The sequence below is a fragment of the Thalassophryne amazonica genome, chromosome 16, assembly GCF_902500255.1.
Source record: "Thalassophryne amazonica chromosome 16, fThaAma1.1, whole genome shotgun sequence".
NCBI lineage: Eukaryota > Metazoa > Chordata > Actinopteri > Batrachoidiformes > Batrachoididae > Thalassophryne > Thalassophryne amazonica.
In genome coordinates, this window is record NC_047118.1 from 65,797,354 (window position 1) to 65,935,962 (window position 138,609).

The window sequence follows — 138,609 nt, forward strand, 5'->3', positions numbered from 1 at the left end:
ACCACTGTTTTGAGAGACGGCGCGTCAACGGTCAGGACACTTGGACATTGAAGGTACCATCACATCCATCCATCCATCCATCCATTTTTTTCTGAGAGTTAACTCTAACACGGTCTCTTTGCAGACTCCTGCACTGATTAAGATGGAGACGGGTCACAAATTCTCCGACACCAGACAGGTTGTGTTGACCTGTCTGGAGGACATCATGGAGGTAGGTGCTCACTAGTGGCCTCTCAATCTTTCCTTCAACCACCTTCAACAAATGTATGCCTCCAATGTCTAATTCACTGTGTGACCACCAAGCCCCAAACTCTGGTCCTGTTGTGAAGCAAAATAAAAAATACTAAATCATGCAATTCCTTTGCTCCTATAGTGAGTCACTGTCCATAGAGCTGCATGTTTAAATGTCAAAGGAAGTGGCTACAGCCACAGTACTGTGTCAATAAGTAGCACGTGCCACAGTATGTCAAATCCGAAAATGGATTTATGAATGAATGTTAAAAAATGGAACGTGTTCTAACATTCTCAACCTATTCTCAAACTTTACATGGGTAAGAACTCAATAACAGACAGAACGGGCAGAATGATTCAGAGTCACTCACTGGAACAGAAGAAATGGCTGCATCTGATTGGTGCTGTGTCAACAGACAAAAGGTTCCGTTCGTGACGAAGTACTGTGGCAGTAGCAAATGTTTACCGCCTGGTTAAAAAAAAACAGCTTGTTCCCGCTTCATTAATTTATGAATAATTAGCAGAGTGGTCACTTTGACTGACAGCTGTGTCCAGAGCATTTTATTCCAAATATCTGAGATAATGTGGATCGTTCTGCTGTTAATGGCACTAAAAGACCATATAGGATGTATGTGTCAGCTTTTCTGTCCAGTGTTTCTTGTTAATTCATTTGTATATTAGCGCCATGAGCAGGTGTGGGTGAGGCTAGTGCCACGGATATTCCAGGTTACTGAGGCAATAAGCTTGTCATAAATTTTAATATCAGCTCCAAAGCCACCCATCATGAAACCCACCACCCAGTCTGTAAAAATATGCATTTATAAAAAAAAAGACCCAAACCAAGGTTAGCCCGTTAGCTTTGGCTTGTTCGATAACTCGAAGATGCAAGTGTTCAGGCTTTATTCATCCCAGCCTGGTACTGCAGCGTCTCGCTTGGCTCCATTTCAGGGGCCGATACGGGGTTGGGGGTGTGCACTCCCTACAGCCCCCCTTATCATGGACCAAGAAACCTTCTGAATGTTGTTTCTGAATGCTGTATTTAGCAACAAGTGAAGATAAATTTGTTCCAGACCATGATTCAGTGAGGTGGCTCACCTTTTTAGCCAAAGACAGTTGTGTTTTCTGTTACTTATCATAACATCACATTCAAGATTGTACATCACAAGTTCATAAATTAATAAAAAACAGAGCAAGACCCTTTCACAAATCCACCCCCCCCCCCCCCCCCCCCCACACACACACACACACACGCACACACACCTTTATGAGATCCTGAATCTGCCCCTGCACCTCTTCATCCATTCATGGTCTTAGGTTCAGTAAGAACTACTAAAATGGAAACATCAAAAGCCGGATGATTTGATCTTCAGAACCCCTTTAAAGAAAGCCTGTTGGTGATGTCACAGAGGGTTTGTCCAGGATCTATTGTTGGGAAAGTGTAGTGACACGGACCCACAACAGGGGGCGCAAATGAACGGTCAATAGATGAGCCAAAATATAACAATTTAATGTTGTGAATGTGCACAACATCACAACAGTCAATACACAAAGGTGACGTGTGGGCAGGCTCGAGGATAGAAGACGTCTGTCCTGAGGAGAGCCGGAACCACACGATTTCCGCCGCCCCAGAACCTGGTGAATACTGGAGTCGCCAAGTCCCGAATTCCCAGGTGATCACCGTCCCCGACTGTCGGATCTGGTACTGCTGGCGAAGAACAAAGACAGTCAAGTGTGGGTGTGTGTACACCCAGTAACAATAACGGTGGGAATGCCACCTCCACCTCACACTCAGCGCGTTGCAGCGGTCTCAGCTGAAAAGGAGCGCCGTCTTGCACAGCCTCCTCAAAAACGACCGGTTCTCCTGCAAACACTCACAATAAACAGATTTACAAAAGGCTCAGGATATTACCTCCAATGAAATATGATATCTCTGCAACAAGGTGGAGATGACGTCTGGTCTTTATGGAGTGAGATGATGTTGAGTAGATGGGTGACAGACAGCTGGAGGTAATGAGCGACAGCTGTCACCCCCGGCTGTGTCCATGGCGGCAGCGCCCTCTCGTGCCTGAAGCCCGCACTTCAGGCAGAGCGCCCACTGGTGGTGGGCCAGCAGTACCTCCTCTTCTGGCGGCCCACACACAACATCTATAGGGTTTATGATGACCAACAGCCATTTGGCTCATGTGACATGTCTTTCTGACTTCTTGCTTCACCAGCTGATGGACACAAACACTACAGAGGAGGAGGGGCGTGAGTTTGTGGACCTTCTAAAACACATGATGTGCCTCAATAACGAACAGCGGATCAGACCTGCTGATGTTCTCAAACATCCCTTCCTGGAAGAGGACCATCATGAGACGGATGTGGCAGATGAACCTGCTGTCTGGGCCGAGGAAACCCTGGACCAGACTGAGGACCTCACCCCCATCATACAGGAAGAAGTAGAACCAGCAGCCATCCAGCCTGGTGAGTCAGATGTTCCACAGTTCCCACAGTGTTCGTATCTTTATTGCTTTATTCAATCTAACAAATATTTCTGTGTGATTTTTAGAGGTGCAAGCAGAGACCAGGACCATCTGGAGGAGACGCCTGACTCGGGCCTTCAGGAGGATGTTTTGCCTCTCCTGACACCAGTGTCTGTGTGCCCCGTATGAGTGTGTGTTTGTATGTGTGTGTATATATATAAATAAATATGTACTGTACATTGTATTATGATGTTATATTTATAAGTAAAGACTTTAAAATTCGAAAGCTTTGATGTGTGAAGATTTTTTTCATATTTCCCACGGTGTCGTGTGGACTCTTAAAACTGAGACAATCCAGTAATTAACAGAATCTACATCAAAATTTTATCCTCAGTGACTTTATGTTGTCTACAATCATTTATGCATCTTCTCTATTATAACATGTTTGAACATCAGCAGAAATCCATCCATCCATCCATTTTCTATACCCGCGTACTCCCACTGATTCTGAAAAAAATCCATGGAAAAAAAAAGGCATCACTTTGACGTGCAAACTGTCAAACATGGCCAAAAATACTGATGGATACCTTTCAGATTGGGTCAACAGTGTCAGGTCTAAGGGGGAGTCCAAAGGTATGACGAAAAATGGGGCAGGTCTTGCATCAACAAAGGCTGAGAGACACGTGCCGTGGGCCCTTCTGTAAATAAGCTGCATCCACCACACTACGGAACCATATTCCTGGATGGCAACCACCCAGGCAGACAACCGGTCCATCTCTATCTCTGAAGAGTAACTATCACAGCCTGGTGAGACATGGTCATACCATGGGGCTTTTCAAACCTGCATTTTAACAAGGTATATGTAATTACCAAATACAGTCACCGTTTTTTTTTTTTTTCTGTCCTGTGCATATGAGAGTTTACATAGGCCCCTTTGGTCAGTTTCTCTCTAGATCATTCGGTAGAATGTAGACTACAAAGAACTTAACAGAAATAGTTCTACTGACAATGTTACCCAGAAGGGCTTAAGAATTATTACATGAATTGTCCTGCAGAGTTTAGGCCTGCATAACATCTGTCAGGGTGTCATTGAAGACCACAATGGAACATCTACACAAAAGGCGTTATGCATGTGAATACATCGGAAATTATTCTTTCAGTCTGGACCAAGATCACAGAGTCCATTCAGCATTAACAGATCAGAAGTCTCAGTATGTTCAGTCAGTCAGTCTTTATGTTGCACCCCCACTGAGAGGGGTTTACATCCCAAGCAGTGGTGGCGGTGGAGGGTTTCCAAAGGAAAAAAGGTTGGGAACCACCGATCCAAATGGTTCAAACTTGGGCACAGTTGGGTGTTCCAACAGGAAAATTGCTGAAAATATCTGGACTGTTTGAGTTTGTGCTAAGAAACATACACATTTAACTGAACTAAAGATTGATTAATTAATTATGTTTGTGGACAGCCATGATGCTGACCACTAACATACCGTCATGGACTGAACCATGTCAAATGGCGTATGGCCATCCTCCAGGTTACGCTGCAAAGCAGTTGTTTTTATTTTTCCTTTCTGCTCACGACACCCTTCCCATGCTCACCATAATCAAGAAAAGTCTAGAGATTTGCAACCTTACAGATCATGCAGTTGGTTTTAATGGCAGTGACCAGTTTATGGCACAGCCAGCTGAGGAAGTGCTGCTTCTTCAGCCGGCTGTGCACGTTATAGAAAGTGGGTCAGCCTGCCATCTCACCTCATTCCATGCCACTAAGGCAGTCAAACATCTTGGTCAGTCTCACCCGAAAGTCCTTTATACTTTTGGTGGGATCTTGGAGCAGTGAAGAAATATTAGATAGGTCACGTTTCTGCGGGAAGACTGTTTTGTTTTTGATTAGATCAGTAAGACACTGTTTGGAATTTGGACTGCAGAGTGTAAGATAAAGACAACTCTGCAAAACTGAAATCTTAAAGAGGTAACTTTTTGACGGTTTTGCAAAGAGACAGTGTATTTCGTGCACAGTAGGACGGTATTCATGACAAAATCTCTGTAAGTCATCTTTGAATTTCATGAACTTGACAATGGATGATCTGATGTAAGTTATAGCTTCTGCCATATTTCTCTCTGACCATGATCTCAAGACCAAAATTGGTCCACTTGGACCAGTGACTTCAACAACTGAAAAACTGCCTGCACTGTGTTTATCATTAGAATTATTTTCATTTTTATTTTATATAGTAAGAAATTCACTGTCTCATTGTCATCTTTGAATTTAGCTTTAGTTCGTGTTTGAACACCAGGTTGTCCAGTTTTTAATTTGTTCAGTTTTAACAGCTAGTTCATCACTAGAGATGGAAGGATCAAGTCTAACGGATGCAACGGTCCAGGTCGTGGTTCAGTTTGAAGAAGTTGGACTGGCTGAGGAGGTTGGAGCCGCCTCAGGAGGAAGAGATGAATCAGGAACACAAAGGTAGTGGATGTAAGTCCAGGTCTGGAGCCCAGCTGACCTTCTTGTGTTGTCTCCTGGATAAACAGGGATACAGAATGTCAGACTGTTGGTTTGTTTTATGTTGTATTGACTGATCATGTGATGTTTGTTTTTTAAGCTGTGGGTTGTTCACCTCTTCTCTCCACATACTGTAAACCTTCCATTCTGCTTTTAAAAGGCACGTCCTTCTTTTGTTTCTGAAACAGCCTGGTGTGTCTGTTTGTCCTTAGTTTCCAAACATGTGTATTATTGGTTAAATTGCCCCAAACTAAAACTCAAATTGGTCCACTCTGTAAATAGCGAGCAATTTTTAGGATCTTGGTTGATCACAATTTTGAAAATAGGTGGAAAATGGCACTGAACCCTCACCCTTCCTGTTGACAAACGTGTGATAATTTAATATTGATGCTTCTTGGTTGTAATAGTTTGTGCTTATATTATATTTCACACATTTTGTGAGATTTCCATATGTTTTACCCATCTGCGAGTCCTCTTACAATGATGCTTAGTCACCGTAAATTGTAAATTATAATTAAATTTAGTTAGAGTTTACCTTCAGCTGGTGGGATCAGAGTGCTGTCAGGTCTCTAACAATGATGTGAACATATAGTTGAATTGATTTTCAGATGCATCGGTCTCATTGCACAGAACACTGCACATGCAAACTGCTCAGTATAAGAATCTCACAAAGCTCCAACATATTGTTTTAGAAGCATCTTCCAGGTGTGATATGATTGTCTTGTCATGCAAACAAGGGCGCAATTTAGAACTAGAAATTGGGGGGGGGGGATAAAGTGCGAGTCCCACAGGACCGAAGCCCATCGGCCGGGGGCCGCTTTAGGCCCCCAAAAGCCAATGGTTTCTAGATAAGCTCAGATGCATTCTGAGCATCCAGAACAGTAATTTTAATGTTTTGAGAAGACCATAAAGTGGACACCATTTGACTTATACAATTTGATACTGTGGATATAAGTACTTTATTCTGAGAATAGCCAGCACTGATTTTATTAACATCCTGGTGTAAATAAGGTATCACCACATGTGTAGAACTCACTAATGACAACACTCATACTGAACATAATTTTGCTTGCATAGACTGATTTTGGAGATCAAGCAATAATTGCAGATGGGCTGTCTGAGGTCCCAGATAGCTTTTCTGATTTTCTTTTCTAACTTTCAGAATTTAGTAAATTAGCATATGATCCATTGATACTTATTAGACACTCGTCCCTAGAGACAACTATTTTTGGTTTCAAATCTGGGCAAATGCAGTCCCAGAAAATTCCGAATGTGACAAACAAGAAACAGCTGTTGTAAACAAGTCAGTGCTGCTAAAAATACAAACTTGCAGAAACAAAGATACTATTCTGACATGGTTTGCACATAAGACTGCCATAGCATGTTTCAAGTACACACATATATGTTGTATGGCTGGGGGGGCCTGGCTGCCTTTTTGTTTCTGTCTTTTGTCCTGTCTTTTGTTTTTCCTTCCAGGTGGCTTGCATTTGGGACTGAGTGGCTGTGTAGCTGAGTTTATCAGGACCTCACCCTGATCACCTGAGGCTGATCACCTGCGGCTCGTCAGGACTCACAGCTGTGGTGCATCTACATGGATTGGAACATGGTGGCATTTAAGACTGGAGTACACAGTGTGTATTTGCCAGAGACTCGACCTTGTGACCAGACGGGTGAGATCATCGTCTCGGGAGCCATCTCATCATCAGTGGATGCAGAGAACGTCCAGGTTTGATGCATGGTCTGTGAAAGAGGAGGGGGTGAGGTCTCACGCTCGTCAGCACACTTCCTGAGGTACGTTAGATTTTGTGACTAACATTTATACAGTCAGTAAATGTGGTGTCCCTCACACCTTATTATATTGAGCTGTATGTTGGTCGTGTAATCAGCTTCCACTGCAGTGGAGTTTTGTGAACTGGGTGTTCCATGCCTGCAGGGTGGGAAGCTGATTAGTAATTAAGCCAGGAAGTGTTTGCTGTTTGTGCACCTTTGAGCATTCTCTCTGTGTGTTGAGTGTGGACTCACATAATGATTCCTTCTTTCACAGACTCGGTTTGTCGCGGCCACCTGGGGGGTGTCGGCGGGGTCCTTGGGTCCGAATTGGTTCTGGCTCCGGACCGTTGGCGCTGCTGGGAGCGCACCGCAAAACCACCACGCCAGACCGCGCACTTTTATATTTTTTCACAGCACTGTTATGTTCATTAAACTCTGTTATCCTTTGTACCGTGCTCTGCTTATTTTATACTGGGTCCTTCAAACGCTGGTCGGTTCTCCGGGCTGCGTCCGACACATAACAATATATGTCAGAAGGTGGGGGAGACATACCATATTCTGTCCCCCTGGTTGAAAAGGTGGGGGGGGACATGTCCCCCTATCCCCCACCAAATTGTGCCCATGCATGCAAAAACAATGTGGTTTCTGGCAAAGTCTAAGAGAAAGATATATGTGTAAATTACAGTTACATTTATCCACGCAATTCATTTTCAACTCATGAGAGCAAAACAAACTATATATATTTTGTTGATGAGTAGAAATAACAGCATTGGGCAAAGCAACATTGACACAGTTGGGTTCATTTATTCATTACTACTTATCCAGGTCCGGGCTGCGGTGGTACCAGACCAAGCAGCTCAACCCACACTTTCCTTTCCTCGGCCAAATCCTGTAACTCTTCCCGGGGGGATCACGAGGTGTTCCCAAGCCTGCTGGAAAATATAATGACTCCAGCGTGCCCAGAACCGACTTCCAGTTGGCCTTCCCTTTAAGACGTCCCTACATAGACAACAAGGGGGCATCCTCACCCAGACCACTTCCTTTCGATGTGAAAAAGCGATGGATCTTCTCTGACTTGGGTTGTTTTCTTTATATTGAACTCATGCCACACTTTACATAAATGATAAATGCATTCGTCTATGCCCATCAAATGTCGGTTGACTTTTCTATTAGACCTGTAATGTTTCTTTCCATTAGACTGAGGACATACGCTCATATCTAGTACAAGAACAATTAACTTAGCTTTGCAGTAAGTCCCACTGAAACATCACCCAAATTAAACTCAAGCTCTGTCTGTCTTTCATATCACATTAATACTGGTTCAGCACGGCGCAACGATGGCATAACTGCTGATTAGAACACTGCCTTTCTACATGAGAACGACAGGAAGCACACGCTCGCAGTTTTCTCATCGCTTTGTGCGCTGCTGCGTGGGATTACGATGATGAACTATTTTCTCGGGATGAAAATTGAGTTAAATCAATTTCCCATGTTCTTTTAGGATTTCACTTCCATCTGGTGTCAAGCTAATGAGAGCACGAGCCACTGGGACAGGAGTCATTCATCAAAGACATTTAATAGCAAACGTGGAAGTGGCCCTCACTCCGCTTATTAGTTCAAACAAAATTAGTCACTTGCCCATTTCCGGATCACTGCTGTCGTTTTTGCGCCGTCGTTTCTCGTAATCAGCATGAATAAGCTAATACTTGGTACCAATGGAAAGATTGATGTTTTGTCTACAAACGACCACAAGCTCAACCGGATCCAGCCGTCCTTGTGATCAGCAGAGGAATCAAAACATCCCGGTGTCTGCGGTGTGCGCGCTTTTTCTCACTCACTCATTCCTGCAAGTTTGAAAGTAACGATCTCTAAGACATAGCAAAGGTGAGTTAGCCATTCGGTGTTTTTGGTTCTAGAGTGGGAAAATACTTACTTACTTGGGTAGAAAATGTCAGTGTGTTATTGCTGTTTAATTGCTGCGCGCATTTATCTCCGATGCGAAAATTTGCCACTTGTGGATCACTGAAGCAGCAGCCTCGTGTCTGTAGTTGTGAGCCATGTGGACTTTGGGGGTCATCTCAACATCACGAATGGGCATGAATGTGAGGGCTTTTACTTTTTAATTTGGGTGAAATCTCACCTCCACACTTCATTTTTTTTGCTCGTAAAAATGTATAACGGCACCTTTCGAAACTAAGTAAATTCTCATTTAATAAGTATAATTTATATCATTTTGTGTTCAAAACACATTCTCGGGCACAGTGTGTATCATTCTGCATTAGAAGGGCTCCAGCCAGATGCCAGGAATGCCCCCAAAGTGATGCAGAGTGTCGTGATCCAGAACCGGCAAAAGTGATCCATTTCCGGCAAATATCTGCACCATACATAATGTGGCTTCACACTTTAAGTAGTAGCACTACTCCACCCAGACTTTTTCAGCTAGATAACATCCAAATACCCAATACAACAATACCCAGTAAAGGATATTCAGTCGCATTAGGGCTCGTTCTTACTCAGACCCACTCTCAGACATCTGCTGGTACACCCTTAGGCTAAAATTCCTTGCCAGGAAATTTTAGGCTTTGAGATGCTTCATGCATACAGGCCCTGAAATTCAGGAATGTACAGTGGTATGTAAAAGTTTGGGCACCCATGATGATTTCCATGAGTTTCCTTTATAAATCATTGGTTGTTTGGATCAGCAATTTCAGCTAAATATATCATATAGCAGACAAACACACTGATATTTGAGAAGTGAAATGAAGTTTCTAGTATTTACAGAAAGTGTGCAATAATTATTTAAACAAAATTAGGCAGGTGCATAAATTTGGGCACCCCAGCAGAAAAAATACCTCAATATTTTGTAGATTCTCCTTTTGCAGAAATAACAGCCTCTAAACACTTCACATAGCTTCCAATGAGAGTCTGGATTCTGGCTGAAAGTATTTTGGACCATTCTTCTTTACAAAACATCTCCAGTTCAGTCAGGTTTGTTGGTTTCCGAACATGGACAGCCCGCTTAAAATCACACCACAGATTTTCAATAATATTCAGGTCTGGGGACTAAGATGGCCATTCCAGAACGCTGCACTTGTTCCATGAATGCCTTAGTAGATTTTGAGCAGTGTTTAGGGTCGTTGTCTTGTTGAAAGCTCCAGCCCTGGCGCAACTTCAACTTTGTCACTGATTCATGAACATTCTTCTCAAGAATCTGCTGATATTGACTGGAATCCATGTGACCCTCAACTTTAACAAGATTCTCAGTACCTGCACTGGCCACACAGGCCCACAACATGATGGAACCACCTCCAAATTTTACTGTTGGTAGCAGGTGTTTTTCTTGGAATGCTGTGTTCTTTTTCCACCATGCATACCACCCCTTGTTATGTCCAAATAACTCAATTTTAGTTTCATCAGTCCACAGCACCTTATTCCAAAATGAAGCTGGCTTGTCCAAATGTGCTTTAGCATACCTCAAGCGACTGTTTGTGGCGTGTACAAGGAAAAGGCTTCCTCTGCATTACAGCATCTCTTTGTGCAAAGTGCGCTGTATAGTTGAACGATGCACAGTCTTTGGAGCAGGTCTGTGGGTTGACTATGACTGTTCTCACCATCATTCACTTCAGCTTATCTGAGACTTTTCTTGGCCTGCCACTTCGGGCCTTAACTAGTACTGTGCCTGTGGTCTTCCATTTCCTCACTATGTTCCTCACTATGGAAACTGACAGCAGAAATCTCTGAGGTAGCTTTTTGTATCCTTCCCCTAAACCATGATGTTGAAAAATCTTTGTTTTCAGGTCATTTGAGATTTGTTTAGAGGCTCCCATGTTGCCACTCATTCGAAGTGATGCAAAGAGGAGAAACATTTGCAAATGGCCACCTTCAATACCCTTTCTCATGATTGGATTCACCTGTGTAAGGAGGTCAAGGGTCAAGGAGCTTACCAAACCAATTTTGTGTTCCAATAATTAGTGCTAAATGTATTCAGATCAATAAAATGACAAGGGTGCCCAAATTTATGCACCTGCCTAATTTTGTTTAAATAATTATTGCGCACTTTCTGTAAATACTAGAAACTTCATTTCACTTCTCATATATCAGTATGTTTGTCTGCTATATGATATATGGAACTGAAATTTCTGATCCAGACAACCAATGATTTATAAAGGAAAATCATGGAAATCACCAGGGGTGCCCAAACTTTCACATACCACTGCATATACATATATTAACCAATTAAGATGATGACACATAGCCTAACATGAAATATCTTGGGTTCATACTGTCTGCAATGAAACAGAAGACAAAGTACATCTGAAAAGTCACTGTTCTTTATTTAGTTTTCTACACCGTGCCAAATTGTTCAGATTTGGGGTTGTAGTTAAAGTTTCTTTAGCTGCTCCCTTGTTTTGTGTGTGTGTGTGTGTGTGTGTGTGTGTGTGTGTGTTTGTTTGTTTTTTTGCATGGGGGGGCATTCGGGGTCACCATAGCAAATCCGTGGTGGATCTGCATGTTGCTTTGGCACAGGTTTTACACTGGATGCCCTTCCTAATGCAACTCCACGTTACATGGAGAAACGTGGCGGGGGGGAGGGGGGGGTTGAACCAGGAACCTTCTGCCCTGAAACCAAGTGCACTAACCACTTGTCCACCACCCCTGCCTTGGGATTGTAGATAATAAGCAAGAAAATGTGATAGTAATTATTTTTTTTTAATGAAGTTTGGCATTAAGTGTCTGGTTCAAAGACACCTAAGAGCTCTTACACAGAACTGAGTTTCTTGCTTCAGGTAGTTTTCCCCAAAGCAGTTCTCGTCTCTTTGCACATTCTGTCCTAACTCTTTATCTGTAATTGGTTTTTTTTCAGACTTTTATATAACTGGGTTTTGCAAGAACAAGTCACAGTAGCATCAAACAGTACAAAAATATATTCAGTTCCTCATCAAAAAACACACAAAAAAGATTAGACTGCTAAATACCAATGAAGCAGAACAAGACCCCTGAAGGTGAAGAAAAAACAATACTTGTACAAAAATATAAAAAATATTAACTGAATACCTTACAAAAGGAAAAAACAGAAAGTGTCAGTGACAAACAGTACAGTTTCAGACGTCACACAAAACAGAGTCCATCCTCCACTGAACAATAAGAGTGATATCAGTCAAGCATACATGTGAAATCCATTTGAAGAAAAGGACTCTGTTTTCAAGAATCTATCCCAGGACGCACCCAGAGAATATCTAAATGTCCCCAATTTAAAAAAGCGGATGATATCTCTAACTCAGTGTGTGAAGGAGATGATGTAGATTTCCAGTGCATCACTGTCAGTCTTCTTGCCAACAGGGTAACAAATAAAAGTTAAGCATCATTTTTTGAACAAGGGGAGGGAAAGCAAAAGGGAATGGCCACAAACAGAGTACTAAGGGCATCCGCCTGTATGTCTCCCCCAATTATATCTGATAAAATGCTAAAAATGTCTATCCAGAAATTACATTGGGAAGGACAACACCAACACCTTCAATTCAATTCAATTTATTTTAATTTATATAGCGCCAAATCACAATAGAGTTGCCTCAAGGCGCTTCACACAAGTAAGGTCTAACCTTACTAACCCCCAGAGCAGCAGTGGTAAGGAAAAACTCTTTCTGAGTAAGAAACCTTAAGCAGACCAGACTCAAAGGGGTGACCCTCTGCTTGGGTCATGCCACAGACATAAATTACAGAACAATTCGCAAAACGAATATACAGGAATTGCTGTTGGTGCACAGGACAGGAGGGTCTCCAGCACAAATACCACACCCACCTCTGAATGGAGCTGCACCTTAAACATTGAGAAAAAACAGAATCAGGCATCAGAAAGACAAAAAATACTGTATAATTTGCCAGCATTAAACAAGAAAAACAGAGAAATACTAAGGTGATCGCCAGCCACTTGTTGGGAAGGTGTCGTAGCACGGACCCACAACAGGGGGCGCAAATGAACGGACAATGAATAAGCCAAAAAGGTAACAATGTAATGTTGCGATAATACACAACGAAACGTACTGTAATCTGCACAGTCAATTTAACACCAGGTGACGTGTGGGCAGGCTCGAAGATAGAAGACCCCCGACGAGAGAGAAGCTGCGTCTCACATGGCTTCCACCACCAACGGTCTGAAGAACACCGGAGCCGCCAAGTCCCGAGTCCCCAGGTGGCCTCTGTCTTCGGCTGTCGACCCTGGTACTGCTGGCAGAAAGCAGAAATATGATGAGTGAGTGTGAGTCCGCACACTCAGTAAATCCACAGTTAACGAGGGAGGAAGCGCCTCCACCTCCAAGCACACACTCGTGCAGCTCCTGTTTGAGCACTTATCTGGGTGGGAGGTGTTGCGAAGCCGTCGCTGAACACCTCAAACGCCACCTCCACAGACGAGTCTCACCAACAGGAAAACGGCTGCAAAGAAGAGTTTAGACAGATATACAGTCTTAAGTTCACAGAGAAATTACCTTGGTAATGGTAGTCGATTTCTCGGCGGGGAGGTGGAGTTGCAGTCCGGCTTTTATGGTGGTGATGATGAACGAGTGACAGCTGGTGCAGAGGATGAGTGACAGCTGTCACTTCTTCTGGGTCTGGCGCCCTCTCGTGCTTGGAGCCCGCACTCCAAACAGGGCGCCCTCTGGTGGTGGTGGGCCAGCAGTACCTCCTCTTCAGCGGCCCACACAACAGGACCCCCCCCCTCAACGGGCGCCTCCTGGCGTCCGACCAGGCTTGTCCGGATGTCTTGCGTAGAACTCGGCCAGGAGGGCCAGGTCCAGGATGAAGCTCCTCTTCACCCAGGAGCGTTCTTCAGGTCCATACCCCTCCCAGTCCACCAGATATTGGAAACCCTGGCCCTTACGACGGACGTCCACGAGCCTGCGGACTGTCCAGGCAGGCTCCCCGTCAATGAGCCGGGCAGGAGGCGGCGTAGGTCCCGGAGTACAGAGGTGCGAGGTGCGGTGTGGTTTGAGACGGGAAACATGAAAGACAGGGTGAATCCGCAGTGAAGCCGGGAGTTGAAGCTTCACTGCGGCCGGGTTGATGATCTTGAGGATCTTAAAGGGTCCAATGAATCTGTCTTTCAACTTTGGGGAGTCGACACACAAAGGGATGTCCTTGGTCGAGAGCCACACCTCCTGCCCGGGCTGGTATGTGGGGGCCGGGGAACGCCAGCGGTCCGCATGGGCCTTGGCCCTCGTCCGGGCCTTTAACAGGGCAGAGCGGGCGGCCCGCCACACCCGGCGGCACCTCCTGAGGTGGGCCTGGACCGAGGGCACACCGACCTCTCCCTCCACCAGCGGGAACAATGGGGGCTGGTACCCCAAACATGCCTCAAAAGGGGAGAGGCCGGTAGCAGACGAAACTTGGCTGTTGTGGGCATACTCGATCCAGGCCAGATGGTGACTCCAGGCCGCCGGATGCGCGGAGGTGACACACCGAAGGGCCTGCTCCAACTCCTGGTTGGCCCGCTCTGCCTGGCCGTTGGTCTGGGGGTGGTACCCGGACGAGAGACTCACGGTGGCCCCCAGCTCCTTGCAGAAACTCTTCCACACCTGTGAAGAGAACTGGGGACCACGATCTGATACAACGTCCGATGGTATCCCATGCAGCCGCATGACGTGGTGGACCAGGAGGTCTGCCGTCTCCTGGGCCGTCGGGAGCTTCGGGAGGGCCATGAAGTGGGCCGCCTTGGAGAACCGGTCCACTATCGTGAGAATCACGGTGTTGCCCTGGGACGGCGGGAGGCCCGTGATGAAATCCAGGCCGATGTGAGACCAGGGGCGATGAGGCACTGGCAGGGGTTGGAGGAGGCCCGTCGTCCTCCGATGGTCTGCCTTGCCCCTGGCGCAGATGGTACAGGCCTGGACGTAGTCCCGGACGTCGGTTTCCAGGGACGCCCACCAGAAGCGCTGCTGGACTACTGCCACGGTCCTACGCACTCCGGGATGACAGGACAGCTTGGACCCGTGACAGAAGTCCAATACGGCAGCTCTTGCCTCTGGTGGGACGTACAGTCGGTTCTTGGGGCCAGTCCCCGGGTCCGGGCTCCTTGTCAGGGCCTCCCGGACGGTCTTCTCCACGTCCCAGGTGAGGGTGGCCACGACAGTGGACTCGGGGATGATGGTCTCGGTGGGGTTCGACAGCCCCGCTTTGGCTTCTTCTTCGTGCACCCGGGACAATGCATCTGGTTTTTGGTTCTTGGTCCCGGGGCGATACGTGATCTGGAAGTCAAAGCGCCCGAAGAACAGAGACCAGCGGGCTTGCCTGGGGTTCATCTGCTTGGCGGTCCGGATGCACTCCAGGTTCCGATGGTCCGTGAAAACCGTGAAGGGCAACGATGCCCCCTCCAGCAGGTGTCTCCACTCTTCAAGAGCCTCCTTCACCGCAAGAAGTTCCCGATTGCCGACGTCATAGTTCCGTTCAGCGGGGGTCAACCTCCGGGAATAAAAGGCACAAGGATGGAGAACCTTATCAGCCTCCACGCTCTGGGACAGCACGGCTCCTATCCCTGAGTCAGAGGCGTCCACTTCTACTATGTACTGGCGATCAGGATCAGGCTGCACCAGAACTGGTGCAGTCGAGAACCGGCGTTTCAACTCCTGGAACGCGGCTTCGCACCGATCCGACCAGGCGAAGGGGACCTTGGTGGAGGTCAGGGCAGTCAGGGGGCTAACTACCTGACTGTAACCTTTAATGAACCTCCTGTAGAAATTTGCAAAGCCTAGGAACTGCTGTAGTTTCCTGCGGCTTGTTGGTTGGGGCCAATCTCTCACCGCCGCAACCTTAGCCGGATCAGGGGCGACGGAGTTGGAGGAGATGATGAACCCCAGGAAGGACAAAGACGTGCGGTGGAACTCGCAGTTCTCGCCCTTCACAAACAGCCGGTTCTCCAACAACCACTGTAGGACCTGACGTACATGCTGGACATGGGTCTCAGGGTCCGGGGAAAAGATGAGTATATCGTCCAGATATACGAAGACGAACCGATGCAGGAAGTCCCGCAAGACGTCATTTACCAAAGCTTGGAACATCGCGGGGGCGTTAGTGAGGCCGAACGGCATGACCAGGTACTCAAAATGACCTAACGGGGTGTTGAATGCCGTCTTCCATTCGTCTCCCTTCCGGATCCGAACCAGGTGGTACGCGTTTCTAAGATCCAATTTAGTGAAAATTTGGGCTCCATGCAGGGGCGTGAACACTGAATCCAACAGAGGTAACGGGTATCGGTTGCGAACTGTGATCTCGTTCAGCCCTCTGTAATCAATGCATGGACGGAGTCCGCCGTCTTTTTTACCCACAAAAAAGAAACCAGCACCCATCGGGGAGGTGGAGTTCCGGATCAGCCCGGCAGCTAAGGAGTCCCGGATGTAGGTCTCCATTGATTCGCGTTCCGGACGTGAGAGGTTGTACAACCTACTGGACGGGTACTCAGCGCCCGGGACCAAATCGATGGCACAATCATACGGTCGGTGCGGGGGAAGAGTGAGCGCCAGATCTTTGCTGAAAACGTCAGCAAGATCATGGCACTCCTTTGGCACCGCCGATAGATTGGGGGGGACTTTGACCTCCTCATTAGCCGTAGTGCCGGGAGGGACAGAGGATCCTAAACACTCCCGGTGGCAGGTTTCGCTCCACTGCGTGACTACCCCGGACGGCCAATCTATCCGGGGATTGTGCTTCACCATCCATGGAAAGCCCAAAATCACTCGGGAGGTAGAAGGTGTTACATGGAACACTATCTCCTCCCTGTGATTCCCAGACACAACCAAAGTCACTGGTTGTGTCTGATGTGTGATTAATGGAAGCAGGGTGCCATCTAGTGCTCGCACCCGCAATGGTGTCGGCAGAGCCACCAGAGGGAGCCCTACTTCCTTTACCCATCTGCTGTCCAGCAGATTCCCTTCAGACCCCGTGTCTACCAGTGCTGGGGCGTGAAGGGTTAATCCCCACAAAGGATTGTTAGTGGGATTCGTGCAGATTTGCGGGGTTTTCCCGCGTGCGTGTTATGGCCCACCCTTAGCCCAGTTTCTAAGGACGGGCGTTGTAGTTTGACCGTTTGGGGGCAGTCCCTCTGCATGTGCTCGCAAGAGCCGCAGACAAAACACTCCCCGCGGGCCAGCCTCCTTTGTCTGACATTTGTTTTCACTTTGGCCCTGCTCCTGTCCCTAGCCTCCTCAGCAGGGGGAGCTGTAGCCACACGGAGCTCTCTGGCAGTGAAGCGTGGGGACGACGTCACCTTGTCGGAACCGGAAGGGGGAGGGACGGCTCGTGCCCGGTCACGCCCCCCGGCCTGCTCCCAACGATGCTCGTTTAAACGGTTGTCTAAGCGTATAACTAAATCGACAAGCCCGTCAAAATCCCGCGGTTCCTCCTTAGCCAGTAGGTGCTCCTTAAGGACCGGGGACAGTCCATTTACAAAGGCGGCGCGGAGCGCAACGTTATTCCAGCCGGACCTCGCCGCCGCGATGCGGAATTCGACTGCATACTTGGCTGCGCTACGGCGCCCCTGTCTCATCGACAGCAGCACGTTCGAAGCGGTCTCGCCTCTGTTGGGATGATCAAACACTTGTTTGAACTCCCATACAAACCCAGTATAAGACGTTAGGAGCCGTGAATCCTGCTCCCAAAGCGCCGTAGCCCATGCGCGTGCCTCTCCTCGAAGCAAATTAACAACATAAGCCACCCGGCTAGCATCTGATGCGTACATGACAGGGCGCTGTGAAAAGACGAGCGAACACTGCATGAGGAAGTCCGCGCACGTCTCGACACAGCCCCCGTACGGTTCCGGAGGGCTTATGTATGCTTCAGGGGAGGGTGGGGGGGTTCGTTGAACGACCAGTGGAACGTCTGATACAGGCCCAGGACCAGCCAGAGGAGTGGCTGCAGCAGCGCCCTGATCGCGCGCTTCCACCCTGGCGGTGAGAGCCTCCACCCTCCGATTAAGGAGGACACTCTGCTCGGTCACTAAATCTAACCGAGCCGTGAAGGCGGTTAAGATATGCTGCAGCTCACTCAACACGCCTCCCGCTGACGCCTGCGCTCCTGGCTCTTCCATTGGCCGTTCAAGCTCGGGTTGACGCCCCTCAGAATCCATGACGATGGCCGAGAAATCCTGTTGGGAAGGTGTCGTAGCACGGACCCACAACAGGGGGCGCAAATGAACGGACAATGAATAAGCCAAAAAGGTAACAATTTAATGTTGCGATAATACACAACGAAACGTACTGTAATCTGCACAGTCAATTTAACACCAGGTGACGTGTGGGCAGGCTCGAAGATAGAAGACCCCCGACGAGAGAGAAGCTGCGTCTCACACGGCTTCCACCACCAACGGTCTGAAGAACACCGGAGCCGCCAAGTCCCGAGTCCCCAGGTGGCCTCTGTCTTCGGCTGTCGACCCTGGTACTGCTAGCAGAAAGCAGAAATATGATGAGTGAGTGTGAGTCCGCACACTCAGTAAATCCACAGTTAACGAGGGAGGAAGCGCCTCCACCTCCAAGCACACACTCGTGCAGCTCCTGTTTGAGCACTTATCTGGGTGGGAGGTGTTGCAAAGCCGTCGCTGAACACCTCAAACGCCACCTCCACAGACGAGTCTCACCGACAGGAAAACGGCTGCAAAGAAGAGTTTAGACAGATATACAGTCTTAAGTTCACAGAGAAATTACCTTGGTAATGGTAGTCGATTTCTCGGCGGGGAGGTGGAGTTGCAGTCCGGCTTTTATGGTGGTGATGATGAACGAGTGACAGCTGGTGCAGAGGATGAGTGACAGCTGTCACTTCTTCTGGGTCTGGCGCCCTCTCGTGCTTGGAGCCCGCACTCCAAGCAGGGCGCCCTCTGGTGGTGGTGGGCCAGCAGTACCTCCTCTTCAGCGGCCCACACAACACCACTAGCCCTAAGCTTCACTTAAAAGACTCAGAATTTAGGTAAAGTTGAGGCAGCGGCACGCTTCGTTTTACTAATAAAATGAATTAAAAGAGTTAAAAAGTGTAGACTATGCTACACTTGACTATGCCAGTATGCTAGCCATATGAAAGGGAAAATAAGTGCGTCTTAAGTCTGGACTTGAAAGTCTCCACAGAATTTGACTGTTTTATTGGCACAGGGAGATCATTCCACAGAACAGGGGCATGATAAGATAAAGCTCTGTGACCCGCAGACTTCTTATTCACCCTTGGGACACAAAGTAGTCCTGCACCCTGAGAACACAAAGCCCGGGCCGGTACATAAGGGTTAATTAGGTCAGCTAGGTAGGGAGGTGCCAGTCCGTGAACAATTTTATTAACTAGTAGCAGAACCTTAAAATCTGATCTCACTGAGAAAGGAAGCCAGTGAAGAGATGCCAAAATGGGTGTAATGAGGTCGAACTTTCTGCTTCGTGACAAAAGTCTGGCTGCAGCATTTTGAACCAATTTGAGAGCCCTAATGCTGGACTGCGGTAAACCAGAAAATAAAACACATGCAGTAGTCAATTCTAGAAGAGATAAACGCATGGACCAGGGTCTCAGCATCAGCCATAGACAGGATGGGACGAATCTTCGCTATACGAGGTCTATTAGAAAAGTATCCGACCTTATTATTTTTTCAAAAACCATATGGATTTGAATCACGTGTGATTACATCAGACATGCTTGAACCCTCGTGGGCATGCGAGAGTTTTTTCACGCCTGTCGGTTACGTCATTCGCCTGTGGGCAGTCTTTGAGTGAGGAGTCGTCCACCCGCTCGTCGATTTTTTTCATTGTTTAGGAATGGCTCAGAGACTGTTGCTTTGTTTGATAAAAATTTTTTCAAAACTGTAAGGCACAACTGAGTGGACACCATTCAATAAATTCAGCTGGTTTTCGGTAAAAATTTTAACGGCTGATGAGAGATTTTGGTCTGGTAGTGTCGCTTTAAGGACGGTCCACGGCGCCTGACGGCGATCTGCGCTTCGAGGCGGCAGCGTCTCGCCGTTTCAAGTTGAAAACTTCCACATTTCAGGCTCTGTTGACGCAGTAAGTCATCAGAGAACAGAGAACTTTCAGAAGAAGTCGGCATGAGGAGTTTATTCAGACATTCCATTGTTAACGGTCATTTTGTAATGAAAGAACGTGCGGGCAGAGTCGCATGTCGGGCTGGACCCGACCGCGGGGGGTCACGACAGGAAAAACACCTCCGTTGGAAATCTTAACGGGCAAGTTGGAACATGCCCAAGCTGTTAAACAATTTCTCAGTTACTCACTTGTTGAAAGCCATTAAAAGCCGCCTGAATTCTACAAATGGTTTTCAACACGGAGGTGTTTTTCTTGTCGCGGCGCACACAGATTTGCCGAGTCGTCACGGAAACGACTTGGCGAATTTGCGCGTACGTCTTTCATTAAAAAAATGTCCTTAAACAGTGGAATGTCCGCATAAATTCCTCATGCCGGCCTCTTCTGAATCTTCTCTGTTCTCTCACGATGTCCTGGGTGAATTAAGCCTTAAATTAGGATGTTTTAAGCTCGAAACAGGTCGACGACAGCGCCTGGAAGCGCTGCAGGACGTCCCGCTCCGTGGGAAGTCCTTACACCGACAGAAACACCCCATAATCTCTCATCAGCCATTAAACTTTTCACAGAAAACCAGCTTAATTTCTCGAATAGTGTCCACTCCGATATTCCTCACAGGTCCAGAAAAAATTTTGATAAAGCAACGCGCGCCGTCTCGAGCAGCGTGTGAAACAAAGGAATTCAGCCCAGAGGGCGGGACCACATCTCACTCAAGGCCTGCCCACAGGGAAATGATGTCACCGACACGCGTGAAAAAACTCACGCATGCGCACGAGGGTTCAAGCATGATTGGTGTAATCGCATGTCATTCAAATCCATATAGTTAAAAAAAAAATAAAAGGGTCGGTTTATTATCTAAGAGACCTCGTATTTCGCAGGTGGAAGAAAGCGGTCCTCGTAATATCTCTAATGTGGAGGTCAAAAGACAATGTAGGATCAAAAATTACCCCAAGGTTCCTCACTTTGTCAGTGTGATGTATGACACATGAGCCTAAGCTAAGCGTTAACTGGTCAAATTGATGCCGATGTCTCACTGGACCAAGAACCATCATTTCAGTCTTATCAGAGTTTAAAAGTAGGAAGTTTCTAGACATCCAACTTCTCACTGATGCAAGGCAATCTTCTAAGAATTTTATGTGGATGAGATTACCAGCAGTTATCGACATGTATAACAGTATCATCAGCATAGCAGTGAAAGGTAATTCCAAAGCGCCGCAATATGTGCCCAAGGGGTGCTATATACAGTGGCTTGCAAAAGTATTCAGCCCCTTGGTATTTCATGCATTTTAATGTGTTTATGGCATTTCAGATACAAAAAGTAAATCAGGCTTCTCAATATAAAAAATTCAAAAATTATCTTCCCTAGACTCTAACTGAAAGTAAATCTCTGCAAGTTGATATAAATTAAGTAATAATATAAAAGCCAAGATGATGGGTTGCATAAGTAATCAGCCCCTTTGGTATAATACCTGTAAATAACCAGTTTAATTGCCAGTTTTCTTCAGACAAGTCAGGGGATGGATACATGAACATTTCTAAGTCACTGCATATGTCTTGAACTTTATTTACATCCGTTATGAATAAATACAAACACTATGGCAAGCCACCAAGCTATGAGGAAAGCCACCAAGACATCCAGACAACCCAGAAGGAATTGAGAATGTCAAAGTTGCTGAAATGACAGCCTGGTCTCAAGTTTTTGTTTTTCGTCCTCTCATCACGAAATGATTCAAATTTTCGTGACAGGGTTTTTTTTTTTAACTCATTATCACTAACCCTACTCCTACCTCCAACCCTAACTCTAACCTTAATCATAACCTAACCCTACTCATTCCCCTAACCCTAACCATAACTACCCCGCTAATTCATTCCGTGGAGCCATCACAGAAAGAATTAGAATAAATTTGTGCTTCCATCAAGAACATTTTGCACTTTTCGTGACAATATGACGAACCAATAGATTAATTTGTGCTACTGAATCATGACATGCTGTGAGACTGTGTTAGAAATGAAGCAAAACCACTGTCAATATACAAGTCTTTAAAAGTACTGACACCAAAAATGTGACCACCTTGAAAAAACACTGTCAATAGGAAGGAGGAAAAACGTGATTAGCAGCCAATAGTACATGAACGCACACTGACTGTAGACCAAAACAGCATTTAAACTGAATCCACATTCAAAGAGAGGCATAAACAATTTCATTCTTGGTCAGCATGGTGGTTTAGTGGTTAGCACTGTTGCCTCAATGTAAGAAGGTTGTGGAATTTTAACCCTTTAACGCCCAAATTTATATAGCTGTATATAAAAAAATGTTTTCTGTGTGTTTTTGCCTTTAAGTAGATGGTAAATAATGTTGAGATTATTAATTTCACTTTTGCACAAAAACTAGATAGTAATATTGGGTATTCTGGTAATGACTTTATATTATAATGTTATAATAATAATGATGGTATGTTGCAAATTTGCGACAACGGGCATACAGGTCAATTTGGTAAGTTGCATATTTGAGTCAGAGATTGTAGCATATATGCGACGATGGGCGTTAAGGGGTTAAATTGGCAGTAAGTGAGCGTGTGAATGCATCCAGGGGCAGGGTGTACCCTACCTCTCACCTTATAACTGCTGGGATAGGCTCCAACCCCCCCACGACACTTGCCTGGAGTAAGTGGGTTTAGAATAAAATAAAAATTAATGAATTGTTGTTGCAAGGAGAGGTGGAAGAGCAAACTGGTGAGTACCGAGCATCCGGAAAGTATTCACAGCACTTCACTTTTTCCACATTTTATGTTACAGCCTTATTCCAAAATGGATGAAATAAGTTTTTTCCTCAAACTTCTCCACACAATACCCCATAATGACAATGTGAGTCTTCAGTGATACAGGGGTTTGCTGGAGTTTGCCCCTAGAGTGAGCCATATTGGGGGTGGATCAAACCCCTTCATAGTGAAGCCAGAGTTTCAAAATCTTAATGTTCGTAGCCTAGTGATAAAATCCAAATTTTGGTAAAAAACACTTCTCAAAACAGCCTAGGCCTTGCACAACCAAGAGTTGTTTTTTCCAGATAAAATCAGAGATCAAACAAACCACTTTACAAATATCTCTGCACAATACTTTCCATCCTCAGTGTAATACGAGGACTACAAGTTGTGTTGAACCAGGGAGTCCAGCAGAGTTCCCAAATATTTTCAACATGTTCAAAACCACACGGGTTTAACTGATCTTGCCAATCTCCCCAAGGAGCCATGCTGAGGTTCTGCTTGGGAGAAATTCTGTGCCAAACTCAGCCAAGTATTAAAACTGCTTTAGAGAGGACTAGAGAGTAGGTGGAGATTGATATCAAAACCCTTTAATATCAGTATCAGAACTGAACACAGGTTGTTCGTCACCTATGCAGAAGAACCTTGCACTAAAAGAAAGAAGAAAAAGTCAGTCTGAATATTTATGAACCAAACTATCTTATAGTAATGCTATGTTCATGCTGACAATAAAGGCCAGACAGAAAACCGGATGCCGACGCCCTGTGTGCTTCCCTTGGGTTTGGGGCGGCTCCCTGTGACCCCATGGGGGGGAGGGTGTTGTCGGGGGTGCATTCCGGCGCCGTCGGGCTGCTCCCCTGTCGGTTTGCTGTGCTTCCCGGTGGCTACAGGGGCTGCCTTTCCTGGCCCCATGCCCTTCCGCTCCCCTTTTCTCCTGGTTCCCCCGGGGCCCTGCGTCCTGGACCCACTTCCGTCACCGCTCGCGGCCGGCCGCATGGCTTCTGACGTGCTGGAGTGGTCCATGTCATTTGGTAAGGTTCTGTACTCTTGTCTTGGCCCAACACACCAGCCACAGTAGTGATTGGATATTTAGCTGTGATCTGGGTCTCTGTGTGTGGATGGTCGCGTGTTTGTGGCTGTCACCACAATTCGGTTTTTGGGTGTTCTTAAGAGGCTTAACACTATGGTGTTCTGGATTAGGGTATGGATGCTCACTAATTAGACAACAGACTGTTGCTGTCACTGTTTGTTCATGTGTGGTTGTTTGTTTATACAAGTAGTTCCAAGTTTTACCACCAGAGTCTTGCCATGCGAATAGCCAAATAAGAGTTATGGACACTAGAGGTGGGCCTATCGATCCTAATATCGATACCAACGCTGGTATTGATATTGAATGATCCTCATGTAAAAAGATCGATACTCAAGCTTTTTTCTCTCCCGCACGCACTGACTGCTGCGCATGCAGATTCATCAAAGTCTACTCTCTGCATGTAAGAGCAGCGCTGCACTGTGTCACACAACACAGAGCAGCGCACCCTCCCCTATCTGGTCTTTTGTTGTTGCGCAGTCACATGGCTCAGCGGCACTAGCCAATTTTCTTGTGGTGTGTTAATTTTGTTGTATTGCGGTTTGTCAGCCCTCTACCTCAGGAGATTTTGTTTTAAGTTGTGTTGAGTGATTTTTTTTTTTTTAAATGTTGATTGTGATAATAAAGTATTTTGTTGTCAAGTACAATGTTTGGCGAAATTCTATCCTAGGTCTTTTGGATCCTTTGGATCCATGAAGCTTAAATATGAAAAAGTAGCAGTATCTGTATCAGTAGGCTGATCAGGAAGGGCGGATGGGGGTCACACACACACACACACACACACACACACACACACACACACACACACACACACACACACACACACACACACACACACACACACCACATTCACTTGTGCACTACATACCTTCTGTCTTGCAAGAATAAATTGCATATATGGGTATTAATGTTCAGAAATGGTTCTGCCAGTGTGGCATTTACCATTACTATATATGCAGACAGCGGAAAAAAAGAAAAAAAGAAGAAAAAGTATCAGTATCGGTATCGATATCGGCAATACTGGGCCTGTATTTACTTGGTATCGGATCAATACCAAAATTCCCGGTATCGCCCACCTCTAATGGACATGGCCACTGCGCAAATAGCCATGGCCTTAAATTAAAGCTGAAAACAAATACATTCATACATTTCTAACAAACAAACAGATGTCTTTTGCTGAATAAATGTGGAGGATGAGCGCCGACTGAGTGATTTGCATAACATCGCGAGAGGAGGGTGAAACCTCCCCCCTCCAGACGAGAACACACGGAGGTGTTTGTATGTGGTGGACCGTCGCTGCCGCCGCCGTTGCGTGGGGGTGTTTACTTGCCTGATGTCATTTGGTAGAAGTGGAGGCTGAGCAACAATACAGTTACCCTTCTACAGTGAGTGTCCCGACGTTGCAATAGTTGCTGTGAAAGCAGTGCTTCGTGGAGGAGAAGCTCGCTGGCTAACGGACTCCAAGTACCAGATGCTATTCCAGCGGAGGAGAAAGAAGCCGCAGAGGGATGATGGCTTCTCCTTTTCCTGACGGGTAAAAACAAGAATTTTCCGAAGAACAGGGACTCGCACTGCTTCTACCTGCTCTTGCTTTTGGTTGTTTGTGAAATGCGGTGTCGGCCGTCGAGCAGTTTCTGGGCCGTAGCTCGGCGCACCGAGCCCCAATCGGGGAGTTAGCTTAGCTAGCCCCTCGCTAGCCGCGGCTGCGCCCGATGCTGCTGCTGCTGCTGCTGCTGCTGCTCAAACGATCTGAAAGGCGACCGAAGCGGGCTGGAATCTTGGGCCCTGGCGCAGAGTGCTGACCTGTTCCTTCACCTTCCGAGAGGATAACGGCCGTTAGAGATGTGATGCTTTTGCGCGCTGTCTTTAAGCCTTTTGTTGCCGAAGGCTCTGAGCCACAACTAGAGCAAAGATTGCTGCAGAAGCTCCGCAGCACCGAGCTCCTTGTGAAGGGGGCGAGGTTCCACTGATAGCAGCCCACGCTGTGCTTCTCTGCACGCTTTGGACAGCCATCGTTTTCCTCACGCCGTTCATCATTTCATCTGCTGGCGATATGGATAAACTAACAATAATTTCAGGGTGCCTGTTTCTGGCAGCAGATATCTTTGCGATAGCCAGCATTGCAAACCCAGACTGGATCAACACTGGTGAATCAGCAGGTAAATCCACCGTCACTGCATGCTTTTTCTTTTCTTTTCCTTAAATTCAGAGTACCTGAGGACTACCTGTCAGCTTCATTTCTGAGCATCCTCATCTCAGCCTCTCCCACATTGGGAGAGACTGTAGGATCCCTGCAGTGACACTGGCAGGTAGTGGCACCTCAGTGGCAGCAGAATGACAGCTGCGGCGTTTAGTGACACCATGCATTTAACTCTGTATGTTCTGTGCAGTTTGTGAAGTGGGACAAACTGACTTTTTTGCATTCTGGATTCTTCCTTTTCTGGAAGGGTACTATGTGTGTATGATGTTGGAATGATCTAAAGCTGATGTCTCAGCTGTCAGTCAACTGTGCAAGTTAATTTATGGTACTTTGTTTAGTGTTACAGTTAGGATAAGACTTAGGGTTAAATTTTTTTTGAAATGCATAAAAAGCTTAGAATTTTGAACAATACTTTTATTTTTGTGGCCAACGCTTTGTGCATTTACAGGTCCAGTTCCAATTTACGTACTCCATGAAACATATAGCCAGTGTGTGTGTGTGTGTGTGTGTGTGTGTGTGTGTGTGGCAGGGGAGTGAGGCACATGCGTACATAGGTACATACTAAGCATGTGGAGATTAATCGATATAAATCAGTATCTAGATATAAACGTGTAAAGCGAGTGCATCGATTCAATTGACGTGGATGAAATTGCGATGGATCGCTTGCTGCCTGCTTGCATCTTTTTTTTTTCCCCGATGCACATTTAACCCTCTGGGGTCCGAGGGCATTTTTGGACAGTTCACTTGCCTGGCATAAATGTTTTATTATTGCTGTTAACAGCTGTCCCTGCATCGCACAATCAAGTTTTATGTATCTTTTTTTCAGGACAATCTGTGCTTTCAGAATATATATGTTTTTGTTGTGTTTTATAAGTGTAATAAAGGTTTACAATCAAAAATAAGCAAGAAAAAATAAAGTGAAAAATAATTTTCCACACACATTTCAAAACACATAGCAAACTATAATAAACAATTGTTTTTACATTGTATAAAGGTAATTTGAGGTCTTGTGTGAAAGACTGCACAAGAAAAAGGTTCAAAAAATAAACACAAATGCACATTTTGAACAATATATACAAAATGGTCTATGTGTTTTGTTGTCCATTGATATGGTAAACAGTGTTTTATGCAGAGAAAGCAGCAGAGTTATCCAATAACATTCACATGCAAACTAGTGGAGCAATCCTGATAGTTACACACTCTTTGTTTGAGCACGTGAGATTGTCATCAGAGGCTCTCCGTGTGCTCCTGCTTTCACTGATTGCTGTGCGTAATGGCGCAGGGCGCAATGAGTATGTACTCATTGGAGCACCCAGGGGGCTCTTTAAACGGGCCAACTAGTAAGATATCACTCCTGAAAACGATCTTTGGCTTTTGACGTGAGGTAAATCTGTCCTGTGATTGGAGTTTGGAAAACCATGTGACGGTGAACCAATTCCGATTGGACACTCACATTGCGCACGTCATCACACAGGTTCTATGAGGAGTACAAAGATGGCCAGTGGCTGGCTCAAAAGTCCGCGGAGTTAACTTTACAGCAAAAAAAAAGTAAGTTTCTATCTCATATCATTCAAAAGTTATTTATCATTTAGTAAAGCTTGGTCTTAGCCATCGTATACGACGGCGTTGGCCCCAGAGGGTTAATGCACCATGGACAGAAGGCAGAAAGCACATCAATAGCCTTTTTGCTTAATGATTCCCTTATCGGTCCTTCAGTTCGGGACACCCAAGGAGCCGTTGTTTTTGAGGGTGTTTATCTGGAAATGATCATTTCTCCACGTTGATTGCAGACTGCAGCAGGTCTCCTTGACGCTTGAAGCAATGAAGCAGTGCTTCAACCCTCTATTCACTGAATCGCTGGTTCTCTGCCTAGCTTCCAGCGGCAAGTCCGTAATGTCTTCATTAACCCCTCTCAAAGCCATATAAAGATGTCAGTAGTGAGTCAGCTATGTATGGGTTAGTCATAAACTGAGACTCTTTTCTTGTTGCGGGCAATAAACAAGAATCTTGCTCCGTTCCACACCGGAGTTTTACACGATGGTTCTCTGGTGTGAGTACCAGCCGGTGTGTAAACTGAAGTTGTCCATCAGGTAAAGGAAATAATAATAATATCTTCTATTTGGTGTGACTAAGTTCACAGCTCCAAAGAGCCACACAGATTTCAGTCACAATTAATAACTTCAGAGCGAATCGCCGTTTAATCAAATGACACCTCTTTCCAAATGTTGTAATGCAAACAAACTACAACTGACCAAAACCATTAATTTTTTTTTTTCCAAAATGAGATGTCTTCTGTTTCTTATGCATTACATCCTGACGTGCAGCGCAACCGGCTGAAGAGCTCAGCTCAGAGTCTATGGAGTTACATTTGTGTCAATATCTGAAAAGAAATGCTTTTGAGAAAAGCTACAGATTTTATTTCTATTTCTGTCCAGAGATCAAAGATCCAGTGACCATATACAGATTTTATTGATTTTTATTTATGTCCAGAGATCACAGATCCAGTGTCCAATTTCATATTTATTTACTTTAAGACTCAATAAAATGTTGTTGACATAGAACCCTGTAAATCCTACTTTTAGTACTACACAGAAAATTCACAAGAGTTATTGATAAGGGAATCGATAAAGAATTGGATCGATAAGCAGAATCGATAATGGCATCGATACCTGTAAAATCTTATCAATACCCATCATTAATCCTATCACATTGTGAGGAATTGAATCACCATCAGATACATATCAAATTGGGAACGGGGTGAATCATATCGCTATATGTATCGTATCGCTGGTAGTGTATCGAATTGTTGTCAGTGATGAGATTCACATGCCTAGTACACACAAACAATGGTCATTATAGTAAGATGTCTTACATGTGGCGAAATGTATTTTTACTCAATCAACCCGTTTTATATAGTTATGTGTACATAACACAGTGTCACTCCTGCTGAAACAATACGAGGTCTGTTAGACAAGTATCCGACCTTTTTATTTTTTGCAAAATATGGATTTCAAATCCATATGGATTTAAATCACGTGTGATTGCATCAGCCAAGCTTGAACCTTTCTGCGCATGCGTGAGTTTTTCACGCCTGTCAGTTGCGTCATTTGCCTGTGAGCACGCTTTGTGGGAGGAGTGGTCCAGCCCCCTCGGCGGATTTTTATTGTCAGGAAAATGGCTGAGCAACTGCCGCTTTGCTGCATCAAACTTTTTTCATAAACTGTGAGTGACAGCCAGGTGGAAACCATTCGGAAAATTCAGATGGCTTTCGGTGAAGAGCTAACGCGGGTCACCTTTCGCGGCCTATCGAGCCGTCCTGCCATCATTTGAACGTTCAAACTTGGATAAGACGGCTAATTAAAACGGTGACCGTCTTGTTCAAAGCCGTCTAAAATGCGCAGTTTACCGGAGGAGCTGTGTGTGTGTGTGTGTGTGTGTGTGCGCGCGCGCACTGCAGACTGCGAACGGAGGCACGAGACGTTACATTCTGCTGAGAACCATCAGTGCGCGGAGCAGGGAGAGAGGATTTTAACCCGAGTGAACATAAAAAAACAAAACAACAACAACAAAAAAAAAAACTTTACTTTTCTTTTCTCTGCTCTTTCTCTACCGGTGTTTTTCTGATGGCACCATCCTGTTCACACCATGTGCGCGTCGTATACTGAATTTATGAGATCATGAGGTGAAATAAACGGTCAAATATCCTTAAAAACATCCTTAAAAAATGAGAATATATGAATGAACTGAGGAAAAATTACGCAAACACTGGATAAAAAAATAAAACCCTGCTGCAGTGATGTTCAGAGGCACAGATCACAAAAAGCAGGTGAGAACGCTGAACTTTAACAGCTGCTATTTTCCAAAGGTATTTATTTGTTCAATCTTAAGCGATGAGGAGAAATAAATGACTTCATCACACTAAATGAACTGGAGTCAGAATAAAAATACAAGCTGCTGATTTTTGTTATTTTCCAAAGTTATTATAAGCTGCAGCTAAATGTTTTATTCATTTCAAAGTGAGTTACCTCTTATTTTATTCTGATTGATTTATACAAAAAATATGGGGGGTCAAATCAGCCTGCATTGTTCTGTTCAGTTTATATCAGTTTTCCTGAACATGTCCAGGTATTTTTTCCTCTTTATAAGAGTTTGGTGTTTGCATTTGCGCCACAAAGTTTTAAAACACAATAAAATGTTCACACTTTTCTTTAAAGCAGTTCTGTAATTTCAGAAATGCAACAGAAACAACCACAAATCAGAAAAAGTTGGGACTATAAGTAAAATGAAGATAAAAATAAAAATGTTGCAGAGTTGTGTCTTGGTGGCTTCCCTCACTTGTCTCCTTCCAGCATGGACATTTAGTTTTTGAGAACTGCCTACCTGACACAGATTTACTATAAAGTACCACACTGTTTGTATTTCTGAATAATTGATGTAAATGAAGTCTAAGAAATAGTCACTGATTTGGAAATGTTCATGTTTTCATCCCGATGTTTCTTTGAAAATGCTGCAGACCTTAATTTAGGAAATTCTGTATGATCCGACTAATCGCAAAAATCATTGTTGACTAGTCGACTATCAAAATAGTCGTTTGTGGCAGCCCTATTTTCAAACCATCTCTCGAGATTTTTGAAAAAGGAGGTAGTTTTTCGTCAGACCCCAGTAAAAAATAAAATTATAAAAAAATATCATGCAAAAAGCCCATGATGGGGGGGTGATTGTCTGAAGGTTTTCCCTAGATAGGGGGTATATTTTCAACATGGGGAACAAGCATAGGTACCCCCTTGAATTGGGGAGTGGGGGGGGCCGGGATTTTTCTACTCAGGTTTGAACTTTGAGAGTGTTTACACACGAGAGAAAAGTGAGAAAATGTTCATGCCTGATTGAGAAAAGTGTATAAAGTGTGTAGTGAGGGGTTTTACAGCTTTAAAACGTCTATAATAATTGTAAAAAAATAACGCTGGCCACTTCGCGGATTTCGCCTATCGTGGGCTATTTTTAGAACGTAACTCCCACGATAAACGAGGGACCACTGTATATCCCATAGAGAAAACCATTCCCACATCTGTACAAATCGACAAGAGTGTGTGTGTGTGTGTGTGTGTGTGTGGTGTGGACCGTTGGTTGAATGTAGCTAAGCGTAGCAGGCGACCTGAGTATAAAAAGTGGGACGGGGATGTTATGTGTGTGTGAGGGTTTAAAATAATACAAGAAATACACAGCATAAAGTAATGAAATGGACAAAAGCAATGATGTAAATAATGATAGAAAAGGAAGTAAAAAACAATGAAATAAATACAACATTAGAATCATATAAAATGTGCATGTGTGTGTAGAAAAGGTACTCTCTGTACAGTATGTGTCTTTGCGTTAATAATAAAATTGTATCAAGAAATTTCACAGTGCTCCTAAATTTTTATCTGTGCTCCTAAATTTTTTCATTTAGGAGCACCTGTGCTCCTAGTGAAAAAGCTAAGCGTACAGCCCTGCACATTACGCTGTTACAGGAGATTTTGTAATGAAAGACGTGCGGCGGAATTCGCGCGTCAGGATGGAGCCGCTTAATGGCGCAGAACAAAAAGCACCTCTGTGTTGGAAGTCTCACGGGACATGCCCAGCTCTTCCACCATTCGGAAGATTCAGACAGCTTTGGGTGGCTTGTCAGTCGAGTGAGTATCTTAGAAACTGTCGATGATCTGGGCATGTCACATGTCCTGTGAGACCAACACGGAGGTGCTTTCATTCCGCGCCATTAGCGGCTCCGTGGCGAATTCCTCCACTCCTGTTTTCATGACAAAATCTCCTTTAACAGTGGAATGTGCCGAAAAAGTGCTGATGTCCACCTTTTTTGCCATTTCTCTGGTACTCGGACGACGTCCTGGATCAACACAGCATTCAGTTTGGAAATGGTCATTTCAGCCTGTCCATCGCCGCTCGGAGCGCGGTGCGCCCTCCACCATTGTGCGCCGTCTTTAAACCGGCTGTAACACTCCTTAATCTGTGTGATGCCCATAAAATCATCCCTGAAAGCCATCTGAATTTTCCGAATGGTGTCCACCTGGCTGTCTCTCACAGTTTCTGGAAAAATTTGATGCAGCGCTGCTCCAGCCGTTCAGACATTTTCCTCACAATGAAAATCCGACGAGGGGGGAGGACCAGTGCTCACTCAAAGCCTGCTCACAGGCGAATGACGCAACCAACAGGCGTGAAAAAACTCACGCATGCACACGAAGGTTCAAGCTTGACTGATGCAATCACACATGATTCAAATCCATATGGTTTTTGCAAAAAATAAAAAGGTCGGATACTTTTCTAACAGACCTCGTACAATGACTTTTTGTGTCACTGTGGTGCCAAATACTTGCAAGTGCCAGTGCTCGGAGGATATCAGCCTGATTGTCTCTATATTCATTTCAGTTTTAATGTTCCTCTTTCCTTATCCAGTATCAATGCTTTTTTTCCCCAATTAACATATTTGGCATCTCTTCTAGGGGTTGTAACGTTACACCTCAGTCATGGTTCGTTATGAATCACAATTTCATGATTGCGATACAACAATGAACAAAATACAAAATGAAATGTCGCTTGATGAATGGACTGCATTTTTTTTTTAGCACTTTTTCCTCAGATGCAGATGCTCAACGCACTTTACTATGGATGCCTCACATTCTCCCATTCATACACATTGCCATGCAAGGTGCTCAACTGTGCACTAAGAGCATCTTGGAGACAGTCCAGGTGCCAGAAAAAAAATATTAAGGGGGCGATGAGTTTATCACAGGGGGCGGGGTCGTCCCCCCCCCCAAAAAAAGTGCGCACCGGAGGGTACCTGCCCCTGAGCCTGCGTAATGAATTGGGTGCGCTCCTGGAAAGCTCGTGTATTTAGGCTACACCATTGTAAGAGACTGACTGAGTAAGAGTAAAGAGTGATGACAGTATTTTTTAATTATTATTTGAACGTATAGACCCTCGGTCAAGTGATCTCCTGCATACCACACAGAGCCGGTGTTCTGTTGAGATGAGAAGGTTCGCGTGCCGTGGCGGAGGTGCGTCGTCGAGGTGAGGTGAGTCGTGCTACATGATCTGCCTTTTGCTTAGTGGACTTGACAAATCCCAGGAACTCCAGCTCTGAAGGGCCTTTCATGTCAGACGCGTCAAAAATCAGTCTAAAAAGCATTATTTTCAATGAGACGCGTTGCTTTTTAGACACGTCAAAAGCCGAGCTAAACCGACGCTTCTGACGGGAGCGTGCATTGCCGCTTGTTGGCAGGCTGACGTGGTCAAAGTTCAAGCCAATCCAACTTTCGACACTGAGCTGTGACGTACCTTCGCGTTGTCCGATAGGAATGACGCGTCGGGCCAAAACACGGAAGACTCGTGGCAGAAACTGATAAGTGGTTTTCGGTGCAGAAACCACTGATCTGTACAAAACATTAACGTGTGACAGGACTGCTCATTTATAGAGCAGTTTTCTGAAGTTAAATTGACGTGGTCCGTCTTTAGTCTTCTCGGGATGTCGTCTTTTAGATAACACAAACTAATTGCAAGTGATATGCTAGAAAGGACACAACACTTTAGAATAATTCAGCCTTAAGCAAGATAAAATGCACAGAGTTTTTTAAGTTTATTTAAGCCTTCGACACAGAGCTTAGACAAACTGAGTCCTCTAGAGAGACTGAATATGACAACCGCGCTCGTCTATTTATTGGAGACCCGCGGGCATCGCTCCTCCTTCAACTTTTTTATTTATTTCATTCCCAAGACATGGTTTTCTATTGGAAGCGTCCTCTAGTGAACCCTAAGCAGGTGTTAGGCCATTATTTCAATGTGACAAACGCTCCCATTAAAACGTGAAGGATTTACAACTGATTTTTTTAAAAGACCTTCAGCCACAGGTGCAGCTGGCCTGAGGCCCCCGCACGTGGCCTCAGCCACAGGTGCAGCTGGCCTGAGGCCCCCGCACGTGGCCTCAGCCACAGGTGCAGCTGGCCCGAGGCCCCTCGCACGTGGCCTGCGGGAAAGCACCTAAAAGGCCTTGGAAAGCCCCTGACAGACTGAATGACTAATAGAGCCCTTTTTTTTTGGGTTGAACACCTGCTAGTTCAGCCAGAGGACATACAGTTCAGATCAGGACACTTGATAGTTCATCACAGTTCAAATATGGACCTAAAAATTCTTCTACAGTCCCTCCTCTGGGACTCGAAAGAGTCCCATTACATCAACTATACTCTTGGGTTGTTTACTGACAAGACATCTTCATTTGTGCATTGCAATAATAAAAAAGAAAAACACATCACTCGACTTACTGATAACTCTGGTGCGGATATGAATATCAGTGATACTTCACACGGTAAATATATTGAAGTGCAGGTGAACCTACATACTAAGGCACAAGGTGAGCAATTAGCTGGATTATATCAATGCAAGGTGACATTCAAACATTGAGTTTTGGTGTAATTCAAGGCACTTAAAATGGCCACATAAAACAAGTTACAGCAACCTCTTAATCATGGCAAAGTAAAGGCTCTACATTGACATCAGTGCAACCAATCATCTTCTGGCATCTATTGTCTCACTCAACCAGAGGCTCCAACCCATTATACTTGGTTCTACATATTATTTTGTTAAAGCGTCACACATTTATTATTTAAATGCATCAAATAACCCCTACGTTACCACTATTTAGTCAACCAATCAAGAAGCTATTCTAAGGTTGCGCAGCTATATCTAGTTAAATGATAAACACCATAAATGGTTTCCCTTCATGTCCGTCCTTAAGTCATTTGCCTTAGTCAATCATATAATGGTTTTCATTATAGGCCATTTCTCAACATTCTCCACTTTGTTTTTCTTCTTTTTCAGCTTGTTTTCTAATGCCCTTTTTGGCCAGACGCCAAATTTAGGCGATGCATGTCTCTTGAGGCATGCTATAATTTAAGAAAAAGGGGTCCCTATGGTGCATCTTTACTACTAATTCTACAAACACGCCGTGTAAGGGTCCCCTTTTTATAACTTTGCAATGTGATATCTATGTGTACGCATTTAGCTTTATCTGTGTTACGCAGATGATGGTAAGGACAGACATTTACCCGACCTTCGTTACTAACATATATCCTTCTTTGTTTTTATTTACACTCAGATTTCTGAAACCAGTCCGCAATTCAAACTCAAGAACCAAGATCATAGTCCGTGTTCAGTGCCATTACGTCAGTCCGCGCTCCTCAGCATTTACTCAGCATCTGAAGTTTTGGGAGAAGTTGGGGAATATGGGGAGGTTGGCCTTTCAGGGGTAGTGGGGGAAGGATCAGGAATTCTGGCTTTCAGACAGTCGTGCAGTTCTCTGATGGATCTTTCCAGCTCCTTGTGCTGCTTGGCCAGGTTGTACAGGGCCCCCAGAGAATTCTTGCCCACATTCAGGGTGGTGGTGGCCAGCCCTAGCTGTTCCCTTTCCATATGCTCCATCATGCTGGCTAGCATGTCCATACTAGACTGAAGACCACACAGTTGAGTATGGAGGCCCTCCTGAGCACAAGAGATGTTGGCATTGTCACGGTGTATCCTTAACAGGTATGCAGCTGTCTGACTCAGTTGTGGCATGATTTCCTCAAATAGCTCATGGGGAATGTGATTTGTGAGGGGCAGGAGCTGCTCCAAGGTTTTTGGAACAGACTCTTGTGGAAGACGAAGCTCTCGAACCAAGATTGCCATGTCCAGTGGGGTGACCATGACCAGATTAAGGTTGTGCAGTCCAGGGGACAGGAAGTACAAGGGGGAAGGCATTTCGTGTGTGGGGGGAGTATTGTTGATGTCGCACAGGCAAGTGGTTGGGACACTCTGGGCATTTAGCAGCCTGTACAAAGCTCCCCTCTGTCCTGGTCGATGAGTTCGACTAAGGTCCACCCCTGCTGATCCTCCTGCAGAGGTACTGGGCTGATCGGAATATCTCTCCTGCCTTGGGGGTGGAAAGCTGGGGACAGGTCCTAGCAGTGAATTGGGTCTAGGATGCACTCGGGCGGTTGCTGCATATGGCCGACCTTGGCTGCCTCCCCTGGAGGGTATCGTTGCCACTGGCACATGTGACTGTCTCCATGGCATCTGCGGAAGGGGTGTGTTCCTGAGTCCAAAGGGTCCTTCAGGTGATGGTGGAGTCCTCGGGCCGACTCTTGCTGCAGGCAGATTCTGTGAAGCCGTCATCGCCAGGTGCTGGAACGATGAAGATCCTTCTGTTGCCAACTGGTTTAGCTGCTGGATGGACGGCGGCTGTGGCGACCAATCATGTCTCGACCATCGCTCCTGTATATCCTCTTCTCCAAACAGTTCTGAGAGTCCAATCAGACTTGATAGAGGCAGATCAGGCATAGGTCCCTGATCAGGGGAGTCTGGTCTCTCAGCCATACTCCTGTGTCCTAGTAATATACATATACGTTCATTATTACAGCTCCATGTCATTCTTTCAGATATTGTCTATCCTATCCCTCATTTTTGTGGGTGCATGTGTGTGGATGTAAATGTGCGTGCATGTCTTCTTCCTCGTCTACAATATCACCAAGCACGGTCCATCCCAGTCCTCCCTATCTGGGGTATACGCCACAATATTAGGGAGCTGGGGGCTGTCGGGGAGGATAATTGGTATTTCATCCATTTCCATATATTCTGGTTCTCTGTCTGTTTCGTTTGTGCTTTCTTCCAGGGCTCGGATGGCTAACAGTGGGAGCTGTCCTACTGTGGATGAAATCAATTTATTGACCAGAAATTTTATCAAGGGAATACCACAACATATTACCAGCAAGACCGCCACCCCTGTTAGTGCCAAGACTACACCTATCTGGTATAACCAGTCTTTCCATGATATCCACCCTCTCCTTAGAGTCCCAAACAGTGAAAATAGTGGGCCAATATTCATTCCATTCCCTACAATGTATCCAGAATCGTCAGTTTCATTTCTCCCTCCTATGGAGTTACTTAACAGTTCCTGTTGCATCTCTTCAAGTGTGATTAAGAGCTCTGTCAAATTTCCGTCTTCCCCTGTACGCATGGGAATAGCTGTGCAACATTCGGTGGCTTTGATCATAATACAAACTCCTTGTTCATCAGCCATCATCATCTCGATAGCTAATCTATTTTGCATTGTCATTAGCGAGGTGGCGTGCAGTTGTTCGGTTAAGGCTCCTACTGCTGCCAATGTCCAGTTCAGGTATCTTTGCTGATTATACCACAAGTAATTAATCCACTGCACCTCCTGGAACCTAGAACGGATTTTTGGAGTAACCCCGAACAGAGCCAATGCCCATCCCCATTTATCCGCGTCTTCATCTGCTTTAACTCTGCTACTGTCTATGGCTTCTAACTGTCGGGGTATCCCTTCTGGTATCCCGTTTCTTACTGTGACGTTGTAGTCTGTTTTAAACGTCATTATTCCTCTTTTTTTACGAAGTTTCTGTGGCATGGGTTGTATTGAATTTGGCATTTCAATTACTGTTATAGCTCCTGTGAGCATCACAGGAGCACAAAGGCCTTTCCAATTAGGGGACAGTGATGACAGGAGTTTCCTTCTTTGTCCGCATATCCAAAAGATGTCAGCTAAGGGTACCGTTCCCTTAGCTAAATTTGGAGTAGATACCCATGAAGCATGGGTGAGATTCAGTCCAATTACAGACCCCCCTGTGGCCGGTACTATTTGTTCACACTGTATGCCTGCTGCTGGCAGGGTGTGACAGACGGTAATGTTCCATGCTGTTTTGGCCGGTTTGTATTCTTGCTGCTTTTGCATACACTGTATGTGGTGTTTTGACTGGGTTGTCCCTACCTGCCAATCGCTTATGTATTGTGCTACTAAGCCTTTAGCTATACAGAATGGGTGTATCATCCCTTTCTCTATTTTAATCATAGGTGGAACGGTTCCTTCTGTACTTAGGGGCACTGGACAAAGTTTACTGTCGGCAGCATATTTTTCATCACCTACTGCCATTTTCATAACACATTGTGTATAGCACTCTGCTTGGTCTGAGTTATGTTGGGGGCTCCTATAACAGTTGTTGATATCAGGGAGGGGTTTAGCCTGAGGTATCACACCCTTCCGGTGACAGGCTATGCAAGGCTTTTCACTGATCTGCCTAGCCGAAAATTTCAACCATTGGTAAAATAAATTGGTCTTCAACCCTTGTGTGCGGGCTAGGTCTGTACTGGGATCCCATCTCCCTAAGTGACTGCTTGTTTCTAGGCTTCTAATTGTCCTCTTTTTCCTTGGTTTGATTTTTACCCATTTTGTGGCTTCATGTACTGTAACAGTTACGTCTTGCTTGGTTTCCCTGCATCCTCCTTTATCACAAATTACCTCTATGTTGAGTGTTCCCTCCTCTTCACATTTGATGCTAATGGCTTCGCCTAATATGTAATCCCCCAGCTTTCCCTGTATTCCTATGTTCTTGTAGGCTTTTGATTTAATGTGTACCAAATTATATGTTTTTCCTGTGTTTAGAATGCCTTGTTTAGCTGCTATTGCGGCCATGGCCACGGCACAGTCCGTTGTATGTTTTGGATGTCTATTTTCTCCCATACTGACCACCAGTAGTATTGTCAATCCCTTGAATAATTCCTTAATCATTGCTCTGATGACTGTTGAGATGTGCTACTAGATGTGCTACTGAGTGAGCTGTCACTAGATGAGCTGTCACTAGGGATGTGTGGTGCATCTGTGCTTTGTCTGGGTTGTACTTCCTGCGGTTCTTCTGTCGGTAAATCTACTGAGTTGCTGTCCGAGTCTGATGTCTCCTGTGGCCTGTCTGTCTGTCGGTCTGTATTTCTGTCTGTCTGTTGGCCTGCGTCTCCAGCTGTTTCTGAGTCTGCATCTGAGTCTGTCGCTGCTCTATCTGGCAGAGATCCACTACTCTCTGAAGCTGTGCGTCGTCTTTGTTCAATCAGTCTCTGTGAGCGCCTTGGCCGGTGTTCGCCTGGCTGCAGGGAGGCGTGGCCTTCCCTCGGTGCTTCTTCTGGCTGCAGGGAGGCGTGGCCGTCCCTCGGTGCTGCTGTAGGGTCTCTGGCTTCTCTTGCTTCCCCCCTTGGCCCGGCGGCTCTGCCAAGACGAGCTTGCCGAGGCCGCAGGGGCGCTGGGCCACCAACCCTACAGCAGTGGTTTAAATGAAACCAAGTGTCCTTACCATCTACTTTGACTGCTGTATGTGAGGCAAGAATAACTTTAAAAGGACCTTCTCGGCGGGGCCTGTCCCACTTCTTTTTGAACACCTTGACGTAAACCAGATCACCAGGCTGGATGCTCTGATTTTCGAGTGGAATCTCTGCTTCTCTGTCTTCTGTAGCACCTTTGACCTGCAAAAAGATAGTTTTGTGTATTTGGGTTAACTGTCTCAGATAATTATGCCATTCGTCTTGTAGCTGCTCCAGCGATGGTCCTTCGTAGGGTCCTCTCAGGTATGGAATAGGCATCGGCCGACCTGTAAGAGCTTCAAATGGTGTCAAATGGGTTAGTCGGTTAGTTTGTGAGCGCATTGACAATAAAGCAAGCGGCAACGCATCCAGCCAGGTTAGTTTGCCATTGCTGTCTGCTATGATTTTTGCTAGTTTGTTCTTTAAAATGCCATTAGCCCGTTCCACTGCCCCATTTGATTGGGGGTGATAAACACACCCAAATTTCTGTTTGATACCCAATTGTTTGAATGTTTCTTGTGTAACCTTGGCTACAAAAGCCCTACCGTTGTCAGATGAGATAGTATCTGGAATGCCAAATCTTGGAAAGACATCTCGGCACAAGAATTTGGCTACCGTTTTATGGTCTTGATTTGCAGAGGCTACTGCCTCAATCCATCGGCTGAATCTGCATATCACTACCAAAACATATCTCATTCGTTTAACTCGATTTTCAGCTCCCATGTCTATGAAATCCATCATAAGATGTCTGAATGGCCCATCAGGAACCGGAATGTGGGCTAAAGGGGCTGTGAATGATTTCCGGACATTGTACTGTGCACATACCTCACACTCATTCAACAAACGGTCCACTGTAGCTGCCATATATGGTGACCACCAGACAGCTTTTAGTTTGTTCATAATTTGGACTCGCGAACAATGATCGGGTCCGTGGGCCCAAATGATTGCATGTCGTAATAAATTGGTGGGTAACACAAAATGTCCATGACTACTGCGCCACAGCTTGTCCGCTGGCCCCTGACTGCGTGTCTCAATAGCGCCTCGTTTAACCCACATTCGTTTTTCTTCTCCACTGGCCCTACTTTGAGCCACTATCAGTGCGTCAAGTGAAAACAGTGGGGCACAATCTTGGATGGTTAGTAGGGGAAACATATTTTCTCCTTGTGCTCCTTTGCGAGCTGCGTCATCTGCTAGGTTGTTACCTTGAGCTATGATGTTATTATTCTTTTGATGACCTGCACATTTAATGATGGCTACCTCAGACGGTAATTGGAGAGCTTGTAACAGTTGGGAAATCGCTTCTCCATGAGTGACAGGGGTGCCATCTGCTCTCAGGAATCCTCTTTGTTTCCAAATGTTTGCATGTACATGACATACGCCATAAGCGTAGGCTGAGTCTGTGTAGATATTAACACGTTGATCTTTAGCTATCTGGCAAGCCATAGTTAAGGCTTTGATTTCTGCCAGTTGGGCTGAACAAGGCTGATCAATTCCTTGGGACTCCAGTAATTCAAAGGTTTCGCCATCCGTGTTTAGTTTAACAATCCCCATACCCGCATGCAATCCCGTGGCATCCCGAAAGCATGAGCCGTCCACGAACAGGGTTAGATCTGCATCTATGGCGTGATTATACAAATGTTCTCTGGCTCTGCCACACAGTTATGTGGAGTACCAGTTATGTGGTCAATTTGGTGGCAGGATTCACCGTGTGACAACGTTGTATTGTTATTTCTGGAGCGGATAACACAACTTCATATCCAGTGCGTCTAGCTTGTGTTAAGACAAAACGTTGACTGGTTAGCAGGGCATGTAACTGATGCGACGTGTACAACGTTACTGCATGTCCCATGATTATGGATGATGCTTATTGAAATGCAAAGGCAGCTGCTGCTAGACCCTGATAGCATGGTGGCAATCCTGTTTCAATGTTGTCAAGCTTTGTACTATAATAGGCCAATGGTTGTTTTCCTTCATTTGTTTCCTGCATTAGTACAGCACAAGCATATCCAGCTTTTTCAGTAACATACAAATGGAAAGGTTTCCCATAATCTGGGTTACCTAACGCGGGAGCAGATTGCATGTCTGTTTTCAGGGCCTCAAAAGCTCCCGTTGCCTCATCTGTCCAGACGAGGAGAGCTGCATTGCTTGTTTGCCCCACTGCTCTAATCATGGCACGCAAAGGTGCAGTTTTTATAGCATAATCACAAATCCACGGCCGACTGTACCCTGCCATCCCAAGGAATGAAAGCATCTGTCCCACTGTTTGGGGTTTGGGAGCCTTGATTATAGCCTCCACTTGGCTTGGGGCTATACATCGCGTGGTCCCACACAACTGTCTTCCCAAGTATTCTACTTGTTGTTTGCAGAACTGCAATTTGTCCTTACTTACTTTATGACCTCCATCTGCCAATGCATGCAATACAATTAATGAATCTTTTTCACACTGTTCTTGAGTCTCTGATGCAATAAGGAGATCATCCATATATTGCACCAATGTACTGGGTATGTCAAGGTGTTGTAAATCTTCAGCCAGGACTTTGTTAAAGATGGCTGGGGACAGGTTCAGTCCCTGAGGTAGCCGTGTATACGTTAGCTGTTGTCCCAGAAATGTGAATGCAAACAAATGTTGTGAGTCTGGGTGCACAGGCACACTGAAATAGGCTGAACACAGATCAATTACTGTGTACCATTTTGCTCCAGCAGGGATGCTTGATAGTATAGTATGCGGATCAGGTACTATAGGTGCATCCATTTCTATTATTGCATTGATAGGACGCAGATCACGTACCAGCCGATACTCTTTGGTATTGTTTTTAGGGATAGGGTAGATAGGAGTATTGCATGGGCTTGCAGTTTTTATTAAAACTCCAGCTGCCATTAGTCCCTTAATTACTGGTTTTATGCCTTCAATAGCCTGAGGTTTTAATGGATACTGCCTTTGGTGAGGCAGTTTTGCTCCCGGTTTTACTTTTATTTTTACTGGTAAGGCTGTTTTTACTAGTCCTACATCTGTTTTGCTTTTGGACCACACCACTGGTGGTATTTGCTCTAACAATTTCTCTTGTTGGGCCGATAACACCATCTGAGACGTCTCCTGTAGGAGTGCTTCCTGCTGCTCCTTGGGGGCTCTGTGTGGCTGTTACCACAGGTGCCTGTATGGTGGCAGCAGTATTTGCCGTAGGGCCTGTGCTTGCCGGCTCAGAAGGAACAGGGGTCATCATTGGTGCCTGGGTCTTTGTTTTTTCTTTCTTGAGTTTGGTTAGCTCTCCCAACTGCATCTGCACCAATTTTTTCGTCAGGGATTTTGCTGCATCATCTTCTTTTTGTTTTTCTTTCTTGTAGATTTCAAGATGGTGACAAATATGCTCAGAGTATAAAGCCCAATTCATTTTTGATAGTCCCACGACTCCATCTAGGGCTTTCTGAACCTCATCTGGTAGAGCCTTTTTTACAGTTATTTTAAACAGGATTTCAGTTGCTGGAGAATGGTTCCATGCATTTCCTGTTTCCTCCGCCCATCTCTTCTGGAATCGGTGCAGGAACTTCTTTGGGCACTCTTCAGGTGTCCACTCCTCATCATCCAATTTAGAGGGATCCAAGACCTCAGGGTACTTTCTTCTCAGTCCTTCCCACATGGAGTTTCTATAGCGATTAAAGGGGACTTCATCATGTTGATTAGTGCCCATCATTTGTGTTAGTCCAACCTTTCCTGCTAATTCTTCAGTGTCATGTTTTCCCATGACATGCATTAGCAAGGCTTTTATGTCACCTAAAGACAAGGTTACCCCTGCAGTGCCTTCTTCTAAGGCAGTTATCCATCTCCCAGCTCCTTGGGTGATGTCTGGCAGCCTGTTGGCCAGCCCCACCATGTCTGTCCAGCTCCATGGGGTATACACATGATGACCATTTCTAACCACCAATGGGCATATGAGGTCTTCGTCCTCCTCTTCTTCTGTGGGGGCTCCATACTGTCTTCCAGATCGAGTGCGACTGACTGGTTCCAGGCAGTCCATCCAGTCGGTTATATTCTGTTCTAAAGCCGCTATGTCTTTGGCTACACATTGTTGTCTTTGCCTGAGTCGGGCCTCTTTTGCACTCTCAATGACGATCTCACCAGAAATTTTTCGGGTGGGTGGCTGTATAATGTGATTCCCTTGATTGGGCGTCGATTGTTGTAATATTCTTCTTTCCTCGGCGTCCCTATGTCTTTGTATTCTTTCCTTCGCTAGCCGAAGTTGCTCAGCTAGTTCTTCATTATCTCTTCTGGCCAGATCCAGTGTGTCACAGAAGCTCTTGTGCCACTCTTCGGAGCCTCTATAGCCTGTGAAGGTCCAGTCGGCTGACTTATGGTGGGAGGGGATGGTTTTCAGTGGACCTCGATGTGCAGGCGGAGCCTTCAGGTCTCTCTCTTTATCCTCGTCTGCCTCCGTGTCACTGTTATTTGTGGCCCCCCCTGCTGGTCGTGGTGAGCGACCACTTACTTTCGGACTTGGAGACCTTGTATGATCCATTTGACAGACTGAGGACCTGTCTCCTTGTGGCTCTCGAGCTTTTAGTGTCAGTGTGAATTTGCCCTCCACATCCATGCCTTGGTCCTCTTCACGAGTTCCTAATACAAATTGTCCAGCTGTCTTTCCCATATCATGACGTTTATATGGGGGTGGCTCTGCTTCCCAGCTCGGTGCACTGGCTTTAGTGTCTTTGGATCTTTCCTCTGTCATTTTTTCTCTTTTCTGCTGTAGCCTCTGTGCTTCCTGCTTGAACAAGGCCAAAACTTCTTTTTCTTCAGTGCGTTTTTTGTTGTTATTTACGTTCTTCTGCTGATCTTTAATTTCTTTTTTCTGTATTTCTACCGCAACTGCTTCACACATCACAGGATCAAATGATCCCTCCAAAGGCCATTGCCTGCCCCCATGTGACCTTTTGTGCCACTTTCTCATACATTGGTTGGCCTTAGTGCGTTTTCCTGGATATTTTCTTAGTACTAAGTCTAGCGGGGTACTTTCCCGACCTTGACCTTGAGAGTTACCCATGTAACCCTGACAAACGCTATGTGAGGTGTTTCTATGGTGTTCTGGTAGTCCCTCAGGGGCTGTCCTGATCCAGACCAATAACTTGCCGGCTGTAACACCTGTTTTGTATTTTAAACCCTTAAAAGGATTAAATTTCCAACTGTTATGCCTGTCTTCTTTTTCTTTAACTAAATATGAAAATTTACCTGTTTCCCACCGAACCTTCCTTGGGACCACAGTCAGAGTCAACCTAGGAAACAGTTCTTCACCTAGATCGGTTGGTAGTGTTACTAAATGATTTAATGGTATGCTAATTTCTTTATTAGGATCAGCACAAAGCAGCTCCAGCCACGGGGTTAAACCCTGATGCCACAGACGTCTTATCAGCAGCTCCCAATTAATTAGAGGGAATTGTTCTTTCTTTTGTTTCAGATTGATTACCTTAGTAATCTGCCATAATTTCTGATTGATCTCTTGTTCGTCCTGCCAATGTTCTGCTCCTACACTGTCAAAATAGGTCCTTTCCAGCCAAAAATGTGTCCTGATTCCCTGGGTTTCGATGTCTCCGTCAGTCAAGTAATGTTCTGGGAGTATTGTTTCATCATCACTTAAGTCTCCCATCAAAGACTGTCCCAAGCATTGATCAGTCTGTCAGCTTTTTCACTGTAATCTAAGCTTTAACTCTTTTGATTTATAACCAATTTTATTTCTTTACTCCTCTTACAACCCTAACACTTCCTAATGTCTTTGCTCCTGACTTTCTATTTTCCTTCTAATTTTTTAACTTTCTGCTTCTCGTCTTTTTCTGCTATGTTTGTTTATTAGTTTTCTTTCTTTGAAATAATATCTACCTTCTCTGTATTTACATAGCAGTCTCTTCTCCTGTCTTTTTTCCCCACTGTCTGTTTCTCACTTTTTCTCTTTGCCTGTCATGCACCTCCCAAGTCCTCCTGTTGGGTCTAAACGCCTCCTCCTTCTCGTACTCTTTACATTAATCTTGTATGTCAGCCAGCCTGCAAGCCCTCACAGCCTTGCCTGCAACTCCCCGCTTACTTTTACTCTCCCACACACCAATTTTCAAAAGCTTTATACACAAAAATTATTAAAAACAACTTTCTATATATCTCTATCTAGACTTCTGCCACCCTTTACTCCGCGGCTTTAAACAACCTTTTTATTCACTTAACACCAATGTGTTCTGTTTAAGCATGTGTCTCTTCTTCACGTTAGACAGCTTCTCCGGCGCTGCCAGCAACTTCATGTATTATTTTTTTTACAAGCCCTCTTTGAGCGTACAATATTTCATTTACTTCTACGCCTTACCGCGCCTCGCGTGCGTATCCTGTGCTTAATATATTATTTTTCACCAGCTCCTCTCTGAGCATACAATATTTCATTTATTTCTACTCCTTACCGCGCCTCGCGTGCGTATCCTGTGCCTTTCTGCACTTTCTTCTACTTTTTTCTTCACTTACTGAGCTCCTCGTGAGCTTAATGTGCCTTTGCACTGAAAATACTCTCTTTTTCTTTTCTTATAAAAAACTCATATTACTGTGTACTTAATTACTTATTCTTCTCCCACGCCCCACAAGCGTGTATTTGGTGCCTTACTGCACTATTTTCTGCTTCATTAATTCTCATGTATTCTGCACTAACTCTCTATTTATTTATTTATTTTTTATAGTTTTTCTCTTTTCTTAAAAAATGACGTCCTTTATTGAGCTCTTTTACTTACTGTCAGCTGTGCTACTTTGCACTTTTCTCTTTTTATCACGTACGGTATTTCTACTGCGCCCCCTCAGGCGCTTATCTTGTGCTTCCTCTGCACGTATTCTCTGTTAAACTCTTTTTCTCACTTATTTCACTTCAGTCTCTGTTAAACTCTTTAAATAACCTTGTATTACCTTGTATCTATTTGTCAGTATACTCCCCTAAATTAACCCCTACAGCGCATGCTATCAGCCGGCACGTTAGTAACGAATTTCAACACCAATTATTCCCCAAGCATTCCAGGTTAGTTCTCCAACACTCTTTTCCGCACCAGAGTTCATGAACATTCCTGACCTTTCACTCACACAGACATTCTTTTTCCCGGGAACACACACACCTTCTGAGCATTTTATCTACAAGGCCTGATCATTTTCAATCTTATCTTTTTTTGTCTTTTATCAATTTTCTTAGTCCAGGTTCTTTTGGGTAAGAGGCAATTAAAAAAATATCACCTGTCAACTTGGGCGGAAATCCCGACTCACTCCTCCAGATCGTGCAGAAGTTATAAAAGGTTTCTGCTTACCTTTTAGTCGTGATCACTGTTATTTACGGTCTGGAGGGATGAGCTGGACTGCCCCAGGCTGCCGGAATGCCCCTGGACCCTCCTGAAGCTGGCTCGCCAAGTTCTGACGTGGTCCGTCTTTAGTCATCTCGGGATGTCGTCTTTTAGATAACACAAACTAATTGCAAGTGATATGCTAGAAAAGGACACAACACTTTAGAATAATTCAGCCTTAAGCAAGATAAAATGCACAGAGTTTTTTAAGTTTATTTAAGCCTTCGACACAGAGCTTAGACAAACTGAGTCCTCTAGAGAGACTGAATATGACAACCGCGCTCGTCTATTTATTGGAGACCCGCGGGCATCGCTCCTCCTTCAACTTTTTTATTTATTTCATTCCCAAGACATGGTTTTCTATTGGAAGCGTCCTCTAGTGAACCCTAAGCAGGTGTTAGGCCATTATTTCAATGTGACAAACGCTCCCATTAAAACGTGAAGGATTTACAACTGATTTTTTTAAAAGACCTTCAGCCACAGGTGCAGCTGGCCTGAGGCCCCCGCACGTGGCCTCAGCCACAGGTGCAGCTGGCCCGAGGCCCCTCGCACGTGGCCTGCGGGAAAGCACCTAAAAGGCCTTGGAAAGCCCCTGACAGACTGAATGACTAATAGAGCCCTTTTTTTTTGGGTTGAACACCTGCTAGTTCAGCCAGAGGACATACAGTTCAGATCAGGACACTTGATAGTTCATCACAGTTCAAATATGGACCTAAAAATTCTTCTACAGTCCCTCCTCTGGGACTCGAAAGAGTCCCATTACATCAACTATACTCTTGGGTTGTTTACTGACAAGACATCTTCATTTGTGCATTGCAATAATAAAAAAGAAAAACACATCACTCGACTTACTGATAACTCTGGTGCGGATATGAATATCAGTGATACTTCACACGGTAAATATATTGAAGTGCAGGTGAACCTACATACTAAGGCACAAGGTGAGCAATTAGCTGGATTATATCAACGCAAGGTGACATTCAAACATTGAGTTTTGGTGTAATTCAAGGCACTTAAAATGGCCACATAAAACAAGTTACAGCAACCTCTTAATCATGGCAAAGTAAAGGCTCTACATTGACAAAATCATTGGAAATGTTTTTTTGTTGTTGTTTGTTACCTCAAAATTTCTGATTACTGTTAAAAAAAAAGTTTAGAACACTTGTAATTAAAATAGCTAAATAAATCAATAAATGGTTCTTTAGAAATCTTTCATCTGTAAATTAAAACCACCTGTTATTTCAGATTAGATAATTTCTTGTTTAACATAAGGAACCTTGGACATTTATTTTTAGAGAAATAAAATAACATGGAAACTTGTACATTTTTTTTTTAATTCTGGTAGATTATTTATATCTCATTTCAACCAAAAACAAACACTGAATAAATATAAATGTTTATTATAAATGCAACAGGAAATAATTTAACAATGACTGCAGTGTGATTGTAAAGTAGGATTTCTCTGTGACATAAACCTCATGATGAATTTTTTATATATAGTCATTTAAACTTGTAATTTCTCCAAAATATGTAATTGCCTTTAATGTTGTTATCAGGACAGAGTCATTTCTAAAATATGAAATTGAGCACAATAAGTGGAGAGCTTCTACCTGTGCAAATGTCTTTGGACTTTGATTCGTGGACATTTTTAATGATCTGTTAATTTATTGTTAAAATATAAAATGAAACCGCTTTTTAAAAAAATAATAAAATAGTTGCTGTTCAAAGAGCCTTTTATTTAGAAGCAGGTGATGTTCTGCTGGATTCTCGGGACCAGATGAAGGTCTCTAATGCAGCTTTGAACTCTGGTGGTTTTGCTGAAAAGCAGAGATGTTTTCTTTCGACTGGACTTCGTGGTGTTCAGCTCATCAATGGAAGTTTGGTTGTCTGCAGAGCAAATATTCCTGATTGGGACAAATAAAAATATTTCTTTAAATATAAAGAAACACTAAACAGTTTATATATATAAAAGGGAAAAAAAAGGCAAAAAAAAAAGATGGAAAAAAAAAAACGCCCGAAAAAATAAGTTATTTAAAGTTGAGCTTTTGTGGTGTCTGAAAAAAAGCTGTAGCTTTATTTGGTAAAAATAAAAGTCTGAACCATTTAGAAATTAAAGCGTTCACTCAGATCAACTGTGCTAAAAAGCTAAGCTAACGTTAGCCGATCATTACACCTTCACAGCAGTGCAGAAACGTCACGTTTATTTTTATATTATTCTCACCTCGATAAATCTGCAGAACTAAACTCCGTTGGGCAAACTGGTTTTTCGCATATATCCAAAAAGGGGGAGATTTCGGACTGAGTGGGTTTGCTCCATCACCCCGGCCGGCTGCCTGCCTCGCTCTGCCCAGGAATGCGGGTCGGCCCGCTGTCGCGGTTCGATCGATATCCTACCAAATCGTCAGTCCTCCCTCGGTCGGCGGCGTCACTCTGAAAAGTAGCTGAAAAAAAGCTTCTCCCACCAGGGTAATGGTAGAATCGTTCTACTGCTGTTTTTTAAAGCTTTTTTGTGGTTCAGGGCAGGCGACCCAAATTCAAGACGGCGATCGCTGAACTTTGTTTTCAGGTTGTGGAATCAGCCAGAGTGTGTGTTGGGTATTTTCTCCTCCAAACATTTTTAAAACCTTTAACAAGACAGAGTCAAGAAACACCAGTGAGACAGAAAGTCAAATATTACGCGCGGAGTGCGGCCAGGCTGTACACCAAGGCTACACTAAAGTCTGGCCTGCTTTTCCGCTCTTTTTATTAAGAGACGCCCTCATCACATAAACAAGAAACTTGTCCTAAGGGTGGGGGTAATGACGCAAGACAAGTTTCTTCCCATAACATAAACGCATACGTCAATAAGTGCAGCTGTAAGGAAGAACACTTCAGGTCAGCACATCTCGTTCGTCTGTTGCAGGTATCAGCTGTTCTGCATCTGCCTGAAGTGTCCTGTCTTCCACACTCCTTCACACTAAACACCACATCACAAACGTCAAAACAAAATTGAATTCTCAGGATTGCATTAAGACAGGTGCAAAACAGCACATCTCCGTTCTCATGAGAAAGAAGACAAAGCTAAACAAGGTTGAATAACACGTACGTTCTCAGGGTGAAGTGCAAAACAGCACAACACCGTTCTCATGAGAAAGAAGGCAAATGTACAAACGTTTAACAGTGATAACATGTATACAAAATCTCTAACATTCCCCTCCTGTTTATCGCCTGTTAAAACATACAGTAGGCATCACTCAGCTTAGCACTTCTTTTTGAGATTTTCACTAAGAGGTTCATCATGGTATGTTTTCTCTAGGCTTACACCCCAGAGGTGATGTCATCATTGTCACCATCATCGGTGTCTGGGTCATCATACTTCCATTGGTCTGGGTACAGGTCAGGAGAGCCATCGTCCTCCTTGTCGTCATCTGTCCCCAGAAGTGGATATGATGCTGGACCCCCTCCTGGTCCTGGACTTATTGCTGTGGTTATCATTCTATTTACAAGGCCTCGGAGACATGGAATACAACAACATCCACACAATGTTAGAATTGCAGCAAATACTGCTATAGACACTAATAGTGAAGAAATCAAAGACCTCCATTTTCCCATCCCTTCCAGCCACCAATCCCAGCCTTCGGTGTTTACTCCACTGTGCTCTTTCATCTTCCTGTTCAACGTCCTCAGCCCGTCAATGGCTTGAGTGAGACTGCCGTCTGCAGCTGTGTTGTTGGGAATGAATGTGCAGCATTGTTCTCCGAACATGGCACAAACACCTCCTTTCTCTGCCAACAACATATCCAGAGCAATGCGATTCTGGAAGGCCATAAGGGACGTGGCTTCTAACTGTGAATGGACAGCTTTAAATCCTTCCTCAGTCCAATTTCCTAATTTCTGTACATTGTAGTGGATGTAGTTTATTCTGTCCACGTTTTTATTAATTGAGCACCACCAACAGATGGAAGATTCGAATCCAGCTGCTATTTGATTAACCAGTTTATACTCGTCAGGCACTCCCCTGGGGACTCCTATTGCGTCAATATATGTTGGATTTCCCACTCCTTTCCAATCTCTTTTCACTCTATGTCTGGCTACGCCTTTCTGCCAATCTTCAGGAATAAGAGAGGCTGCATATGTCGTAACGTCTTCAGGGGTCATGGGTATGGCTTCAACTGGTAACAATAATGATATTAATGCACAATAACCTGACACATTTCATGGCAGTCTGTCAAAGATTCTGTTATCCCCACACCACCACCATACGTCACTCCTCCCGACAGGTTTGAATGTGGGAGTACTATGGACCACATTCTTACACCAGGCGGTGTGGTTTAAGCTACCCAAAGTCTTACTTGTCCCTGTCAAGTGTACACATGTATGGTTAGCATGCCCAACTTTGCTTGAGAATAAAGGTTTAATCTTAGTCAATTTGGTCACTGGATAGATCTTGTCCCACTTAGAACATTTGTTGTTTGCCGCAATGTATGTCTGTGTCATAGCAGTCAGTAGACAGTCTTTGGGTAATGCTGCCGGTATTACCTGTAATATAGGTCTGGGTCCCATACATACAACACAGTCCTTCTTTGCTGCTAGTCCTGCTTGTTCTGCCATTAAAAGCCAATTGTTATTTTGTCCACTAATTCCAGTAGTTACTAGGAACCAGTCATCTGCCTTCATGTCTTTTGTGCCTTGTACAGACACCCCCTTTGCTTGTATGGACACCCCCTTTGCTTGTATGGACACCCCCTTTGCTTGTATGGACACCCCCTTTGACGTACTTAATTCGGTCAATATTGGTTGCTGTACTCTATCTGTTTCACAGAGGAAGAAATGGAAATACGGATCTTTTCCTTGTTTGTATACCCAAAGGAGGAACAACCAACAGTCTCCCTCTATATCATGTGGGAGTATGGTTCCTTTTTCTGTGGTATTCACCACTATAGACAGCTTATCATCTGTTTGATACATTTTGAGACTTTGACTCTGGTACTTAGCCCACTCGGTTTGTGCCCATCTTGGTGTCCATCTACTCCATTCATCGGCTACCAACGTTTCCCATCTCCTATCTTGTTGATCGTTGGTCATATACCATGAGAAACTATTTCCGTAATTAGTCCCTCTGTCACCATCCGGCATTCCATGGGTAAGAGCACTATATGGTACAGAGATGATCACAGAAGTATTTCTAGGAATGCAGGCCTGTACACCAAATCGGTATGCATTATTCCCATCACAGCTATGTACTGTGGCATTAATTATCGGACTGGGGTCTTTGTTACTTCTTTTTGGTCTCTGCAATCTGCGGATGTGATCCTTATTATCATGTCCCGTGCTCATGGCTTTTAATAATACTCCCAATTCAAAAAAGAAAAGTAGCATAACAAGGACTGTCCGTGGGGTCCAGAAACCCCCGTTCTTTTATTTTTTTCTTTCGCCATTTCTGCACACTACAGCACACCTATGTTCAGAACAGTGGCTTCTTAATGTCTTCTGCTAGCTTTCGTGTCTAACCTGGATCTCAACACCAAGCTCACACACTATTACTAGTCTTGTCCTACTGTTCTTACTGTTTGTCTGTGTCTGCAGAAATGACTTTCTTACAGTGAGTTAAATGAATCCATGTACTTCTTTCCCCAATTTTCAAAGCTGTGGGTGTTGTGAGTAGTACTTGATAGGGCCCTTCCCATTTAGGTGAATGCCAGTGTTTTCTCTTGATGCTTCTTATCAACACCCAGTCTCCAGGTACCACTTTAGGGTCCTCCTGTGGAGAAATGGGATCATCAGTGTTTGGAACTCTCCCTCGTTGTCCTTCTAACATTTTTCTCATGTAATCCGCCAAATTGGCTTCCTCAGGTACATCCCAAATTTGTCCATAATATGGCAATCGATATTTTCTGCCAAACAATGTTTCATACGGTGTCAACCCCATGGTACTAGTTATGTTTATATACATTTTTACCAAATCTACACAATGTGTCCATGGTCTGCCTGTTTCCTCCATTGTCTTTCTAAGTCTGTTTTTTTACTGTTCCATTCATCCTTTCCACTAATCCGGCACTTTGTGGATGATAAGAACAATGATTTTTGAGATTAACCTGTAGTGCTTCTCCTACGTATTGCACTATTGCATTAACAAAATGCGCTCCATTATCTGAATAGACTGTTTCTGGTATTCCAAATCGTGGGATGATGTCTTTGCATAATGCTTTAGCCACTGTAAGTGAATCTGCATGTTTTGTAGGGAACAATTCTACCCATTTTGAGAAGGCATCAATTATGACTAAACAAAATTCCTTCCCTTCATGTTTACTCAGCTGTATATAATCCATATGAATCACTTGAAAGGGATATCGTGGTGTTGGAAATTTACCTCTTTGGGGTCTCAAATTGCCTTGTGAGTTGTGTTTTGCACATATCATGCATGCTCTACAATGCTGTTTTGCATATGCTTCGAACCCATAAAGACAAAAAATAGATTGCAATTGCGATATCATACCCCCTGATGAGACATGCGTCACGCCATGGCTCATAATAGCTGCCCATTTAAACATATTTTTTGGCAATATGGGTTTCTTTTGTGGTCATACGCACAAGCCATTCGCATACGTAGCTCCTTTAGCTATCCACATTTGTTTTTCTCTGTCAGTTGCCTGCTGTTGCATGTCAGCAAGCAGTGTATGACCTAAATGCAACTCTGGGGTAGTTTCCTGTTCAACAAAAATAGAAGGAGCTGCTGCTGCCTCTTTTGCTGCTCTGTCAGCAAAATCATTTCCTTTTGAAACACTGTCAGAGCCATTGGTGTGAGCCGCACATTTGCATATAGCAATTTGTTGAGGCAACTTCACAGCTTGCAGTAGGGCAGTTAGGAGAGTGGCATGAGTCACTGGCTTTCCAGACGACGTCACCATTCCACGCTCCTCCCACAGTTTTGCAAACACATGCACTGTGCTAAAAGCGTACTGGCTGTCTGTATAAATTGTTACAGCCGTACCTTCAAACAGATAGCAAGCTGCAGTTAAAGCAACTAATTCAGCTGCTTGTGCTGAAAATGACGATGGCAATGAAGCAGAATCTAATACTTCTGAATTTGTGACGACAGCATATCCAGATTGCGTTTGTCCATAAGCATTTTTGGTGGAAGAACCATCCACATACACGATTGTACTGTTTGGGATGGGTGTGTCCCGGAGGTCTGGGCGTGCTTTTGTACAAACTGTTGCTACATCAAGACAATTGTGCGGCTCACCATCCTCAGGTAAAGGTATCAATGTGGAGGGATTCAATGTTGTACATCGCTCTATCGTAAGGTGTGGCTGTGATAATAGCAAGGACATGCACGAAAGATGTCTTGCTGGGGACAAAAGGCTCATGTTTGTCTGCAACAAAAGTGCAGAGACTGCATGTGGAACTTTCAATGTCAACTGATGGAATAGAACAACATTACTGCTACTTTGAACAGCCATAGAGGCCGCAACAACAGCCTGTACGCATGGTGGTAAAGCACTTGCTACTGCATCCAATTTAGATGAGTAGTAGGCAACTGGCCTTAATTTTGAGCCATACACTTGAACCAAAACACTAGTCATGAACTTATTCTTACATTCAACTGTTTGAATGAATGGTTTACTATAATCTGGTAGTGCCAAAACTGTGGATGACACTAATGTTTGCTTTACTTTTACAAAGGCTTCCTCAGCATCTTTGTTCCATTCCAACACGGTTGACATTGAAATATCATCTTTGTACATCAAATCAGAAAGTGGACTAGTCAACTCTGCATAGCAAGGAATCCATGCCCTGCAGTAATTTGTCAATCCAAGAAATGACATCATCTGCTTTTTGGTTTGTGGTTTTGGAGCGTGCAAAATTGCTTCCTTCCTGTCAGACAGGATCGTGCGCCCTGTGGCTGATAACTCATGTCCTAAATATTTTACTTTATCCCTACACAACTGAACTTTGTTTTTACTCACTTTGTGGCCATTATCAAATAAGAAACATAATAATGCTACTGTGTCAGTTATGCAGTTTTCTCGTGTGTCAGAGGCAATCAAAATGTCATCAACATACACTAATAGTTGGCTATCTGCCGGTGGAACAAAATTGGCTAAACATGCTGACATGACTTGAGAATAAATAGTTGGGCTCTCTGCGTAACCCTGCGGTAATCTGGTGAATGTATATCGTTGTCCTTTAAAGGTAAAAGCAAACCAGAATTGACTATCTGGATGCACTGGCACAGAGAAAAATGCATTACTTATGTCAATTACTGAGAAACTATTAGAATTTGGTCTCAGCGAATTTAACAAGGTATGTGGATCTGGGACACATGGTGCTCTTTTAATCACAGCAGCATTTACTGCCTGCAGATCTTGAATCATTCTCCACCCCACTGAGGGCGGAGCCTTTTTCACAGGAAATATGGGTGTGTTACATGGTGAATCTGGACATGGCACTATTACTCCTGCTGTTAATAAATCCTCTATTACTGGCCTGATTCCGTCAATTGCATCAGGTTTCAATGGATACTGTCTTACACATGGTCTGTATTCTGTTTTTGGCCTTATAACTACAGGTTGTGCATTTTTAATCAGTCCTACGTCTGAAGGACCTGTTGTCCACAATCCTGACGGTACTGAAGAGAGAAGAGCATCCTCTTCAGGACTCAACTGAAACACTCAGGATTGTGAAGTGGACGCATCAATGTGTGTTCCAGCTGCCAGCACCAATGAGACATTAACTAGCACTTTATACAACTTGGTTGATGGACTGAACTCCGTTCGTGGGCCAACTCTACTCCAATCAGAGGCTGACAAAGCTGTTATGACTGTCAGTCCCAATTCTTGCCATTCTGTCAAATATGGCTTACAAAGTGACATATGTAATGGCATACCTGTGAATTTCAATTTTGATACATCTTCAGTGGCGCCTGTTACTGTTATGACGGCTATTGAGTTGCCATCATGAATCAAATCGGTCATTGTCAGTTTCACAGGTGAAACATTTTTCAATTTAGTTTCATAGTCACCATCCGGACCTGGAGGATCTTTATGCCACATTGTGACATGCAGGTCAGGTGGTGACATCTGTTGTTCAGGATTTTTTAGTAGGGCTGTCGCTTGCAAGACGACATCTTTACCCCATCCTGCAGCATCTTCTTCTGAGATGTCAAATGTATAGTAATAGTGGAATGTGGGGTCAGCGCTTTCTTCTCTTACCATGTTAACGCCTCCTGTGCGTTCAACAACTAATTTCCCTTGTTCCACAATTATGGACAAGCCCAATGCAGTCAATCCGTCTCGTCCTAGGAGGTTAACTGGACATTGTGGCATGCTTAACACTGACATAGTACACGTCAGGCCAAATGGATCTGTCAACGTTATGGGTTTGGTGATAGGGACGTCTGATGTTTGTCCATTTGCAGAGCGAACCCTAAAGAGTTTGTTGCTTAATTGATGGACAGGTATGTTGTCATTACATGTGGTTCTACATGCTCCTGTATCACAAAGGAATGTCACTGGTCGTCCATTTACCAACAAAGTCACTTCTGGTTTTGGTACCGGATTTCCCAGCAAGGCACACAGATCCATACATACAGATTCAGACTGCCTATCTGATATGGAATCATGGATTATGGATTCTAGTCATTGTGGATACTGTGGCTGCGGAGGATTATTCCGTTGTGGAATTCTCCCTGCTGCTCCCTCAGTAGGTGGATTTGGACAATTTCTATACATATGTCCCTCTCTTCCACAGTTCCAACAAATCAGGGGACCACGTGGTGGCCCTCCCTGCTGTTGTGGTTGCCATGGTCCTTGACGTTGTGGCTGTCCACCTTGTCTATTTTGCCATGGCTTTTTGGGGCGTTTGCACTGCTTCTGCTGTCTTAAGTTGCCCTGCTGGTAATATATTTCATCATCTCCATGTGCTACATACACTCCTTTGTCGCTGTTTCTTGTCTTTTTCTGTTTTAAGACTTCTTCTGCATGACAGCAGTGTGTATGTGTGTCTTCCAATGTGCCTGTAGGCAATCCAATCCAATGTTTCTGTATCCAAGCTTTTATATCCTTATTGGAATGTTGGATCAGAGCGTTTTTCAATTGTTGTTCATACACAGGTGTTTCTGGCAATATGCCACTATGGACCCTAAACACATTCTCAAATCTGCACCTAAACTCTGTCCATGGCTCTCCTTCTTTCTGAGTTGTCCTGGTAATTTCAGTATAATTTATCTTTGGTCCTAACACTCCTTTTGCACGTGTAATCATAGCTTCCACTCTTGTTTTCAAGACTAGATCATCATGTGTCAGTGGTACGCCTTGTTGATCTGCAGGATTCCAGTCTCCGCGTACCTGACTCCATTTAGGGCCACATGCTTTCATCCACACCTGTTGGACTTCAGGTCCATTAAGGTGGTAAGATGTTCTAATGTTTTCTATATCCTGCATAAATCCCTCAATATCGACATGTGGCGATGGTATCATGTCGACTGCTGCTTTGATATCATCAGCATTCCATGTCCGATAAACGAGCATGGTTGGTAGCTGTCCTGCTGTTCCTGCACGAGGATTTGGTACTTCTATCATAGGATAGGCACCTCACTGATCACTATGTTCCACCATGGGAGGGGCTGTAGGCACTTTCGCTTGACTGCGTGTTTGTGGTTTTTCTGGTTTTTCTCTTTTTACCTTAGGTTTTACCGCCAAATCATACTGTGGTGGCGGTACATCGTCATCCTCTGGTAGAGGAGATAAAGGTCTCTTTGTCACCGACGATCCAGCCGGCGGTGATTGTTGAGGCTGTTCTGGCTCTCTGTGCTGAATTATCACATCTTCTTCTGCCTTACCTACAGCTTTCTTTTTCCTTGCTTTCTCTAATCGTCGCTTCTCTGCTCCTTTCTGTCTGTTCTCTGCTTCTTCCTCCCAAAATGCCACTAAATCTGCCCCTACTTTCTGCATCTTTTTCTCATCACCTTTATGTTCCCGTTCTAACTCCTTCTTCAGCTTTTGTATGCTGATCAGGTTCAGTCGTCCGTCAAAGTCATGTTTATTTATCCAGGTCTCCAATTTCTTTGTTGCTTTTGGATTTTTTGCCTCCATAACTTTCCAGTCGTCAGTTGATAAATTTTCCTTATTTTTAGACGTCTTACCCCCCATTTTTATTATCCCTTGTTATAATTTGGACTTCAGACGGGGGCACACCTAGGGTGTTCTAAATCTGAAGTTTTCACACTTTCTTTGGACGTGACAATTAATTTGCCGTCGTGTGGTTGATTCCTTTCACCTCCCCGTAGGAAGCGGAATCACTTGCCTGCTGCTTCCACACGCACGGTTGTCACTAACGTTGTCCAAAGTATTACACTTTCACACAGTTATTTACACTTGCGCAAAACACTATTTACACATAGAAACACTCCTAATAATCGTACGCGTATTCTTATGTCAGGGGAGCTCGCCCTCCCGTGAAATTTAACTAATGTCCTGCCTTAGGGGACTCCGCCGTCCCTGCCAAATTTAACTGCCTTTTTACAGTGCACATATTTCTACCCGGGATTTCCTGTACGTATTAAAACAGAGGAGTCCGTATCCTCCATCCGGAATTTAACTACTTGCGTCCCTCGCAACCGTAGAGGAGTCCGCCCTCCTTACAGAGTTTAACTGTGTTTCATTAACAGACGATTCTGTATCATCGCTTACGGAGTTTAACTGTTTTATGTGATCACTTTTATCCCCTACCGGTACGCGTATATAAACAGAGGAGTCCGCACCCTCCTTACAGAGTTTAACTGCTTTGCATTAACAGGCGATTCTGTATCATCGCTTGCGGAATTTAACTGTTTTATGTGATCTGATCACCACTCACTCAGTACTGTTTACAAAGAAATTTTACTCACTGACTCGACTTCCTGTCTGTCTTCTTCGGGAAAATCTCGTCAACCGGACGATGCCAACGGTGGTCGACAATTGCAGACACGATCAATCGATCGATCAGACCTTGGCCAAGGATTTACGTCTGGACTTGACGACCTCCGCCGGACACCTCCGGTGTTGTTGAGATCCCGGACGAGCCCCCAGTCAATGTTGGGTATTTTCTCCTCCAAACATTTTTAAAACCTTTAACAAGACAAACAGAGTCAAGAAACACCAGTGAGACAGAAAGTCAAATATTACGCGCGGAGTGTGGCCAGGCTGTACACCAAGGCTACACTAAAGTCTGGCCTGCTTTTCCGCTCTTTTTATTAAGAGACGCCCTCATCACATAAACAAGAAACTTGTCCTAAGGGTGGGGGTAATGACGCAAGACAAGTTTCTTCCCATAACATAAACGCATACGTCAATAAGTGCAGCTGTAAGGAAGAACACTTCAGGTCAGCACATCTCGTTCGTCTGTTGCAGGTATCAGCTGTTCTGCATCTGCCTGAAGTGTCCTGTCTTCCACACTCCTTCACACTAAACACCACATCACAAACGTCAAAACAAAATTGAATTCTCAGGATTGCATTAAGACAGGTGCAAAACAGCACATCTCCGTTCTCATGAGAAAGAAGACAAAGCTAAACAAGGTTGAATAACACGTACGTTCTCAGGGTGAAGTGCAAAACAGCACAACACCGTTCTCATGAGAAAGAAGGCAAATGTACAAACGTTTAACAGTGATAACATGTATACAAAATCTCTAACAGTGTGATGAAGCCGCAATCTCCGCCCCCTTGCCACTTCCGAAGCGACACGTCTGACGTCACGACGTGTTGGAACGCATCGGCCTGGCGTTACGACGCGCTAGGGGGCGTGCGTCGCGCTGAAGCTTGCAGTGTGCCCTTAACATCTAAGGGGGCGAGATTGATGATGTGAGGGGACGTTGCCCCCAAACGCCCCCTTGTGGCGCCAGGTGTGCTTGGAGATTCATAAACACCTTACCAAGTGCCCTTCATCATTTTATTTTTCCACTCTGATGGGGATTTTAACCAAGGATTCTCTGATCTCAAGCCCACTTTTTTTTTAACCTAAAGGCCAATCACCTCCCATTTAAATGCTTAACAACCTGCTTGAGGATCTGCAGTTTCCACATCCTGAACATTTTGCCTGAAGTTTTCACATTAAAAACAAACATGTCAGTGTTGCAGACCTCACCCTTTTTTTTTTACCGCACACACTGTGAGCAGTCTTGAACCCACAATTTTTAATATATTATGAAATTTTTACAGAGGATGCATATCCTGATAGGCAAGAACTGATTAAATTTTCAAGGTCAAAGGTCAAAGTCAGGAAAAACTGGAAAAATCCCTTTCCTTTACCATTGAACAAATTTTCAAACATTCATAACTTAAAAAATTATTTCATATTTAACAGCGTTGTGTAAGATGGTATCCTTTTTTCAGCTGACAGTTTGATCCTGATCTGATCCGGATTACAGATTTTGTGGCCATTGAAAACCCCATTTAATGTATATTTTACATTGTATCTTAATCAAACGTGCACCAATCACTCTCATATTTGAAAGTGAGGTACAGACTGGCACTCACTATCACCTGAAAAAGTCTGATCCAGATTGTGGGTTTTGTGTACATTTGCATTTAATATTGAAAAGCCCATTTGGTGTACATTTTGCATTATATCTCAATCAAAAGTGCCTCAATCGCTTTTTTCTATTATGCATTCAACAACACCACCAAATTTGGATGGAGGTCCCAATTTTATGCCTGTTTGTCGATCTTTTGGTTATCAGTTGGAAGCCAATATCCAAATTGTGCATAGCAGAGATAACCAATGTTCTGTGAAAATGATCTGAAAAAGAATTCAGAAACTGAAAAAGTTGGGGAAAAAAACCTGACAACACCGCAAAAAAACTTTGATTCAAGTGCATGAACTAAATCCATACTCCTGACATTTGATCACATCTAATTTAGCTTATGAAAAGCCACTTCTAACAGGACTTTGACCTTGAAATTTTTTTCCCCAGGTTAAAACATGGAAATGGAAACTAGTGTTGGCGGACGTTTGTGCGGTGCTCGAGTTTATTTTGTTGCATTCTCTTCTTATCACATGTCCAAACTACTTTACTGCACTTAAAAATGTTTTGTCCCTGTTAATACATACTGTCAGGAATTTCGACAGGCCATCCAGTTATGATGTCAAATGAGGTCATGACTAGGGATGGCTATTGATAAGATTTTATCGATATCGATGCCATTATCGATCCGATTCCTTATTGATATCTCTTGTGACTTTTGTACTAAAAGTAGGCTTTACAGGATTTCTATGTATTTCATTGAGTGTTAAAGTAAATAAATATGAAATTGGTCACTGTATCCTTGATCTCTGGACATAAGTAAAAATAAACAAAATGGTGTTTCACTTTGAAGTTATTAATTCTGACTGGATTCTATCATTCTAACTTGACTTGGCAGAGAGCCGTGCAGCGTTTGGAGCTGTGTGAACAGAACGGAGGACGATTCTCGTTTCTTTCTCGCAACAAGACAGGAGTCCCAGTTAGTAACTTTAATCCGCACAAAAGTGACTCACTATTTCACATATTCAGTGATGAAAGTGGTGAAAAACAAAAAAAAAAGCTGAAACCCAAAATTACCCTCACCACCACCTGCATGAAAATGTTTGAATTCTAGAAGCTGTGAAATGCAATCTTGGACTATTCCAGACAATAAACTGCAGTGAGTGCAGCATCCATTTTGGTGAGGAAAAAAAAAACAACTTATTCAAATTCATTCCAGTAGTATTCTGCTCTTACTAGGATGCAGCAGTTTTCTAGCTTGGGAGATAGTTCTGGAGGAAATTACTGAAGAAATTAACAAATTGAAAATATGGTTTGACCGAAACAAACTGTCATTAAACTTAAATAAGACAGGGATGAAATGGAGGTGTAAGAGTCACCAGATGTTCACAGGAAACACTTATTTATTTCTGCATGCATGTATGTATGTATTTATTTATTTATTTATGTATGTATGTTGTTCATTGTTAGTTGGTTTTATATTTTCTGTTGTGTTTTTATTCAGGTTCTTTTTGTCTCTTTCTCTAAAATTGTATATAATCATTAGATTAGTTATTATTACTATTATTGTTGTGGTTGCTATCATTATTAATATATAAACAAAAATAATTTTAAAAAATATTACAATTTGTAATACATTTGACTCTTTTATGACAACAAATGCTTGACAGCTGCAACTGCTTAATGCTAACTTTAACATTGAAAATGCCATAGACATGCTAACATGTTAGCATCGGTCCCGTTTTTAAGTTATAAAATACATCTATCAACTATTTCAGAAGACCATAACAGGTCGGTTTAACATAAAAAAGGTAAATAATACTCAGAGCCATATGCCCTTTAGGGTTTTAGCGGGGGAAAATTAAGATAAGCGAAAGAAAAAAAATTTAATCAACGAAGCAATGATCAAAGCACTGCTTCGATCTGCGAATCACTGCTTCCATTGGTTCAAGGTTCAAAGCAAAGCCACGCTGCAGAAAAGTTGATTACAGATCCGCTGCAGGGTCTGTAATCAATGTAGAGAAATTATAATTTTCCTGACAAACACCCCCAAAAACAACGGCCACTCTGAAGGACCGATAAGGGAATCATTAAGTAAAAAGGTTATTGATGTCGGTGGATCGAATCATTTCTTAACAATAACCGAAAGGAACCGGTTCTCGATACCCGTCCCTAGTCATGACATGTTTACATTTCATTTCAATTTTTTTTATTTTATTTCACACATCTAGTGTGTGATTGCCAGAAGATTCTTGATGCTGAATTTTTCAACTGAGAAGATCTGAAATCTCACTTTTAATATCCAGGACATAGCATTAAACTGATTGGCACTTAAGCCACTGTTGAACGTAAAAGATCTCTTGTTTTTGCAGTTTGTAGGAGTAACTGCTGCTGCCTTCTGTTGGAGGTGGCACCGTTTATGAAGGGCATGGGGGAAGAAAGCTGTTTGGAGGGTAATCTGAAGGAAAGATTGAACTATTGGAGAGCACAGAAGGTCTTCTCTCTGCTGGTGCTGTGCTGAGGGGTTTTCTGCATGGGGGTGTCCAGGTGTAGCAGTTTATCCCCCCCCAGTATCTTCATTTTGACAAAATATGTTTGTCAGTATGTATGTTAGTTTGTTTGTAATCATTGCATTTTTCACCTTTAGCTTGCTGTGCAGCACACAGTTTACATCACAGGTCTCTTGGAGCTTCACATGTAGCAGCCCTAGTAAGGTCCCTTTCAGTACACAGAAGGATCAAGCACAAGGTCAAAAGTCAAGGTCACAGGAAGGTCAAACACTAAATTTAACTAAACAACTTTGCTGGTCGCAATTTTTTAAATTTTGCCTCCAAATTTGCCATGAACATAGTCATAGGCCTTGCCCATAAACCATTACCTTGGATAAGCAATTAATCTTGACCTTCAGGGTTTTGCTTGAGGTCATATGTCACCTAAATTAGGTCAAACTTGAGATCACAGTAAAACATGTCGTGTAATACACCAAATTAAAGGGCTTGATGTGAGGATCCAGAGTATAACAAAGGTTTTAAGTTATGGTGTCATTTGATGATGTCATCAAGAAAAAATGTGCACAGTTTTTAAGTTCACATATAGCAGTCCTATGGAGATACCTTTCAGCAGACAAAAGTATCAAGCTCAAAGGTCAAGGTCACAGGAAGGTCAAACACTAATGATTACATTAGTACCAGCTGAATATAGTTATGTATGATTACAAATAGATAAAACTTTAAGTAAAATGTTTATTACAGCATTTACAGTGTTGAAAAACTAACATAAATGTACTATTTTCTTTTTTGTCATACTGTCAGTATAATAAGATTTTCAGGGTGAGGGGGAAGATATCTTAATCCCGGGGAGACGATATCCAGGGGTGAAGATATACTGTTACACCGGGTCCAAATCTGAGGTGGTTCATGTGGGTGGACACCTGGGACGTCCTTTCTCTCGGCAGTGGTGACCAACATCTGCTGCTACCGAGAGAGCTAGGAGAGTGGCAGAGCAAGGGCCATCAGTGCTTGCGGATCATTCCATATGAAATCATCCAAAATAAGGGAAAGTCCCAGTTTTATAGTTTTAGAATTGCCTGGTTTTGATATATTTTGTAGCTCATGTTAAGAGAGGAAGAATGGTCTTGGCTGCAGCTCAATATCTTGTTTTGTTTAGATTCTATGGGGGTTTGAAAAAGGGGGCATGTCCGTATAAACCCTTTGTGTTCCGTTTGTGATCATGTTTACTTGGCCATAAATCAAAAACTAGAAAAGATATTAACTTGATATTTTCAGAATTTGTTTATTCTGTCTTAAAGTTTATGTGAGATGTACAGTTGAAGAAATTAACCTCCTGGGGGCCATGCAATTAATTACCAAAAAATGGAATTTGGACAAAATGTACCTAAAGTGTGCTGACTTTGATGTGCATTTAACCTTATTTGCCTTGTCATGTGAAAAAATGCTCTTTGGCACGTTGGTAGTACTAATGTTAGGCTTCCTTGAGATGCAAAGAACAACACCACAATGTCTTTAGATTTTGCCCAAAATCCCTTGTCCGGCTATTTTTACCAAATATGTTCCTTTGGCGCCCCCTTTTGGGCATATGGGCATATTTTGATTTTTGTTTTGTTGGTCTCAAATGAAAGGTCTTCATTGGAACTTCAAATTAAACTGGTACCAACATCTAACAAAGAGGCCTGATGGGAAAACAAGTGCCCTCTTTTTTGGTAATCTTCAGTTTTCATCTTAATCAAAATGTACATGGAAATGTACATAAATGTACAGGAAATATATGACAGTCTATACGATAGCCATTCTGAAATCCATCGAGCATGTATACACATACATTGCTACATTATAAACAATATCTGTATCACTGAATAAACAAAGCACAGTAACTAACGTGTAGCTAGCTGTACATAAGCTGTGCCCATGCATGGACTAACTTAAGTTCATGCAAAGGTGGTTATTAATCATATGAATGGAATTTTTCCTTAATGTTGACTTCAGACTCAGGTGAACCGGTCATTTCAACTTTTTTTTTTTTTTTTTTAATCATTTAACCACATAAACAACACATCCAGGTGCAGGTGCTATCAAAATAAATTAAAAAATAGTTAAGCTATCAAATTTACATAAATTTCCAATTTATGATGACTTATTTCATGAATTTAATGATTTTATGCTTCTGCAGCTCTGTAATTCCATGTCTTTTTCTCACCAAAATGGATGCTGCACTCACTGCAGTTTGTCTGGAATAGTCCCAGATTGCATTTCAGAGCTTCTAGAATTCAAACATTTTCATGCACGTGGTGTTGGGGGGTAATTTTGGGTTTCAGCTTTTTTTTTTAATTTTTCACCACTTTCATCCCTGAATATGTGAAATCGTGAGTCACATTTGTGCGGATTAAAGTTAGTAACTGGGACTCCTGTCTTGTTGCAAGAAAGAAACGAGAATCATCCTCCGTTCTGTTCACACAGCTCCAAACGCTGCGCGGCTCTCTGCCAAGTCAAGTTAGAACGATAGAATCCAGTCGGAATTAATAACTTCAAAGCGAAACACCGTTTTGTTTATTTTATTTATGTCCAGAGATCAAGGATACAGTGACCAATTTCATATTTATTTACTTTAAGACTCAATGAAATACATAGAAAACCTTTAAAGCCTACTTTTAGTACAAAATTCACAAGAGGTATCGATAAGGGAATCGATAAGGAATCAGATGGATAAGCAGAATCGATAATGGCATCAATATCGATAAAATCTTATCAATACCCATCCCTAGAGATGACATACCAATGATGCAGGGCAGCTGTTTATGGAATGTCACTAGTTAAGGTATAGTTAAGATTTAGCTAATAGTTAGTCAGCTATTTCTTTGAATGAATTTAATATCAAGTCCATTAATGATACACAGACATTACTACGTCTGTGTACGTTACTATTTGTGTCCGTCACGTTCTGCAGCTCTGTAATTCCGTGTCTTGCAATGACGCGTGTGACAGTTTTAAAGTTCTCCGTCACTGAATTATGCTTTATTCTAGACTAATTTGACCCTCAACAAGCTTTTCTTTCAACAATCATCACCTCCAAATCAAAGGTAAGCTGTACAATTTCCTCTTTTGCTGACTTCATGCTGTAAATGTGCAGACTTTTCTGATCCACTTGTAAACAGCATGTGCACTGCAAAAACTATTAAAATATGATGGCAGACAAAGCATTGAAAGCAGAAAAGTGTCAAATCACAGCCTTTTGTGTCTGATTTAACAGGTGCACGTCCAGGCTGCTGGTCTGAGTTTGAGCACGGTGTGAAAAACTTAAACGGTTGGACTTTTAATCAGGGAAATGACTCCAGTCCCAGTTTACTCAAATCGGCGAGTGTCAGAGCGCTGAACTTTAATTTGTACCTCTGTTACTTTGCACGCCCAAACTGCTCGGGATTTTAATGGAAATACATTGCAATCGAACAGGACATTTTATCCGATGTGAGCAAAAAAGTTTGTTAAACAAAATCTGTATAACAGTCTGGGCACCCCAGATGATTTCCATGATTTTCCTTTATAAATCATTGGTTGTTTGGATCAGCAATTTCAGTTAAATATATCATATGGCAGATGATCACACTGATATTTGAGAAGTGTGCAATAATTATTTAATCAAAATTAGGCAGGTGCATAACCCCAACATAAAAAATAGATCAATAATTAGTAGGTCCTCCTTTTGCAGAAATAACAGCCTCTAAACACTTCCTATAGCTTCCAATGAGAGTCTGGATTCTGGCTGAAGGTATTTTGGACCATGCTTCTTTACAAAACATCTCCAGTTCAGTCAGGTTTGTTGGTTTCCGAGCATGGACAGCCCACTTAAAATCACACCACAGATTTTCCATAATATTCAGGTCTGGGGACTGAGATGGCCATTCCAGAGCATTGTACTTATTCCTCTGCATGAATGCCTTAGCACATTTTTAGCGGTGTTTAGGGTCATTGTCTTGTTGAAAGCTCCAGCCCTGGCGCAACTTCAACTTTGTCACTGATTCTTGAACATTGTTCTCAAGAATCTGCTGATATTGACTGGAATCCACGTGACCCTCAACTTTAACATGAGTCCCAGTACCTGCACTGGCCACACAGCCACACAGCATGATGGAACCACCTCCAAATATTACTGCAGGTATTCTTTTTCAGCCATGCATACCACCCCTTGTTATGTCGAAAGAACTCAATTTTAGTTTCATCAGTCCACAGCACCTTATTCCAAAATGAAGCTGACTTGTCTAAATGTGCTTTAGCATACCTCAAGCAACTCTGTGGCGTGTATGCAGAAAAGGCTTCCTCTGCATGACAGCATCTCCTTGTGCAAAGTGCACTGTATAGTTGAACGATACACAGAGACGCTATCTGCTGCAAGATCATGTTGTAGGTCTTTGGAGCAGGTCTGTGGGTTGACTATGACTGTTCTCACCATCCTTTGCTTCAGTTTATCTCAGAATTTTCTTGGCCTGCCACTTCAGGCCTTAACTAGTATTGTGCCTGTGGTCTTCCATTTCTCATGATGTTCCTCACAGTGGAAAAAGACAGCTAAAATCTCTGAGATAGCTTTTTGTATCCTTCCCCTAAACCATGATGTTGAACAGTCTTTTTCAGGTCATTTGAGAATTGTTTAGAGGCTCCCATGTTGCCACTCATTAGAAGAGATGCAAAGAGGGGAAACATTTGCAAATGACAACCTTCAGTACCCTTTCTCATAATTGGATTCACCTGTGTAAGGAGGTCAAGGGTCAGTGAGCTTACCAGACCAATTTTGTGTTCTAATAATTAGTGCTAAATGTATTCAGATGAATAACATGACAAGGGTGCCCAAATTTATGCATCTACCTAATTTTGTTTAAATAATTATTGCACACTTTCTGTAAACACTGGAAACTTCATTTCAGTTCTCAATATCTGTGTGTTCGTCTGCTATATGATATATTTAACTGAAATTGCTGATCCAAACAAGCATTGATTTATAAAGGAAAATTATGGAAATCATCAGGGGTGCACAGACTTTTACACACCACTGTACATGGTATTTATGACATGAAAAACATTGGGACTTTTTTGTCCAGTGACTGTGAATATCTGGTTTATACGATGACTGTTTAGGCGAGTTTTACTGCACATGGGACTAAACAATAAATTTACCTCTCTAAACATTGATGATGAAGTCGCTTCCATCCCACACGGCTGACTTTATTTTCCAAAATTTTTCTTCTGTTTGGATCTGAAGGGAATTTGTACATCTTGAAGCCCTTGTTGTGTCCATTTGTGCTTCCAAATGCACAGCAACCCAGCATTTTCAGCAAATAAATAAAGAAGATTACCTGCAGACAGATTAACAGCCAAAGCTGTTTTGGAACCAAGATGGCACTGTGAGTCATGTGATTGTTGTTATTTATTTATTCATTTTTTGACTCATTATGTCGCCACTCTCTTAATTAAGACACTCTGTTACTACCGAGCTATGCCCTACACCACAGAACTACCTTGGGTCCTGGATGGCAACAACCGAGGCGATCAATCAATCCATCCCTTCTCCATGTTCATGGTTATATTAAAATAATACCTTTGCAGATTCTTACATTTTTATGTATCTTTTAGGATGAAGCAAAATGCCTGACTTTTCAATGTGCTGTAGTAGGGTAGGGCTTGGACAGCAAACATGGCTGTATGTGGATTAGACCGTCCGAGCCTTGCTGTGTTGACAATAACTCAAAAACAAATGCTGTCCTCTTGTAATTTAACTATGTGGGCACATACGGGATGAAATGTACAACAAAAAGGGCCAAATACAATCAGAATCAAAGAATGGATGGAAAGTGTAGGTGGGCTCTGTCAAAGCTTTTAGCGGCAGCAGAACCAGCAGCGTTAGCTTGCCTGCTTGCCGCCCACCTCAGTTCAGTAGCTGGTTTGACTCATCTCTCCAGTGTACAAAAACAGCAGCCTTAAGCTCTTCTAATGATAGAATCATGGTGTGATGGATGAGCAGTGATGGTCTCTATTTCCTCTCATTTGGTCTGAGACATGGTGAGAGGAGTATTTTGATTATGTTGAGCTGACTGGAGGGTAATACAGAATTACGGTACTGTGAAAGTGGACATAATTTAAAAATGAATATTTAGCTGTTTGAGAGAGAAACTGCAAAAAAGTACACTAAGCATTTGGTGGCTTGTTTTGTAGTAGGTTTATCGAACCGTCTAAATGTTTGACCTTTCTTTATCATTTCCTAAAATTGTGCCAGCTTTTCTGTGTTTGATTTGAATAAGGCTGGTGATTGAGGGGAGTGGTCTTTTTGTCAAGTTTGTTTTCAAATGAAAAGGTGCATTGGCTTGATGCATGGGAACATGTACACTCACTTTTTGTTTCATTCTCAGGCTTATATATCTTTCAATGTTATTTTTTTAATTTTGGCAACTGAGATGGAGGTGATGGCTGTTTTCCCAATGATCGCTGTGATATATAGTTTGCTATGGGTCCCATTGTTTTCTGAGATTCTACGCAGGGATTTAGCATGAAAAAATATCTAAAATTTCACAGTTTAGAAGGACATTTATTTGAAAAGGGTTTTAAAAAGTGTCTGGAAAATATTCTGATGCAGTGCCAGCTACTTGAAAAAATTCATAGTACTACAGAAAAACATGCCAGTCTGTGAGGTAAAACAATAATACATTTTTTTCATTATGGCCAAAAAGTGTTTGTGTGTGTGTGTGTGTGTGTGTGTGTGTGTGTGTGTATATATATATATGTGTGTATATATATATATATATATATATATGTGTGTATATATATATATATATATATATATATATATATATATGTGTGTATATATATATATATATATATATATATATATATATATATATATATATATTTATGTGCTGGAAAGTTCATCTGTTGTTTTAAAATCCCCATATGGGGTGTAGCAGAGTAGCATCATTAGTTTGGCTATTCACTTTAGAAATCACTCCATTACAGCAGCCTTTCTCCACAGTCGCCAGATGTTTAACGAGTACAATATTTTCCTGTACAGCTATTAATGATACCAACAAAGATGCTTAATGTAAGTTTTTTCCTCAGGACAACCTCACGTTATATGCTTGAAATGTTTGTGCAGCATGGTCATCCTACAGTATCTAGATTTCCAGAGGTGGGCCATGTCGTGCTGTTAGAGTATGTCACAAAATGTGCACCCCAGAGATGACTAGGGATTGGTATCGAGAACCGGTTCCTTTCGGGTATCGTTAAGAAATGGTTCGATCCACCGGCATCAATAACCTTTTTACTTAATGATTCCCTTATCGGTCCTTCAGAGTGGCCGTTGTTTTTGGGGGTGTTTGTCAGGAAAATTATAATTTCTCTACATTGATTACAGACCCTGCAGCGGGTCTGTAATCAACTTTTCTGCAGCGGGGCTTTTGCTTTGAACTTTGAACCAATCAAAGCAGTGATTCGCAGATTGAAGCAGTGCTTCAATCATTGCTTCGTTGATTAATTTTTTTTCTTTTGCTTTCCCCCGCTAAAACCCTAAAGAGCATATGGCTGTGAGTATTATTTACCTTTTTTATGTTAAACCGACCTGTTATGGTCTTCTGAAACAGTTGATAGATGTATTTTATAAGTTAAAAACTGAACCGATGCTAAAACGTTCGCATGTCTATGGCATTTTCAATGTTAAAGTTAGCATTAAGCAGTTGCAGCTGTCAAGCGTTTGTTGTTGTAAAAGAGTCAAATGTATTACAAATTGTAAATTTTTTAAATTTATTTTTGTTTATATATTAATAATAGCAAGCACAACAATAATAGTAATAATAACTAATCTAATGATTATATACAATTTTAGAGAAAGAGACAAAAAGAACCTGAATAAAAACACAACAGAAAATATAAAACCAACTAACAATGAACGAACATACATACATACATACATACATACATGCAGAAATAAATAAGTGTTTCCTGTAAACACCTAGTGACTCTTACACCTCCATTTCATCCATGTCTTATTTAAGTTTAATGACAGTTTGTTTCTATCAAACCATATTTTCAGTGTGTTAATTTCTTCAGTGATTTCCTCCAGAACTATCTGCCAAGCTAGAAAACTGCTGCATCCTTGTAAGAGCAGAATACTACTGGAATGAATTTGAATAAGGAAAGTTGGGGGGGGGGTTCCTCACCAAAATGGATGCTGCACTCACTGCAGTTTATTGTCTGGAATAGTCCCAGATTGCATTTCAGAGCTTCTAGAATTCAAACATTTTCATGCACGTGGTGTTGGGGGGGTAATTTTGGGTTTCAGCTTTTTTTGTTTTTCACCACTTTCATCCCTGAATATGTGAAATCGTGAGTCACTTTTGTGCGGATTAAAGTTAGTAACTGGGACTCCTGTCTTGTTGCGAGAAAGAAACGAGAATCATCCTCCATTCCGTTCACACAGCTCCAAACATTGCGTGGCTCTCTGCCGAGTCAAGTTAGAATGATAGAATCCAGTCGGAATTAATACCTTCAAAGCAAAACACCATTTTGTTTATTTTATTTATGTCCAGAGATCAAGGATACAGTGACCAATTTCATATTTATTTTCTTTAAGATTCAATGAAATACATAGAAAACCTGTAAAGCCTACTTTTAGTACAAAATTCACAAGAGGTATCGATAAGGGAATCAATAAGGAATCGGATCGATAAGCAGAATCGATAATGGCATCGATATCGATAAAATCTTATCAATACCCATCCCTAGAGATGACATACCAATGATGCAGGGCAGCTGTTTATGGAATGTCACTAGTTAAGGTATAGTTAAGATTTAGCTAATAGTTGGTCAGCTATTTCTTTGAATGTATTTGATATCAAGTCCATTAATAATACACAGACATGGTACGTTACTATTTGTGTCCGTCACATTCTGTAGCATTCCAGTTGTTAACAGAACCAGCTTGGAACTATGCTATGAGTTCGAGTGCACTGTTTGGTACTCACATTGCATCTTGGTTTGAACACTTCAAGCAGTAGCTAACAGTTCCAACAAATCTCTCTTATGTCTCATTTGCTGTACGTCACGTTTTTGTGTACCTCACATTTTTGTGCACCTCGTATTGCACCAGAATATCAGACATGCCGTTGGAAGAGTATTAGTTTTATGGAAGCAGACGTTGCTTGTAGACCAATCACATGCACAAATGTGTTTTCTTGTGTATTGCAGGCCTGAAGTAAAGCCTACCACTCAGTGATGATAGTATGAGTTCTCAGTCCATACCACAGTGATGAAATGAACTATAATATCCATATGCACTGTGAATTGACAATGACACCATTCTCTGTCTCTGTATTGAGACAGACTGTGAATTCTGCGTACATGCTCAAGTGTAACTGCACAGTACTATGTCTGTTATAATTCTGTAAATGCATTCTTTTGAATTAAATGGTTTTTTTTTTTCAATACCATTGTTCTTTCCTTGAGTACAATTAAGCTCTTTCTCATCACAAACATTAGCTTTGAGGTTACAATGGGAGGAATCTGAGTGGACACTTCATATTTCATTATTTTGTTAGACAGTAAAACTCGCACTAAACAGTCGTATAAACTGCACAGTCACACTCACTGGACAAAAGCGAAAGTCCCAATGCTTTTGTATGGTTTTCCAAGTAATAAACACCGTATATAAAAGATTTTATATAACGGATTTTTGCTCACATTGGACAAAACATCCCACCCCATCATAATGTATTTCCATTAAAAACCCCTTGCATATACCAGACAAATCAGTCTGGGATGCAAAGGGCAACACGAAACAGATGCAAAAAATTAAACATGTTTAAAAAAAAAAACGTTTAATTTTTTCTCGGATTTTCGGCGTAGCCCACTGGAGGCAGAAAGGAAGTAGTTTTCATGCAAGTTGAGGCAATGTTATGGTACTTACCGTGACTGGATACCACATCCACACAATACCACGCTGCCTGACGTCAATTTATGATTCCTGCTGTGCTCCATTGTTGCTGAGCTATAAATCACGTAGGATTGTTGTCAAACTTTTTGCTCCGTTGTTGCCGAGCTATAATTCAGGTAGGATTGTTGTCAAACTGTTTATACCATAACACAATGCAGTAACTGTACTGCTCAAGGAGCACATGTGAACTACGGCTGCAGCTATCGATTATTTTAGTAATCGAGTATTCTATCGATTTATTCTGGCGATTAATTGAGTAATCGGATAAAACGTACTTTTGCGTTTTAAAACATTAACTGTCCAGGGCTGTCCCTAAGTAATGACACAGTGTCACTGCATTACCACGGAGATTGTCAAATTTAGTGCATCCCTTTCTGTTTTCCTGGGTAATTATTTATTTTTTCACATCTTTACAAGTTTTGGATCTTTCCTGGTGTCAGGAGCTCAGTCAAAGTCTTGCGCAGCCAGCAGGAGCCCCCCCCCCAAGATCAAGAGACGGCCCAAGCGAGAGCGGGACAGTGGGACAACACCCCATCCCATGGAGATCATGACCCCCATCCTCCCAGCGGTTGTCCACCCTCCCAGTGTCATCACACACCCCTCACCACAACACCCCCTCCCCCCCAACAGGCCAAGGCACCCTGGCCTCCACAAGCCCCAGGCTAGGGCCCCAAGAACACGGCAGAACCGGACAGATGGACCACCCAGCGCCCCAGGCATCCACGACCATCCGGGGCCGACCGCAAATGCCACACTTACCCTACCTAACAAACCCACCCTTGTTATTATAATTAATCCCCCTTGATGTGTGCGACCCCCTAAGTGAGCAAAGATAAAGTGTTGCATTAGAAGCAGGGCAGGAATGGCAGGTGGCAGAGCACCATGGGAGGCCGCAGCACAGTGCTGCACCACAGCCTGCCCTGCAAACCCACCAAACGCCTAGTGATTCCGACTCTAAATTGGTGAATGTGCTTTCTAAATGTGTAGAAATAAAGTGTGTGCATTAAAATGACAGGGCAGGAGCGGTGGATGGTGGCTGCTGTAAGAGGCTGCAGCGCACAGCTGTGCCACAGACTGCCCTGCAAACCCATCACCAACACCTGACTGCAAACTTATATGAACCCTATATTGCGCTACTTAAAATCTAATATAATGTGCGTGCAAGTGCTGATCTAGTGAAGTGCATTAAAAGGCTGTGACATGTGAGGCACCCAAACAGCCGGCGGAAAGGAGAGGCGCACTACAGGGAGCGGGTGTCTGAAATTTTGACATTACTTCATGCTTTACTTGATGGTAATGAGTAAAATTTCCTCCTATAATTTCAAACCTCTGTATCAAGTTATTAAATGACATGAACCTGTTATTTTGAAAGAGGTAGTGAAGGTGTGTAATTTCTTTCTGTTCCCATGTACTGACATGAAGAGTTACTTTATTGATCTTGAAGTCTGGGTTGTGCCAAATAGGAGCATCTATACAGATTTCCATTCTGAGTTTTTAATTTCTAAAGTTTTCTACCAGGCAGTCAGAGTGGAAGAAATCAATGGATTTTTAAAACATTTATGGCGTTTAATGGAAGTAGTAATAAAGGGTAAATCTCAGAGTTTGATGTTACATTCTAACTTTTTTAATTCTGTGCAGGAGCTGTGGAATGAATTAGGATGAATCCATTTAATAAAGTATTGTATCTGGTTACCAAGATAGTAATGGAGAAAATTTGGTGCTTCCAGACCACCTTGAGATTTATTTTAATGAAGAGTAGCTAGACTAATTTTAACTTTTTTATTTTTTATTTTTTTCAGTAAAACTTTGAGATGGCAGAATCTAAAAACTGAAACCATTTAACTGTGGGGTTGAATGGAATAATTGAAAAAAGCTCATTAATTTGTGGTAATATTTTCATTTTGATAGTTACTATTCGTCCTAATAGGGAGATGGGGAGGTTGTTCCATTGTTTCAAATCATTACAGAGTTTGTCAATGAGTGGGACAAAGTTCAGGTGAACCAGCTCTCCTAATTTAGAGGACATCTTTATGCCTAGGTACTTAATATTGCCAGTGGGAAAGGTATAGTGTGGATCTTGGGGTGCAGGATTCTATGACTCCTCAGTTAAAGGAAGTATCATTGATTTTGACCAATTAATAGAATAATCTGATAATTGTGAAAAAGTAGTGATCAGTTTAAATACTTCTTGTAGCGATTGTGAGGATTCTTGGAGATATAGTATGATATCATCAGCATATAAATTGATTTTGTGGTCAGATATTGAGGAGTTGATACCCTTGTTGTTAATGTTCTGACATATTGTGGTCAAGTGGTTCGATAAATATTGCAAATAATAGTGGTGAGAGTGGGCAGTCTTGTCTAGTCCGTCTTTGCAATGTGAAATTTTGAGTTGTAATCTCATTTGTTGTGACTGTGGCCTTTGGTGAGTTATATAGAGTTGTGATCCAACAAATAAATAATTCCCCAAAACCAAATTTATGAAGTACTCTAATAAGAAAACTCCAGCTGACTCTGTCAAAGGCTTTTTCTGCATCCAATGACACCACTATTGTATTGCTACGCTGTGGTTTGTTGATGAGATTGAAAAGTCTTCTGATGTTATTAGTAGAATGTCAACCCTTAATGTTTGTAATGTCTTGGGTCCACCGAGTCTGTGCACACAATGAAAAGTGACGTTGTCAACAGTGGCGGAAGGAAGTTTGAGATTAGAGACCATGAAGTCTTTTAAAAGTGTTTCTGGATCATCTGAGGTGGGGTTTTCTGGTATCCCAATTCCATCGTTTGCATTGTTTATTTTTCTGTAAGTAATTCGACCTGGAGGAGATGCCTCTCCGTCTGGCCACTTTCCAAATCATTGTGAAGGGGTGTGGTTGGCTCGTCAAGGCTCACCGTAGCAACAGAGTCTTCATGCCAAACTGGAAATTCTGTGAGCAGACCCACAGATTTCTCCATCTCGTCAGCTGCATTGAGTAATTCTGTATCAGAATCCACATCAGTACTTTCGTATAGTATCTTAAATATACGCATTTCGTCATTGTTGTCACGCCGCCAGTTTCTTTCGCTCTCGGTTGACAGTTCCATTATTGACACCTGCGTAGCAACGCGGTCAGGGCACGAAGTAATACATCAAATGTGAAATAGGACAAATATTTTGCCACCATCATTGCGACGGTCTGAAGTCTCATACGATTAACCAATCAGATTTGCGGAACAAATGTAATTAGATTAGAATGTTTTAAACAGTAGTACACTTGATCGTGTACACGGTGACTGCTTGTACTGGGTGAGAAAAGTTCATTTAATATTTGGTTGTCACTGGACAAGGTGTGTGTGCGTGTATGTACGTGTATGCGTGTTTTTTTGTTTTTTGTTTCATTTTGTTTTTAATAGAAGGGGCAGGATTTCCTCTGGTCAGGCTGCAAGAATGTTTGGTTGCAAGACATAAGGAACCAGACTTTCCCTGGGATAACAAGGATCCTTTTTCTCACAGTTGTGATTGACTTCAAGGCCACTTTATTCCATTGTGTATTTGTGCAAAGGCTGTAACAACAATATCCAGATTGGTGTACCAGTCAGTGCAAGTAAACACGCTCAGCCTTCTGAATTCTTGCTTATGTGCTTATTTCATATAGACACCCACTGTCTGCTGAGGCAGAGTTGAACTCTCATGATATTGCTCACACAAGCTTCCCTTTTTGATGAGTGGGTTTTACTCAAGTCTGTGAACTCATACAGAATTTATCATTTCCCCCCACACTACAAAGATCTCACCTGTAGTCAAAGACTAAAAATCAGCTTTTTTAGTGGTTTTGCAAACTATCAAGTTTATGTCTACTTTTAATAATTTGTGAGTGTGACTGTTATAGATTCCACTTGTTACTGTCTTAGTTGGAAATTCATTGTTATTCATGGGACTAACGGTACTCTTAACAACAAAGGATTTAAAGATTTTAGGATTGTAAGAATCATTAGACAACGATGTCGTGAGGCATATTAATGATTACATAGCATGGAGGTTGTCTCATTGCCTTACCTGTGGGTTTTAAATATTTATTTTAACTCCTCTATGCACAGATGTCGCATGTCTCCACATCAAATGATGTTGAAGAATGTGTCCCTTGAAATTCAAAAACACCTCTGTACTTTGTTAGTGTGCATTAAGGCTGCAACTGATAATTATTTTTCTTTTTTCAAATACTCTTATTTTCTGATTTCACAATTAATCCTTTAGTTACCATACCAATAAATAATAACCATAACTTATATCATTAATATTTCAAGGTTTTCATGGCTCAACAGTAACGCTTGTTCGCTCGACATTTGTAAGTGAGCTGGGCTGTTGTACTAGTGCTCCATGCCCTATCTCTTGCCCAATGTGGTGAGTTAATTTTCAGCCACATTTAGAACAAAACCTGGTCAAAACAATCTATGTATTTCAGTGATGTTCCTTAGGCGACTGAAGCATTTATCTGATTGACTCAGTTCGTATTGTCTCTGTCTCACAAGCATGGTGATGACATAAGTTTTGCAAACATATTTATGTGTGTGTGCTTCCCCCCTTTAAGTCATCTGGCTGTTAGTGTGGCAGCAGCTAAAAAGAGGACAGACGAGTTAAAAACAGTGATGAAAGTTTTCTGGAAATTACTGGAAATCTGTTTTTTTACTCGTGGGGAAGATTTCTGGGTTATTTTTGATAACATACGTCAGAATCCACCCGTTCAGTTCCACAGTTGGCAGCGGTAATGCTCTGTGTTAGTTTGCAAGCTGCCAATAAGCTCCAAAGAAGAGGGATTATTTTGCTTTAATTTTTGGAAGTTTATAAAGTCATATTTTTGGGGAGTGCGCAGTGGTTCTCCTAACGGTTAAGATATAAGCTGTTTTTTTTTTCCTCCAGTAATCATGCCATTTAATTTGAATGTTCAAACTTGGATAAGACGGCTGATTAAAACCATGGCCGTCTTGTTCAAAGCCCTCTAAAATGCGCAATTTACCGGAGGTCTGTGTGTGTGTGTGTGTGTGTGTGTGTGTGTGTGTGTGTGTGTGTGTGTGTGTGCGCGAGTCATCTCGCTGCAGACTGCGAACGGAGGCACGAGACGTTACATTCTGCTGAGAACCATCAGTGCACATGACACAGCGAGCGCGGAGCAGGGAGAGAGGATTTTAACCTGAGTGAACATAAAAAAACAAAACAACAACAACAAAAAACTACTTTTCTTTACTTTTCTTTTCTCTGCTCTTTCTCTACCGGTGTTTTTCTGACGGCACCATCCTGTTCACACCATGTGCGCGTCGTATACATCATGAGATGAAATAAACGATCAAATATCCTTAAAAACATCTTTAAAAAATGAGAATATATGAATGAACTGAGGAAAAATTACGCAAACACTGGATAAAAAAATAAAACCCTGCTGCAGTGATGTTCAGAGGCACAGATCACAAAAAGCAGGTGAGAACTCTGAAATTTAACAGCTGCTATTTTCCAAAGGTATTTATTTGTTCAATCTTAAGTGATGAGGAGAAATAAATGACTTCATCACACTAAATGAACTGGAGTCAGAATAAAAATACAAGCTGCTGATTTTTGTTATTTTCCAAAGTTGTTATAAGCTGCAGCTAAATGTTTTATTCATTTCAAAGTGAGTTACCTCTTATTTTATTCTGATTTATTTATACAAAAAATATGGGGAGTCAAATCAGCCTGCATTGTTCTGTTCAGTTTATATCAGTTTTCCTGAACATGTCCAGGTATTTTTTCCTCTTTATAAGAGTTTGGTGTTTGCATTTGCACCACAGAGTTTTAAAACTCAATAAAATGTTCACACTTTTCTTTAAAGCAGTTCTGTAATTTCAGAAATGTAACAGAAACAACCACAAATCAGAAAAAGTTGGGACTATAAATAAAATGAAGATAAAAATAAAAATGTTGCAGAGTTGTGTCTTGGTGGCTTCCCTCACTTGTCTCCTTCCAGCATGGACATTTAGTTTTTGAGAACTGCCTACCTGACACACATTTACTATAAAGTACCACACTGTTTGTATTTCTGAATAATTGATGTAAATGAAGTCTAAGAAATAGTCACTGATTTGGAAATGTTCATGTTTTCATCCCGTTTCTTTGAAAATGCTGCAGACCTTAATTAGTCGACTAATCGCAAAAATAATCGTTGACTAGTCGACTATCAAAATAGTCGTTTGTGGCAGCCCTATTTACAAACCATCTCCCGAGATTTTCGAAAAAGGGGGTAGTTTTTCGTCAGACCCCAGTAAAAAATAAAATTATAAAAAAATATCATGCAAAAAAGCCCATGATAGGGGGGGTGATTGTCTGAAGGTTTTCCCTAGATAGGGGGTATATTTTCAACATGGGGAACAAGCATAGGTACCCCCTTGAATTGGGGATTGGGGGGGCCGGGAATTTTCTACTCAAGTTTGAACTTTGAGAGTGTTTACACACGAGAGGAGAGTGAGAAAATGTTCATGCCTGATTGAGAAAAGTGTATAAAGTGTGTAGTGAGGGGTTTTACAGCTTTAAAACGTCTCTAATAATTCTAAAAAATAACGCTGGCCACTTCGCGGATTTCGCCTATCGCGGGCTATTTTTAGAACGTAACTCCCACGATAAACGAGGGACCACTGTATATCCCATAGAGAAAACCATTCCCACATCTGTACAAATCGACAAGAGTGTGAGAGTGTGTGGTGTGGACCGTTGGTTGAATGTAGCTAAGCGTAGCAGGCGACCTGAGTATAAAAAGTGGGACGGGGATGTTATGTGTCTGTGAGGGTTTAAAATAATACAAGAAATACACAGCAAAAAGTAATGAAATGGACAAAAGCAATGATGTAAATAATGATAGAAAAGGAAGTAAAAAAATGAAATAAATACAACATTAGAATCATATAAAATGTGCATGTGTGTGTAGAAAAGGTACTCTCTGTACAGTATGTGTCTTTGCGTTAATAATAAAATTGTATCAAGAAATTTCACAGTGCTCCTAAATTTTTATCTGTGCTCCTAAATTTTTTCTAAAAAGCTAAGCGTATAGCCCTGTAATAATACTTATATAATAGGGCAGCACGATGGCTTAGTGGTTAGCACTGTTGCCTCACAGCAAGAAGGTTGTGGGATTGCTTACTGTTTGGGGCTTTTCTGTGTGGAGTTTGCATGTTCTCCATGTGTTTGTGTGGGTTCCCTCCGGGTACTCGGACTTCTTCCCACATCCAAAGACATGCAGGTTAGGTGAACTGGAATCTTTAAACTAGTCATAGCTGTGCATGCATGTGTGAATGTGTTTGGCTGTATATATGTAGCTCTGCGGCAGACTGGTGTCCTGTCCAGGTTGTATCTCGCCTCATGCCGTATGACTGCTGAAATAGGCTCCAGCCCCCTGTAACCCTTGATTAGAGTAAGCGGGTATAGAAAATGGATAGATGGGTATGTATGTACAGGTTGTACCACAAAATCATTTGACTGTAATTCTGCAATGGCAAATCTGAGTTCTGTTTTTTTTTTTTTCCTTCTTCTTCTTCTTTTGTCAGACATCAAGATATATGTGAGTAATTTCTATAAATGTGGTTTGAGGCTGATCCAATGAGGATTCCTCTTACAATCAAGCAAAAAGGGAAAGTGGTGGAATTCTACTTTGAGACCAAATTGATTGCGTAAACCCAGCGGCAATATCAATCTCATTTTGCAGTTAGAAAAGCTCCAGACATAAAGACAATATGGAGGATTGTAAAGATGTTTCAAGCTGACAGAACTGTTCACAGTGTTAACTAAAGATCTATCCAGACCAGTGGAGCGGTGCTCATATTGAGCACATTGTGAATGCCAAAACTCTTACAAACAGGTGAAATTATAAATGACCACCAGGGATAAAATTCCCTGAGATATGCTTCAAGATGATATATGACAGATATCAGTATCCAAAAGTGCAGAGATTTTGTATGGCTTTATTTTTGTGGTACTTTTTTTTGGGACACCCTGTATGTATAATTTTTTTCTTTCTTTTTCTTTTTTACCTAAGGCCAAAATATAGCCATTGCGTAATGCTACAACCTTGCGTCCATCTGTCTGTCTGTGCTCAGCATCCAGTCCTATTACTGCCAGGGTCTTCAACATCACAGGTAGGGCTGAAAGATTAGTCGAGTAATTTGAAGAATTCGATTACAAAAAAACAAAGCTTCGAGGCACAGAATTTGCCTCGAAGCTTTGTTTAATGTTGTAGCACATATGCCAGGCCTGTGTGTGGCGCTGTAACAAAAAAAACAAGACTAGGGCATGCCCATTTGCTCTGAAAACGCTAATCAAATTTGCGCCTAAAGCTACCGCTTTCCAACGTGACAGACAAAGTAAAATAAAGCCTTTTAAGAGAAAGAGGGTCCATGCTGATCATCTGAACTAGACTGACTGCACATTTTAAGCAAAGCTGTGTGTTTGTCTATTTTTAAAAAACACATGGTCCGTTCGATGTGGGGAGTGATTATTGACTGGGCAGCCGGCTTCTCTCTCTCTCTCTCTCTCTCTTTCTCTTTCTCTCTCTCTCTTTCTGTCTCTGTCTCTGTCTCTCTCTGTCTCTCTCTTGTTGCTTTTTTGGGCAACACACAACGCTTCACAAACACGGTAACTTAAATAAAATAATAAGAAAAAAACGGACTGCGAGGCTTGCATGTTCAATCTCCAGCTGAAATGCATCTGCTGAATTGCAGAGAAAGAGGACTAAAAGAAAAACCCAGCAGGGACCCAGTCCATCAACTTTTTTTTTTTTTTTTTTTTTTAACACATCTCAGATGTGCATGTTTTTTCTGATTTACTAAGATTTTGGCACAGAGACATTGTGCCATTGCTTAGGGAGAGCCCTGGACTACTAATGTTGTTTAAAAACGCAAAAGTACTTTTTATCCGATTACTTGATTAATCACCAGAATAATCGATAGAATACTCGATTACTAAAATAATCGATAGCTGCAGCCCTATTCACAGGGAGCATTCTTGGATCACAGACCTTGGACAAGTTCAAAGACCGCTAACCTTGACCAATTTCAAGGTGTCAAAAGGTGGCATGCTTTCTGCACACTCACCATAACTTCAGTCCTATTACTGGCAGGGTCTTTAAATTCACAGGGTGCATTCTTGGGTCACATACCTTGGACAGGTTCAAAGATGGCTAACCTTGACCTATTTTAAGAGGTTAGAAGGCCACATTCTTTCTACACACTCTTTCACTGATTACATGCTCATACCGCCAAGGGTATTTTAGCATTACATATATACACACGCATATATATATGTGTGTGTGTGTGTGTGTGTGTGTGTGTGTGTATGTATATATATATATACACACACACACACACACACACAAATATTCCTGCCAACCTTGTAGATTAGTTGTGGGATGTAAAATCATAAAAAGCATAGATGGAAATGACTGGGGGGAGCTTGCACCTCACTTTGCATCTTTGTGAGACGGAACGACACAGAAAATAAAATTTGTGTCATATTTTGACATGAAATCTATGACGGCACAAATTCAAGCTTTACCAAATGGCACTAGTCAAAATGGAAGTTAAGATTTATATAGTTTTGGCTAATTAGGAAATTTGCCTAATTAGGAAAGGTGTTCTGCCTTAAATTACTGTGGATGGTGTTAAGTTTGATTTCGAGGAGGTGATGGTCAAGCAGTGGGCTTATGACCAGAGAATCCTTGGTTCAACTCCCTGTCAGGCTGGAATATCAGTAATGTCCCTTGAGCAAGGTCTTTAATCCCCAAGTTGTTCCTGGTGTGTAGTGAGCGCCTTGCATGGCAGCACCCTAACATCAGTGTGTGAGTGTGTTTGTGTCAATGGGAGAATGTGAAGCATAATTGTAAAGCGCTTTGAGCATCTGATGCAGATGGAACAGCGTTGCATAAATGCAGTCTGTTTTTCATTTAAGAGCAAGGACCTTGGGCAAGGTTTCTTCTGGTGTGCAATTCAACTCCTTGCTTGCCAGCACCCTGACATAGGTGTGTGAGTGTGTGTGTGTGAGAGAGAGAGAATGAAAGACTGGATGAATGTGAGGCATCACTGTTAGCCTAAGTGCTTTGACCATGAAAACACTATATAAATGTAGTCCAGTTACTTCGATGGCTAGCGCTGAATGTAACAGGAAGTGTGTTTGTGCTATTTCTCTGTAAAGGTTGCTAACGCCAGCGTGGAGCGTAATGGTCATGGTAATCTACATTGTTTAGTGTACTGTTTACTAATGCACTTTAAAGTGCTGTCAGCATACTTGCTGTTAGCACCTGCTCTGTTTAGTCTTTGCTGTCTTGTTCTCTGAAATACAACGCATACACATACTGGCCACCAATCAACAATCAGACAAAACTCCAGAAGCCAAATATTTATGCTGCTGTTGGTCATTTTGAGGTAGGAGACACCTGGGATGTTTTCTTTTGAGGTGCTTGTGTGCAGCATTTGATAGGCCAGCTCAGTTTTAAAAACACCATTTTATGAGGTCATAAATGGTAGATGGACTGCATTTTTACAGGGCTTTTCCTTCAGAATCAGAAGCTCAGAGCGCTTCATATTGATGCCTTGCATGCTCCCTTTCAAACACACACTCCTATGCTGATGTCTGGCTGCTGCCATGCAAAGCGCTCAGATGCACACCAGGAGCAACTGGGGGATTATGGACATTGCCAAAGGGACCTTAGTGATTTTCCATTCTGACACAGATTTGCACCAAGGACCCTCTGGTCTCAAGCCCACCATTACAATAAAATGCATTGATGCGGTATACGCAGTACTTTTTTAATAGACACATTTACATAATACATGATACCGTCATGTTGTTCCAGCCTGTGTGTGTGTGTGTGTGTGTATACTGTGAATTAAATTCCCTGTGCATGGCCCACTTTTAGTTGCCCGAGACCTATGCTCATAACAGACCTGAGTCATGCCACTCTGTTCTGCTTACTCTGGTAGAAATTTCCCATGAGGTCCTGCTCTAATTGAGCGGCGTCCTTCAGAGTGGCTGCCCTGCTGGAACATGTTCCTGCTGTATGAACTGGCTTTTGCACCCTGGCTTTTATCCCAGTGTTCTTCCCTTGTAGCAGTTTTAATATATAAATCAAAATTTCTCTCTATCTGACCGCTGAAGGACAGACTTGGCAGTAGTTTTTTTTTTTTTTTTTTTTTTAAGATTGGGATTTAAAGATACAAAGATTCCACTTGCTGTATCTGAGCATGGTTAAAGTGTGTGTTACTGAACCCATGGGGAATTAAAGTCTAAAGTTGTGCTGTACAGTGTCTTTTGGATCTTCTCACTGACACTCACTGATGTCCTTACCATTAGCCTCTTTGTAAGGTGGAAAGAGGCTGTTGTCGTGGCCATATCTGTTTATCTGTCTGTCTGTCTGTGGTGAGATCCTCAAAAGGCAAAGAGCATTTTCGATCAAGTGTGGAGGCTGAACTCCATGGACCATCATTTCTTACCTCAGGTCATGTCACACTCATAGATTATAGGTTAAGGTCAAATTAGTGGTTATTATTTAAGATATGTCACTGACTATATCTCAGGAATTAGGTGAGACGTTTGCTGTGTAGACCTCTGCTGTCCTGGGGGTAACAAATTATCATACCAACGACATCAGTGACATCACCTGATGACGTCAAGCCAAGTTGAACAATTTGCAGGCAGTGGTGAGGCACTGCAATCATCTGGATGTCTTGTTTGGTTTTGCATTTTCTGAATTCTCCTGGGTTTGTTTTGGAAAATCTTAATGGAAGTTCAAAGCTAGTGCAAATTTGTGTTAGTGCAGTTCTTATAAATTCTTTTCAGTAATTTGGCCATTGCAGGTTTGGAACATAAGAATATATGTTGTGAGCATGTGCTATGAATTTATTCATTTTTGTTGGTTTTGTTTGTAGGACTTGTAGACGTCTAGTAACAGCCAGTCTGTTTCTGCAGGCGCCCTCACAGTTGGTCTAGTCCGTCAGTGTCAGACCATCCACGGGCGAGACCGGACCTGTATTCCGCCCCGGCTGCCTCCAGAGTGGGTCACCACACTTTTCTTCATCATCATGGGCATCATCTCCCTCACAGTCACCTGTGGACTACTGGTGGCATCACACTGGCGCCGCGAAGCCACCAAATATGCTCGCTGGATCGCCTTTACAGGCAGTAAGTGATCACTTAAGACAAGAAATTCAGAGATAGCATCTGCATACCAACCTGGGATCTTGATTTTCTTCTCACCACTAATTTTAGAACACATCTGCATTGTTAACAATTAGACAGTCTGTAGAAAACTATTCTACAAAAAAGAATGCTTCTATTCTTTTTGTGTTAATACAAAGTTTTTAGGTTATGAGCTACTGATTGAACAATCAGTGAATCAACATTTATTTATAAAGCACTTTACAGCACTAGATGGTGTCCAAAGTGCTTAACAGTACATACACAGATTCATAAAAATAAAACACACATACAACAAAGTAAAAACAGCACATAAATAAAAAAAAGAACATGTCATCTCACCACTAGGTGTTAAAAGCCAGCTTAAATAAATAAGTCTTTAATTTAGATTTAAAAAGTGCTAGGTCAGAAATAGTGTGTAAGTTGAGAGGTAGCTTGCTCCACAGTCTGGGGCCAGCTACCACAAAAGCACGATCACCCCAGAATTAATATTTTGACCTCGGAACATCTAAGTAAAGCTGGCCAGATGCCCGTAATGTCCTACTGTAAGTGCGCAAAGTTAACATTTCAGACAGGTAAGAGGGTGAAAGGCCATAAATAGCTTTAAAAACAAGCATTAAAATCTTAAAATCAATTCTAAAATGAACTGGAAGCCAGTGGAGTGAGTTACAGGACAGACGTAATATGCTCACGTCTAAAAGTGTTTGTTAAAAGACAAGCAGCAGCATTCTGCACCAATTGGAGACGTGCACGAGACGAATGATTAATGCCAGTATAAAGTGCATTACAATAACCAAGTCTAGAGCTGATGAAAGCATGAATGGCTGTCTCAAGATCACATCTTCTGAGGAAGTGCTTTACTTTAGCCAGAAGATGAAGCTGGAAAAAACTTGCTTTTACAACAGAGTTTATCTGTTGATCAAACCTCAAAACAGCTGTCAAATATCACTCCCAAATTATTGACAGCTGGTTTTACATTAATTAGCCAGAGCACCAAAGTTTGGTGTTACAGCATTCGGTATGCCAGAACAGCCAAACACAATGGTCTCTCTTTTACCATCTTTCAGGCAAAGGAAGTTTTGGGACAGCCACTGCTTTACATCATGAATACAATTAAATAATGATAATGCATCACTCCCATTAGTCCACATAGGCAGATGGATTTGCAGATCATCCGCATAGCAATGAAAGGACAGATTGTCCTGGGCTATAATTGAAATGTACAGCGAAAATAGAATAGGCCCAAGAATAGAATCCTGTGGCACAATCCACAACATAGGGGAATCAGTTGATGAGGAGAGGTCACCAATCATAACAGAAGAACTCCTTTTGGCCAAATACAATGTAAACCACTTAAGTGCAGCCTTAGACAGAAATGGCAGATGTGACACAGGTATAAAATTAACGAGTCAAGGTGAGGTTTTTTTTAGAAGGTGTTAAACATGAGCATGTTTAAAACCAGCTGGAACAGACTATACACTAAGACAAGCATTGATAAGTTAGGAGACCCACACCAACAGTATTCAAAACCTTCTTCAGCACTTTAGCTGGAACAACATTCAAAGGACAACCCATAGGATTTGTGTGTTTCACTACTTCATCAAGGGATGAAAAAGAAACAGGCTCAAACTGCGTGAGCACAGCAGAATGTGCACAAGTAACAGACGATTCAACATTACAATTCTGATTAGCATTCTGTCTAACTGATGAGACTTTATCAATAAAAAAACTGAAGAAATTCCTCACAGGTCATAGTTGTAGCGTCCATCAAAACAGAGGTACATGGATTCACAACTGAGCTTATAGATTGCCTCCTTCACAGACTTCTGATAGTCAGTGAAACTGTCCCTCAGAATATCCAGAGACACCTGTAGTTTGTCCTTTTTCCACCTTCTCTCTGCCTGTCAGCAGCGTTGCCTGAGGACATGGGTCATGGCATTTAACCAGGGGTCAGACAAAGCTCAACATTTGAATATCTATGTCTAGGAAATGGAGATGAACATTTTCCTCTATTCTGATATTTTATGCACCAAGTAATTAATGGCTTAGTTGAAAAGATATTCAACTACAAGGTGTACTTGGCGATTTTTACCCCATCAGATCTTTGTGACATCATAAGGTGAGAATGCTATGAAATGCTTTCTGCAGTGTTGAAGAAGTTAAAGAAAGAGATTGGGGTGGGGCAGATAAGGCTGATTCAGACCACACCAAAATTTTACCACCTTTTAACTAAAGAACCCCAAAATTCCAATGTAATCTGTAAATGCTTTTACTAAACTGCTGACCAAACGAAATGCCACAGAGTTGAATAAACATTCTCTCACCATATGTAGCACCCAGAGTGTAGCTTTAAGTCACCAACACCATAATGCATACACTAGACATACTATTATAGAGAGGAAGAGTAGCAGATAGATTTGTAACCATACCGTGGCAGCGACATTCCAAACTGACTTAATTATGAAATGCGAATGCACATCACTGCAGTAGCAGCAAAACTCTGTTGGAGCAGTGATTAAAAAATTCAGTTTATTACCAGGTGCCTCTCCAGTCTTTGTAGATGTTATTGGGTCTGCGCAATATTCCACAGATTCCTGAACCAGGTAAGTTTCCTTTTTTCTAGCATTCAGTGTGGTGTTGTTCCAGCGTCTTCAGTCAGCATGGATCTTTATTAAACACCTGTGTCCTCCAAGACTGCATCACATGTGACCTCATGCCTAATTGAAGTGCGTTGGATAGCAGTTGGTTGATTCTAGGGCTACAGCTATCGATTATTTTAGTAATTGAGTATTCTGTTGATTATTCTTTTAATTAATCGAGTAATCGGATAAAAAGTACATTTGCGTTTTTAAACATCAACAAACCAGGGCTCTCCCTAAACAAATGGCACAATGTCGCTGTGCCATCACGCAGATTGTCAAATTTAGTGTACCCCTTTCTGTTATCCTGGGTAATTATTTATTTTTTTGCACATCTTTAGATGTTTCCCGTTGTTAGCTCAGCCAAAGTCAGGCCAAAGTCTTGACATTTTGCTGAAATGGTGATGGGATGTGGCTTTCTGTTTTTTGTAACCAATTTTAAGTTTTTGTTGTTGTTGTTGTTTTGTTTTTAAAGGAGACCTGCATTGAAAAAAATGCAGTCAGATTTTTTGAACAAAAAATGACTTACATTTACACATGAGATCCTTCTGAATGTAAAGTAAATCTGGAAGCCCAGATCTGTCATTCAGATTCGGAGAAATCTTCATTTGAAAATGACAAATTTACAGCTAACATTTAGCCCTCCGCAAATTGTCCCTCTCATCATGGACGCTGCCGAGACGTCACGGACAAGACCCTCTCCCAGCATGCATTGCGCCAATTGTAATTTGTGGATTTACATCAGTTTGCATCTGCACCTTTTTCTTGTCTTATACAGAAGGATCTACTTTTTTAAAACTTCATATTGTCTTGCGGCACGTTTGGTGAGTACACATTTCTTTTATTTGTGCTTGAAAATTATTTAGGGGGACTTTTTCATACGCCTGTTTGATTGAGTGGTGTCGCAATGAAAATCTACTGTCTTTCGCCTGCGGTACCATCGCGGGATATGGAGGCGAGACCCGCAAAGAATCCCAGTCATTAAAAATATATAAACCTCTCTCAGCGTTCATGGAGCTCTGGGGCTCCGATTGCCGGGACGTGCGGTGCTGTGGATTTTGCTGCAAGAAGTCTGTCCTTGCAGCAACAGGTGTACCGGCCGCTTCGCATTAAAACAGCGAGCGTAATCTCAGGACTTGTGCCAAGTGTGCTGAAGCTCCATTCAGTAGACAGAGAGGTGATGCCGGTGTTGTGCGCTGAATCTGGCACAACACCGGCTGCAAAGCAGACACGGGCGGTGTGAGTGGCCCGCGTCGGCAGTTAACGAGCTCGTTCACGAGCCCGCAGACTTAATAAGCGCAGCGGAGGCAGAGAGCGGGAGAGGAAGAATGGCGCCCGCTGTCGATGTCGTTGCTGATCTGAGCACACAGATCTGTATCTCACATTCATTGCAGCTTACTTTTGGATGTTGAAAGCAGGACGTGTATAAGTAACATTACTAACAGATAAAATCAATTTCAATGCGGGATCGGACTGAAGGTGGGAGCGCGTCGTCTTGTCCCTGACGTCATGGAAATGATACGGCTGTACAAACTGTTTTCACAGAGGGCTAAATTTTAGCTGCAAATTTGTCATTTTTAAACGAAGATTTCTCCGCTGAATTACAAATTTGGGCTTACATATTTACTTTACTGCATTCACAAGGGTCTTATAAATACATATCACCTATTTCTTTCTGAAATCTGACCACATTTATTTCAATGCAGGTCTGCTTTAAAGTTGGTGGACTTTTTTTTATTTTTTTTTTTTTATTCCTCTTTCTCTGCGATTCAGCAGATGCATTTTAGCTGGAGGTTGACCATGTAAGGTTTTTTTAAATTATTTTATTTAAGTTACCGTGTTTGTGAAGCGTAGTGTGTTGCCCAAAAAGCGAAAATTAAAAAGCGAAACACTCAGTGCGACTCTGAGCAAAACACAGAAGAAAGAGTGGACTTCTTTCTGTCAGAGACTGTCAGTGTGGTCGGAGTTGGTGTGATCCCCTCATACCGGGCAGAGAGAGGCAGCAACTGGCCACCGCGCAAATAGCCATTCCTCATGTAGAGCGGAGAGTAGGCAGCGGACAAAATGGTGTGTTTTTTTAAAAACAAACACACTGCTTCACTTTAAACGAGCAGTAAGCTTTTTCAGATGATCAACGTGGATCCTCTTTCTCCTAAAAGGCTTTAATTTACTCTGTATGTCGCATTGGAAAGCTGTAGCTTTTGTGCTTATTTGATTAGCTCTTACACAGTCTGTGCCACTGATCTGTATATACTGTATTATTGGATCGCTCACACACTCCATACAATCTGCTGAAGCAAACTGGCGGCCATCTTACTACTCCCAACTTATGCAGACTGCACATAGACAACTTATTTGAACGTCAACAATTTCAAGTAATAACTGAGCTGATTCTCTCATTTACTTATTTTTGTTCTTTGGATAATGTAAGATTGATCCCTCCTAATCTATGTCTGCCATGATAAGCTATTTGATTTATTTTCTTTCTTTCTTTTATTACTTTTACACATTCTTCCGTTCTGTTCTCACTTACTCATATCTCGCTGGGACAAATACTCAATTCTAAAAGTTATCATTCTTAAATCAAAGTTTATACAAGTTTTGTGGAATCATCAGCAAGATTATATACGAGGTCTATTAGATAATAAACCGACCCTTTTATTTTTTTTTTTAACTATATGGATTTGAATGACGTGCGATTACACCAATCATGTTTGAACCCTCGTGCGCATGCGTGAGTTTTTTCACGCAGGCCTTGAGTGAGATGTGGTCCCGCCCTCTCGGCTGAATTCCTTTGTTTCACACGCTGCTCGAGACGGCGCGTGTTGCTTTATCAAAATTTTTTCTGGACCTGTGAGGAATATCCAAGTGGACACTATTTGAGAAATTAAGCTGGTTTTCGGTGAAAAGTTTAACGGCTGATGAGGGATTATGGGGTGTTTCTGTCGGACTTCCCACGGAGCGGGACGTCGCGCAGCGCTTCTAGGCGCCGTCGTCGGCCTGTTTCGACCTGAAAACATCCTAATTTAAGGCTTAATTCACGCAGGACGTCGTGAGAGAACAGAGAAGATTCAGAAGAGGCCGGCATGAGGACTTTATGCGGACATTCCACTATTTAAGGACATTTTTTAATGAAAGACGTGCTTGCAAATTCGCCGAGTCGTCACAGAAACGACTCGGCGAATTTGCAAGCATCTGTGTGCGCCGCGACAGGAAAAACACCTCCGTGTTGAAAACCATTTGTAAAATTCAGGCGGCTTTTGATGGCTTTCAACAAGTGAGTAACTGAGAAATTGTTTAACAGCTTGGGCATGTTCCAACTTGCCCGATAAGGTTTCCAACGGAGGAGTTTTTCCTGTCGCGACCCCCCGCGGTCGGGTCCGGCCCGACATGCGACTCTGCCCGCACATTCTTTCATTATAAAACGTCCGTTAACAATGGAATGTCCGAATAAACTCCTCATGCCGACTTCTTTTGAATGTTCTCTGTTCTCTGACGACTTACTGGGTCAACAGAGCCTGAAATGTGGAAGTTTTCAACTTGAAACGGCGAGACGCTGCCGCCTCGAAGTGCAGATCGCCATCAGGCGCCGTGGGCCGTCCTTAAAGCGACACTACCAGACCAAAACCTCTCATCACCCGTTAAAATTTTTACCGAAAACCAGCTGAATTTATCGAATGGTGTCCACTCTGTTGTGCCTTACAGTTTTGAAAAAATTTTGATCAAACAAAGCAGCAGTCTGAGCCATTCCTAAACAATGAAAAAATCGACGAGAGGGTGGGCGACTCCTCACTCAAAGACTGCCCACAGGCGAATGACGTAACCGACAGGCGTGAAAAAACTCTCGCATGCCCACGAGGGTTCAAGCATGTCTGATGTAATCACACGTGATTCAAATTCATATGGTTTTTGAAAAAAATAATAAGGTCGGATACTTTTCTAATAGACCTCGTGTGTGTGTGTGTGTGTGTGTGTGTGTGTGTGTGTGTGTATATATATATATATATATATATCCATTTTCTTCCGCTTTATCTGGAGTCGGGTCGCGGGGGCAGCAGCTCAAGCAAAGCCGCCCAGATCTCCCGATCCACACACACCTCCCCCAGCTCCTCCGGGGGAACCCCAAGGCGTTCCCAAGCCAGCCGAGAGATGTAGTCCCTCCAGCATGTCCTGGGTCTTCCCCGGGGCCTCCTCCCAGTGAGATGTGCCCGGAACACCTCTCCAGCGAGGCGTCCAGGGGGCATCCGGAAAAGATGCCCGAGCCACCTCAACTGACTCCTTTTGACGTGGAGGAGCAGCGGCTCGACTCCGAGCTCCTCCCGAGTGGCCGAGCTCCTCACCCTATCTCTAAGGGAGCGCCCAGCCACCCTGCGGAGGAAACTCATCTCGGCCGCTTGTACTTGCGATCTCGTTCTTTCGGTCATGAGCCAAATCTCATGACCATAGGTGAGGATCGATCGGTAAATCGAGAGCTTTGCCCCCCTACTCAGCTCTCTCTTCACCATGACGGTCCGATACAGTGACCGCATCACTGCAGATGCTGCACCGATCCGTCTATCGATCTCACGCTCCATCCGTCCCTCACTCGTGAACAAGACCCCGAGATACTTAAACTCCTCCACTTGAGGCAAGGGCACTCCACCAAGGACACTATATATATATGTGTGTGTGTGTGTGTGTGTGTGTATTGTACCATATCATGAACAAAAGTGGATGGATAACAAAAGTCATGATGGATAATACAGAAATAGTGGGTTTTTTTTTAAAATAGTTGCACTAAAAGCACAAAACACCACATAACTAGCTACAGGAGAGTTAGTTTTCCCTGCAATGACAACATTTATTACACACAGCTCTATGAGCTTCAGCCTAATATAAGTAATAAAGCTTGTAGCAACAGCACCTAAAGCTCAAAAATGATGCGCAAGTAGACCTAATAAATGTCTTAAAATAGTTCATCCAACACAAAATACAACATGTGGCTACACATTGTTAATAAGCCACTTAGTATTATTATTATTATTATTATTATTATTATCATCTTTGCCTATATGCTGTAATAAGGGAGAGAACGCTTCAAATTATTGTTCGTTACTTCACATTTCAATCATACTCACAGGTAAAATGTTCGTCCACAGCCTTTGATCTGGCGATTTGTGCAGTTTATAGCTGCACAATAAGGGTTTTTTTTTTTTAAACAAAATGACAAAGAATAAAGTTGTGTGCCACACATAGGTCTGCCATATGTACTACAGCGTATGTACTACAGCGTATGTACTACAGCGTTAAACGAAGCGTCGAGACACAGAATTTGCCTCGAGTATTTTTTGTAATCGAATTATTCAAAGTACTCATTTTAGCCCTAGTTGATTCTATACTCTGTTGTCTGCATAGTCCCATTTGCCAGCAAATTGTCTTTGCCTCCCTTTTTTTCCTCTTTTTTTGAATTTGCATTTTCACTGAGATCCCAAACACGTCCTAAAATACAGTTTGACCTGACACAAACTGACCAACAAACCATTGAAACATGACATGACAAATAGATTTACCCCCTTGGAGGTAAATCTATTTGTCACAAGCTCTACTATAAAGTTTTGCATACAGCAAGCTGTAATGTGTGAAAATATTGTTTTTAATCCCCTTATTTTTCAACATAACTTAAGGTTTTATTTTTATGCGTAGATAATGTTCATGTATGCTTTTTTATGCACAGTTATTGTGTCTGTCTGAGAGTGATGTGCAGCATTATTTTATGATATTTTTATTTTTTGCATGGCTGATGACTCGTCTTGGCTCCTGAGGGTGATTTATTGAGTAATGCAGCTTCACCGGTATCTGAGTGGGTGGCTTATGTGCTACAGTCTTTTTCTGACAATTCTCTCCCTCTTTGCCTTGAAAATTGTGACTCTCTTTAAACATGATTTCTGCGTAGAGGCACTTGGTTGCATCTTCTCGTTCACTGTCACTGGGCTACTTTCTTATGCTAAGTGGGAGGCTGGAGTTTGATCATTTAGTCAAAGGAACAGACGACCTCAAGCATGCTTGCAGCAAAGCGACCATAACACAGGTTTTAAAGCCTAGCAGGGAGGGAATTTGAGAGAATCATGCACTTTGTGACCAGTTTTTGAAATTTTGCATGGTGATAGGTATGGACACAAGGTTTTCAAAAACCATCACAAGCGAGTTGAGACTGCCCTCCTTGCACGAAATCCAATATGGCCACCGCCAATAAAACTAAATCGTGTACTGCAGTTCCTATTTGCACTAGAACCACTTTTCCAATGTTGAGAGGGGTAAGGATTACATTTCTATTTTAAACTTTATTTTTATTATTTATTTCAGTGTTACACAAAAAAAGAAAACCAACAAATAAATCAACCAAATATCTGACAAACCAGGGAATGAATATATATATACGAGGTCTGTTAGAAAAGTATCCGACCTTATTATTTTTTTTCAAAAACCATATGGATTTGAATCACGTGTGATTACATCAGACATGCTTGAACCCTCGTGGGCATGCGACAGTTTTTTCAGGCCTGTCGGTTACGTCATTCGCCTGTGGGCAGTCTTTGAGTGAGGAGTGGCCCACCCTCTCGTCGATTTTTTTTTTTTTTTTCATTGTTTAGGAATGGCTCAGAGACTGCTGCTTTGTTTGATCAAAATTTTTTCAAAACTTTAAGGCACAAGTGAGTGGACACCATCCGATAAATTGAGCTGGTTTTCGGTAAAAATTTTAACGGCTGATGAGAGATTTTGGTCTGGTAGTGTCGTTTTAAGGACGGCCCATGGCGCCTGACGGCGATCTGCGCTTCGAGGCGGCGGCGTCTCGCCGTTTCAAGTTGAAAACTTCCACATTTCAGGCTCTGTTGACCCAGGAAGTCATCAGAGAACAGAGAACTTTCAGAAGAAGTCGGCATGAGGAGTTTATTCGGACATTCCATTGTTAACGGACATTTTGTAATGAAAGAACGTGCGGGCACAGTCGCATGTTGGGCCGGACCCGACCGCGGGGGGTCGCGACGGGAAAAACACCTCCATTGGAAACCTTAACGGGCAAGTTGGAACATGCCCAAGCTGTTAAACAATTTCTCAGTTACTCACTTGTTGAAAGCCATCAAAAGCCACCTGAATTTTACAAATGGTTTTCAACACGGAGGTGTTTTTCCTGTCGCAGCGCACACAGAGACTCGGCGAATTTGCGAGCACGTCTTTCATTACAAAATGTCCTTAAACAGTGGAATGTCTGCATAAAGTCCTCATGCCGGCCTCTTCTGAATCTTCTCTGTTCTCTCACAACGTCCTGGGTGAATTAAGCCTTAAATTAGGATGTTTTCAGGTCGAAAAAGGCCGACGACGGCGCCTGGAAGCGCTGCGCGACGTCCCGCTCCGTGGGAAGTCCTTACAGCGACAGAAACACCCCATAATCTCTCATCAGCCGTTAAACCTTTCACCGAAAACCAGCTAAATTTCTCAAATAGTGTCCACTCGGATATTCCTCACAGGTCCAGAAAAAATTTTGATAAAGCAACGCGCGCCGTCTCGAGCATCGTGTGAAACAAAGGAATTCTGCCGAGGGGGCTGAACCACATCTCACTCAAGGCCTGCCCACAGGGAAATGACGTCACCGACCCGCGTGAAAAAACTCACGCATGCGCACGAGGGTTCAAGCATGATTGTTGTAATCGCACGTCATTCAAATCCATATAGTTAAAAAAAAAAAAAGTGTCGGTTTCTTATCTAATACACCTCGTATGTGTATATATATATATATATATATATATATATATATATAAGAATAGCCATCTTGTAACAGTAATAGTAGTAGTAGTAGTAGCAGCAAGGGTCAGTGAAAAATAAATGAAAGTTACACATATTCCACAGGGTCTTATTTTGTTTTTTTTTTTTGTTTTTTAAGCCAAGTCAAATGTCATTACACGTCAAAGAAAATTCCTTTTTTTCTCAGTACTTGTCACATTTTTCATTGAAATGTCTGAGAGTAGGTTATCTGCTCTATAACATAAAGTTCATGTATAATATCCATCCATTCGGTAAGAGTTGGTGATTCAACCTTCAACCAGTTCCGTGTTATAGCCTTTTTGCAGGCTGCCTGTGGTATTTGTAAGAAGTATGTCTTTTTTTTTCCCAGTCCAGTTGGAATGTTCCCCAAATAAAACACAGTGAAAGTCTCCTCCAGATGTTGCCTCATGATTTGTTGCACAGTTTTAATCACATCTGTCCAGTAGGGGGAGATGTTAGGGCACTCCCAGAAAATGTGGAAGTTCACGCATTTGCATTTCACAGTAGGTAGAGTCACTATTTGGACTCCAGCTTTTGCAAAACCGGGGATACTGCACTTACTAATGGCTTATCTGCTTTATCTTGTTTTGTGGATTAAAATGGTATATAAGCATGCATGTCAGTACCATACTTAGTGTCATATATTAGAAATAATATTAAATCTTAACTTTGTTTGGAGAACTCATCGCCACTTTTGTCACCAGACTTTGAGACACCAGGTTGCTTAGAAACCAGAAAGTTAGAGGAATCCTTAAAAACTAAATACCATGCAAAACAAGATCTTTTACACAAAAGGTTAAAACCTTAAAAATACATTTTGATGCTATGATACAGACCTCCGTACATCATGAAGTGCAAAATGTTTTGTCACCAAAAATGCAATTTTTTGCTTGTTTTTTGACATAAATTGCCAATTAATGAGTACAAAAATGCATCATACATACTTTTTATACACACCATTGGAAAGAAGACAATTATTTGCTCTAGAAAGACATGTTGATTATTAGTTTTGTCTAGTTATATCGCACTGAGAATTTTTTCACACTTGTGGCAGTAACTTGTAAGTCAGACCTTGGACCTTGTCTTAGTAACGCGTTACTGGTAAACCTGGAAACAGACAGCAAGAGCCCCAGTTAGTGATTTTAATGAGCAGAAAGGTGAGTCACAATTTTTCTTTAAATGGCTTTGAAGAAGGTTGATGAATAAATTGTCAAATCAAAAAAATATCACAAGATGACGCCACAGTATAACGGCACTGTGATGACAGTATAATGGTGCAGCGCCGTTATTCCATTGTCTGGGGAGAACCCTGGACTGTAATGATGAGTTGCACCAAAATGCACTCTGGTCCATCTCTTACCATCTGTTGATCTGTTGCCACACAAGCACAGCTGCAAATGATCAACACAATTATTTTTTCTTTGAGTCGTATTTTTCTTAAAATAGTTTTTGAGGACCCAGTCTTCATATCAATTATCATTATTGTTGAAATTCATCACGTTTTATTTCTTTGTGAATATCAGGTTTTCATCATTTTTAATGCTTTGTGATGCATTAAATGTGCCTAAACCATTTGTACAATACTGTATATAGTTAAAATGGTTCAGAATTTTGAGTTGTCTAGTCATGGCAACATCTTGATGTGGTCTGTAGCCAGCAAGGCTGTTCTGTTGGAACTCGTAGTGCCATGGGAAGATGGGCTGGAGGCAGCCCCAGGAGCAGAAGCAGAAAAAGTACTCAGACCTTGCAGTTGAATGCAGGGAGGCTGGCTAGACTGTAGTAATATGCTCAGTTTAGATGGGATGACGGGAGTTTGTCGGTTCTTCCTCATCACATTTGCTACTTGACATGGGGTGACGGGAGCGACATTTCAAAAGGTGATGGAGCTGACTGAAAGCCAACTTCTGAGGAGGAGGTGGCATGGAAGATGGAGTCCAGGCAGTGTCTAGGGCAACAGGAAGGGGTGGCAGTTACAGATCCTTGCCATTGCTCCTCCACTGAAAAATGTACTGCAAAAAAGGAGCGAAACATTAAGGACTGGTGGTCCCCAGCTGATAACCCACATAAGCTGTGTGAAGGTGTTGGCTGGCTTCTTAAAGAGTAGTATATGGGGAGTAGTCTCAGGCACCCATAGAGGTGCATCAGGCAGTGATGTCTAGCAGGTCATCTAGCAGCCTGTATTTAAAGTGGAAATGGAATACATTTGTTTTTGTGCACCACCTGTTGAGAGGATTAACTTATATCAGAGAGAATGGAGCCAACAGGTGATGGAGGCTGAGAGAGAGACTGGATTGTAACTGGCTCAGAACCATTCATAGTTGAATGTACAGCTTTGTAAGACCAGCAAGGCCTGGCCTTCTGCCTCCATGCACACACACACCAATCCATCTGGATTGTTCATTACACTATCCCAGAAGGGCTGCAGTACACCTTTGGTAACACGCAAACAAACCACATTGTTTATTTTGGAAAACTGTCATAATGCCAGCAGAAATATTGGATTGTTGCTGCAGCACTGCTGTTTGGACAACAAAGAAAAGCAAACACTACAGCTGTGCACTAGGGATGGGACCGATCCCAGATCAGTATTGGGTTCCGCTACCGACGTAATTCACGTATTGGAAAATACCAATCCAACCCGCAACATTATCCGATACCGGAGAAGAGCCACTGTGAATCCTCTCAACTGCTGTTTGCTTGTTTACTGTCGAGCGGGAGGAGGGGAGGTTTTCTGAAGCCGAGCTGTTTGAGAGAGCTCTCTGCCACAGTGTTCTAGCTGCTGTTAGTGGCAAATTTCTGCCCGGCCCTCGGGTTCAAATTGTCTGTTTGTCGAGCACGGATTTTCTGAAAAATTAACTAAATTGTTGCTGAAAATGTGTACTAAAAAGTCAGCCACTCCACTGTCCCAAGGCTGTGAAACACCAACTCAGCGTGCAGCCAAGGAGAAGCCAAACAGAGATTGTCTGCTGAAAGGGAAAAAGTCTCCATTAAAATCCTGCGCGTGAGCGTCGATGGTGACACATTTATTTTACAGTTGAAAGGCTTTGTGTTTCCAAAAAGTCTGAAGTTTGTGCAGCATGAAAACCGCTGTTTTTGAGAGGAAGAAAAAGAGAGATGGAGGGAGAGAGAAAGCAAGCGAGAGAGAGCGAACGAGACAGTTGTCTTTTCTCTTTAAGTCTATAAAAATAAGGCTATAAGAAAATAAAAGTACTTAATTCTTTCACCAAAACATCAAATCTAGGCTCTCATCTTAGATCTTCTGGCAAATTGTAGCTCAACTTTCAGGTCTCCTTTTTAAGAAAATCCTCATATAAAATCAACAATAATGATGATGATGATAATAATATTAAAGCAAACAGAGCTCTGGTATCGGATCGGAAAAGTATCTGTAGCGGTAGATAACCAAATTCAGGTATCGGCATCGGATCGGACGTGAAAAATTGTGGATCGGTGCATCCCTACAGAAACTGAGATGAGGCATATTACTTCCATTGCAAGGGAATGTCAGCTAAGATACCATGGCTGTGTGGAATGCTTCTCTTAGTGTGACCCCACATGCAGGTCCCTTCGTGTTGAGGACCCCAGCAAAAGGAAAAGTCCAAAGTGATGCCTGCATTTCACCTGGTTACTTTTGTTATGTAGGGATAGACTGATGGTTTACCTGGGTGGTTGTTAAGCTAGACCTAGGGCTCTTCAGTAGTGCGGTGTTTACTGACACTTCCCCCGCCACCACCCAAACTTTTAACACTGTTCTCACTAATGGATTTTTTTTGTTTCCTTTTTGATGATGCTGTAGGTTTTTCTACACCTCATACAGGTTCCTGCTCAGAAAGAAGAGAGCGATAGGTGTGGAAGCGCTTCCTTCTACAGGGGTCCAGAGGCATGAGTATTAGTTCCATCTTTCTAAAAAAAAATATACTCAACAAAAATATAAACGCAACACTTTTGGTTTTGCTCCCATTTTGTATGAGATGAACTCAAAGATCTAAAACTTTTTCCACATACACAATATCACCATTTCCGTCAAATATTGTTCACAAACCAGTCTAAATCTGTGATAGTGAGCACTTCTCCTTTGCTGAGATAATCCATCCCACCTCACAGGTGTGCCATACCAAGATGCTGATTAGACACCATGATTAGTGCACAGGTGTGCCTTAGACTGCCCACAATAAAAGGCCACTCTGAAAGGTGCAGTTTTGTTTTATTGGGGGGATACCAGTCAGTATCTGGTGTAACCACCATTTGCCTCATGCAGTGCAACACATCTCCTTTGCATCATCCGTGAAGAGAACACCTCTCCAACGTGTCAAATGCCAGCGAATGTGAGCATTTGCCCACTCACGTCGGTTACGACGACGAACTGGAGTCAGGTCGAAACCCCGATGAGGACGACGAGCATGCAGATGAGCTTCCCTGAGACGGTTTCTGACAGTTTGTGCAGAAATTCTTTGGTTATGCAAACCGATTGTTTCAGCAGCTGTCCGAGTGGCTGGTCTCAGACGATCTTGGAGGTGAACATGCTGGATGTGGAGGTCCTGGGCTGGTGTGGTTACACGTGGTCTGCAGTTGTGAGGCTGGTTGGATGTACTGCCAAATTCTCTGAAACACCTTTGGAGATGGCTTATGGTAGAGAAATGAACATTCAATACACGAGCAACAGCTCTGGTTGACATTCCTGCTGTCAGCATGCCAATTGCACGCTCCCTCAAATCTTGCAACATCTGTGGCATTGTGCTGTGTGATAAAACTGCAACTTTCAGAGTGGCCTTTTATTGTGGACAGTCTAAGGCACACCTGTGCACTAATCATGGTGTCTAATCAGCATCTTGGTATGGCACACCTGTGAGGTGGGATGGATTATCTCAGCAAAGGAGAAGTGCTCACTATCACAGATTTAGACTGGTTTGTGAACAATATTTGAGGGAAATGGTGATATTGTGTATGTGGAAAAAGTTTTAGATCTTTGAGTTCATCTCATACAAAATGGGAGCAAAACCAAAAGTGTTGCGTTTATATTTTTGTTGAGTGTACATCATGAAGAGGGGAAAAATACATATGAGTCACATTTGTTTTTCAAATATGCTATTGTTTCATGCAACAACAAGCAAAATTTATTTAATAGCCACATGGTTCTTTTATCACATTAGCAAGTAAACACTAACAGACTAATTCATGTTACTGTAAGAGGCACAAAGAACTCAAGACTAAATTGAGTCTTGTCACCAGTGTTCAGAGCAAAAATGTGGACGTTTACCTCACTAAATGTAATTAAACATGTTAAAACTTGTACATTTTTAGTACAGCTGGGCCGAGCCACTTTTTTTTTTCTGTTCCATTCCTATTCCGATACACAACTGCCGATACAAATACAGATTGTGATACAGGATTTGTTGAACTTTTTGAAACGTTTGTGCCTTCTTGTACCTTGTGATTTCATAAGGGGAGCTTGCTCTGTGTTCCCACGCAAAGAAGAAGTCAGCAGGTTTAAACCTTTGCTTGCTATGCTCCTACATTGTGAAATGCTTTGCCCGTTGAAAGTCTACTTCAGTTGAGTCTTTTTAGGCAAGTTTTAGTTATATTGTTTTGTCTTAGGTGTACTATATTTGGTGTCTTTGTGTTTGTTTATATTTGACATTTAATATAAACTGTTATTAAAATATGGGAAAGGTCTTGCATTAATCAAGGCTGATTGATGAAAGTTGCTGCATGCAGAATGAGTTACTGCAGTGCTCAGCTCATTTGACTGAAGTCACTGTCCAAAGATTTCGTTTAAAATAAAACGTGTATAAAAAAAAACATGACTAGAGTTGTTTAGCTCCCCATATTGCCTTACAATGGAGGAAACAGGCTTTAGAATAAAAAAAAAAAAAATTGTGGCAACAAAGTTGCTTAGTTTTCCTGTTGTTAGTTTTGTTTTTGTTTTGTTCCTTTATGCGCTCTGGACTCGCAGGGTTTATGGTGATGGGAGAAGTGCAGGCTCATTCGTCCACCTTTTCTCGATGATTTGTGACTTTGTGACTTTTTCCCCTTTGTTCAGCTATCGCCGTGTGACCGGGCCCTTACACTCAAGTCATCTGACCATGTTCACACGCTTGTAATGGCAAAATAAATAAATTAAATAAATTGTTGATTTGATGGATCCTTAATCATTACAATGAGATGTGCATGGGTGTGTGTCTGTTTTTGTTGCAATTAAAGTATGGCACACATAACGTGTACAGAAGTCATAAATTGACTACTTGTGTTGGATGTCAGCCCTCCGACACTACAGACCTTGCACATAGTTCAAAATAAAGACATTTTTTTGAACTACGTGAAACGGACATTACTGTAAATGACAGCAATGATTAGTAAAAAGTCCTTTGTGCTCGGTGCAAAAAAAGCAAAGAATTGCGTTTCACCTTTTGAACACCGAGTCAGAGATATTTTGCCTTTCTTCACCAACTGTTAATTCATTAAATATGCCTGATGTTTACAATATTTACTTTTTTATTTATTTAAAACAAAAATCTGTCAGGCACCAGCATCTGAATTAAGCTTCTTTTAATACAGACCCTGTGGCACAATATGTAATGCCTTTGAAAATGGAACTCTGAGTGCAGTCCAAATATGCCTTTCCACTCAACAAAATAGGACAAATCATAGTTTTTGCCAGTACTACTACTAGCCTTTTTAACTATTACTTTATATTCACCACATCATGTATTCATTTGATGATGCAAAAAGCTCTTGGATCAGTAAGTGGATCAGTGTTGTCCCTCTAATATCCAATACGTGAATGATGTCAATATCATATCCGATACAGGTATTTGATTGTATGCGGCCCGTTCCTTATTTTTTAAAACATTATAGTTAGCCTTACCTTACCCTAGCTCGCTTCACCTTTGCTGTTCTGGCTATCCCGAAAAAGGGCACACAAATGTAGTACTGAGTAATATGAAAGTTGGGTTAGTCTCTCTTTGTTCAAGAGCATCTACCATCGACATTAACGCTTGTCCGATTTGTCCAGGACAAGAATAAAATGTGATCGGACAAGCAATGTGCTCTAAATCGTCCGACCTGACAACTGGCTTTTTTTGGTTTAAAACATTCAGATTCTTTATTTTCATCACTCAGAACCAAAATACCTGACCGCCGCCCTTTTGTTTTCTTATTTACATCACGTCTTGTCTCGCACCTCACAAGAAAGCATCTTCGGTTTTTCCCGCCACTCTCCGTGCAGCGGACAATCGGAAAACATGATATCACAGGGTTGTCCCCAGACAATGGAACAACGGCGCCGCACCATCAGTGTTATGACAGCGCCGTCACACTCTCCTCTGCTCTCAGGTAGTTTTTTTTAAAATACAGCCAGGCTGTTTGTGCTGAACTGCCCGGGGGTGGGAGTGTGGAGCAGATGCTGTAAAAACGATGAAGACAATTAGGAGTTATATTGTTTTTTTTTTGTTTCTTTTTTAATAAGTATGCAGTTCCACTCAAAAATGTTGGGGGGGGAAAAAAAAGAAAAGCTAAACTGTCAACATGACAGAAAAATTCTGCTTGGACTCTTACTGGACTAAAGGTACAGTGTGCCATTTTTAAAGAGAGCAAATGTTATGTCCATCAAATATTAATGTGTTTTTAAACTTTTCAATGTTATTTATTTTCTTAACATAGACAGAAAAATACAAAAAAGAACTTTGATATTACAACATAAGTGTAATTTTTTTTTTCTATTATTCTTGCTTTCAGTGCATCTAAAACCATTGAAATTTGAATTTTACCACCCACACAGGAGAGAAGCAATTTATGAAAAAGTGTAATTTCAGTACTTCCACAGTAGCATGCACCCGGACACGCCTAGGTGACGCACGCCATTGGCGCTTGTATAGCGGCACGCTTCACGCAGCTCGCGCCTGCAGCGCTCACTTATCCAGACAACCAGCTTTTCCTATAGGACAAGTAAACTGCCAGGGTTACTTGTCCTATGGACAAATGCACTAAAAAGCTTAATGTCAATGCCTGAGCATGGTCTTTCAGATCAAGATTTCAGTTGTTCTCTAAGATCCATCTCTTTGAGATCTTCTTGTTTCATCGCAGTTCACATCCAACTTAATGGTAAATTACTGCCGCATTCTGCTCCAGAGTGTGAATTGCAGTTCCTCTTTGAGATCAGAAGTGAGGAGTAGTTTCTGACACATCTAGACTGTGCCATCTTGTGGCCAGTAGATAACGCAGGATATTTTCATATACAAAATTGCACGACCAGTGAAACAATTTAAAAAAATTAACTTGTGGCTTATAGTCAGGAAAATATAGTAATATTAGTGGTTAACTACCTCTAAATTTGCAGCCGCAGTGCATATACCCATATTTTAGTCTATTCTGATTAAATGCATATATGTTTTGGCAGAGCTGTCACTGTTGTGTCACAGCAGTTAGCACTCTTTCCTCATCAGCAGTTTGCATGTTCTCCTCATCTCCGCATGGATTTTGTCTGGGTAGATGGATGTTAGGTTCTCTCTCCTTATAGATGTAGAGTTGTTAGGAAGTGCATCTGGAAAAACCAGTATGTGGATCCATACCAGATCATCTGCTGTGACAACCTCAAGTAGATGGGAGTAGTCAGTAGACCAAGTAAAGATGTGGACTTTAGGGTAGGCCTTTTGAAATGTATTTTGCTGCTGGTTGTTTTAGGAATTTTGGTTCTCTGCCAGTCTCTTCAATGCAGCAGCATGTGTAGCTGGGTAACATTTTTCTGTTCAGCAAAACTGTTCAGGGCAGCATCATTGTGATTTCAGAAACTCAAAAACAGCAGAGCTATGCAAACTGGCAAGGTCAGATTAAATTAAATAATAGCCAAAAATAGTCTCATGCACTGTCTTCAAACAGTGTTGATGTTCCCAAAATAATGTTACAAAGCCTTTTAACTGCTGTTGACTAATGTCAACCTACATAACTTGCAAAAGAAATGACACTTTTTGTTTTGAGTGCCATATCATCTGGAGTTTAAGTTGCAGGTTTTACTAGATTGGAAGGTGCTGTAATTTATACTCCAGTGCAACTTGTATATCGACAAATCTCAGATTTGTTATTACTACTGATAGTTAGGATGACTATTTATGTAGGGCTTTCACAGGAATCAAAGCACTAAATAAAATAAACAAAAATAATAAAAGTAGGGATGCACCAATCCACATTTTCTCACTTCCAAACTGATCCCGATACCTGAATTTGGATATCTGCTAATACCGATACTATTCCGGTACCAGAGCTCTGTTTGCTTTAATATTGTCATTACCATTATTGTTAATTTTGGATATTTTGTATTCCCAGTTATACAGCTTCACGAGGAAGTGTTTAGAGGAGGATTTTCTTAAAAAGAAGACCTGAAAGTTCAACTACAATTTGCCAGAAGGTACATCTAAGATGGAAGCCTAGATTTGATGTTTTGGTAAAAGAATTAAGTACGTTTATTTATAGACTTATTTTTATAGACTTAAAAAATAAAAGACAGCTCTCTCTCTCTCTCACAGTAAAGATTAAAAATTAAGTCCTCTCTCGCTGGCTGGCTGGCTGGCTGTCTGTCTCTCTCTCACTCGCTCGCTCCCTCTCTTGCTGTCTCTCACTGGCCGTTTGCCTGTTGAGCAAACTTGGAACTTTTTGGAAACATGAAGCCTTTCAACTGTAAAAATAAATAAATAAAGTAAATTTTTTAATGTATTATCAGCGACACTCACGCGACAAAATCTGGATGTGGATGGGGGTTTTTTTGCCATTCAGCAGAGAAAAAGTGAAGCTTTGCTCAGCTCTGCTGTTGTGCTCTGAGCTGCTGTTTCACAGTGTTTCACAGCCTCAGGACGCTGAAGTGACTGATTTTTTTTTTTTTTTTTTCTTTTCAGCAACAATTCTCTTCATTTTTCTGTGAATCCGTGCTCGACAGCACAGACAATTTGAGCCCAAGAGCCAAGCGGAAATTTGGCGCTACCCGTGGTTTAAAACACTGTGGAAGAAACAGCTCCGCTTCAGCTCAGAACCCCCCCCCCACCACCACCACCACCACCACCACCACCTCACCTCCTCACACTAAACAGCAAGCACAATAGAGAGCATGCAGCAGCAGTTGAGGTTTCACAGATGTGGCTTCTCTCTGGTATCGGAAAACGCTGGAGGTTGTACTGGTATTTTCCGTTACTTGAATTACGTTGCTATTGGCTTCTGATACCGATACTATCAGAATAAAAAAGAATAAATACCAACAATAAAATAATAAATACCAACAATAAAAAGTACACTGCAACACTACACAAGAATCCCAAATTACAGGTACATCTCAAAAAAATTTGAATATTGTGAAAGTTCAATGTTTTTTTGTCAGGTATTTCAGATAACAAAACATTTACATATTCTAGTTTCAGTAAATAGAAACTAAAATGTTTCAGTATTTTTTTTATTTTAATTTTTATAATTACTGCCTACATCTCCAAAAAATAAAAACATATATTTCAAAATATTAAAATATTTCAGCAGATCAGTTTTATAAAAAGGATTTCTAATACAGAAATGGCTAACTTCTGAAAAGTATGTTCATTTGTGCACTCACTCCTTTTGCATGAATTACTGCATCAGTGTGGTGTGGTGTGAAGGTGATCAGTCTGTGGCACTGCTGAAGTGTTCTGGAAGCCCAGGTTGCTTTGATAGCAGCCTTCAGGTCATCTGGATTGTTGGATGTGGTGTCTCTAATCTTCCTCTTGACAATACCCCATAGTGCAGTATAGCCATGCTGACTACGTGTAGGGATGAGCAAGTACACCACTATCTGTATCTGTTCAACCATACAACCCCTGGCAAAAATTATGGAATCACCGGCCTCGAAGGATGTTCATTCAGTTGTTTAATTTTGTAGAAAAAAAGCAGATCACAGACATGACACAAAACTAAAGTCATTTCAAATGGCAACTTTCTGGCTTTAAGAAACACTATAAGAAATCAGGGAAAAAAAAATTGTGGCAGTCAGTAACGGTTACTTTTTTAGACCAAGCAGAGGGAAAAAAAATATGGAATCACTCAATTCTGAGGAATAAATTATGGAATCACCCTGTAAATTTTCATCCCCAAAACTAACACCTGCATCAAATCAGATCTGCTCGTTAGTCTGCATCTAAAAAGGAGTGATCACACCTTGGAGAGCTGTTGCACCAAGTGGACTGACATGAATCATGGCTCCAACACAAGAGATGTCAATTGAAACAAAGGAGGGAAGGAAATGGGATTTACATATAGAAAAGCTAAACGAAAGCCATCATTAACACCTAAACAGAAAAAAACAAGGTTACAATGGGCTAAAGAAAAGCAATCGTGGACTGTGGATGACTGGATGAAAGTCATATTCAGTGATGAATCTCGAATCTGCATTGGGCAAGGTGATGATGCTGGAACTTTTGTTTGGTGCCGTTCCAATGAGATTTATAAAGATGACTGCCTGAAGAGAACATGTAAATTTCCACAGCCATTGATGATATGGGGCTGCATGTCAGGTAAAGGCACTGGGGAGATGGCTGTCATTACATCATCAATAAATGCACAAGTTTACATTGATATTTTGGACACTTTTCTTATCCCATCAATTGAAAGGATGTTTGTGGATGATGAAATCATTTTTCAAGATGATAATGCATCTTGACATAGAGCAAAAACTGTGAAAACATTCCTTGCAAAAAGACACATAGGGTCAATGTCATGGCCTGCAAATAGTCCAGATCTTAATCCAATTGAAAATCTTTGGTGGAAGTTGAAGAAAATGGTCCATGACAAGGCTCCAACCTGCAAAGCTGATCTGGTAACAGCAATCAGAGAATGTTGGAGCCAGATTGATGAAGTGTACTGTTTGTCACTCATTAAGTCCATGCCTCAGAGACTGCAAGCTGTTATAAAAGCCAGAGGTGGTGCAACAAAATACTAGTGATGTGTTGGAGCGTTCTTTTGTTTTTCATGATTCCATAATTTTTTCCTCAGAAGTGAGTGATTCTATATTTTTTTCCCTCTGCTTGGTCTAAAAAAGTAACCGTTACTGACTGCCACAATTTTTTTCCTGATTTCTTATAGTGTTTCTTAAAGTCAGAAAGTTGCAATTTGGAATGACTTTAGTTTTGTGTCATGTCTGTGATCTGCTTTTTTTCTACAAAATTAAACAACTGAATGAACATCCTCCGAGGCCGGTGATTCCATAATTTTTGCCAGGGGTTGTAATAAGACAAATGTAACTCCACAGCCTCTGAGCTGAGCTCTTGCAGCCGGCTGCGCTGCATGTTAACAGAAATGTTTCATAAAGAATGGAGGATGTGTCATTTTGTGAGGGGAAAAAAAAGGCTTTGTTCTGTTGAAGTTTGTTGTCTGTATTACAACATTTGGAAAGAGGTGTCATTTGATTTAAAATGGCAATTCGCTTTGAAGTTATTAATTCTGACCGAAATTTGTGTGACAGAGAGCCGCGTAGCGTTTGGAGCTGTGCACTTAGTCCCACAAAACAGTAAAGGAAGGGAGGGCAATTCTAGTTTCTTGCCCGCAACAAGACAAGAGTCGCAGTTGGTGACTTTTATCTGCACAAAGGTGACTTACTATTGACATCTTTAAATGGCTTTGAGAGGGGTTAATGAAGAAATTGCGGACCTGACGTATCTGAAAAGCAGCGGATTGCAGCGCTGCTTCATTGCTTCAGGCTTCAAGCACAGCCACTGCAGAAAATATACCATATAGCTCTGGAATTTACTTTATTAGACCATGATGTTTTTACCTTGACCATGTTTCCAAAATATTGGACAATCAGGTACTTAAGCTCACAATAAGACCCAAAACCTGAGCTCACAGCAACATTTATTGAAGCTAAAACACTTACATGTACATTTCTATCATAGATTTGATTAAAGAATGCTCAGACAGTAATGTCAATTTCTCTTTTATTTATCTTGGCCCAGTTGTTACAAGCTGACTCAGAGCTGAATGTTTCTGCTTCATCTCCTTCAATAGAAATCGTAAGGAGGTTGTCCAGAGTTTCTTCTTTTGGCCTCTTTCGGGGTGGGGTCTTGTCTTCCTAGTGCAAAAGCCTTTTTCACAGTCTGAAAATATAAATTACTTGAAACCTCAGCCTTAGGCTGACAGTCTCATCATAGTGCATATGTATTGAGGCACTACAAGTAAATGCATGCAATAAGTTTTGTTTCAAGATGCTAATCATGTTGTCTACAATCTGAATTTCTTGAAATCAGTAGTATATGAACACCAGGTATAATATAATACCAGGGGAAATTAAAAAATGATCATATGAAACTCTCAAAATACCTGCTGTTGAAATGGGAATGACAGCAATGGTTGAGGCCAGTTTTGCCAGGTTTGGCATTACATCTTGATGTGTAGACGTCACCTTCTTCACATGGTCGGGGAGTTTGCAAATTTCAACAGAAATTGGGAGTTTTCACTTAAAATGAGCTACCAGTACCAGGATAATTTCATTGGTGAGACCTTTCAAATGACATGTAGTCTTGATTAAGGATGGGTATCGAGAACTGGTTCCTTTCAGGTATCATTAAGAAGTGATTCGATCCACCAACATCAATAAGCTTTTTGCTTAACGATTCCCTTGTCGGTCCGTCAGAGTGGCTGTTGTTTTGGCGGGGTGTTTGTCAGGAAAATGATCATTTCTCTACACTGATTACAGACGTGCAGCAGGTCTGTAATCAACTTTTCTGCAGCGCGGCTTTGCTTTGAACCTTGAACCAATCGAAGCAGTGATTCGCAGATCGAAGCAGTGCTTCGATCTACTGATTCGTGGATTCATTGTTTTATTTCACTTTATCCTAATTTTTCCCCGTTAAAACCCTGAAGAGCATATGTCTGTGAGTAATATTTAATATTTGTATGTTAAACCGACCAGTTATGGTCTTCTGAAACAGTTGATGTATTTTATGACTTAAAAAACGGGACCAATGTTAACACGTTAGCATGTCTATGGTGTTTTCAATGTTAAAGTTAGCATTAAGCTGTTTGCATCAGCATGTTTGTGTTGATTTGTTTTCTGTATAATTAATGGCTCAGCGTTCATTGTTGTAAAAGAGTCAAATTGTAATTTTTTTAAAATTTATTTTTATTCATATATTAATAATAGCAACAACAATAATATTCTACATAATAGACAATAATAGTCAATAATAATAGACTAATAATGTTACAGTATAATTTTAGATAAAGAGACAAAAAGAACCTAATGAAACAAAACACAACAGAAAAGATAAAACTATCTAACAATGAAAATAAATAAATACATATAGAAATAAATAACTTTCCTGTGAACACCTAGTGACTCTCACACCTCCATTTCATCCCTGTTTTATTTAAGTTTAATGACAATTTGTTTCAGTCAAACCATATTTTCAATTTGTTAATTTCTTCAGTGGTTTCCTCCAGAACTATCTGCCAAGCTAGAAAACTGCTGCATCCTAGTAAGAGCAGAATACTACTGGAATGAATTTGAATAAAGAAAGTTGGGTTTTTTTCTCATCAAATTGGATGCTGCACTCACTGCAGTTGATTGTCTGGAATAGCCCCAAATTGCATTTCAGAGCTTCTAGAATTGAAACATTTTTGTGCAGGTGATGTTGGGGGGCAATTTTGTGTTTCAGCTTTTTTTTGTTGTTCACCACTTTCATCCCTGAATATGTCAATCGTGAGTCACTCCTCCGTTCTGTTCACACAGCTCCAAACGCTGTGCGGCTCTCTGCTGAGTCAAGTTAGAACGATAGAGTCCAGTCGGAATTAATACATTTAAAGCGAAACGCCATTTAAATCAAGTGACACCTCTTTCCAAACATTGTAATACAAAAAAACTGCAATCAATCAAAATGTTTTTTCCTCCCAAAACGAGACGTCCTGCGCTGATGTGCAGCAGCTGCCTGAGCTCAGCTCAGAGGTATGGAGAGACATTTATGCCAAATTCTCTGAAAGGAAATGCTTTTGACAAAAACTACAGATTTTATTTATTTTTATTTATGTCCAGAGATCAAGGATCCAGTGACCAATTTAAAATGTTGTTGACATAGAAAACCTGTAAAGCCTACTTTTAGTACACAGAAAATTCACAAGGGGTATCAATAAGGGAGTCAATAAGGAATCGGATCGATAAGCGGAATCGATAATGGCATCGATAACGATAAAATCTTATCAATACCCATCCCTAGTTGTGATCACATTACTGTTGTTAGTTAAGTTGTAAAGATAGTCAAAGATTCGACCTTCCAGAATCAATAACTTTAAAGTAAATCGCATTTTTAAATCAAATGACACCTCTTTCCAAACGTCGTAATACAGACAACAAACTACAACCAACAAAAACCTTTTTTTCCCCCCCAAGTACAACCAGAGGGAGCTCGCTGATATGTGATGTGAGTTTTTTTTGCACTAAATAAAATGTTCAAGATTTTATTCAAGTTTATTGGAATAAAAAAATACCTGAAATTATGTAGCTATAATAGTGAATTTTCCCAGTTTAACTGCAGCCGTACAACCAGAGGGAGCTCATTGATGTTTGATGTGAGTTTGGTGGAACTACAAACCATAAATGTGATGTTAAGTTTTTATCAAAGCATTTCCTTTCTGTGTGGTAATTTTTTGATGGTCCCTGAGCTCTGGTCTCACAGCCAGCTGCAAGTCAAGATCAGTGCAATTCACAAAGAACAGAGGATGTCTCATTTTGGGCAAAAAACAAAACAAAACTGATTTGGTAGGTTGTAGTTGTCTCTATGACAGGGTTTTGAAAGAGGTGTCATTTGATTTAAAACAGTGATTTACTTTGAAGTTATTGATTCCAGAAGGTCGAATCTTTTAATATCTTTTCAACTTTAATTGGCGGAGAGCCGCAGCATTAGGATGAACAGTGTTTAATCAGTCAAGCCCCACAACAACACACAAAGTATATTAGTATTATTATTATTATTATTATTCCTTTACACAAGGGACCGTAACAGTGACAGAGAGCCGCAACATTTCAAGGAATGATTTTTATTCAGGTAAATCCCACAAGAAAACATGGAGGATATTATTATTGTTGTTATTATTATTATTATTATTGTTATTATTATTATTATGATTATTCCTTTACATGAGGGACAGTAACTTCAGTTTATGAACCAATGAAGCAGGAGATATTAATGGTCCAGTCCACGCCAGAGAACTTTCTTTGGCTGCCCCACGAAAAAGACACATTAATGAGGAGTTGGAAAAAAAAAAAAAAACTGTCTAGTCTGAAACAGTGGACAATTCTCATTTCTTGCCCACACCAATTGACAAGAGTCCTGGTTAGTGACTTTAATCAGGAGAAACATGATTCATGATTGAAATTTTTAAATGGCTTTGAGGAAGGTTGATGAATAAGTTGTAGACCCAAGCACCGGGTCCACAATCAACATAAAGAAATGATCATTTTCCGGCTACACACCCTAGAAAACAACGTAACGGGCCGATTGCAGCGTAATTTTCTCAGGCAGCAGCCCACACACAGTGAGGAAAATAAGTATTTGAACACCCTGCGTTTTTGCAAGTTCTCCCACTTAGAAATCATCGAGGGGTCTGAAATTTTCATCTTAGGTGCATGTCCACTGTGAGAGACATAAAAAAAAAATCTGGATATCACAATGTATGATTTTTTTTTTATTTTTTTATTTTTTTTATTTGTATGTTACATCACCGGGCGTGTTTTCTTTGTTGACTGCACCTAGAGTGACATTATCACCGCACATGTAAGTACACTCAGGACTTAATAAGTTAATTGAGGTTTGCAAACTTAGATATTTATAATAGTATTTAGTGATATTGTTTATTAACTTTATTGAATTTTGTGTTCAGCGCTGTGGGATTGTGGTGCAAAAGGCACCGCTCTGTGTCCACTGGAATCCTGTAGAAGCTCACATTCTCCTTCTGTCCACGTCTGTTGTGACAGTGAACTGTACCACAAGTCTCTGGCATGATGTATTAGTGGAAAAGCCAGCAATAAACAGAGGAAAGATGAGTTGAGATGGTTTGTTTACACAGCCAAGTTTATTGTGACCGGCTAAACTTGACCTTCGGCTGTGTGTGGCCCCCGGCATGTGACCTGTGATGTCAATTGCAAAGCCTCTATTGTAGGAAACTTGCTCATTTCCCACAAATTTTATGGAACAATACTGCACGGGCACTTTAGATAGGATCCATTTCAGTCTATCAACATGCATCTTTTATCCCTTCATGATTATAGTGTTACACAACATCTGTTCAAAAGTACATGGTTAAGCTCTGTCAGCTATTTACCCTAACTTTCATCAGTACACATGATGATTTTCTAATTTTGTCAGCGGGATGTCAACACTGCTCAGGTTCTTCAACAGACTGATGTTCTGACATATACAGAAACTAAAGCAGGGCAGTTCCTTTTTACGGCATGCACATCTGATGCTGCCACAACTTTTGCAGTTGCAAATGACTGTTTATTCCTCAGGAATTGATTTTACAGCTTTCACAAGAACTAGAATTTCATATAAAGCCATAGACAGTCGTTTCTAGTACTGTTAGTTTTTGGGGGGGAGTCATCATGTGGTAGGTTGAGTAATATGCCCTGAGGATGTGGTGCTGTATTGCATGGCTTGTTGGGAGAAGTTGCTCCAATGATATACCTTTACTGTGATGGTACATGTCGTCTCTTAGCTGATTCATCCTGCACTTGGTGCTCTTTTTGACCACTTGCACGAGGTACCCCTCACAGGATGCCATGATAGTGTCACTACAACCTGTTTTATAATCAAAATCATTCAGATTCTCAGTAAGATTGGCATGATTCAAGGCTGCAGGCTTCGTTCTCACCTTACTCGTCCAAACCAGTCAAAGTATGGACACGTGGCAGGACATAGCACAACTCTACACCAACCCTGGATGCTAAAGTGGGAACTGGGATCTATCGTGTTGAATCCCCAACACCAGCTCTGAGCCAAATTTCACTTTGGCCATGAGCGTGAAGAACATTCCAGTAGTGCATTAGAAGTATGAAGACATCAGTGTCATTTGACAGGACAATTCACTTTCTCATTGTCTGGGGAATAATGCGAGTAGCAGTGTGGGGGTTAAATGCGTGCAAGTGTCAAGATGCCTTTATTTTAAGATGTGGATTCTTTTTGACAATTAAATGTCAGTGTACAGAAGGAAAACCTGACAAAAAAAACACCTTAGTACAAAGTCAACTTTTATTGCATCATGTAATTCTATGTGCTTCCACACATTTATGAAATCAGCACATTAAAAGTTGAATGAAATAAAGCTACTCCTCATCAGAACAGACTGAACAAAAGGTCCCCAATATTATACATAGCCCAAATCTGAATTAACCTTTGCACAAATACATACATTTGCAGACATATATGTGGCAAAAAAAAGAAAAGAAAACAAAAAGAATCAAACAAAAACTTTCAAACTCAATTTTCCCTGAGTGCACAGGTACTCTTTTATCAAACAGTGTATGCTAATTCAGTTAGAACATCTACTTAATTAAAAAAAAAAACACATAAACCTAAAGAAGTATACTACCAGGTGAGGGAGGGAGGTGGGCGTGGGTTATAGCATCATTTTCTCAGTTACTGCCGGGGTAACAAAAGTCTATGCAGACTTTTTGATATGTCCCATGGTTTAGTTAAGTGGATTTCAAGACCACTCTTCACTGCTTTGTCCGCTTCTTAACCCCTCTCAAAGCCAATTAAATATGTCAATCGTGAGTCACTTTTATGTAGATTAAAATCATTAACTGGGACTCTTGTCTTGTTGTGGGCAAGAAATGAGAACCATCCTCCGTTCCGTTCACACAGCTCCAAATGCTGCACCGCTCTCTGCCAAGTCAAGTTAGAGTCCAGTCAGAATTAATAACTTCAAAGCGAATCACCGTTTAAATCAAATTGACACCTCTTTTCAAATGTTGTAATACAAACAATAAACTACAATAGACTAAAACGTTTTTTCCTCCCAAAATGAGACGTCCTGTGTTCCTTATACATTAATGTTGACTTGCAGCACAGCCGGCTGTAAGAGTTCAGCTCAGAGGTATGGAGTTAGATTTGTGCCATTAATGTCTGAAAGGAAATGCTTTTGAGAAAAACTACAGATTTTATTTTTATTTATGTCCAGAGATCAAGGATCTAGTGACCAATTTCATATTTATTTACTTTAAGACACAATAAAATGTTAGTGATGTAGAAAACCTGTAAAGCCTACTTTTAGTACACAGAAAATTCACAGGAGGTATTGATAAGGGAATCGATAAGAAATCGGATCGATAAGCAGAATCAATATTTTTTATTGATTAAAATCTTATCAATACCCATCCCTTATTATTTATGTTAAAATGTATTAGTTATGCCATAGACATTTAAAAACACACAGATGTTTAAATGTTTAAAAAAAAAAAAAAGATGTTTAAAATATGACAAAAGGTAAAAATGGAAGAATAGAAAGTTCTTTAAAAATATGTTTAAAATGTTTGAAAAGGGTGTAAAATGTGTGAAACAATAGAAAGTAGGAATGTGAATCGTACAACAACTCACGATTCAATTCGATTCCGATTCTTGGGGTGACGATTCGATTCAGAATCGATTTTCGATTCAAAGAGCTCTGAGAAATATTTATATTACTTAAAAAATGTTTATGTTTAAGAAAATGCAGCTTTACAAGGTTAATCAAGTGATTCTACAACCCCTGGCAATAATTATGGAATCACCGGCCTCAGAGGATGTTCATTCAGTTGTTTAATTTTGTAGAAAAAAAAGCAGATCACAGACATGATACAAAACTAAAGTAATTTCAAATGGCAACTTTCTGGCTTTAAGAAACACTATAAGAAATCAGAAAAAATAATTGTGGCAGTCAGTAACGGTTACTTTTTTAGACCAAGCAGAGGGAAAAAAATATGGAATCACTCAATTCTGAGGAATAAATTATGGAATCACCCTGCAAATTTTCATTTGTTCTTTGGGGGGAGGCTCACACTTTGAAAACCCCTCCTCTAGTTCAAAGATATGAAGAAAATTTAGGGGACATCCTATGCACATGGGGACCCGCTCTGCCAGTGGATTGAAAAACACTTTGTTCTGGGTTGCAAACTGTGCTAAATGGTTATGAATATATTTTTACTACGTACTACCTATATGGATACAGTGTACAGGAGAAACGTGTTTATTATTCAGTAGCGACTCTGTACTTGATGTTTCTTACTTTACTTTGTTTTTCTTTCCCTGTTAGAAAGCGCCCCGCTCGCTGGCAGCTGTTGACAGGTTGTAGAAAGAGGGTCACACCAGAACCTGGCTTCAACAGTAACTGCCTTTTTAGTGCAATTCCATTCTTTGCTGTTACTTGAGGCATGGCCTTTAACATGGCAGCTCCACACTGAACACTGTCCTCATTCGTTGTCTTCACTTTTTGAGTCCATTGTGCTGTTATATGGCTTCTTTTTTTTTTTTTTTTTGAAATTGAACAAAGACACATTGTCCGTGTGTGGTTTACTGCGGTATCCGGTGATACGTTTTCCACCAGATCCAGGCATGATTATGTTCCACTCAATTCATATTTTTACTACATGGCTCATCCACATAGTGAAGAAGGAATGAAGCCAAGCTCTGCCTTTTGTATGAAGCACTTTCCGGTGTTGCAGACCAAACAGCCCGCCCCAAAAAATCAGTCCGCCTTGTGCATCTGCACGTGTCATTTCGGAACCACAGCAGCATGTCTGAGATGGAGTCTCTTCACCCAAAGCAGTCAAATGGATTAATGGGATTATTAACCATCGGATGACAGGGTAAAACCTCTTAAATCATTTTGAAGTCAGTTTTAAGCAGAAACAAGGCCATTTTCAGCAAAAACGAGCCAAAATTCCGTTACGCTTTGAAATGTCCGACGTGCAGTGAACTCATCAACTAGCAGCTCGTTTAGCCGCGGTGCTCTGATCCCTTCCACTGCCTTTTATGATGAAATAATGCTGAACTTATGTGGAAATGATTGTTGTTCTAAAGCTTCAGATATCTGTCGGGGAGATAGGTGATGACTGGAGTGCAATTTGAAGCAGAAACGAAGTGTTAATCCATGAACCACGTCATCAGGGGGACCGATTTTTAGGGGGACTGTTGGGTCTGCGACACCTTTTACGAAGGGAAGACATGTTCACCTTTTAAAATAAGATTTTTTTCTGAAACACTAATAATGACTGAGGAGTTTTTGCACACTACATTTAATTCTGTAAAGCAAAACACTACACTTCAGAATCTGAATCAATTTTATTGCCAAGTAAGTTCTCACATACAAGGAATTTGTTCTGGTGTTATTGGTGCATAACAACAATAATAAAAAATGATAAGAATAATAAAAAAGAAAAGGAAAAATACTTCTGTAAAAAGTAAAGAAATCAAAAAGACAAGAGTACTGCAATAACGTTTCATTGTTGTAATGTTGAAACAGTTTAAAATTATATTCTAATCTACCCAGATTAGAGACATTTTCAGATTTGGTGTTGATTGTTTAGAATGCTTCAAAGGTAATTGAAAACAATATCTCCTTTAAAATGATTGAAAGCATATTTTAAGCAGTTTTAAAAGGTGTTTAAACCAGATTAATAACCAACAATGGAAAAATAAGCCTTCCTTGATAGAGGTAGGAATTACTATGGCACTAATATTAACTGGATTTGGTAGTTGTAAGAAATGAGTGAACAAGTTTGGTGTGAACTGATGTCTTCTCTTGTTTCTCCTGACTCTCAGTGATCCTGTTCTGCATGGCGGCGCTCATCTTCCCCATAGGCTTCTACATCAACGAGGTGGGCGGTCAGCCGTACAAGCTGCCTAACAACACGGTGGTCGGCTCCTCATACGTGCTCTTTGTCCTGTCCATCTTCTTCACCATCGTGGGACTGCTGTTCGCAGGCAAAGTTTGCCTCCCGGGCTGAAGGATCAACCATGGCTGTCTCTGGACTAACGCGCCAGGCTCTGAAAATGTTACCGAAAATATGAAATGCACTGAAAACCAAAACCAAAAAACTCTGGCCGGGAGGCTGAACCGGAGAAGACTATATGTCTGTCTGCCATAAGGGACCGCAGCACCATGGGGTACCTAACTACTTGCAGATGAGAAGGAGAAAACGAACACTAACGAGGGGGTACAGGCACAAAGGTGTGGAGGAGTGTGACGTGGTGACATCCTGACATTGTCCATTTAAAACGCGGCCTTGCTGTTCTTGTTGTAAAGAGTGCGTAGTGTGCTGCTGTCATGGTAACCGCAGCCACAGTGCTGGTGCATATTTCTTGTGGACCACTGCAGCTGCTCATCGACTTGACTCCCGGCCACCGTCAGCACAAATCCACACATCCCTTAGTGAGAAACGGTGGCGTCACAACAGCTCGAGTTGCTATTTTAGGCTTCTCTGTTTCAGTTGTTTTTCTGTTGTACATTTTGTGCTGTTCCACCTCCATCCCTCCCTCCTCTTTTCCACACATGTACTATCAAATGTGGTTCACTGGAGGCCTTGAAGGGAATGGTTTTGTTTTTTACTTTTGGCGTCAGAACAGGGTTTAATCTCAACTGTCACGTCGCATGGCCCCTGCAGTGTGGTTGAAATGAGACGCACGGTGCAGGTGTACTGCCGTAGACCAGTTTAGCATGACCTCATTTCCATAGCGACGCTGGCTTCTGGTTCCATTCATATTTTAAAACAAACAAACAAACAAAAAAAACCCCACAAAGGCAAGAGTTAACACCAATAAAACTAGACCTGAACGCTGCCAGCTTATTGCAGACTGGCTCAGACTTTGGTGTTGATGGATCCATTCTTGGCAGTGTGAAAATGTTACTAAGCAACTGTATTTAGTTGCAGTTTCACATTTTTTTTAATAAGATTTTTTTTTTTTTTTTTTTTTTTTTTTTTTGTCCCAAAAAGTGCTGAGCAGTTGTTGACACATTTCACTTCTATGTCAGTTATTTGGAAGCAGAAGTAGTGGTTGCTAGGCGAGGTCATGTGACATTAATGTCATGACTAAACAGGTTTGTTCTGAAGCTCAGGAGGAAGTAGCAATGTAGCCGCCAGTGGGCCATAAGAATGGACTCAAGGTCTTTGTAGGTCCACAAGTGGGGATCTGATTCAAAAGAGGCTACCTGAACCAGTCACATGTAGTTGTAGTTGTCGTAGAAAGAGATCTGATTTTGAAAAGAGACTTAAGGATAGAATATTTGACCCAAAGTGCAGCTAATAACTCACCAAAAAAAAGGTGAAGCAGTTTTTTATTCTTCTGGTCTTGTCTTTATTTGTAACATCATGATGTATCTCAAATAGCCAACCCAGTCTCACCGCATGTCCTGATTCAGCAGCACGAAATATACATTAATCTAGTGGGTCGTGATATTGTCACGAAAAGTGCAAAATGTTCGTCATGGGAGCACAAATTTATTCTAACACATTCCGTGACGGCTGCACGAAATTAAAAGTGAAGCAGGGGGTCGTGGTGGTTAGGGTTAGGGGAAGGAGTAGGGTTAGCTTATGGTCAGTGGTGGCCACAGTTTTGCTGACCGCTAATTATCAAAGCTGATGTTTTCATTGTCAGATTAGCTTTTCAAATAACTTTGAAAACCATCAGCGGACCAATTATCTTCTGTTAAATTTTGGTCCAATAATTTTTAGACCGCTAACATATTTTTGCAGGCGTAGTGAATAAAGCTTAACAGTTAAAAACATTTGTGAAGTCTGATATCAAAGATTTGAGTACCTACCTGTTAAATGTGCAGCTCAATCCTCTGCAGTCAAAGGAGAACTGGTCACAGAAGAGAAAGAATGCAAGGGAAAAAAAATCATTTCCTTTGACATCATACTGACTTGCTGGCAATATCACCCAAGTCATCCAGAGGCATAACAGTTTTAGTAAACAGGAGCTTCCAGCAGTGGGCAGGGCGCACAAAGACAGAAGTGCTGACTCATTGTTTGGGTTGTTGATCACCTTTGACGCTACCAGAAGCAATCGCGGTGTTGAAACTCAAAATTGGCTTGTTAGTAACTGAGAGTGTACTGGAGACAATACTGAAAGTTATCGGTTAGCTGTAGCTTCTGATACATTTTTGGGTGGTTTATCGGTTTAGCTTTATGAAAGATAACTTTTCAGTTAGCGCTAAAATAAAGTTAGCTGTTATCGAAGCTAACGTTTTGGTTAGCTTTGCCCACCACTGGTTATGGTTAAGGTTAGCTTTGGGGGTAGGGTTAGGAATAGTGAGTTAAAAAAAAAACAAACAAAAAAAAGTCACCAAAATTTGACTCATTTCGTGATGGAAGCATGAAAAAACAACATGAGACTGGGCTGCAAATAGATATTTGAGATGCACTGACACGTGAGCCCGCCTAGACTGAGATGTAATTTGGACCCTGGGTAGCATCCCATGAACAGAGTGGACCTGTGAAGACCTCTACTGTTCACCTCAACCTCAGTATAGTTCAAAGCAAATCAAAAATGGTACATTTTCTCATGAAATATGGCAGGTTTAAGACCTGAAAGCAGTTAGACAAAGAAGTCATTCACCAAAGTGTCCACAGGCCTGCAGTTAGAACAGAAGGAATTTTTCCTGCACCCACGATACACCCTCGAACGCAATGACACACAAACTCCAAGCTGATCAGTGATCAGTCATGGAGTTTGTGTGCCGCCTCTTGATTTCGGTGCACTTTGTTTCCCATCCTCAAGTCTGCGTGTAGTTTTTGTTTCCAGCAAAGAACTTCACCTGCTTATTTATCCGATTGGCACTCCCAAGCTGGTGCAGTTAAAATTGTTCTGCTGAGATGATTGTTGGAATCAAAATCTTCTGGCCCTTTAAAATAAATAAATACATCATAGTGAAACCATACTTCAGCATCACTGTGTGAAAAGTGGGATTACTGAAGAGTTTTATGAGTTTATCATATTTTTCACCAGTTTCTTCATTTCTTCAGTGTTTCTGCCCTTGTCGTACTGACAGGTATGGCACCTGGTGCTGAAATGATTGAGATATCTTTAATTCTGTAGATAATCAAATTATTTTTCTTAGTGTGACAAGATAAAGTAGTGTTAATTCTTAACTTCAGCTTCTCCAATGTCAGTAGTTTCTGTTTTCATATCCCAGGAAACCAGGTGGCACATGGGGTGAGCTGGCATGGAATTAAACACATCTGATAGGAAATCCAGTCAGGAATTATTGAGATGTTGGTAGAATACAAATGTGCCCAACTTGATATCACTGCGTTCAGGTTCAGTCGTGGAGTTCTGAAAATTTTCAAAAGCTCAGTGTCGTGTCGGCTAAGCTCACCTTTTTCACAAGGAAACAGAATCCAGATACACTTTATTAGGATGTTCTTACGCTTTAGTATATCTTTTTTTTTCTTCTTGCCATCATTTTTCATAATGTCCTCAGTCCCATCTTCTAGAAATCAGTGGTTGAACCTGCATTAATTCATTTTTACCACTTTAATTTTTTCTTTGTTGGCATCTCTGTTTACTCTGGTGAATGACAAAAGCTCCTAGGGGTGGTGTGCAATCAAAGTACGCATTGTGGTAATATCCGTGCTTTTTGCCATTTTTTGTTCCTGGACTCTGTTGTCGTCACACATTAGCACACATTGTCATGACCACTGTACATACGCAAGAACACACAATGTGAACAGACACTTCCTGATAATAGTGCGTCCCATCCTGTTGGGTCATCCTGGGTGACATTTGATTAACACGACTAGGTTGTAAACATGCCTGCACGGTGGGTCACTGCCCAGGAAAATGTTTCAGTGGAGCCAAAGGCTGCAGCCAGTGAACCTCTGAAAATATCCCAGAGGATCCCCAACCAACACCTGGGCACTTCCCACCCGTAGGTAGGGGTAGAGCCCCACCCTTGCAGTCATCGGTGAAGAATTAAATGTCCATTCAACTGAATGGGAAAAGTGCACCCAAACATTTGGCTGGTTTTGTGTGTGTGTGTGTGTGTGTGTGTGTGTGTGTGTGTGTGTGTGTGTGTGTGTGTGTGTGTGTGTGTGTGTGTGTGTGTGTGTGTGTGTGTGTGTGTGTGTGTGTGTGTGTGTGTGTGTGCAAAATGGTTGTATGAGTTCACTTTCATGGACATGACATGTATACTAAAGGTGCAATTAAAATTGTTGCGATAGGGATGCAGGCATCTCTATGAACGGAAGCAGGTGCCCAGGCAACCCTGGCCTCTGCCATTAACAGAACAGATGGGTAATTATTCGTAACAGTAAACAAACAAAAAAACACATCAGCAGCTATTACAAATAATCGTTAGTTGCAGCATTAGCTGATAGACACACTTCATAAAATAATATTTGGAATAAATACCGGACACGTGTTGTCATGTACACACTTTTAAAATAAATTAAAAAAAAAACGTGGTTTCACTTTTGGGCAAACTGATGTTTTCGTTGCTTTCCTCAGCTGTGATGACATTTTGAATACTACTTTGGCTTTCCCACAAACCTGTGTACGCTAACGCGTCATCTGCGCTATCCAAGATGGCGTTTCTGCTGAACAAACAGTCCGGTCACCGTGGATTCATGGTGAAAACATTTGATCCAGCTTAAAATGTGCAGAACAAAAACCTACCAGAGTGATTTGTGTTTTGTTGTTCCTGAATCCAAATTTAATGTATATCAAGGATCACCCAGCCCTACTTTGTAGCGTTGCCTCTGTCTTACCTGCCATATTGTTTTTGCATTTGTGTTGCACCAAAACAAAAAACTGTTCAAATTGTGACTATACTGAGGCGGAACAGGGAATGGGGAACCACGATGGAATGAGTGAACTGTGGCCTCGGCACAGTACCGAGGGCTGTAGACGGTTGTTCCCATCTCTCGACTCTTACTACCTTTTACTGACACACATCTATTTTAAAACGAACACAAGACTGTGAACTTGGAGAGTTTTCATCTGAGCACAAACTCCACTTGTTGTTGAAGTAGTGCTCTTAATTTTAGTTACAGCCACAAGTATTTTTCAAGTGTACATCTCAGATGTTGCATTTTGAGGGTCAAGCTGAACATGTACATTGCTAAAGATAGCAGACAGTATTGACTTTTACACATAGAAGCTGAAGTTGTCAGTATGATATGTGAATGCGTAACATTGGCGAAATTGTCTTTTTGTGGAAGTGGGGGACGGAGCGAGCCAGGAGCATTTTTGTGTCGTTTTGTGTAATAGTGAAGGCACTGGGACTGCGGGTCAGGTCCACGAGTGAGGCTGTGCCTCGGTGTGCTGCTGCTTTTAGGCCTGTGACTGTCAATCACACACACACACACACACACACACACACACACACACACACACACACACACACACACACACACAACCATCCGGTACAGTGTCAGTCTATAGCCATACCAGAAAAATAGACACGCCTGGACAATGTAATGAAGCACAATGCAACAATAGTCCTGCACTTAATATGCACTTAAATTTAGAAACAAAATACTTAAATACTCAACTAAAGCCCAACTGTGTGGAGAATCGTTTTTACTGTATTGTTCAGACTGTACTCAATAGACGTGGAGCTGATCATTTAAAGGAGTTTCTAATGTTTTGTCCATCTCATTTAGGTATGTGGAGGAGTGTGAATTTTAGATTTAATTCATTTTAATGCTCTGTTTTATTATTGCAGGACTCTTGGCTTGTGTCTTTACAGTAAAATCACAGCTTTGAAGCAGATTTTGTGTATAACTGATTAAAATTTTAGTTTATTAGAGCTTGGAAACAACAAAAACTCTGCATGTGTGGAAGCTTCTCACAAACTGGATGACATGTACAGACAGACTACCTCTAAGTGCAACTGGTTAACTGTCACATAACATACCACGATTACAAAATTACTTTTTCATTTGTTTTATATATACACCCACACGGAGTGATGTCGAACTGGATCACTTGTTTGCTGAAGCATTTAAACAACTTGGCAGTTGCACTTAAGATAGCTTTTAGTGAATAAGTGTATCTATTATTTTGGCTACTCTGGCAAATTGCTGTCAAGAAAAAAATCAGAATGTTTAAAAAAAAGGTCCAACAGATGTGAAACTGATGTATTTGATCTTTACAGTGACAGTTTCAGTTATTGGACCCGTACACCGTGTGTTTTTAATGGCATTAACACTTGTATAATGCTGCCACTTTATTATAGTAGTAGAAGAAGAGGAAGCTTTTATTGTCCGTTAACTGTAGTCTGTGTGACTGAGCACCGCGCGTGAACATAATCAGTCTACAAATAACAATGTTACCATGTAATATATCAGTATCATGACTGAAATGGAACATCTTTAAGACTAAATTTTCTCTGTTGGATATATGTCATCGACATTACATTTCAGTTTTTTTTGGTGGCAAACGTAGTTGTAGACCTGCAGCGCTCATTCCTCAAATAGTATGAACCTAAATAAATCTAAAATTTTGACATATCTTTCAGTAAAATGTATTCAATCTCTAAGATATCAAGTTTTCAGAGAAACTGTTAAAATGATAAATTATTGCAGACATTATATAAATGTAAGCTCTTCAAGTGTATTATTTCTTGTGGGGTATGTACTTATAATTAGATGTTCTTCCACATGTCCTCTTGGGTTTGGCTTTTACATTTGCAAGTGTTGCACATCTTTTTACCGGTATTGGTTATCGCACATGCTAGCTTACAGTTTTCTTAAACATTTAGTGTGTTTTGAGGACAATTGGACTTTTTTTTTTTTTCTCAGTAAATTTAATCTCAGCATCTTGTGTTGCGACTGGTTTCCTTTTTATTAGTAGTTAGACCCCAAAGTTAATCTCACACATATATGCATTACATTGTCACAGGCGCTAGGTGTTGCAAGCATGTCATGTTGTGAACACAACTGCCAAATGACATTTTGTCTTTTGCGTGTTTGATATTTGTATAAAAAATGGTCAAGATCAAAGAAGACGATACCAAATCCACGGGTTCAATGGAAGCTGTTGGTGAAATGTTTGAAGCATGACGTTTTGTTCTCATTTATAAAGAAGTCATCCATGGTTTCATCTTTGAAATTTTCTTGGTTCATCATAACTTCACTGCTGATTTTACAAAATTAACACACTGAAATGTAACTAGAGCTGAATCAATTCATTAACAGAAAAATTGTCAGTTCGCAAAACTAATTAATTTATAACTGGCTTTTCTGTTTTCTTTTTCAGATTGATTTGACATGGTTTTAAATACTTTCATTTGGATTGAGTGCCACTGGCTTGTGTATTGACTTTTGTGATGTCATAAATCTATGATTAGAAATACTGAGAAACATTATTTTAAATCAACTTCTCAGCATTTCTCCACAAATTTTTGAAATCCCGACTCTCTGAACGCCTCACCATCCAATCACCATAACCAAAACATGGCAGACTTGCGACACTTGGTGGACAGGACTAGTATTGCGTCTCAACTGTTTCTCATCCTTTGGGCAGCATCAAACCTCCAGAACTCTGACTCGTGTTTGTGTGTATTGAAACAGTCACAGAGCTCGATCACTAACGCTTGGAGTGATGTTTATATTTTTGTTTCATTCTCAGCTTTTCTTCCTCTTGGACTCATGCTGATGCTCTGCAGTGCTGTTTCAATTGATTCAGTATTGTGCCACGACCTGTGTTTTTTTGTTTGTTTTTGTTAATAATGTATAGACACAAAAGGCAGGGTTCCTGTAATAGGAAGCACTGTGCATTCAAGAGTATAGGCTACAGAAATAGAAGCACCACAAATGTATAAAAAGGAGAACTTCTTACCTCATTGTTTTTGTTTCTGCAATTATTTTCTAATGGTGGCGATGTGTGCCCTCTAACTTGTCTCTTGCCTTGATCGGATGTCTACACATAAAGCCTATGATCATAGGATATTATTTATCACAGAATAAAAAGAGTACAAATAGCTCTGTGTGACTCTGATCCTGTGTGTGTGCTTAAGACAACGTTAAGTTTTTTTTTTCCCCAAATCTAATAAGAAACTGTGAACCTGAACAGTAGCCTATCAGAAGCACAGAATAGTTTCTGAACAATGAGAAAGTTGGTTCCCTTGAACATCAGTGTGGTACAACTTATCTTCTTACGAGGCTGTACACTCACCATGCATCTACAACCCCAAATCAGAAAAAGCTGAGTCTATATAAAAAAGGACAATAAAAACAACACAGTGATCCTTTTTGTTATTTCTGTTTCATTGCAGACAATATGAACCCAAGATATGCCATGTTTTGTGTGCTCAACATAATTTCATTTGTTACATAGCCATTCCGGCATTTAAGGCTTGCAGCCTATTCTACAACCCCAATTCCAATGAAGTTTGGATGTTGTGTAAAATGTAAATAAAAACAGAATACGATGATTTGCAAATCCTCTTCAACCTATATTCAATTGAATACACCACAAAGACAAGATATTTAATGTTCAAACTGATAAACTTTGTTTTTGTGCAAATATTTGCTCATTTTGAAATGGATGCCTGCAACACATTTCAAAAAAAGCTGGGACAGTGGTTTGTTTATCACTGTGTTACATCACCTTTCCTTCTTACAACACTCAATAAGTGTTTGGGAACTGAGGACACTAATTGTTGAAGCTTTGTAGGTGGAATTCTTTTCCATTTTTGCTTGATGTATGACTTCAGTTGTTCAACAGTGCGGGGTCTCCATTGTCATATTTTGCGCTTCATAATGCGCCACACATTTTCAATGGGTGACAGGTCTGGACTGCAGGCAGGCCAGTCTAGTACCCGCACTCTTTTACTATGAAGCCACGCTCTTATAACACGTGCAGAATGTGGCTTGACATTGTCTTGCAGAAATAAGCAGGGACGTCCCTGAAAAAGACATTGCTTGGATGGCAGCATGTGTTGCTCCAAAACCTGGATGTACCTTTCAGCATTGATGGTGCCATCACAGATGTGTAAGTTATTCCATCCCATGGGCACTAACCCCCCTCCCATACCATCACAGATGCTGGCTTTTGAACTTTGCGCTGTTAACAATCTGGATGGTCTTTTGCCTCTTTTGTCCGGAGGACATAACGTCCATGATTTCCAAAAACAATTTGAAATGTGGACTCATCAGACCACAGCACACTTTTCCACTTTGTGTCTGTCCATTAGAAATGAGTTCTGGCCCAGAGAAGGTGTCGTTGTTTCTGGATGTTGTTGATGTATGACTTTCACTTTGCATGGTAGAGTTTTAACTTGCACTTGTAGATGTAGCGACAAACTGTTAACTGACAATGATTTTCTGAATTGTTCCGGGGCCCATGCGGTAAGATCCTTTACACAATGATATCGGTTTTTAATGCAGTGCTGCCCGAGGGTTCAAAGTTCACGGGCATTCAGTGTTGGTTTTTGGCCTTGCCGCTTATGTGAAGAAAGTTCTCCAGATTCTCTGAATCTTCTTATTATATTATGGACTGTAAATTATAGAAAGTGGTGATCCTCGCCCCCATCTTTGCTTGTGAACGGCTGAGCCGTTTGGGGATGTTCCTTTTATAACCAATTATGACGCTCACAATTAGTGTCTTCAGTTCCCAAACGCTTATTGAGTGTTGTTAGAAGGAAAGGTGATGTAACACAGTGGTAAACACACCACTGTCCCAGCTTTTTTGAAACATGTTGCAGGCATCCATTTCAAAATGAGCAAATATTTGCACAAATCAATAAAGTTTATCAGTTTGAACATTAAATATCTTGTCTTTGTGGTGTATTCAATTGAATATAGGTCAAACATGATTTGAAAAGCATTGTATTCTGTTTTTATTTCCATTTCACACAACGTCCTAACTTCATTGGAATTGGGTTTGTACAAAAAGTGATAGGGGCAGTTTATTCTAGTTATAAGTGTTACATCATCACTTTTACAGCCAGTTCTCTTGAGACATGTCAGGGGATGGATACCTGAACATTTCCAAGTCACTAAATATGTCTTGGACTTCATTTATGTCAATCATTAAGAAAAATATGATAAATCTGTCAACTTAAGCAGTTTATGAAAATTGAGTGAACATGCTGTATGGAAACTTGTGAGGGAAGCCACCAAGACAACTCTGAAGGAGTTTATTGGCTTCTGTGGATTTGAGTACAGAAATGGTGTATAGTGGCATCTATAGCCTCAAGATGTAAACAAATACCAAAGAAGAAAATGAATCATAAACCGACCAACAATGCCAAACTTGACAATTTAACAGACCTCACCCTCGGATAAAAGACTAAAAACTGATTATGAATACCTCATTAAACTGATCTTTTAATTTACGCCATAAAAACTTCTCCTTGCTTTTCAAAACATCTTTGAATTGATTTTGCTGTACTGATTGAGGGAGACAGTTTCAAGCACCAATACTGGCACACATGAAAGAATTATTTCCAAATCATTTCACTCTGGGTGCAACACAAGAGAACTCCAGAGCCCTTGTTCTGTAATTATGATGATTTCCAATTGTACATTAAACTTTAGATACTCTGGACTAGCATATTAAATATGTGACCAACTTTTAGCTGTTCAACTTGTTCAAAACCTGCTGGAACTACAATCAGCAGATCAGAAAATCACTTTTGTTGGTTGTGGTGTGATTATTCATGTAGCTGCACTCTTATCTGATCCAGAGTCCAGATTGTGGAGGCAGCAGGGAATGTATTAAGATCACGATGTTTGTGAAAAACAACTTAAAAGCAAAATGTTCAGTTGCTGTTACATACAACTTGTATATTACGTTATTGTTAAAGGTTTTCCTTTATTAAACAAAATATTTGTCATTATGCTAATCATATCTTATTAAAATAATCAGAAATAAACAAGTATTTTGATTATTAATTGTTAAATTGGCAACTTTGGGTGTAGAAAGATGTCTGCCTTGGTACTACCGGTGTCGAATTCAGCGGCGAACGCCTCGCGCTTCAGGAAATCTCTGCGCGCTGTCTCCAAACATTACGGTAAGAAAAGACCCAGGTGATTGACAGGTGAGCGGTGACGCCTCCAGCGGGAGACAATAAAAGTGTTTATTTCAGACGCAGACATCACTGCGTGACAACACCGGCGGAGTATTAAAGTAAGTTTACTCTTTGCAGAGTACGAACTCATTCACGGACTTATTGGATGATGGTCTCAATAAAGGAAACTGGATCTGTGACTTAGGTTAGTGTTTCTTTATTCTTTTGCTTGATTAGTTTATTTGTTGTTGAGTAAATATTTAAATGATTCATTTAAGTCAAAAAGGGTAGCTTATAGGATGTAAATCGGGGGTTGTGGTTATTTATGCTTCATATATAATATACACACTACAGGGGCAGATCTAGAATTTTATAAGGGGGGGGGGGGTTGGATTTGTGAATGTGACTGGGGAAGGGGGGATCTTTCTCCCCAGCTCCCCCTGCCCAGAACCTTTAGAAATTTTAGGTTCTATTTTCCTGCATTTTAGTGTATATATTTTACCACAAAATATACCATAGTGAAAAGAAACTTTATATATAACCTGTTTTGTTTTTGTTTTTTTGTTTTTTAACTTGTACAATATTGAATGCGATGCAATGATGTTATGGTGACAAGTAACAGAAAACACTTGCCAATGTCTGACTAAAAGAGTGAACACCTTTGCTACACCTTGCTGAATCATGATCTGGTATGAATGTATCTAGCTGAGTCACTTGTTGCTGAATAGAGGGTGCAGAAACAGCATTTGGCAGCATCATACAGCATCTCTTTGTGCAAAGTGCTCTGCAGCAAGATCATGTTGTAGGTCTTTGGAGCAGGTCTCTGGGTTGACTATGACTGTTCTCACCATCCTTCGCTTCAGCTTATGAGATTTTTCTTGGCCTGCCACTTCGGCCCTTAACTAGTGCTGTGCCTGCGGTCTTCCATTCTATGCTGTAATGCAGAGGAAGCCTTTTCTGTGTACACGCCACAAACGAAGTCGCTACAGGTATGCTAAAGCACATTTGGACAAACTAGTTTCATTTAGGAATAAGGTGCTATGGACTGATGAAACTAAAATTGAGTTATTTGGACATTACAAGTGGCAGTATGCATGCTGAAAAAGACCACAGCATTCCAAGAAAAACACTTGCTACATACAGTAAAATTTGGAGGTGGTTCCATCATGCTGTGGGGCTGTGTGGCCAGTGCAGGTACTGGGAATCTTGTTAAAGTTGAGGGTAACATGGATTCCAGTCAATATCAGCAGATTCTTGAGAACAATGTTCATGAATCAGTGACAAAGTTGAAGTTGCACCGGGGCTAGATCGTTCAACAAGACAACGACCCTAAACACTGCTCAAAATCTACTAAGGCATTCATGCAGAGGAACAAGTACAATGTTCTGCAATGGCCATCTCAGTCCCCAGGTCTGCATATTATTGAAAATCTGTGGTGTGATTTTTAGCGGGCTATCTGTGCTCGGAAACCAACAAACCTGAGATGTTTTGTATAGAAGAATGGTCCAAAATACCTTCAACCAGAATCCAGACTCTCATTGGAAGCTATCAGAAGCGTTTAGAGACCGTTATTTCTGCAAAAGGAGGCTCCACTAAATATTGACGTATTTTTTTTCTGTTGGGGGTGGCCAAATTTATGCACCTGCCTAATTTTGTTTAAAGAATTATTGCACACATTCTGTAAATCCTATAAACTTCATTTCCCTTCTCAAATATCACTGTGTTTGTCTGCTATATGATATATTTAACTGAAATTGTTGATCCAAACAATCGATTTACAACCCCAGTTCCAATGACGTTGGGTCATTGTTAAAAACGGAGTACAATTTGCAAATCCTCTTCAACCTATATTCAATTGAATACACCACAAGGACAATATATTTAATGTTCAAACTGATCAACTTTGTTTTTGTGGAAATATTTGCTCATTTTTGAAATGATGCCTGCTCCCTCAGCACATCCATAAACCTCTTCTTTAGCCCCCCTCTTCTCTTGACATCCTCAGCATCCTTTTCCCTATAAACCCTGGGTCCTTCCTCTCCACACATCCAAACCATCTCATTCTCGCTTCTCTGACTTTGTCTCCAGACCGTGCCACCTGTGCTGTTCCTCTGATATGTTCATTCCTAATCCTGTTCATTCTCGTCACTTCCAAAGAGAATCACAACATCTTTAGCTCTGCCTCCTGTCTTTTAGCGCCACTGTCTCTAAGCCGTACAACATAGCTGGTCTCACTACTGTCTTCTCGACTTTCCCTCTCACTCTTGCAGATATTCTTTCATCACAAATCACTCTTGCCACCTTTCTCCACCCACTCCACCCTGCCTGCACTCTCTTCTTCACCTCTCTACCACACACTCCATTACTTTAGACAGTTGACCCCAAGTATTTGAACTTATGTACTGTACTTTCACTACTCCACCAGGCTCCCTCACATTCACACACATGTACTCAGTCTTGCTCCGAGTGATTTTCTCCAGTGCATATCTCCACCTTTCCAGGCTAGATTCAACCTGTTTTCTACTCTCACTACAGATCATAATGTCATCTGCAAACATTACAGTCCATGGAGACTCCTGTCTGATCTCATCCATCAACCTGCCCATCAGCATTCCGATCAAGAAAGGATTCAGAGCTGAGCTTTGGTGTAATCCCACCTCCACCTTGAATGAGTCTGTCATTCCTACTGCGCATCTCACCGCTGTTACACTGTCCTTGTACATGTCCTGCACTACCCTCAGATACGTCTCTACCACTCTAGACTTCCTCATACAATACCACAACTCTTCTCTTGGCACCGCCGCAACCTTGGCCGGATCAGGGGCGACGGAGTTGGAGGAGATGATGAACCCCAGGAAGGACAAAGAGGTGCGGTGAAACTCACTCTTCTCGCCCTTCACAAACAGCCGTTTCTCCAACAACCGCTGCAGGGCCTGACGTACATGCTGGACATGAGTCTCAGGGTCCGGGGAAAAGATGAGTATGTCATCCAGATATACAAAGACAAATCGGTGCAGGAAGTCCCGCAAGACGTCGTTTACCAATGCTTGGAACATCGCGGGGGCGTTAGTGAGGCCGAACGGCATGACCAGGTACTCAAAATGACCTAATGGGGTGTTAAATGCCGTCTTCCATTCGTCTCCCTTCCGGATCCGAACCAGGTGATACGCATTCCTAAGGTCCAGTTTGGTGAAAATTTGGGCTCCATGCAGGGGCGTGAACACTGAATCCAACAGGGGTAAAGGGTATCGATTATGAACCGTTATGTCGTTCAGCCCCCTGTAATTAATGCATGGACGGAGTCCGCCATCTTTCTTGCCCACAAAAAAGAAACCTGCACCCATCGGGGAGGTGGAATTCCGGATCAGCCCGGCAGCTAATGAGTCCCGGATGTAGGTCTCCATTGATTCGCGCTCAGGACGTGAGAGGTTGTACAGCCTGCTGGACGGGTACTCAGCGCCCGGGACCAAATCAATGGCATAATCGTACGGACGGTGCGGGGGAAGGGTGAGCGCCAGATCCTTGCTGAAGATGTCAGCAAGGTCGTGGTACTCAACCGGCACCGCCGTCAAATTGGGAGGGACTTTAACCTCCTCATTAGCATTTACACCGGGAGGAACCAAGGATCCTAAACACTTCCGGTGGCAGGTTTCGCTCCACTGAGTCACAACCCCAGACGGCCAATCAATCCGGGGATTGTGTTTAATCATCCATGGGAAGCCCAAAATCATGCGGGAGGTAGAAGGAGTTACAAAAAACTCAATCTCCTCCCGGTGATTCCCAGACACTACCAGGGTTACAGGTAGTGTCTTGTGTGTGATAAAAGGGAGAAGAGTGCCATCTAGTGCTCGCACCTTCACTGGCGAAGAAAGCGCCACCAGAGGGAGCCCTACCTCCCTTGCCCATCTGCTATCCAGCAGATTCCCTTCTGACCCCGTGTCCACCAGTGCTGGGGCTTGAAGGGTTAAATCCCCGCTCAGGATTTTAACTGGGAGTCGTGTTGACAGATGTGTATGACCCACGTGAATGTTTTGACCCCCCCTCAGCCCAGTCTCTAAGGGCGGGCGTTTGTGTTTTGACCGTTTGAGGCAGTCTCTCTGCTGATGCTCACTCGAGCCGCAGACAAAACACTCCCCACGGACCAGCCTCCTCTGTCTGAATGTGGCCCTGCTCATGTCCCTAGCACCGTCAGCAGGGGGAGCTGTAGCCACACAGAGCGCTGTGGCTGTGGAGCGTGGGGAAGACGGCTCCCTTTCGGACCCGGGACGAAGAGGGACGGCTTGTGCCTGACCACGCCCTTCGCCTCGCTCCCGTCGGCGTTCTTCTAACCGATTGTCCAATCGTATAACCAATTCGATAAGCTCAGCCAAATCCTGCGGTTCCTCCTTAGCCACCAGGTGCTCCTTCAGGACCGACGACAGTCTGTTTATGAAGGCGGCGCGGAGCGCAGTCATATTCCAGCCGGATCTCAAAGACGTGATGCGGAAGTCGACTGCATATTCGGCTGTGCTCCGGCGCCCCTGTCTCATTGACAGCAGCACGGTAGACGTGGTTTCGCCTCTGTTAGGGTGATCAAAAACAGTTCTGAGCTCCCTCACAAACCGAGTATAAGAGGCGAGGAGCCGTGAACTTTGTTCCCAAAGCGCTGTAGCCCAAGCGCGTGCCTCACCTCGAAGCAAATTAATCACATAAGCCACCTTGCTGGCGTCAGACGCGTACATCACGGGACGTTGTGCAAAGACGAGCGAACACTGCATAAGAAAGTCCGCGCACGTCTCCACACAACCTCCGTACGGCTCTGGGGGGCTTATGTATGCTTCAGGGGATGGTGGGGGGGGTCGTTGAATGACCAGTGGAATGTCTGTATTCGGCACCGGGTCGGCAGGAGGAGGAGCTGCAGCAGCGCCCTGAGCGCGCGCTTCCACCTGCGCGGTGAGAGCCTCCATCCTGCGATTAAGGATGACGTTTTCAGGATGACGTCATCAGGTCCATCCGAGCGGTAAAGGCGGTGAGGATGTGCTGCAACTCACCAATCACGCCTCCAGCCGACGCCTGCGCACCCTGCTCTTCCATTGGCTGTCCAACAGATGGTTGACGCCCCTCGGGATTCATGACGTTGGCCGAGATATCCTGTTGGGGAAAGTGTAGTGACACGGACCCACAACAGGGGGCGCAAATGAACGGTCAATAGATGAGCCAAAAGGTAACAATTTAATGTTGTGAATGTACACAACGAATATACAGACAATCTCAGAATCTGATAGCAGTCAATACACAAAGGTGACGTGTGGGCAGGCTCGAGGATAGAAGACGTCTGTCCTGAGAAGAGCCGGAACCACACGATTTCCGCCGCCACCGAACCTGGTGAATACTGGAGCCGCCAAGTCCCGAATTCCCAGGTGATCACCGTTCCCGTCTGTCAGATCTGGTACTGCTGGCGAGGAGCACAAACAGTGAGATGTGGGTGTGTGCACACCCAGTAACAAAAACAGTCAGAAGGTGGAAAGTCACCTCCACCTCTACTCACACACTCGTGCAGCTCCTGTCTGACCACTTATCTGGTTGGGGTGTGAAGCGAAGCTGTCGGCACTCTCACAAACCGCCAACCCAGCTGACAAGGCACCACAGGACAACGGCTGCTAACAGATCACACGTAAGTTACAATTACTTAATACGGTAGAGAATATTACCTTCACAGGTAGATGATATCTCGGCAATGAGGTGGAGATGACGTCCGGGTTTTATGCAGTAGTATGATGAAGTGTAGATGGGTGACAGTTGTCATGAGATAATGAGTGACAGCTGTCACCCCCGGCTGTGTCCGTGGCGGCAGCGCCCTCTCGTGCCTGAAGCCCGCACTTCAGGCAGGGCGCCCTCTGGTGGTGGGCCAGCAGTACCTCCTCTTCTGGCGGCCCACACAACACTCACTCCAGAAATCTTTTTTCTCCTTCATCTCACAACCTACCTGTGGGGCATATGCACTGATGATATTCATCATCACATCATCATCACTTTATATTTATGTAGTGCTTTTAGTGCTAAACACTTTACAGAATAGAGAAAATAACAAAGAATAAAGTAACTTTAATATAGAAAGATTAAAAATTAAATAAATAAACAAACAAGATTATAAAATCCCCTGCGACCCGATCCCAGAAAAGTGGTTGAAGATGAGTGAGTGAGTGATTATAAAATCAAACTTCATTGTGCCTTGTAATGAAATCACTACGATGACAGGTCCAAGATGGTGGCCGCATTTCTTGCGCCTCAGCAACCAATGCGGCATCTACGCTTTATAATATCTATGCAGGCAACAGGAACCCCCCCCCACACACACACACAAAAAAAATCTGGCTGCCGGTGGCCCCCTATGGCTACAAATGGAGGCAAATTCTGTTGTCAACTCCTCCTTCTACCTGCATAACTATTCTCTAAGCTGGAGAAACCAGGGGATTCAAAGATGCTGATCATTGTTTTGAAACACTCTGTCAGAATCCTTAATCAGGTCAGGAAGGTCCTATGTTTACCTGAGACCTCTGTCCTAACACCAATGTACAAACGTCAGTCATTTCTACCTCCATGGTCTGACAAGGTCAGTACCTCCTGGAGAGAGAAAGGACTGATTTTTGTCAAACACCTTTACATAGATGGACAGTTTGCATCTTTTCAATCATTGAGGGAGAAGTTCAGTCTGCCACAGTCTCATTTCTTTTGTCAACAAGTTAGTTATTACATTCAATCCAAAACTATCTAACTTTGAGACCCTCAAAAGGGAGCACATCTTTTTTGATATCCTGCAGAATTCCCCAAATTCTTGGCATCTAGTGTCCAAGTTTGTGAATGTTTTTGATGAGGGTGAACCAGCACCCAGTCTTAAAATTAAAGAGACCAGGGGCCTCATGTACAAAGGCTGCATATGCACAAAAATGTGGCATGTGTCCGTCTCCATGCTAATGTTAAGATGTATCAAAAGTGAAATAGCTGTGGAAATGTGTGGTGTGCCATGCCAAGTTCATAGCTGGTGTACGCACGTTTCTACAGCTATTGGTCCACTGGCGACATGTAGAGGTGATGCTGGGAAACTGTTAATAGTGTGAAAACAAGAAGTCATCAGAGTGTGAACAGTTAACACACCCATCTCTTTGCAATTATATGGGTGGACAGAGCATGCGCAAAGTGATGAGGAAAATAGCAACAATGGTTGCGTTAGCGTTGTTAGAGGACCTTGCAAATGGTGCAGTCTGAGGTGAGCGTGTATTGAGGGCAAATAATAATAACTGGCTCATAAGCCGATTTCGATTCCCAAGGCCACTGTTACTGGAGTTCTGTGCAGAACTGCACCCAGCCCACAGCGCAGTATGGCGAGGAGCCAGGGGTTGTCTGTGCCCTCACAGGTGCTGACCACACTGGGTTTCCTGGCCACTCCGTCATGAGTGTGCCAGTCAACCTTGCGACAAGCCATACCAGCTGTGTGGAATGCAATCACCCAAATGTTATCCAGGTACATCACATTCCAACATTAAAGCGCAATTTGCAGTGAGAGCCGGTTTTCCTAATGTAATTGGAGCTATTGACTGCACACATATTGCTATAAAAGTGTCATCAGATGATGAATTTGTTTTTGTTAATAGGAAACTTTGTCATTCCAACAATGTTCAAATCATATGCGATGTGCAATTGCATTGGGTTGGGTTGGGAACAGGCTGGAGGCTGGCACGTTATGCAGTGTTTGGCTGCTTGGTGAGGAAATAGTTTATTTGTGTTCTGAATGAAAACCAGCACGAGCACATTTGGGCATGAGTGCATTCAAATATCTTTTTTATTATTGCGTATTATTAATGTTTGTTTTTCTTGCTGGTGAAACTAGAGCTGCAGAGCTTCTTAACAAGCCCCAATTTTCTCCCTTTGTTGAGTATTTGTCAGTAAACGCGTGTGTAAAGTTGAAAGTGTCACACACTATTGGCCGCGGCATACCACTTTATTTTTTTTCTTCTTCAGTGTGTGTGCACTGCTCTGAACCCACAGCATTTACCATCTCACACACACACTTTTTCGGTTTCATGTGTATTGCATTTGAGAGGGTATCCTCTAGGCTATCCCTACATGTCTCCAATTCATTTCCATTCATCTGTAGCTCACGCTTGATATAATACCTTTTCTGTGTTTATGTTGAGTGCACATCTGCATGTGCACTCAATTCCACGTTGCCTGGGATGTACAAACGGAACGTGCTTGGATCCATGCTTCGGCACATTTGATACATCTGGATATTTTTTGCCTACAACAGTTTCTGGGTTTTAGCCTACGTCATGTTTTAGTAGGAAATACACACAAGTCTTTGTACATGAGGCCCCTGGTCTAAAAAGCCAGGTATCAGCATGTCTGACAAAGTATGGGAGAATAGCCTCTGTACAATAAAGTCCTGCTCTGTTAACAGCAGACACCATTTTATTCATTTTAAAATTGCCCAGCTTCTTCATTATTCACAGGTCAGGCTACATAAAATTTATCCTACTGTTTCCCCACTTTGTGGCAGATTCAGTCTTTAAGAACACGCTGTCTCATGCATTTTGGTCTTGCCCTCTTCTGACAGGATTCTGGTCCAAGATATTTGATTGGTACTTAAAGGCATATATGTGCTCCATCTCCCCTGATGCCGAACTGGCCATCCTTGGCTGTTCAGAAGCCTCTATGAGTCTCTCTAAAACTACACAGTTGTCTCTCGGGTTAGGCATGGTGGTTAATAAATGGTTTATTCTCTATGAGTAGACATCAACAACTCCTCCATCCTTTAAAAGGTTAATTGTAGACATGATATCTGTCATACAGATGGAAAATTTGAGGCTTTCTAGAATGGACTGTTCCACACGTTTGCTACTATCTGGGACTCTGTGCTCATCCACTTGGGATCAGCGTGACCACGTAATGACCTCCATGTGGGACACCTTGCACCTCATGTTACAAGCAGTAATGTTGATTATGTACTTTGTTTCCCTTTTCTGTTCACGGTGTGTACTGGTTCTTTGTGTTTGTCTGGGCCTATGACTCTGACCTCAATATCATTTGATGCATTTTGTATCAATTCTGTAGTACTGGCAGTACTGATGGTCCAGTAAAAGGAGAAAAAGCTTTGTGCTGTTTCACCTGATAATTTTTCATGAGTGGAGAAACCATCTGGATGTTATTATTGATGGCCAGCATGTGAGTGGATTTAAGTGCTCTCAAATCCACTCAAAAATGCTCAAATTCCATGAGTTCCTACCCTGTGGAAGACCTCCTGTGTGGTCCCGGTTCCCAAAACACCGCACGCCATGGAACCAGCCCACTACAGGCCAGTTGCCCTGACCTCCCACCTCATGAAGACCATGGAGCGGCTTGTCCTGTCTCACCTACGCACCGTGGTGAGCGACATCCTGGACCCACTGCAGTTTGCCTACAGGCCCAAGATCGGGGTAGATGATGCTGTCATCTACCTGCTGCAGCGAGTGCTCACCCACCTGGAGCCTGGTGGGAGCACTGTGAGAGTCATGTTCTTTGATTTCTCCAGTGCTTTCAACACCATCAGACCGGCGCTGCTGCGGGGGAAGCTGGAGGATGCAGGTGTGGATGGACACCTCGCTGCCTGGACCATCAACGACCTCACTGACCGCCCGCAGTACGTGCGGTGCGCGGCTGTTAGTCTGAGGTGGTAAGGTGCAGCACCGGGGCCCCCCAGGGCACCGTCCTCTCGCCTTTCTTCTTCACCCTTTACACCTTGGACTTCACCTACAACACGGACAGACTTTGTGGACTGGTGTGAGTGCAACCACTTGTGTCTCAACACCAGACAAAGGAGATGGTGATCGACTTCAGGAGGAAACCACCACCTCACCCACCAGTGAACATCTAGGGGGAGGACATAGAGACTGTGGACAGTTTCAAATACCTGGGTGTTCACCTCAACAACAAAAAGGACTGGACTCACAACACTGACACCCTGTACAAGAAAGGCCAGAGTCACCTCCACCTCCTGAGGAGACTGACATCCTTTGGAGTGAGCAGGCCTCTGCTTAAGACCTTCTATGACTCTGTTGTAGCCTCTGCTCCCCTCTATGCTGTCGTCTGTTGGGCCCCGGGCAGCACAGAGCAGGAGAGAAAGAGACTGAATAAGCTGGTAAGGAAGTCCAGCTCTGTCCTGGACTGTCCTCTGGACTCTCTGGAGGAGGTGGCTGAGAGGAGGGTGTTAGCCAAGTTCAAATCCATCATGGACAACTCCTCTCACCCTCTGCACCGGACTGTAGTGGAGCTGAGCAGCTCCTTCAGTGACAGACTGAGGCACCCTCAGTGTAGAAAGAACGATATGGCAGGTTGTTCCTCCCTGCTGCTGTTAGACTGTATAATAACACTGTGAAATAACCACATGCAATAATCTGTACACAAATCATGTGCAATAACAACTCATTTACAAATCCCAGCACTAATGTCACCTTA

General features: G+C 42.1%; 2 protein-coding genes across 2 annotated transcripts in view; both read left to right on the top strand.

Moving 5' to 3' along the window:
- The first annotated feature begins 25,141 nt into the window (after nt 1-25,141).
- On the top strand, nt 25,142-117,885 carry LOC117527354 (uncharacterized protein C16orf52 homolog B). Its single transcript, XM_034189661.1, has 3 exons — nt 25,142-26,020; nt 84,485-84,697; nt 116,943-117,885. The coding sequence occupies exons 1-3, from the start codon at nt 25,915-25,917 to the stop codon at nt 117,125-117,127; spliced, it is 504 nt and encodes a 167-aa protein (XP_034045552.1). The 5' UTR covers nt 25,142-25,914; the 3' UTR covers nt 117,128-117,885.
- A 10,334-nt stretch (nt 117,886-128,219) lies between these two features.
- The window catches only part of sdr42e2 (short chain dehydrogenase/reductase family 42E, member 2), a 109,123-nt gene continuing 98,733 nt past the window's right edge, over nt 128,220-138,609 (top strand). The window contains exon 1 of the mRNA XM_034189659.1: nt 128,220-128,258. The gene's annotated coding sequence lies outside the window, so the exon portion shown is untranslated. The remainder of the gene's footprint in view (nt 128,259-138,609) is intronic.

Excerpts from the sequence above, each read along its gene's own strand:
- LOC117527354 (XM_034189661.1), top strand. The coding sequence starts at position 25,915 with ATGGATAAACTAACAATAATTTCAGGGTGCCTGTTTCTGGCAGCAGAT. Across the intron at positions 26,021-84,484 it reads CAACACTGGTGAATCAGCAG|GCGCCCTCACAGTTGGTCTA; the intron begins GTAAATCCACCG and ends CTGTTTCTGCAG. Across the intron at positions 84,698-116,942 it reads CTGGATCGCCTTTACAGGCA|TGATCCTGTTCTGCATGGCG; the intron begins GTAAGTGATCAC and ends CCTGACTCTCAG.